The 144,179-nt window shown below is 49.0% G+C and overlaps 1 protein-coding gene across 1 annotated transcript; it reads right to left on the bottom strand.

The window, feature by feature from the left end:
- Window positions 1-15,866: 15,866 nt before the first annotated feature.
- Window positions 15,867-106,067, bottom strand: LOC119379305 (max-interacting protein 1). Its single transcript, XM_037648576.2, has 6 exons — window positions 105,858-106,067; window positions 105,582-105,669; window positions 104,744-104,773; window positions 50,516-50,630; window positions 33,488-33,671; window positions 15,867-20,287 (listed from the first exon to the last, which is right to left on the bottom strand). The coding sequence occupies exons 1-6, from the start codon at window positions 105,910-105,912 to the stop codon at window positions 20,151-20,153; spliced, it is 609 nt and encodes a 202-aa protein (XP_037504504.1). The 5' UTR covers window positions 105,913-106,067; the 3' UTR covers window positions 15,867-20,150.
- Between the last annotated feature and the right edge of the window lie 38,112 nt (window positions 106,068-144,179).

Raw genomic sequence — 144,179 nt, forward strand, 5'->3', positions numbered from 1 at the left:
ATTCACCAAAAAGTCTGCGAAGCTCGGTGCGCTCAGATTTTAAGATAACTTTCTGGAAGCTTCACCAGGAAAAGGGCACCTTGAAGAATAGTGTGCTCCAAAGCATGTCTGTGAGCCATCCGAAGCAAGCAGTATTTTGGCAGGGGCGAGCCGGCCAACGGGCTCTATCTCATCAGGAGTTACAAGATAGCCTGGAGATGCGTCTCCCATTTTTGGTGGACTTCATGCGGCATAGCCCTCCTCATCTCGCACCCTGATATGCCTTATGGTGTACTGCCTTTTTAGGGGCGAAGCTCCTTAAGGCGGCACCCGTTCGTCCCTCGTAGTCGTAGTAGTGCGTAACCAGTCGTAACGCTAGTACCAGATCTTGACCTCCAAAATGGTGCCGGTGGGAGATTTTTCCTGTGCGTTGTTGAACAATAAAAAATTCGCGCGTTAACTAAAAGCCGAATTCTTCTGTCTCTCATTCCCCATCAGCAGCCATTGGCATGTACCAGTAGGAAACGTTAGTAGAAGTAGAAGTGTAAGTGTTAGCTAAAAGCCGACTTCTTCTGTCTCTCATTCCCATTAGCAGCCATTGTTTACCTCCAAGGTAGTGCCTGGTAAGATTTCTCCTGTGCGTGATTAAACAATAAAAATTTTGTTCAAAACGCCGTTGATTGATGAAATAAACCAACGAAAGACGCCAGATGTTTTCTAAAAGCAAAACGAAAGAACGCCAGATGTTTCTAAAGCAAAACGAAAAGACGCCAGCTGCTTAACGAAAGACGCCAGATTTTTCTAAAGCAATGGTTTTCTAAACAATGAAAATTCACAGCGTACATGTAAAATTAAAGTGAGCTGCAAGTCGTCATAACTCATCGAACCTTTAGTATAAACGCGCCCGATCTCACGTCGGTGATGATGTACTGGGCAGAATTCACGGAAGATTCACGGTTTACCGATGAACCTCCGCAGCTTCGCCCACTCATCATCATTCACTCCGTGGATATGCTGTGATTTTTTTTAACTTAAAAGCTGGCTGAGTCATACTGTACCATAGTATAGGTAGAATATATGCTTTACATTATGCCGCATGGAATAACAAGGCGTATTACACCAAGGAAAAGACGGGCGAAAGGAAAGAGTGTCACTCGTAACTAACTATATTCTTGAACGAACATCGTAATATATACCCCAAATCACACATGCGCAGAAACATTCCGCGTATCGCATCACCACGAACAGCCACTCCCAATGCGCGTGCTATAGTTCAGAGCATATTAAAAAAAAAGTTAAACTCAGCTGATCGCAGCACTAAAGACGTGTCACTGATACAGATATCTCTTTTTTTCCTTTCTTCTGTGGTATGCTTCCAGCATTTCTCGTTCCAGCAACTCCTTGCTTCCAGCAATGCTGATATAGGCAAATCTTGCCTCGAATTTACACACGTTACAATGCACAGGCAAATGGACGGAAAGATTATAAGACCGGGCGAGTTGGTTGAGGTTCACACCTAAAGTAGCGCTAAAAAAAAAACGGAAGCACAAGACAACGAACACCACAGAACAAGACGCTGTGCTTTCGTTTTTAATAGCAGAGCTGTTCAAGGCGGGCGTAAGGTGTGATCCGTGAACTGGAAAAACCAGTTGGCGGGTACGCGCCACAGGAATTGCGCAAGCCCCACTCAGAGTACAAGCAATAAAGGAGTAGTGACAGGAATTTTAAATATTGTCGGATTGTTGCTCTAAATAAAAAACACTGGTGACGAGAACCCTAAAAAGAGTATTGTGGTGCCTGAGAATGCATCGAATATATTTTTAATACCACTACCTTAAAAAAACACTTTCGGTATCGATATCGATGAGGCGATTTCTCAGTGACGTGTCATCGCAGTGTGACGTCATGGGGAGACAATCGCTCGCGAGGTACTAGCGGAAGATCTGTCATGTGCTCGTGGTGCACGCAAACAACGATGAGTGAGTTGTCGTCCAGCGACCCCGACAGTTATTTCTGCGATTTAGGCTGCATGCAGGATGCAGAATTCGCAAGTTCAGTGGAACTGTGTTGACTCCTCGAGATAATGACCATTTCAGTGGGGCCGGCTTGCAGGTGCTCAGTGACGAAAGCATTAACATCAAAGAAAAATATTTTATACGTGTTGTCTGACTCCGGCGTGTGGAGACCGTTAACACTGCATATCAAGGAAACGTAAAATGTCCCCTTTGCGATGGCTCAAAATCGTGTCAGTACTCCTTTAACGGAACTATATGAATACGTTGCTGGTGGGGGTGAGGAGCTGTGAGGGCGAGGGAGAGGGAAAGGAGGAGGGAAAGAGGGTGAAGCATAGCATAGTCATGTATAGTATAGTACAACAATGGGTCGGAAACGGAAGTGAGGGTGAATAGGAGAGAAAGGAGGGGGAAATGGTAAATCATAGCATATCCTTGTGTAGTATGTACAGCAAGGGTGTGGGAAAGGGAAGTAACGGCGAGGATGAGTGATGTGAGGGTGAGGAGGACAGAAAGGATGAGGGGAGAGGGTTAAGCATAGCATAGCCTTGTATGGGAAAGGTGCAGCACCTACAGGTGGCGCAACAGTCCACTGCACCAAAGCTCCGCCAAAGCCACGCATGGCGGCCACTGCATTTTCAAGTGGCGTGCCACGAACCGTAGTCTTTCCGTCTGCTACGCCCGCGTTGCATGCAAGTGAGTTCGCGCGAAGACGACAAACTTGATAAAACGGTTGGGCTTTCAGAAAGTTGGCAGTGCAGGATTCTTTTAGGGCCTCAGACGAAGAGAAAGGGCAAATTATACGGAATCAATCATGTTTTCGATGTGACAGAAAGCACGGACGTGCGACGGAGTGTTTTGAAAGGGCGATTCGTGCGGCCGGCCGGCCAGCGTAAACCTCGAAGCATAGGCCGTCACCATCGATGTTTGTATGCATAATTTCTTGTCATTTTGCCTGTTTATTGTTTAATGAACGATGGCATTTGTGTCGGACGTGTCTTATACAACCCCTTGTGATGGGCGCAAGTAAAACGTACGATCGCCGAACTGCACGTGTTGCATTTAGTAATGTGTGGCAGTTCCGCGAAGTTTTCTGTGCTTCGTTCGCAGACGTTGCCCGGGCTGCATGAGTCATTGAGTAACTTTGTCACGTGCTAGTTTGCACGTGATATCTCAGCTGTCACCTAGCGCAATAGAACGGCGTGGCGCGGCTTTGCTTGCACGCACAGTCGTGTTAAGGGCAATTGCAGTACCAGGGGAATAAATTGTAAAATTCTTGCGGTCCGCGACGCATTTTGCCAGGCATGAGGGGCTTCTTCCTAACTGTTCCTGCTTACGAACTGCGCATTCTGCGAACTGCGCCGCTAGACGAACTGCGGTACGGCGGAAAAACAGCAGAAGCGTACGAAGGAAACTTGCTAGATCTGTCGATGGCTTTCCGCCAACGAAATGTCGACAGCAGACTCGAGATCACATTGCCGGCTGCCGCTCGGTTCCGTCAGCAGTGTAAAAATATCAGTTAAATGGCGTGGAGCGTAAATTCACAGCGAACTACTTCATAAACGAGCCCGCAGTACCACTTGCTTTACAGCGTACACTAATGCAGCGTTCCCGCCTGTTTCTAAAGCATGATCACGGCGGAAAACTGAAAAACTTTGTTCCAGGTGCGTAGTTCTTATAGTTATTGGCACGGTTTACGACACAGCAATTTATACGCGACACTGCGGAGCACCGCTAACAACCTGACACGGCTCGCTCCGCTCATGGGTCGGCTGCTGCGCGGAGCACGCCAATAGCTTTCGTTCACTCCCGCACCGCGGCACCACCAGCTCAATGCACGTTTCCTATAGTATAGTATAGCAAGGGGTCAGAAAGGGAAGTGAGGGTGAGGAGGAGTGATGTGAGGCTTAGGAGGAGGGAAAAAAGGAACGGGAACGCCACCAGCAACGGTGTTTCCTCAGTCTTCGCACCACTAGTGCGTAGTTGCCCCAATTTTTCTGCGCTGCCTAACCTCGGCTGGTTTGACCGATGTAAACCCTTCCACAGGTGAGCGGAATTTCGTAAACCACTTCCAACGCACAGGACAGACTTAGCCCCTCTTGAAGTCTGTGGGCACGACCCAACAGCTACCTTGGCGCCGAGAACACCAAAGGTACTTTGTACCTTTGGCCTTTGTACATTTGTACCGGTTAGCCACCTTTTAAAGGTTGTGTGCAACCTTATGGAAGTATGGGACAACTATTGGTATTTTTTTTTGAACCGGTGGCGCTCCTTGTTTTTTCCTTTCGATTTTTGAAGGAGGGAAATCTGGGCTGGTTGGTTATAGTTCATTTTCGATCAGCTTACAGCGCAAAAAAGACGAGGACACAGACCAAGAATGCGACGACATAGCGCTCGTGTCGTCGCATTCTTGGTCTGTGTCCTCGTCTTTATTGCGCTGAAAGCTGCTTGAAGGAGGGTTTTAGCCACTGCCGCGACGTCCGAGCGAGGATGTTCAGATGAATATAGCCGCATAACCTGGTTACCAAAGCTTTCCTGCATCCTGTGAGGGCAAGATCTAGCCAACGCACCTTCCAAACACATAAATGCAATAGCTCTCTTTACTTTCGATTGGGCATCATCATAGGGCATCAGCTCCTTGCATGATCGAGGCCAATAGGTCTAACAGGTATGACCTTCTTACAGAGTGAGGCTCAGAAGCAAAAACTATATTTTGTCGCTAGTAGGCATCTCATTCGTGAATGACATCCCCTTCGCATGTTGACGAAATTCCTTTAAAATTCTGTCCACGATGTTAGTGGGTGTCGTACATGGTTTAGCATTTAAAACTATAAAAAAATGGTCCACATATCTATAAACTCTATGCATCGCATCTTTTTATTGTCAAGGGTCTTAGCCAACGCTCTGTCAAAGGATACTAAGAATAAGTTGCACAGTACAGGAGCCACACACGAGCCAATACAGATCCCGTTCCGTTGAACAGAAACTTGCTCATCGTGAATCACAAATGTTGAATACAGATAAAACTCTAATAGATGTCATAAACTTATCGGTAGAAATGCCCGCAGTCCTCTCAAATGTAAGAACACCTGGCTCTCTGCTCTAGGAATTTAGAGATGGCGAATGTTTTAGGCATACCCATAAAGTGGACACTCACGAGGAACTTGCCGTTCCACCATAACGCTAACCAACGCCAGCATCATCATTCATAATTTCCGGTATGGCGCAAGCAGTGACGTTATGTGCGCCCACTAAGTACCGTTATGGCTAAAGTAAGCACGTCGTGTCCGCGAAATCAAAGGAGCACGTGTACTTACGTGATTTATCGTTTGATTCTATCACCGTATTATGAATGCAGCTATTTTGAAAAAAAAAAAAAACATTTTAATCGCTTTTGAGATATGCCGATGCTGTCTAGTCATTTTTGATGTCGAGATACGGATTGTCGTTTCAATTCCGATATGAAAAGCGAAATCTTGCATCACTCGAAACGCCAGGAATATTCCAGTCGACGCAATGCCGTTTCGTCGGAAAACATTTTTATCAACAAGAATAAAAAAGCCTCCAAACCATCATCATCTTCAAACTTTAAAATCGTCAAACTTAAATCTTCGAACACAACGTCCAACGGGTCTTCGATAGTAAAAAACAGTGCTGCTCAATGGGATATGCGACTAAGCACATCGATATTGGCTTCATCAATATTGGCTCATTGATCGCACTCTGCATTGTTGTTCACACATCACGGTAAGGATATCGAAGAACGATATTAAAAAAAAAAGCTGAATTAGGGTTTGCTTTATCTTACATCTGCAGGGGCTCAAGCGTACAACAGAGGATCTCTGGGTTCATATGTAAAGCATGACATAGTTTCACTAGAGGTCAGTGCAAATAAGTTAGAGATATTATGAAAGAAAAAATTGGTGTCTACCAGTTTGTAGCACAAAGGTAAAAGGAAATCGATATCGACTTCTCAGATAGAAAAATTTCCTAGTTGACGAAAAATTTGTCCTGGTCCAGAAATCGAACCCCGATCGAACCAAAATCGTCGATTTCCAATCTAACGTGGAACCGGCGTCTCGTGCAGCGCAGCGGTACGGGAAATGACCACCGCTGTACCCCTGGATGCTTTAAACTTTGCTGACGTCCGGGCTTTAGCACCGCAGCTACCCGCGGGTGGCGCTTAGGACATTTATTCTCAAAAGAAAAAAAAAAACGTTTCCTAAAAACAAATATGGATAAATAAATAAAGAAGCAACTCCCAATTGCAAGTTGGGCATATCGCAGTGCTTTGTGACGACAGCTGAGAAAAATGAAATAAAACACTCGAGAACGATGTCTTACAAACTCGAAGCTATATGGTCTGTCCAACTCTTAATCCTTGTTTGCTTGCGTCAAAACCTTGGAATAAAATATCATACAGGCAGTGGCGTAAATCCAGAAAAATCACAGGGAAGGGCACATATCTTGCCATGGCGGACATTTTCTTTTTATTTATACAAAAATCAAAATCATGCTCTTAAATTAAATTTCTAAAAAACGAGGATGGGTTCCCAGCTCGTAGAATCTATTCAGTCTTAGCTGCGAAAGCGGTCGCGCGGCAGTTGCGAATTCGATAGTCTCAAACAGGTGAGGGGTATCGAACACAGGCCTACTCTCTACAAAAAAGTAATAAACAGGCAATAACAAAATGTTGAGATGGAGGCGAAAATGTTTGAGGCCCGTGTACTTAAATTTAGGTGCACGTTAAAGAACCCCAGGTGGTCGAAATTTCCGGAACTTTCCACAACGGCGTCTCTCATAATCATATCGTGGTTTTGGGACGTTAAACCCCAGATATTATTATCATTATTAGCAAAAAATGTTAAATGCGCTGTCAAGCAACTCAGATATATGGTGTTTGAAAGAAATCTCACTTGCATGGGGTGTCGGACTCCCCTGCCTCCATGACACTCCCCCCCCCCCCCCCCCCCTATCCCGTGATTTACGCCAGTGCATACTAGCATCAAACTCAAACTAGGGTTTCGCTGTAGCGAAATCATTTTGATTTTTTTTTTCAGTCAAGCTTACATTTTCAGTAAAGTTGCAATGACCAGATAGCACAAGAAATTTAGTAGACGCTCGCTCTGTCCCGTTATTATTATTTGTTTTTTCGGTTATGAGCTAAAGTTAGATCCCCTCATTCAAAACCCGCTGGGACTCACTCACGCGCATTAGAAAAGAGTGCTTTAATTAGTGGTTATGCCGACGAGTCAGTGATTTACATGGGCTACATACGAAAACGTTCGTGATTAGTTCAGCCCCGGTTGACTGCTGGCCGCTTTCACCGCACTGGTCGACAGCCGCGGCTTCGGCCCCTGCGACCGGCGCGGTCTTCTCGCCGCCATGTGGCGGCCACGTGCGCACCCGCTCTCTCATGCGCAGCGGCCGTCCCGACCCCGGAAGGGAGAGAGTCAACAAACAAGGCGCACGCCAACGACCGGACCCAGACGGCGCCAGCATGGAGGCAGAAAAAGAAGGCCAAGAAAAGCTATCACAGACAGAGAATACCGGCATCTTCGTACATCCCAGCGGCACCTTTCATGGGAAAATTGCACGCCGAAAGATTCACGTTAACCTGACGGTAGAATGAAATGTCGCCATTGTGTTCGAGTATTTGAGAATCTAAGCGAAAAGTCGGAAATGTGATGTGGCTCCTCTTTGTATTGCATTGGCAAGCTTACAAGGACGAAAAGGCTTCCTTTATATCTCTCTGGGGAAGGTGTAATGAGTTTACGGTGCGGTGTGCTTTGACTTCACCACAGTGCAATACAATCTCGAAAGGAGCATGCGCTGGGAGTGTCTTCGTGCCTTCCCCGCCAGGCTTGAGCGGAAGAGCCAGATCCATACGGGCCTTCACCCACACAAGTACATCAAATTAGAAAGTAAAGAGGGACATTAGCGCATCCACTGTCACACACCATCTGGGCAGCGACTCCAAGAGGTGGACCGAGAGAGCTTATCAGACAAGGCGGAAGAACTTCCTGCTGTCTATCCTCATTGGGATGACGTGCCGGTTCGAGTTATGAGAACTGCAGAAGAATAACAGCATTGCAATCGCTATCGGAAACATAGCTCGCCTTACTGGGCGTCTCGGAAGGGTGTGGAAGTTGCGCTCACTGTCGCTTCGGTTTCACTTTCGTCGGTGAAATAAGTTGGATTTTATGACTACGCAAAAAATTCCAGGCGGCCGCTTTTTGGAAATCTCACAGAGGCAATGGGCTCTTCGCGGGAAGGACTTTAATTTTCCCATTTGACCATGGGCGTCCGGAGGGGGGTGCAAGGGGGGGCAGCTGCCCCTCCCTGGAGTTTCGGATAATATTTTTCTATGTGGTAGCAATGAGCTACACAGCTTGATTAGCACACTCAGGTCCCGGCCTTCTCTATTTCCAACCAATTTCGCGCGTTGCACACTATTGATTAATCTTACCGGTGATTTCATGGCAGTGAAAGCTGACAGTGCTGGATCCCCCCCCCCCCCCTGCACCCCCCTGCAATAAGTCCTGCGGACGCCCTTGCATTTGACCTGACCGCCTGTCTCAATTCATAAAAAGTTAATTATTTATTTTCTAAAACTACTGCCGTAATTAATGTCTCCAGTCATCTGAACATGTTTACCACCCCAGAAAAGGTAATACTGGAAGGCAGCGAGCAAATATCGCAGCCCCCCCCCCCCCTTTTTTTTTGTGAGGATTTCCGATCTCTTCAACATCCGGAGTCATCGGCGTTCAAATATTCCTGTAAGAGCTGCCTTTTCAATTTCACACCGCTGTCTCGGTAACAACTCCTGATTTGCTGCGCAATCCCTGGCCCCGTTTATACAGTACGTTAATTACTCCCTCCGCAACTTCCTTACCAGAATCCTGTTCTGGCTTCTGCTCCACAGCGGTTCCCTAGCTTTCACCGTCATTGCCCCGATTGTTTTTTCTGCAAGTGCACTAATTCGTACTCGCTCGTCTGCCCCTTTCCTCTCTCTCTCTCTCTCTCTTTCTCATCGCCGTTTCCGCTTTACGCATGCTTGAACTTCCAACAAAGAGAAATCGTCTCCCATATCCGCACTCGCCCTTGGAACCTATGCCTGAAGCCGCAATGTCCTCCAATGACGTGCTGCTGACATCTTCCTTCGCTTTGTTATCTGCTTCCGCCGGCGCCACAAATCAGCCCCTTTGTGACAATCACTGACGTGTCCACCACTGCTATTCGGAGAGGCGGTTTCGGTTTCATTTCTCGCTTCGGATTCATTGCTAGCTCTTCGCGGTGCTCGCATCAGAGCGTCCCTCATTGCTTGGAGGAATGGCGCAATTCAACTTCTGTTCTACTTCGGCTAGCTTCGTTTTTGCACGTTCCTCGGCTTCTGCTTGTTCTTTAGTTAGTTTTCTAGCTTTTTAACCTGCTTCGCCAGCTCCTCTTTCGCCTACTCTAGATTGTCTAGTCGCGACCTCAGGACACGCATGCTACAGACAAGTTCCCCCTCAGCTGCTGACTCAAACGACGCTTCATTCAACGGGTAGATATACTGGATCGCACTCCGTACAACGCATGCTCGGGCTCTTCTTTCCACCCGTTATGTTTAACTGACACGCCACCGTAAAAAATGCCATCACTTGTAGACATGCCATGGGCTCCTTCACGAGGGCGCCCTCACCCTCATCCGCCCTCACATTCACGCTGTGAGGCGAAGGCTAAGTGAGGGAGGGCAGTGGTAGAGAGGTGAAGGCGATGGAGGAGACGCTAAAAATCAGGAAGACTTGATTCATTTTGCTTATATATGCAGAGCAGTCAGATCGTAGATGTAATAGGTTTGAGTTCCGAAGTTTTGGAGCGCGCTGGTGGGAAGCCTGTCGAAGTTTGATGTACGTCGAAACTCAGTTGTAATTGACCTCAGTCGTAAATGGCTAGTGATGCTAGTTGTATTGGCCGCGAGATCGACCTCTAGGTGGCAGCACCATTGCTGTGTTAGTGTGGATACGTCGCCCGTGCGGTGTGTGGAAGTGTACGGGGCTGCTGTATCTATATCGTCATTCTGCGCTCCGTAGCTGTCTAAAACCTTTTAATTTCCAAGGGAAGGTACTGTTCGGTGCCGCAATGCCGCACATATTGCACAGAGACAGAGATAAGCTTCATTCCTATCCCGGCGACACGCAAGTGGCATCCCGGCATCGCTGAGAGTGGTTTTTCAGGTGTCGGAACGGCAATGTGCTTTCCGATAGTGCGCAGCAAGCACTTCGATCACGGTGGGTTGAAACATTCGCTGACGAAAAGCGTTGATGCTAACACGTTTCTCACTCTTAGTCTGTATTCTATGCCTTCATGCTCGTTGCATGCGTAGTTTCTGCACGCTACGTGCGTGAACACCGTTGCAATCCGCGAAAGATCGTGGTGGCTTGGCCAGGGCTGCCAGTCATGATTTGCTTACGCTTTTGCGTACTTCCGCAAGTAAACGAATCGAGTCTCCAAGTATGCATTTCGCTCTACATACTTCGTGCGCCACCTTCGCAGTGATTGCAAGGTTTGTTTGCGCTAGCTGCGAGTCCCTTTAAACGAGCGTTACTGAGCCTTACTATAGTTTGCACGTTTTCCGCCGCGCTTACTGAACTACGAGAAGCGTTCTCGGTGTCCCGAAGTATAAATATGAGCGCCGGAACTCTTCGAGTTTGTGCATGATCTCGTACAGAGTAAAAAATGTTGTTTCGCGAACCAGAAACGGACGGACCATGTAAGCGATGAATGAACACGTGCGAGCGAGCTTATCGCCACTGCTCATGCTGACATATTTGTTCTCTAAATCTTTTAAATGATTCTTTCAGAAATGATTGCGGCCTGATATAGTACCAAAGTTGAAGCTGCCGAAGCGCATATTTGATTACAAGAAGCCGTCTCGCAAGGTGCGATACAACAAATCGCAGTACGCGCATCGAACAACCATGTCCGAACAACTTGAGGTTTTATTAGCATCCTGCAGGGCATGAGCAGTTCGATTCTATTGTTTTCTCGTCAGTCAACTTGACGTACACTTTTCTTGGGTCTTTGGTAAGCCCGGAAGGCTGGAGCACGGATGCTATAACGTGCACGGCATCGTCAGAGCAGCAGAGCCGCACGTAGAAGACAATACTGAATTCAGTGATGTGGCCCGCCGCAACAACTTTGTAGTCATCGACGATAAACGTGGCACAGTCCCCAACATGAGTCAGAATTGTGCTCAGAAGCAAGGGTATTATGACACGGAATTACAAATTTTAGTCTCACAACACGTTGAAAAGCGACAAGCGGGCGTGGTGCGGTCGCATTGAACAAATGCTTTTCGCATTGCTACTCAAAAAGAAAAAAGACTGACTTTACGAACTTCCATTACAAAAAGAAAAGAATGAGTTTACTCAACGTCGGCCAAATCGTTCCCGTCAACTGCCATCGTGAATTCTCGAACAACAAACACAACACACATAGCTGCTGGAGCAACGACGGGCCACCGGCATCCACACTTCAAGTTTTTGTCCGCTCGTCGCTAGGTGCAGACTCTGTTCGATCTCGAGGCCACCAAAGATAGGACTGGAAGCGGTGGAAGCAGTAGCAGCAACGGAAACTTGGAGGACGCTTGAGGATCGCTTTCAAGAGCAGAACGCGACAGCGTAATCGGACCATGTTCGTATCGCCTTCCCAATGCTAGCCTCGCTTCGCGTCTTGGTGGAGACCTAAAACGTTTCTTGTTCTTTCACCACTGATTACCTCAGTTCATAGCACTCCTCTATGCGAAATAAACATGCTGAACTTCAACTTTTTTCTTTCTTTTTCCGAATAGAGAGGGACAAAAACTTGAGGGTTGAGCATTTTCAGGCATTCATAGCGTGTGTTGACTTTGTGATGAAAAAAGAACTTAAAACATGACGTTAATGTACCTGTAGCTCGACTAGAATCCAATCAATAATTTTTTTTATTGCTTCCGAGCGCAAACATGACTCATTTTTATTGTACTCATGTTACAGCCGGCACGCGGACGAGGCCCACCACTGGAGCAGTTGGCGCCACCATCGGCGTGACGTACTATGAGGGATCACGTGGTCATAGCGGCTGCGTCATCTGCTTCGGTATCGCCTAAGCGAGCTGAAAACGGAACCCTATAGAGTGCTGCCTGCGCTGCGGTTCTGATTAAGTGGGTAGGTTTTCTAGCTTAGGCTGTGCGATTTACAACACTTGAGAAATAACTACAATATGTAGTGTCCGCGCGCCTTCGAAGGCGCCTTATACAGGATGTTGTAAAGTGAATACCTGACTAAAACGCGTTCTTGGGCTAGTTGGTGCACGGTCTTACAAAAATTTGGAGGCATAAAGGAACCAGGGCAAGAAATGACAGGACTGGTGCTAACTAACAACTGATTTATTGGAAATCACATTGTATCCCAGGTAATTTCACGCGCATGCGCGAGCCACAATGAAAATCACCGTAACAGAATGACAACCTACCTTTAGTTATCAAGAATTGTCTGAGAAGTGCAATTCAGTGCGATATAAATTCAAAGACGGCACACTAACACAGTGGGCACCCTTCTTATTTATGCAAAAAGCCTCTGAAAATTATCTGGCCACCTGGTTTCGACTTTTCCCAAGCACCCTGGTTCCGAAAAACCGGGGCACGCATGCGCAGGACTTACAATGCGAAGTCAAGTATAATCCAGATACATAGTTAAGCGAGGCTTCACGTTCCGTTAATCGGATATTTAAACATCAACTAGTGTGGCCGATGTATGTCCTACCACAGCTGAGGGGTGTTTCATAAACCACCCATGGGCAATACGGTTTTGCATGCTGTATCTCACAGGCGGCCTTATTTTCTCAGAAACACGGGCGCATAGCCGCGAGAGCTTGTCAGGGGCGGAAAATACCACATCGTGTCTGCCCACAACCTTCTTCAGGTTGTGGGCGACCTCATGAATATAGAGTATAGTTTCCGGCCTTTCGTTATGCTATTTAGGTTCCGCCCTTTTGCGTATGTCTTTCAATTTCTTGAGCAAACTCTCCGAAACACTAGTTATGACTGAGGAAGGGAAACCAGCTGATTGCACACGCGACACCTGATAATCAAAACTGTCAACAATCATGTGTTCGCAAGATCTGCTTAGTACGGAATGTAAGCACATTGTCGCAATGCCTCAACATTTTTAGAGTGCGCCGATTCAAAATTAAGCAACCTCTTTTAGCACGAGGTAGATACGACCAGCACGTGAACTTCACGTGCTGGTCGTGGGTCGTGCGGCACGTGGGTTCGAAGCAGTTTCAAGCAATAGTGTGGTAGAACACCTGCTTGCCACGCAGACGGCCTGGGTTCGATTCTCATTCGAACCGATTATTATTTGTTTTATTTGCGTCTTTCTCGATTTTTCTGTCAGGGACAAGATTTTTCGCTCACAACCAAAGACAGCGACACCGGAATTTCTGCGAAACGAGCTTTCTAACGCTATCGCGTTAAAATTACTCTATAGGCTCCCTAAAGGGAGCCCATACAGTAACTCTAGAATGGTTACCACGCGCTTACCAATAGTGTCTGAAACTCACCAATTGTTCATGCGTTCTAAAGCGCGTAGGAGCTCACAAGTCGCGGCATCACACTGCCAGAACAGGTTCAAAATCATTCACCGCTACCCCGTGGAACAGACGGGCCGCGGTGGACGGCTCACGGCCTCTTGGGCTGAGGACGCAGTCCACATGGGACGAAAATGCCACCTGCTACTTTACAGCTCTGCCAGTCAGTTGGACGTTTGACAAACTACTGCGTTTTGTGAAGAGACAGCCGGTATACTGAAATGCCTTTTGATATACTTCCCCTCAGTACAAACGCATATTAAGGTGAAAGATACTGATGTGACAACTTTTAGCGAGAGAGAGAGAAAAGACATTTATTTGGTCCGGAGGGAAGAGTATGAGATGTTTACACATCCAACTCATGGCTAGTCCCATGTCGGGACGGGGAGGCCGAGCCTCTCCGCCCTCTCAGGGCCTTCCGGACAGCCAGGAGCTGGACGTCGTAGCTGGGGTCGTTGATAGCAGCTGTCCACCAGGCTTCTCGACTGTAGTCCTGCAACGCACGGCATCGCCAGAGCATGTGTTTCAATGAGCTAACGTCACCGCAGTCTGGGAATGTTGTATCTATCTCCGCTTGTATTCTACTCATGAAGCTCCTTGAAGGATACGAATCCGTTTGGAGCATTCTCAGCGTGATAGATTGTGCTCTACCAACGCCTCCTCTAGAAAGATGCCCGCGGAGTCGCTGGCTATCCCATTGTAGCCGTCCTGCCTTGAGTTGTGGTCGTTTATCGAGAGATGGCGCCACGTTCTCCCCTATTCTTTTCAATGGGGCTGACGTGGTGTGACGTCAAGGGAAGTAATGTGCGCATGCGCAAATGTGTGTTGCAAGCGGCCACCGCAAGGATCGCCAGCTACTGCCCTCATTAGAAACGGTGAAGGAGGGAAAGGGTAGGGCAGGAGGTTTTTGGCTCACGCGGCAGGCATCTTTCTAGAGGAGGCGTTGGCTCTACCAAGTTTGTGGTGAGGGGATGAAAACACCCGTTTAATCCCCCGGTAGTGCGAGGTAATCTCGTGAAAGGTGACGAGTGCATCGCCCAACTCGAGCTGTTCCGAACCATTACAGGGCCCCACATCGCCGCGGCATACGAATCCTCGCGCACGATTATGAGCGATCTCGTTGGGGTTCGGTTGGACCGGTATTACGTCCGGACCCATGTGAGCCGGGAACCAGACAATGTGGTGAATTACGTCCTCCAAGGGCCTGCCGTTAAACACCCTCGCGGCCTCTCTTGAGATTAGACCCGACTGAAAAGCCCTGACGGCAGCTCGTGAGTCAGTGTAAACGGTGGTGCGTTTCGGATCCAGTAGTGCCATAGCCACAGCTACCTGTTCAGCTACTTCTGCCATTGATGTGCGAAGTGAGGCGAATTTCGCACTTACAGCCAACGAATGTTGTCATCTGAAAACGGCCAATATCAACCAAATCATAAAACCCCTTCACTGCAGCCGGGAAGGAATCTTCGGATCATCGTTGGTCCTGCTTCCTGGAGAACAATATGGTACAAGCGTGAGTTTTTCCTATGCGACAAGCGGCACTTTCTAGCTCGGGCAATGGGAGCATGGATGGCAGCTGTGAATGCGAGAGAGTAACGTGGCCTCGCAGCTGGCATCGCGAACACGCACCAAGTTTCTGCATAATATCGATGCCACAGTTTGGGTCATGAAGCAAACTTATGCGCGAGACGAGCTGCGAGTGGCCAGAAAGGGCTTTGCGCGTCCTTTTTAAACACAAATCACATTAACCCGCATGAATTGGTTCGTATGCGCTTGAGTCAACGTTGTGTAAAGTCTCATCAGTGCTCGCATGTGAAAGTAGGTTTGTGACCCATCATTCGGCGATTTCCGCAGACTACAAATACAGTTCCCGTATACAAGTGACAGCATCCTGGGTTCATCCTCGAAGCGCAAGGCAAGTGTCCGCCTTTTGCCATTCGCAGGAATCAGTGGCCAAATTCGTGGATGCTGCTACAGAGTGCTTTAGTCAAAAATACGAGCAGAGAACTTCAAGAGGCATTTTCAGGGATTCACGTCCGGTCACCGAAAGAGGCGAGCCAGGGCGCGACGAAAAGAACTCACTATAAGCGCACATAGTCCTGGTTTGTGCCACGTTTTCACAGCGGCACTGTGTGGGCAGAGCGTGCAATTTGGGATGGACCAAGGAATATTAGAGCGAGCGTGGTGAGTGACACGAGATGCCAACAGCGCAGCGCTGGCGTTGCTCGTGGAAGACAGCGAAGCAGCAAGACGCAGGAGGCACTGTACGTGAAATAACGTTTTATTTTAGGAAAAATGAAACAGAATAACATCGTATAGACACATGAAGTATGTACAGGAAAGTTGATTCTGAAAGACGCACTACTCTTTAGAGAAGGGGTACCCCCGAAGCGCGGCCAAGGCGGGCGCGCCCGTGCACAACGTGATTGTGGGGTCGGGAGAGCTCACCCAAAACACAGAGATGCTCATCACAAAGCAGGTTACAAAAAAAAAAAAAAAAGAACGAAAAGACGCTTGCGTTCTTTCATTGTACTTGCCTCACAGTTGCTTCTATAGACATTCATTATAAATATATATATATATATGTACGTATATATATATACATATATATTATGTATATATATATATTATATTACCATTTTATGTACATATTTATTACAGTCAGATTCTAAACACACAGCATATGGGCGCGCGGAAGGGGAGACAGAGGAGGTGGACAGGGATACGGAAGGGGTGTGTACATAACTTTGTTTTGTTGCAGGAACATCGCAAAACTGTGCTCGAGATCCTTGGAAAATGACTACTACTCGTTTTGAATGTCAGAGAAGCCATGGCAGCAGACATTTTATAAAAAATCATGCAAAGCAATCGCCAAACCTAAGATTCGTGGGAAAAGAACACGGAACTTTCCCAGGATAAGCGAAAAAAAAAAAGACGATAAAAGAGCAGCAATAGGCTCAGCGCCGTGTCGAAAAAGCAGTACAACGACGAGAAGGAACTTGGGTGCTAAGAGGAAGGGCTGGAAAGAAGATAACGTTTTCGCGAGCAAAGCCTCGTCACATTCCTTTAAGGAAAACCTTCGCGTCAAGTCAGGAGTAACACGCCTGCAAGGGCCTCGTACACGGGCCTGCTTGGACAGCACAACACCATGCTACACCACGCGCAAGCACAGCACACGCAGGGGACACTCCTCCACTCACAACGGGGTCTACGTTGCGGTGAGTCACCAAAAAGAAAGAAAAATGAATGCAAACGCGTCCACGACGGTTCTGGGGCCCGCTGCATTGGCAGTTGGCACACAGCATTCGGCTGGCTTCGCTCCCGCAATCGCGCATAAGCAGGAATCTAAGAGACCTGAATGACGATCGGAAAACGAACCAGTCTCCAATCTGCGTTTCTGTTCGCCACGAACCACACACAGCCATAATAATAAAGTGCTTCCTCGGGAGTATCTCAACGGCATCGGAAGAAATGCGGAAGGGCCCCGCAGCGTCGGCAAACGAAGTGATGCGCGCGCACGACACGCATTCTCACTCCGATCCCAACGGCGAGAAGACCGCCTGCCAATCGCGCGGTAGGGGCTGCTGCAGAGCACAGCTGCTCGTGTAGCTGCGAGGGCGTGTGGCGAAGATCGACAACAAACAAGAAAAGGGGGAGAAATTAACCTTCATGCGAGAGCAGGCGGACTTTGTACTGAAGGCCGGGAGGCCGAGATTCTCTCTTTTTCGTTCTTCCCAACCGGCTGTCTACGAACCTGCCGACGCATGGCCGACTGGAATAAGGGACTTGTCTTTGCTCTTGCACTCGAAAAAAAAAAAAAAAACTTTTTTTCTTTCCTTTCTCTTTTCCTCTTTTTTTTGACCTTTTTTTTCTCCTTTGGACGGGAAACTTGTCGGTGTACAACCGGGACAAAGACAAGAAAAAAAAAACGAAAACAAAACCACAGGGTCGCACGAAATGACGGATGCGCAACACTTGACAATGCCTGCTGGGCGTTTCGGAGGCGGCGTATGCGATTTGGTGCGAATAATGCCCATAGGTTACGTTCGCACGCACTTCTGCATCAAGACAAACTGTCAACGACATCGGGATTCTCAATGGCGGAAAGAGCTTTCCGAAATGCGATGCCGAATGCCTCGAGCATCGCTCGAAAAGCGTTCACTGGGATGCGCCCTTTTGCGTAAGACTAATTAAAAAGTCAACCCCCGAAAATAACTACGAGACTGTTTTGCTTGAGAGCAAAAGATCCTACCGGAGGGCAACGCTTCAAGACGACTGCTTCGACTCACTGAATGACAGCGGGTCGGGAAAAGCGCCCGTGAGACGGGACCGACGGGATAAAAACAAGAACGAACACCGGAGAAACAAAAACAAATACATGCACTACGCTTTGTTCTCAGAAGACGCTCGTGTGCGGCTGGGTGGCAGCGGCAAAATAAACTGGAAGAGCGTTGCCTCGGAGGGCACTCCAGTCGAAAGGACTCGCACCGGCCTGCGGCGACCGAAAGCCGCCGGCAGGGAAAGATCACTGGGGAAAATGCGAGGAGACTATTTCACGTCGAAGCGCAGCAACGGCCGAAAAAAAAAAGGAAGAAAAGCACAGCGAAACTCCCAATTGGGCAAAACCGCACAACGGAACGGGAAGGTGCATACACGCCTGCTGGAGAGTACGCAGCGGCGACGCTCGCCAGGCGTCCCAGGTACAAGGGTGGCAGACGCGCAGTTTGGGAGCTGCAATACTGATTCTCGGGATGGCAGGGGCGGCGAGCGGGAGTCGTGCCCGCGAGAATGCAGTTGTTCCCTAACGATCCCGCACTGCGATGGATGCAAGACCTGCCTCCAGAAATGCATGTGAATGATCGAACGTGCCGTCATTCTCGACGCGGGAGACGACGCTCTTTCACCGGCAAGGTACACAAGTCTCCTCGAGCGGCGACGCTGGACGACACCCGAAAAAGCGCAGCCGACTCGCTGCCACAACCACTGCAGAGTGAATGTCGACAGCATACGAACAAAATCACTGGGACAGACGCTCGAGCCAACCGTCGCCCCTTGGACTGCACATCGCTCAAGGACGAACATGCAGCACAGCAAGGTCGACCGAGGACGCCACGTGGCTGTACCCATTCCTTCGCTACACATTTGGCGACATGAAGCGCTCGGCATCCTTGCCCATTGTGCCCGCAGCACGATGTAAGCGTACTTCAGGCTGCAACGGCCGCTAGAATGGCTTGAATGGAGACTCGAGAAGTTTAACGTAAAGCGGACGTGCTAGCGAGTAGCGTCGGCCGTATAAGCTGGCCAGGCTACGAGCAAACACCCGATGTTTGCTGGAACGTGTAAACAGGCCCGTAAGCGATCGCAGCTACCATTTCGCGCCCAACCGGCGCTTTCTCGGGATGCCAGCCAACGTCACCCTCTAGTGTTTGCGCGTAGAACAGAAAAAATGTACAATGAATATGGTGATGGATAAAAAAAAAAGGCGAGATGTGCTAACCCCAGGCCGAGAGTAAAAACGAGGAAAAATGTACAATAAAATCGTCGCTAGATGCCTCTGACGGAAGGTGCAGGAAAAAATAAAAACCACTGCAAGCCCCACGTGCAGAAGCCAGATCGACTCGTCCACACAACCATATAAACAACTCGCACCCTGTTTCTCTTTGGACACACATACTCAGTCACACGAACGAGGGTGTATACGACATTAGACACATGACCTGCGTACCCTCCAAAAAAATATATCGCAAAAAATAAAGAGAGTGCGCAACACTGGGGTGCTCACACATTAAAGTCCGTATATGAACATTTTTTTGTTTGTTTCTACTAAACAAGAAAGCATGACTCCCTCGCCAGACTTGCACAAATACACACTTCACGGACAAACACACTCGGAGACATGCGCACGAGTGAGTATACACAGACACACGCACATGCATTCGCATGCCCTTTCACGACGAAATATTGCAAATAAATAGTTCGTATTCACCACAGAAAGAAAAGAGAGAAAGAAAACTGCTGCCGCCCCTCAAAATCAGCACAACTCCCGAAACCATGGATTTTTCCTTCCTTCCAAAAATGCGATCAACAATGGAGTTGTAATTCGGATGTGCCAGTGGTGCTAAGCTGACATATTGCATTGCCAAGAAGGAGGCAACCGAATGGGAAGGATGTGCAATGCGGGGAGGGGACAGCGAGACGAGAAAACAGCGCGCGAAGAAAGAGGACAGACCCCGACCGACTCTCTTGCACAGGCATCATGGAAAGAAGCGCGGAACAGTTGCCTACCGAGGCGGCGGCTTCAATGGTAGAAACGGTATATTGCTTGCTTCGCAGCGGTGGCTGCACTGGCGTTATTACTGGACACACATCTCTGTTCGCTAGCGTGGTGGTTTCGGACGAGGGCGGGAGGGGGTGCCGCTGGTTCTCTTTCTGGTGCGCACCATGCAGCTGGTCACTCGCATGGTGCTCGGGTGCGAAAGAGGCCAAGAGCGAGAACGGGGAGGGTCGGTTTGTGCCAAGGGGATCGGAGTCATCGGTGTGGATGAAGGCCTAGACGGTGTGCTCCTCCACTAGGCAGAGCCTCTTGGTCGAAATGGCCATGCCGCCGTCGCTGGTCATGCTCTGGATACTGCTGTGGTCGTCCGTGTCACTTTGGTTGCTGTTGTAGCCCATGATGTCCACTTCATCTGCAGCGGGGCAAACAAGAGGAAAGGGCACCGTCAGTCACCAGAGACCACGCATCAAACACTGCACGATAAATGCCTTCGCGGTGTCGGCGTTATGTGGTACTTTAAAAGTGTATACGTACGAGAGCGCTGCGGCAAAACGCAGCACCAGTAAGGTAAGGGGTGAAAAAAGGCCTGCTCCCCAACACTTAAGGAATTCCTTATGGGGATATTTTCTCACATTTAAACGTGAGCTGTCATTGGTGCATGGGTAACTGTATTCGTTTCCTGATGCAATTGAATAGGACACGGTAAAACGGGAACGTGATGATTCGCCACAAATTTTCACCTGTGACTTAAACAAAGAAAAGGCTGAGAAGGTAACGCTCTTTTGTACCAAAGAAACGGGCAGGAGTACAGCAGTCAGGAGAAGAAGAAAAAAAGGGGATTTGGTTCACACTACCGCGGTGTTAACGAAGCGACCACGCGAAAACACAAGGGCATGAAGATAAGATGATGCCAATGATAAGCTGCATTACTAGCCTTATCCAAGCCTGCGGACACGGCATCACGCGACATTCTTTGGGGTTGTGCCCAAATGTACGACCGGAGGATCTCAAGGATAACAAAAGGTCAGACCATCGTTTCTCACTGTTGCCTGTATGGGGAATGAAAAACTGCGGCGTTTCACGTGGGCAGATACGGAAGGGACCGAGTTGTCCAAATAAATACTGCCACGCTCGATCACTTTTCAAAAAATATTGCGCGCACGCGAGCTTTCCCGAGACAAGGTCGGCAACGCTCGTCATTCAAAGGCACTTGGAGTCGAGTACTTATCCTACCCGCCACGGTGGTCTAGTGGCTATGCTGCTCGACTGCTTACGCGCAATCGAATCCCGGTCGCGGCGGCCGCATTTCGGTGGAGGCGAAATGCTCGAGGCTCGTGTACCTATATATAAATTCAGGTGCACGTCAAAGAACACCGGGTGGTCAAAAGTTTCCGGAGCCCTCCACTGCGGAGTCCCTCATAATCAATTAATCGTTATGCCTATATGGTTAGGTAGCGCACTTTCGACGGGGACAAAAGAAACAGAAAGGACACGACACTCGCTTTCTGTTTCTTTTGTCCCCGTCGAAAGTGCGCTACCTAACCATGTAGGCATAATGATCAGTCACCAACTAGCCCAGCTCTCAACCTTATTGAACTTCAATTAATCATACCCACAATTATTATTATGAGTGTTTATCCTGCCATCAAGGTGGCAGCGTCGAAAAATCAACTCATTAATGCGTTTTTCATAAACCAGTGTAGCGATGCCTTTTCGTGCTTCTCGCGCTTGGTCAGAGCGTTGTCAACGGGATCAGCCGGCCGTGAGTAATGGATGATAAGACTAGCATGATAGGGCATAAAGCATCGCTACAAAATACCGGCCCACGGCGCGTCATCGTTGTACACCAACAGCGCAGTCTCCGAGAAAGTGTGACGCCCACTGACGCGAGGGGGACTTAAAGGAGTACTGACACGATTTTGAAGTGCAGCAAAACGGACGTTTTTGGTTTCCTTGGCATGTAGTGTTAACGCTCTCCCCATACCGCATCCGGGAAACACGTATAAATATTTAAGTTTGATTTTAAAGTTTTCATCTCCCAGCATCTGCAAGGCAGCTTCACCGCATGGAGAGCCCTATGACGTTTCAAGTCAGCTCACTTGGTTTGCGAAATCTGGGTTCTGCATGCAGCCTAAATCACAGAAATCGCTGTCGGAGGCACTGGACGACAGTTCACTCATCATGAACCACGTTCGACTGACAGCAAAGGACAGCAGGTGCATATTTCGTGGGTTGCAGCCTGCCCGTGACGTCACGGGCCGACTTGACACGTCACTATGAAGCCGCCCTCTCGAAACCAAAACCGAAACTGCTGGCTGAAAGAAGCGGTATTAAAAATATATGCAATGCATCCCCAGGCACCACGACACTCTTTTTAGGGTTCTCGACACCCGTGCTTTCATTTAGAGCAACAACCCGAAAAATTTTAAAATTCATGTCAGTACTCTTAAGAAATGCAGTCCAGCACGTGGACCTGCATTTTCTCCTACAGTGCCTTCACTTGCAATCACAAAACCTCGGGACCCAGGGCTCAGAGGCCGCCGAGTGACGGCACCGGCGAGCGGGCCGGCGAGCTAGATGGCGCCTTGGTGCAAAACCGGAGTGGGCCCGGATGGAGGGCGAACGACCTCCTAACGCAGAGCCTCTTTTTCCATCAATCCCGTTCGCCGCCCGGTCGCTGCACTTGGCGGCTCGTAAACAAGCCGGCCAGAGAAGCGCGCCCACCGTGTATGTGCTCGGTCTGTGTTGTTCCAGCTCGGAATCGCTCACCGCTCGACTGAAGCGTGCGAAAGCTTATCAACAACACGCACTACAATATGCTCGCAGCAGGCCAAGGTCAACATTCTTGTCACTTGTGTGCCTCGACGCCCGTGTGGAGTTCTCAGAAGCAGAACATGGACTTAAAGGTCAACTGAGGCGTCGGGGTTCGTGCTGTGCTCTAATTGCGTCCTTTCCGTGTTCTAGTATAATTGCTCTCATCAGCCTGCAGCCCCAAATGCAGCAAGATAGCCCATGACACAGTGAATAAGCGAGACTTCTAGCACTTGTTCAGGGGCTAGTTGGTGCATTCTTTCGGACAGTGAAGTCGTGCTTTCTTTTTCTGAAAGAAAGCGCAACTTCACGATGACGTAGAAAGAAAACAAGCATGGTACTGTGTCTGCGTCTGCTTTCTTTCTACGCCCTGGTGAAGTCGTGCTTACTATCATTAGCTAGAATAATCAACTAGCCTAACATGTGTTTTAGCAAAGCTATCCCACCGTGCCCAAGACATGAAGGCCAGCTAGACTAGCAGCGTGATACGTCCTTGCATATTACGCGGTCGCCGGCACGGCGCGGAAGCGCTCCGTCGCAAAACATCCGGGATGGCCTCGATAAATGGGCGCCCGTAGGAAAGCATTGCTCCACCTGAGATGCCCCACTTTTGCGTGGGGAGCCGCTAAATATACAGGCTCTCTTGCCCACGCCGCCTGTTCAGTGTCCACCCAGTGAACACTGCGGATGCAACAAATAAATATCCGTCTTATACGATAAGATAACGTACGCTGAAACGCGTTCGGCGACGTCGCGAAAGCGGCCACCACAGCCGCGGAAACAGTGGTGCATTGAAGAACACAATGTGCCCCCGTAGATATCAAGCACGCTCTTTTCCCATACAAATGCCTCTCACACGCAGCCGTCCTCGATGTAACGAGTACACACCTAGAAAATGCGCGCAGTCCTGTACGTATGCTAGCCTAAATGATATCGGTTTTAATAGCAGCAAGCAGCGCCTGAGAACACAAGGTCTCTCTTGTATATCTCGTGTTTTGTGGCACTTTTTGGTGCTCTCCATCATCAGCCTATCCACCCAATGATCTCCAATGTGACTTGTCCTGCGCGAGCTCATTCCATTTCATGTTTACAAATGTGCACGTTTCTTAGCTTCTTCACCTCACCTAACCCTCTACTGCACTCGGCTGCATTACCCACTCTGTCGCTCTAACTGACCATTGGTCATCCGTCCTTCGCATTGCGTGACCTGCCCATGTCCGTTTTTATCGCTTAATGAACTAGAATATCGACTACCCATGTTTGTTCTCTAATCCACTCTGCTGCCTTCCGTTTGCTTAATGTTACGCCTATCATTCCATCGCACGCCGCGTGGTTCTGAACTTTCCGAGTTTCTTTGTTAGCCTCCAAGTTCCTGCCCCATATGCTAGTACTGACAAAATGCAATTGAGCACTTCCCGCTTTGGGAACAGCGGTAAATTGCCGGTCATGTGTTCGCAATGCCTACCCTATCCGCACTAGCCCATTCATATTGTTAAGTGAATTTCATTCACACAAGCAGGCTCCCTCCCCTGATAATAATTGACCTAGATGTACTCTTATGAACCTACCATAGCCCAACAATACATTTTGACCAGACTACCCCGGCAGACAGTTACGCTCGCGCTATTTATAAAAAAAAGATTTCCAGAGTGCATCCACGTGCACCGGAACCGGAGACTGAGCCGCGGCCGAAAGTTGTACTACGGCATGTTGGTTCCCCTTCACACGTTAATTGGATATCACGTCTACTTCCCTTGAGCGGGGTGTCGCCGACTCCCTTGGGTGCATGTACACGAGAATTCTCAAATGTACGATTTCTCCGAAGTTGAGACGACATATATATAGCCTCAATCGTAGCGCACTAAGAGTTGACAATGAGGGCATGCAAACCAACCAGACAGCAACAATGTGCATCGCACCAGTGCGTGTCATCACAGTACACCGCCTTTGCAAGGGTGGTCAACGCATGCTACAACCCTCGCTCCTGCGTTCGCGAACGTTTCCGGCCGCAGTCACCACGCCACTAAAAAATATCACGAGGGAGAAAGCGCATACGCATGTGCCCTCACGGCAAAGCGTGATATCAGGTGTACCGGATATAGTATCTACCCCATCCGCGGCCAATGCAGTGAACGCAGCACCCTGAAGCACGCGGCGCTAACGTGAATGACATCACTAATATAACCATTTAAGACACACTGATTACCGTTTTGCAGATGCCTTTCTATCTCAGCTAGTATGACTGTCAGAGGCGCTATTATGGCCGATGCGGCTAGCGCCTACTGGTCACCACAAAAACCGCGTTGATGATACCTGCAGTTGCCATGTGGGCTTCCGCTATCGCACGGAGCGAACGATGCAGATGAGCGAGCAAAGTAGCGGAGTCTCGACGTGACAATGCTACAATATTCGCAAGAATTTTTCGGCTTTTCGAGGGCGACGATCGCAAGACCTTGGTGCCGCTTTGGACAGAATAATTCTTTTATCCGACATGATCGTCTCTGCAAGCCGAATAGGCGGACCGTGTATTGCGTGGTGGGGGCCACGACAGTGGCTCCCCGGCGTGACTCAGCCGTCGCCACGCGGCACAGGGAGTATTTTTTTTTTCCTCGAGCCGACAGCGGTGCATTGCCCCCGTGCGCAACTCGAGGCTTTGTCACCGCGGCGCTGACGCGCCCGACCGGCAGGGCATCGCGTTGCGACCGGCACTTGGAAAAGCGCCCCACTCCCAGCCATCGGCTAGCGCAGTCAACAAGTCTAAATACAAAACACGCAAAAAAAACCTATTCCGCGCAGGTTTCTCATTGAATGCATTCTTACTGCGGTGAATTATCGCGAACTATATCTTTAGAAGCAGAGCACTTTCGGGAACAATATTTCTTCCAATGCGAACAACTCAGAAGCGCCGGAAAAGCGCATTTCCAGAGAAACCTGTGATCGAGATCACGCGCAGTGTCGCGCGCCCTTGTACAATCGCGCAACAGTGGCTTCGCAACCGTCACAGGACGAAGTGGCATAATCCGTATCCGAAACGCCTTTTCTTAGAATCCGGATCAGGTGCCAAAGTAAGCAGTTTGCGCAATGCACTTCATCTCCCGTGAAAAGCTGGAAGTAATATCGCGAGGCCCTCCGAGCAGTCCTCCCAAATATCGCTTTTCGATCGGACGCAGTGACGAGCACGTATATAACCGCGAACGGCGCCAAGGTCAGTCGGCCAAGCGCGACGCTCCCGCGGATGGCACAACGCCCAGAAACTTTTAATAGCGCCGCTGCGGGAAAGATCAGAGGCTGGGTTGCAGTGGCCCGCCCGAAACGCGGTTCCGCACGCCATACACGGAAACTACGGGCACGGGAGCCAGGCGCAGTTACCGAGCTTGCGCACGTGTACGAAATATGAAAAACGTTCTCGCTCCGTAGCTTTCTGTATCCCGTTTGCGATCGTTTTCGATTCGGCCACCGTTTCAATGAAGCCTATAGGCACCTCTCTCTCTCGAGAGAAGCGTCGCGACAGCGTACAGGCGACATTACACCAGCCCTTCGTAGTCACCTGGTCGACGGGAAAATGGCGAAACTGCACAAGACTGCACCTCAAACGATTCTATACAAGATGCTAATACTACAAAAATGAGCGCATAATTCCTGAGACTGCCCTGAAGCGAGCACACTTCCTCAGCGCTCCCTTACCTTCACGCAACCCTTGACTATGGCGCCCTGCTGCTGAACACTCAGTGGAACGAGTTGGCGCACATTCAAGTAATGATAACACTGCGCGATGGAAAATGAGCGCAGAGTGATGCGCATCTCCTCCAATACTTGTTAGCGCCGTTTTCTTCAGGGGCGTATACCGCACTTCAGCAGCAGCACCTTTTTTTTTTTTTTTTTTTTAATGGCGGAATGCAAAACCGTTCTCTTACTTTACCCTGTAATACCCCAGCACAGTACCGCACGGAGAAAAATCGGAACTGTTCAGAACACTGAGTGCATGCCTATGAAAAAAAAAAAAAAAAAATTAGCGCAGCTTGCACTAAGTCGCGCGAGGCTGGGTCACAGCAGAGCTGGTGGGCATCTAGTTGGTCCTGGCTTGGCACGGCTTTTACTCTCTGACCTCTCTCTTTCCCACCCCTTGCTATTCTGAACTACACATGGCTATGCGTGCTCTCTTTTTTTGTATCTGTCTCTTTCGCTCTCAGTCTTTCTATCTTCTTCCCTTTCTTTCTCTCTCTCTCTCTCTCTCTCTCTCTCTCTCTCTCTATCTCTATATATATATATATATATATATATATATATATATATATATATATATATATATATATATATATATATATTCATTCTCTCGCCTTCTATCTTTTTCTCTTTCTGCCCTTTCCATTTCTCTCTCTGTACTCGTTCGCCCCTGCTCCTCTCCCTCCTCACCCTCACTTCTTTTCCCCGCCGCCGTACTATACTACACTATACAAGGCTATGCTACGCTCTGCTAGCGTGCCTGGATAGCCTAGTGGTTAAGACGCCCGCCTTCGGATCGTGGGTCATCATCATCAGCCTGACAATACGCCCACTGCAGGGCAAAGGTCTCTCCCACGTTCCGCCAATCAGCCCGGTCCTGCGCTTTCTGCTGCCACGTTGTACTCGCAAACTTCTTTATCTCATCTACCCACCTAACTTTCTGTCTCCCCCTCGCGCGCTTGCCTTCTCTTGGAATCCAGTCAGTTACCCTTAATGACCACCGGTTATCTTGCCTACGTGCTAAGTGCCCGGCCCATATCCATTTCTTCTTGATTTCAACTATGATATCCTTAACCCCCGATTGTTCCCCGACCCACTCTGCTCTCTTCCTGTCTCTTAAGGTTACACCTATTATTCACACCTATCGGATCGTGGGTAAGCGGGTTCGAATCTCGCCTCGCCAAGACATTTTTTTCCTTAAGAATTTCTCTTTTATCGTTTATTTCTCTCCCTCTCTCTCTCTCTCTGTGTACTCGTTCGCTCGCCCATCAAGGTTATTGCATCCCACGCTGGAGAAATCGGCGCACGTGTTCTGGGAGCCAAGCAGATGAAGAAGAAGAGGACGAAGAGAGCGCCTGCCGGTTCATGATGATGATGATAATTTCTCGTCGCTCTGCACGGACTAACGGTCGGCTTAGACAGCTTCGTTGTTCAAGCAAACAAAAAAAAACCGCAATTGTATTTCAGTTAAGTAGATGTGGTATCACGTATTTACTAGTTATATATACTAATACTTTATGAAGCATGCACCGACTAGCCTAACAACAAGGTCTACTAACTTAGTGAGCCGTCGAAAGTAGTCGACTATATAATAAATCGCTACTACAGGTTTCGCGTTAAGTGTTTCGTTCTTCAGTTGGCATACTGAGTCCTCAAACTCTGTATAGCATACACATATGATACATAGCGCATTACAGGGTTAAGCTCAGGAGCGCATGAAAAAAAACCCAAGTTCGCGAAAAACAATCCAGTGCTTTCGACTCGGGAACACTCTCGGAAACCAATGGAACCTTATCTATAATCACCTCAATTCCTGGTGCAAATGTGCGGCTACATACCGACGAGACACGTTCGATCTTCGGGCTGAGGTTGCTGGGGACTTGAGAAAATAGAAATCGGAAACCTATTGAATGTGCCTGCCTCTCCGTTTAACGCATCACGCACGATCGGCCAGTTATCCTCTAAGATTGCAATTGCGACCACGAAGATTCCCATTAACGCCGCTGCTGAGCATGCCTCGAGAGTCTTGGATACTGAATACAACGCATTTTCTTTTTAACAGGGGAGAACGTAATACCTTTTCTGATGGCGTACAGACAACGCGATACGGCCCCACGCCATAAACTGGACGGAAAGAACGTGTAAACCACTACGTGATCGATGTCTCTCACGTCATATGTGAATAACCGCGATCAGTGTCGGCCTTAAGCCGGGGCGCAAACAACAACTCAGGAAGATCACACACTTCCGAGTTCTTGAGGATTCGTCTTATTCGCTGGATACAGGAGAGACAGTACACGTGTTACGGGATGAAATGTCACAAACACGCCGAGGCACGCTCAACGCAGGCGAGCGAACACCTGTTCGGTGTGTGTCGTGGGCCTTCAGGCCACGTTTAACTGCTGCTCTACTTCCATCCGCACTGGCAAGCAGCAGCTATACTCGACACCTGCTGGAAAACTGTGAGGGGCCAGCTAGAAACATTCGTGCGACACGAGCAAACGGTACAACGCAGCGTCTGCAGCTCCAAAGGATTCGTGCACTAGCTGGTCGCATATACTTTTCGGAAACCCTTTATAAATTGTATTCGTGTGCACAGTCCACGGTCACAACATAGACGAGGCCCCTTTGAAGGGATAGCCTGGCGATCCTTTTGAAGAAAAGCATGTTTTCAGCCCTTTTAGTCTGGTCAAAGGGGTGGCGTGTCACAGCGTCGCACACAATAAATGAAAACGTCACATATGTGCCCAAAAAGCCTGCACACGAACCACAGTTGCCGTTTAGCCGAGCTCTCTTCCTCGCATTTTCGCATCCCTTGACAACACATTTCGTAGACAGGTTCCACCACTGCTATTTTTGTCGGCTGTCCAAGCACTGAAATTCCTCGCTTTTTTTTTTCTTTTCGAGCGTTCCTTATTCACTCGTTCAGCCAAGCTTGCCGAATGTGTGCTCACTTTTGTGTCCAGGAAAGAAGCACGTGATTATAGTTTTGCTGGTATGTTGGCCGCTTCATTCTTTTAAGGGTCGGAAAGCGCAAGCAACGTGAAAATTGCGAAATGTTTCGTGTTGTCCACAGCATAGACAGCACAACACGACGCACTTCGCTGCACAAACTGGTTCATTGTGCACAAAAACAACGGCGCGCACGGGGCAGGCGCCAAGGGTTGAACCCTTTCGACAGCACATGCCGAGGTATATCCCGCACGATCAGTGTTTGTGTGAGAGGGGACAAAAGGCTCGCTTATCCGCTGTATAGCAGCGGACAAACAAGATAAGTAGATTACTGCGCAACCTTCCTACTTCAACCACAGCGCTGTAGCGGCAGTAAGGCCGACAGCTGGGACGCCCTTTTAGTTCAAAGGGCGCAAAGCAAGAGCGTGCCCGACGAACGGAACGGTTTGTCGATTGACGGGGTTCACTGTCCCATGGCAACACACGGGCGATGAGAGATGTCACGGTAGGCGGCTCCAGTTTAACTAAAAGGGGAGAAATTCGGTCTTGTTGGTAAGTTATGAAGCGATATTTAGAGCAAAGCAACACGAGGACGAAAAGAGAGGACACAACACGTGCGCTAACATTAAACAAAATCGCTCATTGAAACCGAAGCACGAATATATGCAGCGGTGGTGCTCACACGCTGCACTCCGATTTCACGCGCAGCGATGTGCATTTTACCCTCTAATTCTCTTTTTAACAAGATATGCGAAACACTTCACAAGCTAATGCACGTCCAAAAAATACAATTCTTTATCCGACAGGGACGGAGTGCTTACACAATCGCTACCCAACTTTGCAATTTTGGCGGCTTCTGCTATTAACCTGGCTAGTTCATCACGGTTGGTCGACAACACCTTGGTGTTCTCAAAAAAGGGGGCGCACCCACAAGCGCTGCAATGCATCGCGAGCCACCGATCGTTGCCTTTCTTTACAAGGTTTCAATGCTCTCGTAACCTGTCGTTCAGACAGCGACTCGTCTGTCCGACGTACTGCTTTCCGCATGAAAGGGGAATCTGATACACCACCGCCTCTCTAGAGTCCACGAACCGAGTCCTACGTCTTATATTGCAAGCAGAAGCGTTCTGTCGTGCTTGACTGCCGAGTCCGCAAATTTAATTCAGCTTGCATGGGGTTGGGAAAACTACCTGCACAATAGCACGTGACACAACCGGTTTTATGTCATGCGAAATTTTGCCTAACTAAGGCACAATAGTTATCCTTTTTCGAGTGACATCAGTGTTGGAACCCCGACCTCGAACAGCGTGGCGATATTCCTTAATCAAGCCCTCGGCGAATGACACTTGGACGTGCAAGGGGTAACCTGCTTCCGAGAGGCGGGAGGACTGCTTCCAGAGACTGTCCATCACACAGTGACTATATTATTTGCTAACAGCGCTATCTAGGCCGTGTCCAATGATACTTCTTTTAACGAGTTTGGAGTGGGCTGAGCTGAACGGCGAAAACTGCTTGTTACCTCGTGGTTCATACTACCAACAAGTCCGGTTATCAAGGAACGCGACCTTGATATCAAGCAAGCGAAGCTTTCCAACATTAGAAGGTAGTTCAGGCGTTAGTGACAAAGGGTCCAGGCACTGTTGAAACAAGTTTAGTACGCTAGCAACAAGCGGTTCGGAGGGAACTCGGTCGCGTTTAAAAATGATCAGGCAATCGTCGACGTTTCTAAAGGTTCGCCAAATACCTACGTCAGAGGACAAGCAAAGTAGCTTCTTGTCAAGGCTTGGCCAAAAATAGGCCACTCAGAGTCAGAAGCGGAGCAGTACATGATCCAATACAGACTCCTTGTTTTTGAATAAAAGGCTTATCGTCCCAGAGGATGTACGTTGACTTTAGATAAAACGAGAAACGTTGTAAAAATCCTCTTGACGACACACCTGATGCATTTCTTAAAGTCAATCCACCCAAACCCAGATTAATTAACTATGCCCACGCCGCGTTCTTTATCGTGAAATCAGCTCGGTGCCTGCGTTACACACACATCACTAAGCGACCACCGCTTGAGATGAATCCGCGGCAGCATTTAGATATACCTAAGCGAAATGCTAGATGCCCGTGTATGCTGTGCGATGTCAGTGCACGTTAGAGAACACCACGGGTGGTCGGAATTGCTCCTGTTTCACCCACTACGGCGTGGCTCGTGGTTTTGGCACGTAAAACCACATAAAGTACTATCTATTTGAATATGCACGGCCGTCCGTATGATGCTCTCCTTCATCAAGCGCAGATAAGACGAAATAAATAGTAGGCGCCAGCACGAACAGCGAGTGCACCCAAAACGAGAGCAACAATGTGCCAGAGTTTGCATAGAGGCCAAAGCGAATGCAGACGCAGTAGAATTCCATGGCAAACCAGAAGCGCCTACGTCTCCTCACACCGATTACAGAAAACGGGTCAAAATATGATAGCTCTGATGCTAGCAGCGTCCACTGCAGGCAGAAAAAAAAAAAATCTGCTTTTGATAAAACCTGCATGCAGTGCATGCAGTCGATTCTACTTCAAGGACCAGTTTATCACTTTCGGCCCTTTTTCTATAATCGGTGTGCAGTGATGTGTGCAATGCATATCGTGTGCTTCTTGGCATGGCCTCTTTCCTCCTACTCAAGTTCTTAAGGCTTCTTTTCTTTCTTTTTTTCCTTTCCTCGGCCATTTGTACAACAGTTTAAACGTTTGACACTGCATTTTCTGAGGTGCACCATTATTGCACGTACACAGTCGACCGCAAAAATTAGCGGGACGTGAGAACCGCAACAAATGCGAACGTCTGCTCCGTTATACGTAATCCCGCTCCAAATTTATTGGGTCGTTAGGTAGGTCGCAAGAACCACGTGCTGAGCGTTTGCGCTAACCCACAGTTCCCCAAATGTTTGTGGCCGACTCCAGAGAACACCACGACGGGGCCATTCATGATTTCGGGCAGACATTGCAAAAAAAAAACAAAATACTAAAAAATCTGCGCAGACGTCAATGTAAACAGAATCGCAATACTGTTAGCACATGTGCGATTTAGCGAACTCGAACCGCAGCTGCGGCTTGCTAATTGCGCGTGACGGAACACCGAGAAAGAACGCGAGCAAACGGGCGTGGACATTTGAAAACGGAAAACGTCGCGCCTTTTCACATCATGGTGCCACGTTAGTACCACAGCTCAAGGAAACGAAACGGAATCACAATTCATCTTGCTAGAAGGAGCAAGTGCTGAAGCGAGACGTATTTCGAGAATGCGGCTTGCTTTTCCCAAAAAGCTAGACGAGAGTTTGAAAGTTCACGAGCTATGAAACAAACATACTTAAAGGGGCCATGACATCTAGTTTTCGACCATAATCTGTGTTATGTGGGTTAATCCTTGTGCGTTCACAAACAAGCTGGCGAAATTTTAGCGCATTTGGTCGAGCAGCTAATTTGCAAGTGAACGTTTTAGAAACATGCGAGCGGCCATGAGGGTCAGGCAACACTGGCGCACAAGCGAACCGTGACAAGCTGCTCGCTGTGCGCTGGCCTGCATTCCGGCGAACGATTTTGTTCCGCGGTCATCTGCTCGTTCAATCGAACTATACCAGCTTTGTTCCGCCTGACATTGAAATTGATCGACTTTGAGCAGCTGAGACTTTGCTAGAAGACGACGGCTGCGCTGCACACAGTGCATGACGTCGCACACGCCAAGGAATGGCGGTAGCCGGCGGTGGGCAGGGTTTATGGCTGGCGACTTCCAGGGCTTATTTCGCACTGAAGCATTATTTTGCAGTCCATCTTTCATATATGTATAGGCACAATAGACACTCTACTTGTGTGTGTGTGTGTGTGTGTGCGTGTGTGTGTGTGTGTGTGTGTGTGTGTGTGTGCGTGCGCGCGCGCGCGCGCGCGCGTGTGTGTGTGTGTGTGTGTGTGTGTGTGTGTGTGTGTGTGTGTGTGTGTGTGTGTGTGTGTGTGTGTGTGTGTGTGTTTGCTGAAAACAGCGAATTGTTGGGTGACCGTGTCCCTTTAAGACATTTTCCGAGAAACAGAACTGCCCTGGCGTTATACAGGGAATTGTCGAGCACATTCTCAGGTTGCGGGTGCGACTGACCGGTCTCCGAAGTGGACGAGCGCGACGACGACGAGCCGGAGCTGCACTCGCTCACGCTGCGCCTCTTGTGGCTGGGCGGGGAGGAGACTCCGTCCAGGTGGTGCAGCCTCCTCTTGAGAAACCTCTGCTCGCGCATCAGCTGCTCTTTCACCATCTGACTCTTGCGGTCCTTCTCCTCCAGCGTCTGCGCAAGGACAAGATCATTAGTCTCCCTCCTTCGACCCAAGAAATAAGGCTCTTCAAAGCGTCTTTAGGTCACTTTGTGTACAGACGCGTTCCAAGCTGAGAAACTATACGAGCTATTCACAGTCAAAGCCGCTTACATACTCGATAATCTGCAACCGACGTTAGCAAACGCTTTAGGAAAACCGAGCAGTCTTGACATGCTACTACAGTGTCAACCCCATTTGAGCGATGGAGATAGTTCAATGTCTCCCTCTTGCTGGTGAAGCTGCTTCAGTGGGTTCGGCACTTTCTGCCGACAACTGCTCCCAATACGAAAAAAAAAAAAAAAATACGCCAGGGTGCCGTGCCTTACACAAATCACTACACGAAATCTTCACGAATTAGCGATAGGAACCGCGTACTTGACCAGCCATTCTGCGTATCCGCTGGAAACAGTTCCGCGCGACGAATTCTGGACTACCAAAGGATTGCAAGTCCTGTAATAAATCTCGCCCCCGTCACGTGGAAATGCACGGCACAGCCATTTTCGCACGGTAATTAGAACATTAGAAAACAGGCACTGACGAACAGATCTGACTAAGCCGTGTAGACGGCGCTGGAACGCGCAGGCCGCCGGCGATACAAGGTAGCAGTCATCACTACACTTCTTTCGTGACTAATATAATTTTGATAATTATCATCTAGGTTTCCATAACCGAGCGACTGCAAAGAGCGGTCAGGCCGCACGAAGGCCGGTATCGTCGCTGTCGTGCGCACACTCTCACAACAAGGATTTGCACAGGAACGTACGAGTTAGGCCGAAACGTTATACTGTATATATAAATGGGGTTTCTTTTACACATTTCAGATTTTTTATAAGAGCGACAGTAAGGCAGCTGTCGTCTTCGCACACGAAGCCTCGTCGAGGTGGGAATACCTTACTGCAAGTAAAGTTATCTTGAAACAACTATTTAACAAAAACTTAAGTTTTTATTATGAACTTGAAGGCAGCTTTTATATGGTATAGTTGTAGGGCGTCACAGTTTATGGCGAACCCATTTTTTTAATGACAAAAGTTGCACGTAATTCGAGATATTCATCATCGAATATTAAGGGCGAAACCGAAACTGACGGCGCCCGGCGCACCTGAAACGCGGCCTTTTGGCCGGAACTGCACGTGATAGGGAAGTGACGAAATTTGAATCAATTAAGGCGTGCCAAAGCAGAACCCGGTCAGCAAAAGCGGCAATCATTCTGAAACACACAAGTAGACAGCTTATGCTTCAGGTGCAATCTATGATGCTTATCGGTTTCATAAACCACAAACAGCCATGAAAAACGATTTCGCATGCCTGCAAGAAGGAGGCGAAAATGTTTTGAGGCCCGTGTACTTAGATTTAGGTGCACGTTAAAGAACCCCAGGTGGTCAAAATTTCCGGAGCCCTCCACTACGGCGCCTCTCATAATCATATCGTGGTTTTGGGACGTTAAACCCCAGATATTATTATTATTATTATTATTATTATTATTATTATTATTATTATTATTATTATTATTATTATTATTATTATTATTATGCCTGCAAGAAGACGCGCCGCAGCGGCTGCTCCTGAGTTTTATGTTTCACAGACAAAGAAAACGTTGATATTACGCTTTTCTTGCGCACAGCTCTAAAGAAGCAGATAAGGACCAAACACCACACGCACAGGTATAAGGCGATCCGCTGGCGAAAGTGAGATGACTTGCCGCTTTTCAAAAAAAAAAAAAAAAAAATACAGCCACGACGCGCCTTCATTCAAATTTCGTCACTTCCTTGTCGCGGGTAGTTCCGGTCTGGCGTAACAGAGTCGTCGCGTTTCGTGCGCGCTGGGCGCGATCAGTTTCGATATCGCCCTTGAAATTCGATGATGAATATCTCGAATTACGTGCAACTTTTGCGATTTCTAAAAAATGGGTATGCCATAAATTGTCATGCACTACAACTTTCTAATATAAACAACTGCGCTCAAGTCAATAATTAGAAAATTAATTAGTGAGTTTCTGATCATTAGTCACAACAGTGTCATTTCAACTGGGGCAAAGTATTTCCGCCTCGACGCAGAGTTCGTCTGAGAAAACGACAGGAGTTTTACTGTCGTAGATTTTTTATTAAAAATCTGTATTGTCTAAAAAAGAACGACACCCTGTACATAAGCACAAAGCATTCTTTCGCCTGTCGCACCATCGGCAAGAAAACGCGCCGCAATATTTGTTCCCGAGTTTTACGCTGCTTTGTAGGTAAATGTAGAAATTGCGGTTTTTTTATCGCATAGCGCAAAAAAGAAGAGAAAAGATAAACACCAAACATTACATAGAGGGCGTTCAGATAACCTGGGCTAAGTAGGCTTTTTTTTTTTAATTCCGCGCACTTTAGAGAGAGGCTGGAGAAAAATTTTTCATAAGGGCAGTTATCTTAGCATCGATGAAATAATCCGACATTTCTGAAAAGCGCTACAACTTTTGTATTGAGGATTTTTCGCTAGAGTTATTCGAATGTTAATCAGCAATACTTGTTAATTACCCAGCTTGGCGGATTGGAACAAATACCACGATGTGCCGCATATAGCTCAGAACAATACCGAGCCAATTCGACGCGTGCAGCGCGTATTTTGTTTTGTAATACTCGGCGCAAGTTAGCCGAGACACCCTGTACACCCCCTGTCACACGAGCACGCAAAAACTCTTTTACGTACGCGGTCTTTTAGGAAGTTGAAATAATTTTTTAATGAAGACGCGTTGCCTCCCAGACACACGGCACCGACGATCTCTTTTTAGTGTTTTCTTCCGAACGCGCAACCGAAAGCGTGGCGCTAGCTTTCAAAACAGAACCAGTGAAAATAAAATAATGTATCTCGACATATAAAGTCCCTCAACCATTGTAGCCGTTGTTTTTTGTGTGCGTCCGGGGCTATTCGGACAGAAAAATAAACACTTGCCAATTTTTTTTCACCAATTCACAATTCCTGACGCCCACTGGTTTCGAGGCTACTCTTTTACGGCCGTGAAAGAGATCGACGAACTCTGTTTCCAGAAAGGACCGCTTCTGAAAGAGACATCGCTCTCTGTCATCTGCCTGCGCGTGGAACTCTTTTTTTCAGAAGTCTTCTTGTCACATGGGACTTTCAAGTGCCTATGTGACAGAGGTATAAAGCGATATGCTGGCTAAGTGAGATAACTTGACACTTTTCACGACAAGATAGTGCCGCGAAGCGCCTTCATACAAAGTTCGTCCCTTCTCCGTCACCAGTAGTTCCGGTTTTATGTAACAGAACGGCCGGCTTGCCGGTGCGCTTGGTTTTGATATCGCTATTGAAATTCGATAATGAATATGTCAAAATACATGCGATTTTGTGGATTTCTAGAAAATCGGTATATACATATATTGTGACGCCATACAGCTTGTCCATACAAACGCTACTTTAGTAGCAGCAAGGTATCTCTGCTTCGACGGAGACTTTCGTTGGTGAAGACGACAGGTGCCCGACTGTCACGGTATAAAAGGTGTACAGCGTCCTTAAGCAAATCACGCACTACGAAAGGCGCGGCGTCAAAGACGTGAACGCCGCCGCGGTAGCCCAGTAATTACGGTGCTCCGCTGTTGACCCGAAGGACGCGGGTTCGATCCTCGCCGCGGCGGTAGCATTTCAGTGGAGACGAAATCGTATAGAGGCCCGTGTACTTATATTTAGGTGCACGTTAAAGAACCCCACGGGGTCGAAATTATCCGGATCCCTCCACTACGGCGTGCCTCATTCATATCGTGGTTTTGGCGCTTAATACCCTGGAAATTATTATTAAGCCTTGAACGCCAAGTTCTTTCTTTTTTTTCCAAGGGGCACCCGAAAGACTAGACGAGGGATTTCGCATTCTACTACAGCGGGCGTGTATGTCGCAAGTAGAACCACACGCACAGCGGGGTCGACAGATACGATCCGTGCGACGACGGGTGCGCTCGAGGAGGCACACTGGCGACAGAGAGCAGACTCGATGCGCCCACGGCACGAGCGGCAACGTGCGACCTCCCCCGCCACTTTTTCGCACCATTCGTCGCGGTGAAACAGGTCCGCTGTAGCGGCTGGGCGAAATGTGGCGCCTGCCACTGGGAAAACACGTTCTCTGGTTCGGCTGCGACATTTTCAGTATCGACGGTGCCTTTATCCACTTGCACCAAAGTGCTCAGGGCCCTTGACATTTCGCAACGACACACAGAAAAGCACTTCTTGCATGATGGTGCTTGCGAGAGACGATAGCCATCGTTCGCATTGACCGACATCACGTATCCAGCATCGGTCAATACCTGGCAAGAACGGCGTCGGGATGCTATCCTTTGACATAATTCGGCTGAACAGGAGTGACCTCCAACAGGCGAGACGTAACAAGGCCTGCAACGGTCCGCGCCTTCGCTAATCACGTATCCTCTCGACATGACAGTTTCGCACGCGAAGATGCGCACCGCGTAAACAAATAAGGTGTTGCTGCAACGATGCCCTAAATGCTCAAGTGCACATGTTTTCCTGCCAGGCCCAGCGGGAGATTCGCGTCGCAAGCGGCCGTCCGCTTCGAGGCAGAAACGGAGCTAAAAGGGGGAACACATGGCGAACCGGGTCCGAAAAGGGGCTGCAGCGCCTCCCGTACACACCCACGCCGATCACAAACCGGTTCCGTGTCGACTTTCCATCAACTCGAGCGCGCGTGGAGCTAGCAAGGATGCGGCAGGGGGTGGCACGCACGCGGTCAAACACGCAATTCCTTTCTCCTCCATTGTATACTCGCCGGGCGCAGCAGTGCGAGAAGGAATCTCTCAAGCTCCGCTACACAACGTTTCATCCGCGTCAAGACCACGGGTCCAGCGCGTCCGCACCCAAGGACGTCACGACGCTCCCGAATCCGTGCGTCGGCACTGGATATCCTACTCATCTAACACTCGCGAAAGCAGAACGAAGTACACTCAGCTAAACACCGCCTGCCACTGTACAGATACATCTAATGCGCTTCCCTATCATACCGTGCAACATGGAACACACGCACAGGTCCCGAGCCTTTTTTCTAAGCTACAGCGCTTCGTGGTTTTGTAACACTTCGCGGGAGTTTAAGAGCAGAAACCGGAACATCCAAAAGACGAGCGCGTTCCCACGACCGTGCGCAGCATTTTGTTCCCCCAGAAGCCACCGACCATAGCCCGAGGACCTGCACGCGAAGCTGCACAGCACACTTCCGAGGGTTTCCACGCACGCAACACCGCAAGCAGCTTCGCCAGTAAACATGTGCCGGGCGCGTGTCCTCGTAATCTCGGTCCGCCGAGCAAGTTGAATCGTCTTGGAATGAAAGCAGCAGCGGTGTGGGAGAGGGACGTACATACGCATCCTCGGGTCGCTGTTATCTGGCAAGCGGCGACCGACCGACGGCCCGTTGGAACGACACAATCTCCGCTTGTCATCGCGACGCGTCAAGCACGCTGGATGATACGCCGGTGAATTCGAAATTTAATTGTACGCGGCGCCGGCATTACCGTTCCCCGCAGGGGCGACAGCAGCTGCATGCTTTCATCTTGCTTTCATATGATGGAAAAAAGATGAGCCGCTGCTCATTTGGGCCCCGCCTATCTTCAATGCCTGCTTTCCTACACGGCATGCGAAGCTTAACGGCGCAAGGAGTCTCGTTTCATGAAATCGACGGCATGCGACGCTTATCACGCGTGCGTCACTCCGACCTCTTAGATTCAGTCCCTATATGAAGACTTAGGGCTACACTCGACACTAGACAGATCGGAGCATAAGAAATTTAAGGCGTCACAGCTCTCTTTGTCCACTTCCGAACCGACTCCAAGGCCGTTATCACACCAGATGCGACTGAGTACGAAGTAAGGCACGCGCGCGTTGAAACTCAATTGAACGATCTCGATTTACGACCGAGTATAAGCTCTGAGCAAGAAAGCTTTTTACGACTCGGTGCGCTAGCTCCGTGGACGACAGGGAAGCCCTGCAAGTTATCGTTTCTAGGGGACGGGTTCTTTCACCGCGGAAGGCGGCTTTCCAAGGCGCGAGGCAACGACTTTCGAATAAACTCCGCTACAAGGCACACACTTTCGAGGAAGCACAGCTCCCTCGCACACGGGGTCCTGCGCCATTTTCATCGTCTTTCGGCTCCTCGCTATCTCCGCGCACGCTCGAAGGGGCATTTCCCGGTGGCGCTGCCACGAGCGTTGTGGAATGACACACAAGCTGTCACATTTCAAAAATATGAGGCCCCTGAAATCTGCTATAATGCAGTGCGGAGAACCTCGCTCGCTAACAATCCTCTGTTACGGGAACGTACGCCCAACACTACCACTAAGAGCTGGCACAGAAGAGTGCATCAGCTTCCAGTGGCTACATCTTGTGACGCTGTAGTACTTCTGTTCCAAGTACGCACTTTTATTACAATGGACGACTGAATACGGTAGTGAAATAACCATCGCCAAAGTACCAAATTTTACTTCATTTATTATTATTATTATTATTATTATTATTATTATTATTATTATTATTATTATTTCTCTTTTGGGTGAGAAAAATTGTGCAACACAAGGATACGTCTGCCATATAATGGTTCATGGCATAAGAATGTCAGCATTATTCCTGATACGCCTTTCAACATTGCGGCTACGCATGGCTTGATGGTTCATCTTCGGTAGTCTGCCCTGGCCCCCAAACATTCGGCGGTGAGAAAATAAAATAAACGGAGTTACATGTAGGCTTCTTCAAAACTGCGGCCGGGTCTGACGTTTAGCCCTGTGATGAAACATTGCTTCATGCGCAATACACGATATTTCGAACGCGGTGCACTGCTTGCGTAACAGGACGAAGCCATTTTACGAGGCACTTAAAATGAAGGATTCACGAGGCTGAACGGTTCCGTTGAGCGGTCAGTTCGAGAAGAAACAGTGCTTCTCAAAACAAACTTGCCCGAAAGCTACTGAGGTGCCGGCTCTCTCGCTCCCGAGTAGCCACTACAGGACAACTTTGTAGTGGTCAGTAAAACAACACTTACGGGCAATATACAGAGCTGAAAATAGAGCAAGCTTATTTCTACGGCGAAAGCAACGTGCAGACCGAGGCTCGGGTCGGTGACTTGCTTCGACAACCAACGGAATGCGTAATGTTCAGTCAAACATAAACGAATTAGTGTGGTAAAAAGGGATAAGCCTGCTATACTAGAAGCAAGCTTGAACTACTCGTGACTAGTGGGGCCGACGATTGCGTTCTTTCACAGCCGCAAGCAGGGTGTCGGAACGAAATGTTTTTCGTTTCGGTTTTAGTTTCATTCCAACGCAAAAATTTCCGTTCCGTTTCTGTTCCGGAACAAAAAAAAAATGTTCCGAAACGGTTTGTACCAGTTTTTATTTGTATGCAAAAATTTAAAGTTAAAGTAATCATAAAAAAACATTGAATTTGTGGTATAGTTACTTGCGCTCCTCTTAAGAAAGTGGGACAGGGGTAAAACACGTTCTTCCCACGTTCTTCAGAGGAGCGGAAGTAACTGTACCGCGATTTCCTGCCAACCAGCGGGATCAAATTCCATCCGATCCTAGAAATTTGTTTCTAATTTCATTTCTTCTTATTTCCCGCGATAGCGGTTACGGACACCGGCGGCGGCGGCGGACAACCATGGCGCCAAAGTCGGCTGTTGTGATCTCATAACAGCTTTCGCTGTAACAAACGTCAGCGCCGAGAATGCCCTCTCCACGCTGGCCTGCGTGACAGGCACGCAAAAGTCGACTTGCGTTAATATATATAAGCATCTCTGCTTGCCACTGTTTTCGTTTTTCGCACAATTGGAACATATCTTTGCTTTGGAAGTCCTGCCTGAGGTGCGCGCTAATACTGTACCCTGAGATATGCATAAATTGCTCACGTTGCATGACCTCAGTTGTTCCGGATTGCCAAGTATTCTCGTGAACCGAAAAACGATTGAAACATTTTCGGTTTCACTCCGGAATGAAATAATAAAGTTTCGGTTACGTTTTCGTTCCAGTCAAAAATATGTTTTCTTTTTCGTTTTCGGTTTTCGTTCCGTTCCCACACACTGGCCGCAAGTCATCGCCATAGAACCGTACTGCATGTTGGCGTCATCCTGGCGCTAGTAGTGGACTAGGAAGGGCGCGAAAGTAGGCTGAAAGGATCAGGAAATGCCGTATTCCCCCATATATGTGACCAGGAATACGGTTTCGACTAATGCAATGCCGAGCATTCCGGTGATATTGCTAGTATACAATCGCCTTCGGGACCCCTGATCACATCCTACCTGGTCTTGTTTGCTATATACAGCATGTATAAGCTCTTGTCACCACTGTCATTTAGCCAGCCCCTAGGCAGCAGCGCTAATGGACACAGGTACGCTGACTGTGAAATACCGCGATGTAACTGGGCATGACAGATTCTGCGTTGACGGGGGCTAAAAATGCCACAATTGCAGCGCCCACGGCCAAGTGCGACTTGGGAACCTGTCTTTTATACCGTCCGTCCGACGTGTTTACCAATGGTGATATTCGAGTTTTTTTGTTTTTGTTTTTTTTTTAATAAGCTGCGTTGAGAAACCGAGACTGGGCTAAGTTTGACGGTAACGTGAAGCGCATCTCACTGTAAAAAAAAAAAAAAAGGCTCAGTTTACAGAAGTTGCTGGTTAATGGTTGCCGGAGGCATTTCTGTAAGTAAGTAACAGCAGGTTCCGTTTCACGGACACTACTTAACTTCTTTTTCTGTATAACCACACACAGCACATTTCCGTTTTTACATGTACGTCATATCTGTGTATTCCTGAACACAATTCTGTTATCCCTAACACAGCATGACTGTGTAACTTGGAATACAGCATGTCCGTTATTTAAAAATTAAAAAACTGGGGTTGCCGTTGAACGGGCTGCCCGTAAATTATTCGTTATTATGCATGAAAGCAGAGGCTTTCGTAAAACGGTTACTCCTGTCCGCTTAGAGGAAAAATTTAGACGCCTCAGCACCACCAAAATGCGCCTGCTTCTGCCTGAATGAACAGCTAGAGCGGTTTAAGAGATAAATGCAGCCTATTGGGCATCCCCATCCATTCAAAACTGCTGCCGCAGCGGGTTGACGTAGAGGTGGACCGCTCGGGACTTATATCTCGCTGGTGACACCTTTCTTCCCGGTATTTTTCTTTTTTTCATTGAAGTATTTCAATATCGAGATTACTGCTCCGAAGGGGCCGTAATTGTTTTGTTTTTTGTTTTTCCTCAAGAGAATCGCGTTGGTGTCAGCTGCTGTCATCCCTGGTTTTGGCAGTACAGCGCACTCGAGCAAAGTAGTGACACGAGCGAGGCGGCCATAAGTTACTGGAAGTCTGCGAGCGCGAAGAAAAAAAGAAAGAAGAAAAAGTATAACGTAAGCGCACATTGTCAACATAAAAATGTTCGAGAGGAAAAAAAGCACGTCCAAAAGCGCAGCGTGGGCTTTCGTTATGACGTTTTGCACCCTGAGCCCTGTAAAGCGACGAAGGTCTACAGAAAACTGGTGACTTTTCTCACCTTGAAAAGGACGGCATACCGAGGAATGAACATTTATGTGGCTGATTTTCTTGCAAAGCATTGCAAGGTCGTTCACGCACTGCCATTTAGGCTTTTTTTTTTCTGTAGCCAAGACAGGGCCGAAATAAAATGTTCGAATCAAAATCAGCCAAAGGCTAATGTTATGTGTATCTCTATAAATGCCCAGTCCAACATTTACTCCCGAATGCCAGCTGTAGTCGGCCACATTTCAGCTGCGATGCAGGTTTGAGGTGCTTTGATGACGAACAGAAAATTGTTAGCGCAGGCTCGACCATATATACTAATAGTCAGTAGCAAACAAATGCGTTCTCAATTCCACTTTAAGCGGATCTCGATTTTTTTCGAAAGAAAAAATGCTCATTTAGTAAACAGAGGGCTACTTATGAACGCAGGCATGCATATCGGCCTCAAAGATCTTCAACGCGGAGCGAGGTTTTGCTATTAACTAACCTCATACAAAACTATGCTGCTGTGCACGGTACAGTGAATGGCAATGGTATAGCTACGGCGGTGGAGATTCAACAAATGTACCGCAGTTATTCGTCTCCACTACCACGGCCGCTGGATGGAAACGCTGCTTCCATCCAGCGGCCATGGAATTACATGCCTGACTATTACCCGCTGTGGTCGCTTAGCGGCTAAGATGCTGCGCTGCTAAGCTCGACCTTCGATACCTGGCCACGGCGGCCGCAACAGACAGAGGGCGAAATGAAAAAAAAAAAAAAAAAAAAAAAAAAAAAAGAACTCGCGCGTGCGTATATTTCAGGCACACGTTAAAGAACCTCAGCCGGCCAAAATTATTCCGGAGTCTCCCACTATTGCGTGTCTAGTAATGATATCATGGTTACGGCACGTCAAACGCAGAAATAAGTTTTATACCTGTGTATCTATTGCAAAGCGAAATGAAGCAATGTGTTTGTGAAGCAACAACGTGTGAACGTGTGTGTGTGTGTGTGTGTGTGTGTGTGTGTGTGTGTGTGTGTGTGTGTGTGTGTGTGTGTGTGTGTGTGTGTGTGTGTGTGTGTGTGTGTGTGTGTGTGTGTGTGTGTGTGTGTGTGTGTGTGTGTGTGTGTGTGTGTGTGTGTGTGTGTGTGAACGAAAGGGGGGCTCGTTTCCTTGTTAGACAAAGAAAGCACAGAGGACATTAACTGTTGTCTTTAACTGCAGTGGACTAATAATGACGTGAATTGAAATCAATTGAAGTGGACGTAAATAAATAACACGCGAATACGTCGTAACTGACAATTCATTAGCAGCCTTTCTTTTAAGCCCATGGCAGGGCCTTCTCGTCTTGTCCACAAACACGGTCACGCGGATTTGTACGACGATTTAAGAGCAGCGGGGATTAGTGTCAAAGAAGGATTCTCCATCATTGACGCGGCGGACAAAGGTTACAGCCTCGCTACGGTATGAATTTTTTCAGCGTGCTTCTGCCATACGAAATAACCATGCCATCCAAGTAACGCAGAATGAACAAGCTTGAATTACTTCAAGAGCACGAATATTTCGTTGGAAAAGAACTGTTGCGTGCACTGTTGCGCCATCCGCCCACACATGCGCCGCGCGTGGTCGCTGACCTCAGAAGGCTGACGCTTGCACAATCGCAGAGGGAGGACAGCTTTGTTCCAGCTCCTTTGGCTACGTGCTGGAGGTCACTGATACGCCTGTTTTTGAAAGTCACCGAGAGAAGGCGAGAGGATGGCGGCTGCGAGGTGCGCACTATATTCACCGAAGTAATCACTGGTTCGGCCGCGTCGTGCACACACGACTGACGATGGTAGATACCCGCCAAGATATACCCAGAGGGCTGTGGCGTTGCGCTGCTATAGTTCTATGACGACCGGATTTACGATTTGACACAGTCACAAGCCTCGCGCTTGCCCTGTTAGTATTTCTCTCTGTAAACAGGACTTGGGCACACGAAATGGCAAATAGCAGAGATAATTATTCTAATAACGTGTTTTACAGCGCAGAAATGAATCGCATCGCACGATGCCCTATTATTTATACAAGTTCATTTGCTCCTGGCGTTCATGGGCTGGTGATCAGAATTCGCACCCCCTTTTAAAGCTTGCCCAAATGACGGTAAACGACTATTTCTGCGCTACGTCCCCATAGAAAAGTTGCTGCATAGTTCAGCCGCAGAACGCTGCTGACAGTGAGCCACCGCATCGAGTTGAGAAAACCACGAAACGCCGACATTTTAACTGTCCCGGCAGGATAAATTTACCGTGAAATTGGTGCTTCATAAGCGTTAAAGGGGCACTGACATAAATGTGCCCGTCATTCGATTGCTCGGTATGCGTAGGTCTTCTTGGCCAAATTTGAACGGCGTCCGTCACCTGGAAGTTATGTTATTTCGAGGGCAAACAATGTACGAAAGCTCAGCGGGGCGTTCAGCACCCTGCGACATCGACGTAACTGTGACGCGTTCGGTGTGGCCCATACAATCCTGAGTAACGATACGTCAGTAGCGATGATGTCGACGATCTGAGTGTTTTTATCGTGGCGCTGGCGCCTGGAAACGATCTCACTTCCCGTGGCTCTCCCCACTCCTCATGCCTGATCTTCGTCGCGCCGCTTCGAGTGGTCTGTCGTGTGCTCGTCAGTCAGCATGTCGGGGAACCGAATTGTGCGCAGCAGTCGTGTTCTTCTAAGCGCGGAAAAAGAAAAAAGAGCGCGTCATTTCATTACACACACGCTAACACGACCATAAGCTATCAAAGTGTATAGAGAAATATCTGGCGGCGCTACCTGTCAAGCACAGAATTTTTATTGCAAAACCTAGTGATTCTACTTCTCTGCTGGTGTACATTCGCGATAGCGGCGTAATTCAGAATGCCCTGCCTTGTTAGAACAACGTATTGTGGTTGTCCAAAGCGTCGCAACATGTCGATATCATCGTATGGTAACCATAAACCCCGTTGTGTATACCGGAATGCCGTAGACGCTAAAATTAGCTAAGCATGGCCCAAGCATGCATCTCCATGCACCTCCTCGTCGCTGATAGGAACGACGTCCATTTCTAAATCACTGCTTTGCAAATAATCGAAGCTGAAATAAATCGCGATCCCCAATTACAGAATGTTGCCTTCATCACTTGTCAACACTGTTGACGGCGACGTGACAGCTACCAGACGAAATGTCAGCCAAACCTGACGTCCCTTCTTTTAGTTTAACGCGATCAGCTGTGGCCGCGAGGCAGCTCTGCCAGCGCTACAAATTGGCGGGCTTCCACCCGTTTTGAATCGTGCTCGATACTGGTCATGTTTATCAATATAACAGATAGTTATTCGTCCCTCCGTTGCATTTTGGGTCGCGAATCGATACGAGGGGGTCGACAACTACTCGAGGAATCAAAAATATTGGCATGCATAAATTTGATGTCATGCTCATTTAACGTAGGAATCCACAAATGTCGTTCCCAAAGCCAGAGGGCACAGGCGTGCGCTGGGTTCCCCTTCGGGGGGGGGGGGGGGGGGGGGGGGGGCGAAGGTTCATTGCCCCCCCCCCCCCTCCCTATTAAGTCAATGTATGGAGCAGACTTTGCGCCCCCCTCTTCTTAGGTGATTCTTAGGCTGTCCCCCCTCCCCCCTCTGCGCACGCCTATGCCAGAGGACCCAAGTTTCGGCAAATCCATGTACTGCTATAGTGCACATGCCGTATGCATGCTTTGATCAGGTCTATCCTCGGGCATTCGTTAACGTGCAAAACGATACTCCAGAATTCGTGCAAGATTTTTAAACAATTATGACGTCATTCGAGTCGAACAAAAGATGCAGTATAAAATAAACGAGGCTCCTAAGAGAATATACAGCACATGATGTGCGTATCACACGTGTAAACTAAAGTACACAGATCGCCAAAAACAGCCTTTTTGCATTAAGTCGGATGAGGGCAGTCTGCAACTTATTAGCGATTGAAAGTCGAGCCAGCAGCATGTCAAGCAATCGTACCACAAAGCCGTGGTCACTTTACAACTGGCCTGTGTTGATCAAGAAGAGCAGAATGTTACAGTAGAAACTTTCGAGCGACTTGGCTGGCCCTAATACGACCACATCTAAACAACCTTGACGGGCGCTTAACGCCCAATGCGTAGCAGCATAAATATCAAGGTTTAAAAAGGAAGACACACCTAACAAAAGTGCCTATTTGCAGGCGTCCTACAAAGCGCTGTCATTCTTTTGGAAAAGCGCAGCTATAGTAATTTGCAGACGGTGCTCCAATAAGGCACTTTTGGCGTGGCCAATTTCTATTACGTTCGGTAGTCGAATGGCCTTTCTTCATCTGCTGCCGGCAAGAGATCCTGCGCCCTTTCGTTTTGTCAGGCTTGACCAAACCCCCTGACGATCGCTCACTTTATTGGGATTCCCTTTAGCGTTCACTTTTTTGGGCCTAAGGCCCATCAGGACTGCCCATCTATCTACCTTCTTTCATATTTGCCAATCTATTTTCAAAACCATATTATTTTGCTCTCAGCTCTCACCTCAAATGCTGTCCTTCCCATACTGCCCTTCACAGCCTCTTGTGTGGCCATCCCGTGAGCGCCCAATGCGAGGCGTCCCACAGTCTATTTCTCGCGTGCAGTCCAGACTGCAACCCTGATTTCATGCACACCAATGAGTTGCCAATCACATCTTTCCACAGACCTCGAATCACCTCGCACCCGTTGCAAACCCACAACGCTCTGTTTCAATACTGTCGCATTCCTCTTTCACTTTGCTGTCGTGGCTTTTTGCTGTATTTAACCGCGCCCAGAAGGCAGCACCTACTTCCTCCATCATGGATGTATGCCCTCACAGCTTCACGGGCGCGAAGCCGCCTCCGTTTCCTGTCACGTATTGTGTTCATGGATGTCGGCAAGACTGCATCTTTCTTCTGATTAAAATGCCAACGCACGATGAAAGTCTAGGGTGGGCCTCCAGTTGTGCAACGCTGCCTTACAAGAACGGCACGGAGCTTACTTTGATTAGGGGCGCTACGTGCTGAGGAGCATGACTCAGCATAATGAAGCGACTTGCGCACATAGTACAGTGTGTGATGCAGAACTGCGTCATATCCTCCGCGGCAGCACAGTGGCTATATCGTTGCTAAGCTGAGCCCATGGATGCGGCCGGGTTCGATTACGGCCGCATCACCATGGAAGAGCAATGCAAGAACGTTCCTCTATGGTTCATTAGGTGCACTTTAAGAAAACCAGGCGGTGAAATTTTTTCCAGGAGCCCATAAATACGGCGTGGCTCATAATCAGATCGCGACGCCGGTGCTTTGGGTTTGACGTAGCGTGTCATGACGCAACACTCGTTCTGCGCGTGTCACCACATCGGAGTGGCAAGTACTTGAATAGCAGCAGCGGTCATCCAACTACAGGAGGTCCCAATGATAACGCCTTATCTCACGCGGACGCTGCCTGCGCCTTCGATGTCCTTATCCTACTATTTTTACCCTCGCCGGAAACCAACCAGTGTGAAATAATGCTAAGAGTGCACATGGCGAAACCCGTGCTTTGAACGGCAGTCGACCGGCACTCTGCGTGTGAGACGTGCGCGGTACGACAGAATTATTGGAAAACTCTACAACTGTTACGTTAAGACTTGCATCGATATCAAAGGAGGTGCGGCCTAAAACAGCGGTAGCAGACACAAGGGAACTATTGGTGAAACTGCTGGTCTCTGAAGCAAATGGGTGACATGCGACGTGATGCACGCGAAAGTTTCATTCCCGAGTTTGCACAAATGGAAGCTGCTGCATGCGCGCGACCGCTCGTGATATGCGACGAGGCGCCCGCGCGAAACGTTTGAAAAAGCTACATGTGCGTGAGATCGTGGTCTAGGGATTTTGAGCGCCGGGCCCGAGGGTCATGGTGGGATCGCGGTGGGGTGCTGATCGAGGTCGTTTACTGAACAGGCCCAAAAAGATTCGAGACAGAACCTATATCCGACGTGTCTAAACCAAGCCAAACACTGTTTTTGAAAAAAAAAAAAAAAATCGAGGTATTTACTAACTTTGAGGTAGTAAATGTTCGTCACAGCATTCACTAGTTATGTAGTAATTGCATGTAGTAATTGCTAAGATAGTTACTAGACTACCATCACACTACTTACAGGGAAGTAGAAATACAAAGTTGGTAAATTCATTACCATGACAGAAAAGTGAAACGGTACGGTTGGCTGGTTTATGGAGATATAACGTCCCAAAGCGACTCAGGCTATGAGAGGCGCCGTAGTGGAAATGACATTGTCTTGTTACAATAATTAAAATTCGCTGCATGTGATCACCCTGGTATATTAAACACACCACAATGACATCTTCAGATACACAATGCGTAGCGAGAGGCATGAACGAACCGTAAACGAGAACACACACACGAACGCAGAATACCCGACATTTACTCTTAACAGCAACTTGGAGGCTAGATATAGCCGTACTTCTGTGTACGCTGCACCGGTGAGCAGCCATGAACATAGACATCCAATCGATGTTTTGGACCCACATCTTATACTTTACCACTTGCACGTACGTGTGCCATGACGAAGCACAGACTTATGGTTTGCCTAAATTTTATATAAGACTGTCACAATTACAGCATATATTACGGCCAGTAGAGGCAGTAACGTATGCTAACCCGTCGGGCACGCAATTAGTAACCCTTACTAAACCTGGTACGCAGAGTAAAGTAATCACAACGTATACCGTCTCTCATATACTTCCATAGTAGTAAAGTGGGGGAGGGGGGTTTCTTCTAAGAGTAATAACGATTCGTTAAAGAAAAAAAAAACGTACATAGCAGTGCTATACCATTTCATGCTGCCTTGACAAGAAAGTGGCGTTGTACATAGAATGCTCCATTGAATAAGCTGCTGCTTCATGAACTTGCAGAGGTGTCCGACGAAGACATTCTGCCTGCACTCTGACCGTATACACAGCAATGTGAATGCGTTTGTTTGAGTCGTATCGCAACGAACAATGCCTTGAAGCCATATACAGTAGGGTATTATCAGGACGGCTGCTGAGGTTTTTCTATTTCAGCGGTATGGGCGCCCCGGGTGCACGCGTTTGGCGCTAACGCTATGCTAGTCGAGCGAGATTCTGATCTCTCTGCAGGCGTAACACAGCGCCAAGGATACGCCTCGCAAACAGTTCGAAAACAGCGCATTTGTAAGCAGCCACCGAGAGGACGTCAGGGCCGCGATAAGGCAGTCGGCCTTAGCAGAGAAGCGCTCTCTCCGACCAGAATCGGGAGCGCACAGCTGCTGCAGCCAGCTCACCTTGATGAAGACTTTGGCCTTGTTCAGCAGGCCTAGCGTAGTGTGGCGGTTCGCCTCAGGTCCCAACGGCACCATTTCCTTGAGCTTCTCCAGGCAGTTGCGCAAGTGGGCCCGCCTGCGCACAACGAAGCGAGAACCGCCATGAGCAACGACGTCACGCATACGTGAAAATACTATGCAACCCATACTCTCATCTTTGTGCAGAATCGGCCTTTGCCCTGTAAATGGTGAACTTGATATATGATTCCGACGACGTTTAACTACATAAATATATCGCTATCGCGAGGAGTCTCCGCTTCAGTGGTCTCATTAGCAATGGAGGAACAACTACATTGCAGTCGGCGAGAGCAAACTGAACAAGGTCCTTACACATCAGTGATGCTACCGAGGACTTCTGATTTGGAGCAATTTTTGGAGCAGCAATATTTCCGTTTTGGAGCACTTTGGAGCAGCAAAATTTTCATCTTGGAGCACTTTGGAGCAGATAATTTTGCATCTGGGAGCACTTTGGAGCAGCGAATTTTACATCCTGGAGTGCAATACAGAAGCATATTGCATTAACATTCAAGCACCTGAGTATTATTATGGGGCTCTTATGAAGGCTAGAAATATTTCGATTCATTGCAAATCTCATGGAAAAAATCATCTCAGGAGCATAGGCGTGCGCACAGGTGGGGCAGCCCCCCCCCCCCCCCCCCAATCACCTAAGAGAGGGGGGGGGGCGCAAAATCTGCCCTGTACATTGACTCTTGCGATAGCAATTATATGGACACTCTCGGCGGATTTTTGCCGTCGCCGTCGCCGTAATTTTCCGTATAAAGTCCAAATTAATACGAAGTTTATAGCGCGGAACTTCTACACAGGGGACAAAGGAACACGACGAGCACAAGCGCTAACTTCCAACTGTAGAAGTGTAGAAGTTCCGCGCTATAAATTTCGTAATTATGGATTACCAACTAGCCCGAAGCAACGCCTTGCTGACCAAATTAATAACATCATCACGCGCATTCTAGCCGCGGGTGAAAGCTCGCGAGCGCTGGCGACGAACGCGGCTGAAGCGCAGATTAAACTAGCCGGCCGTCTGTCTTCGTCGCACGGACAGCGCATGAGATAACATCTTCCCGCGTGCGGGCCTGCCGTCGATTGCTCATCAAACAGAGAGGAAACGCCCCGCCCGTCTTTCGTAAGGAGCATGAAGGGACGCCAGGGGAGAGGAAGGGGGGAGGCGCATCGTTCGAAGGGCGCAGTCGCTTGCGCGCGCGCTATCTCGAGGCATCACAGGAGACGGCTCGTAAACTTGCTGTGGTCTCAACGCTTACTTCGCGTTTAGAGAACTCAGAGCAAGAAAACGCTTCGGTTCCTGGAGGGGCCATATTCCCTTAAACCAGCGTTTTGTTGAGTTACGCGAGATCGGAACCAAAAGAGTTAGCTGCTAGTCTTACTTCGTTTCACAACACAATTTTTTGGTATCGCATTCATTGCTTCGCTCTTAAGCGAAACTGAGTTTTTTTTTTTTTTACCGTTAGCTATTGACCCCCGAAAGCGAGGGGCGGTCGTGTAACATGGCGTAGCCGCTTCACTGTGGGCCGTCAGCGACGGGCGCCCGCTACTGACAGCTGCGCATTTGAGGCTGCTCCGACCAGGAGATATGATTTTACTAATGAGATGACATTTTTAAAAAAGCAAGCAAAAAATTCGAATTGGAACCCTAGCACGTGAGCTCGAAAGGGCAGGGCCTTTTGGGGGTATTTACCGCAGAGTGATTACAAACTCGGACGTGCTGGCGGAAGGAATTACGAAAAAGCTGTTCTGGATGAAGATCCATGGATAAAGTATATCTGAGGAAAAGTGTCAACGCGTTTCCACCGTTCGCGTGCTCTTCCATAAACGCGAAGCAAGGAAAATTCGATATTGTCCCATATATCTACTGCGAGCGATCCCAGATTTCATTCCGCGATGTCCGGAAACAGAAGTGCCAGACATTTTAGCGGCACTCATGTAGTTATTATTGAACATTGCTTTCCTTACGTTCCGTGCGACGCTTGAAACGAGCTATCAGCAGCGTTTCTGGAACTGACGACGTCCGCCGATGAATCGCCGTCGCACTTTCTCGCTACCGATCGGCCTAGACGTCACGAGCCCTTGCGGAGAGCGCGTTTTGCTGTCGAGCTGACTTGCAGAACAGCAGCTGCGTCGGCACCGTGCATGGCATCGTGGCTTACTCGGAACGCACGCGCGAGCGCCATTTATTCAGCGGAAGAATTCTTGGTCCATGATTGCGACTTTATTGGCAGCCCCAAGATCGAGCTGCACATGTTCTGAAGCGCCGGCGGTGCGATTGCCGGTGACAGACGCCCCCAAACCCGAGACTTTGGCGCAGTTTGGCGCAAATTTCGTCGATATTATCAGGATGGCGCAGTAAATATAATTTGGCGCACTTTGGCGCAATTGGCGCAGGAGTGGAATCACTGACACATGTTTCCACGTTACGAGCGAAGAAACGAACACAGTAGTACAGCCGTGTAGCGCAGCACTATTTGAAGCTGCAGCTGTTCGAGCGAACATCCGAAATAGCGTATGAGAAGTGGGAAGGCTTGGCGCTGGCCTGTGGCCATGGCATCGTTTATAAATTCAACATTTATTAAATGAAAAGCACTGTCCTGAAACTCCAGCGTATAATGACAGCCCAACCGCAAAGGTGGCTCCCGGCCAGATGCAGCTGTGCACCGAACTGAGCTCCGCCGCGTGCTTCACAGATAATTCCATGCCGCCAAAACTGCACCTCTGGTTAGCGGCTCGAGTCGCTCATCCGCCACTCGGACAAGCGACGAGGCGTGAGAGCCCGAACCTGCAGTGTGGCAGCCGTCGGCTTCCCACTCGGCAGCTGGTCGCGATCGGGGTCACTCCCCGAGCACGCGCAGCCGGCGCGCGAGCAAAGGAAAATTAACAAAGACGGCCGAGGGAAAACAGCAAATAAAGTAAATGAAATGAAAAGCGCCCCCCACCCTGATTCTCCGAACCCCGCGTCAGAGTCGCGTGCTTCCTCTCTCGTGCGAGCCCATTGGCGGATTACAATGGCGATATTGGAGTCCGCATAGCACGCAGCTGCCTTTATACCGAACCGACCGGTGGGCGAGAAAACTGAGGAAAGTGGCACGCATCAAAGGAACACATGGCTGCTTCCGAACGATCACGAGCTGTTACCATCCCAGAAAACAGCAGATAAGCGTCGTACATTCCTAACTCCGCATGGCAGTTCCTTAAACGAAAATTAAAAAAAAAAAAACTCTCGTGAGGCACTCAATCAAGACCATCCACAATTCAGGAGCTTACGAAGGGTAAAATGTAGGTAATGCACGTTGAAAATAAATACAGCGCGAGATACGGTGTTTCTTCGTTATCCTCGTCTCTCGCGCTGAACGTAAAGAGTACAGCGATCGTCTGGAATAGATGGCGTCGTCGGGCGAACGCCCCTTTATTGCAGGGAGGAAGACCCCCGGATGCGGGCGCCGGCTTCTTTAGTCTGTTTTCGCAGAAACCCATCCGCGCCTCTTCATGCCTTCGCCCCAGGAGAAGCTTGTAACGGTAAATCCGCGAATCGCGAGGGCGGTCGGGGTGCCCTCGAAGGAGCACCAAGGGTCGCTCTTTCCGCGCCTTCCAGGTGCACTGGACACCTGGGCCTTAACGGAAAGGCCCTCGTCTGCCACCAGATGTTGGTAAAAACGGTCCTCATGCCGCATCGAAGCGCGCGCCATGCCTCTGTGCATATAGCACCCCGCTAATTTGCAGTGCTTCTTGTCCGAAAGATTAATGCAGAAAGACGCAAGGAGACTCACTTGCGCTAACAGTCAATCCACTGGCGCACCGGAAAAAAACGCATTTTGTTGAAATGGCCAGAACTTAAAGGGACACTAAAGAGAAACAGTGAATTGGTTTAGATTGATAACGTGTGCTCGTACAACTCTTGTGTAGTTTATTTCACCACCATAGGTTTCTTATTAGAGGAGAAAACCAACTTCAAAGTTTCATTTTTAAATATCGCGCCGAACTTTGTAATTCGTGACGTAAAAGATTTCAAAGAGCATTAAACGTATTTTGGCGCCACTGGCTCGACGAAATTTCCACAAACTCGTTATGTCAAGTCTCTGGCCCCCTCAGAGGACAATGTACTTCGATTTAACCGATTAGGAGCTACGTAGGCCCAAGCAGGCGCCGTTAAAAATATGTGACGTCACGGCAAGTGGTGCGGGAAATCCAAGGTGGCGTCGCCACCTGTATTTTCTTTTTGCGCGTTTTCTCGCTTATTAGGCGTCTTCTCGCAGCAAGCGTGGTGTTTTTGGTATCGTGGAAGATACCAAAAACATGTTACGTGGTTACATGTTACGTGGTTACATCACGAGTTCCAAAACACTGCATACAAGTGCAGAAGTTGTTCACCGCTTATTCGCTTGCGCGGAAGTCTGCACAACCCGCCGCGGTGGTCTAATGGTTATGGTGCTCGACTGCTGTCTCGAGGGTCGCAGGATCGAATCCCGGCCCCATTTCGATAGAGGCTAGATGCTAGAGGCTCGTGTAATTAGATCTAGGTGCACGTTGAAGAACACCAGGTGGTCGAAATTTCCGGAGCCCTCCACTACGGCGTCCCTCATAATCATACCGTGGTTTTGGGACGTAAAAACCCAACAATTATCGGCAGCATAGACAAAGCCACGGCTAACAGCGCACATCGACGTCAGTGGAAATCGGAACTGTGCAGCCACGGCTCTACCTGTAGCGGCCGAGTTTCATTTGGGCTACGAAAAGCAAAGCGAGCGTCCCCTGCGTCACAGGCAACACAATGTGACGGCACAAACGCGCGCGCTAATTCGCACGCAATGACCTCCTCCCACTGTTTTGCGAGAAGCGGCGACACGCACCAGCACGCCGGCATCGCGACGAACACTTTTCAGCCGCTTCACGCAGCCACCCGCACGAGAGATGCAATGTGCGCTGGTTGGTGACGAGTCTTGAATAGCTTTTTCGGGACGCGAATAAAGGACCGGACGAAAATAAGACACATAATAACACAGACGACACCAACTTCGAACAATGTTTTATTATCGAAAACCAGCCTGTGCTCACAGACTCTCTCTGATAAAGAGTTGGAATAGGCGCTCACGCCTTGTGATATGAATGCGCAAAATTTTCGCTTCGACTATTTGTCATGATTACGTGAATGTGACAGGTAAAGCCTGGTTTTCGAAAATAAAACCCTGGTGGAAGTTAGCGCTATCACATATATATATATATATATATATATATATATATATATATATATATATATATATATATATATATATATATATATATATATATATATATATATACACGTGTATCCCGATGGATTCAAGATTTCGTTCTGCTGTTGGCAGAGCATCAATCCTCGCAGTCGTCTAGCCTATTAAAGGGACGACTTAATCTGCGAGCACGCAACAAACCAGGCTCGGCTGAGGCGCGTGGACGTAGGCGGCCGAGCAAGAAGACCGCCGCCAGCCCGGCAAGGACGAACGCGCGTTAGCGTAGCCATCTATCATCATTACGCGCATGCAGAGATACCGCCTCGGCCAGCTCGCGCGAGGTTGAAGGTGAGACGGCTGCAACAAGGCCCTCACAGAGCATGTTCGCTACTGAGTCTGCCCAAAGCGGTTGGGAATATTTTTGCCGGCGCGCCTGATAAGACAGCGAGTCCACGTGGAACTGCGTAGGCGGCTATAAATACCAACTAAACTGCAAGGAGTCAAAACGCCGTCACAGCGCGAGAATTTAGGATAATGAAGAGGAAAACGGAGGGTTTAACTGAAACATTGTTCGCAGCTAGAAAAGGCGCTGAAACTGTTCGCTGGGAACCATCGTGCATGGTGAGCGGACACAGCTCGCGCTGAGCACAGGAGAGGTGTTCGGTAAAAAGAGCACGTTCATTTGTGGGCCACGCGCGAACAGCGGCGCGGCGGACGCTCCTCGAGCATGCGGGGCACGTAGTACGACGCCGCGCACATACAACGCGCAGAAGTGTACGTATAGGTGGTACGTCATGCACTGCGCCGGGAAATGACGCCTCCGAATGGCCGTGCCCCAACACCCGCCGGCAGAGGTGGCCTTGGCCTGTCCGGAATGCGATGCGCGCAGCTGACTCACAGCCGACGCTCCACTCTGGTCACCGGTACTACTGCGACACACGCCTTTAAACACCACCCATGTCGACGGGTCTTACCCGCTCATTCCAAAAGCGCCCGATTGGAATAATAGAGCCGGCCGGCGGTAACAGCGGCGGTTGTGCCCGCCATCGCTGCCGCCGCGCCCAGACTGAATACGCGCCACCTTCCCGCCGCTGTTTCGTCTGGCTGATGGCGAGCCGCACCTTCCGACTTCTCCTGTACGACCGGTCGACGCATGCAGAAAGTATACGTCAGTTGGCGAAATTGAATTTATCTAGCAAAGATTAACTGCCACAATGAACGCAAAGCAACTGTCTAGTTACATATACTTCCCGCCAACTATAGCGCAGAACCCTGCGGTTGGACTTAGCGAGTACTACATTCGTGGTTCCAGATGCTTTATTCACAAGCAAGTCGCATGAAATCGGCACGGCAGCGGTGCTTTCGATCAGGAAGCCAGCCGAATGCATTCTGTGCGCGGCCGCCTGCATGTGCATTCTCGGTTACTCTTGTTCACAAGAGGCACTTCCTGAGCCAGTCTAACCCCCGTATTCTAGGACGTCTCTTCACACAACGCTTCACCTTGGTTTGAGAAAGTCGATGGGATCACCGCTGCAGAACAAGTCACTGTGTAGTCGACGCTTGTTTGACAATACCCCCGTGTTCTCAAACAAACCTCGACTTTAAGTTCGTCCTTCACTTGATCGAGTTCGTCACAGCGTCGCTGCTCGACTGAAAATGACGCCGCGCTTCTCAAGAATTGCTGCAGATTATCGCTGATATGTGGTTACTTATTCTGCCTATAGAAAAGACGCTCCCATCGACTTTCTCAAGTCGAGGTGGAGCGCTGAGTGAAGGGACGTTCTAGAATATGGGGGTTATGCACGGTGCCGCCCCCGAGTTCCAAGTCGTGAAGTCGTGCAAATCCGACAGCCGGTCAAGATCCGTGAGCGCGTAGTTTTTAAAGTGCTGGCATTTTCGTCACTCCAATCAGAGCAATCGTGATACCAGAACGAAACATGGCGTTTTTATTTTTCAAAAAGAGCCAAGTCCAGAAACCGAAACTGGGCTAAATTTCACAGGATCGTAAAGCGCGCCTAAGTATCTTTCACTTTTAAAATAACTGTAATCAAAATGGGGCCGTTCCTTAGGGCAATGTGAACTCAAAAAGGCAGTTTAGAATCCAAAATGAGCCAAATCCTGCATCTGCTTAAATCAAACTGAGCCAGATCTATTAAACCAGCGCTGCGTCAACAATCGTGACCAAAGCAACCAACATGGCCCCATCCAATCTGTTTCATTTGTGTCCTAGTTGCTTTGCTATCGTGCTTTCGTTCCACAATTAGCTTTTCTTGGGCGAGATGGTACTTACTGAAGGACATGATGTTGAAGGGCAGAACTCGAATATAGAGAGTAAGAGGCCGACTTTGCTACTCTTTTCTGCCTTTTAGTGTTTCGAGTTTTGCGCTGCACTATTACGTCCTTCTCTCGCTCCAAGACGGTATACTTGAAATAGAAGACAACTGAAATGAAGATACTCGGCACCGATCTATTCCTTGAAGAAGAAGAACTGAAACATAATTTGAAGGCATCCAATAGATGTCAAGAATACGAAAATGTTGCGGACAGTCTAGAATGGTGTGCCTGTTGCCTGGAAGGACCACTCGCTCTCCAAGTTTAGTCATCGCCACCATGAAACAAAAGGTGGCACCGACGAAAGCACAAGGATGCACGTTAATTTTCTCGCAAAATATTGGTGTCGTTCAGTCACTGCGATTTAGACTTCTTTTACGAGCTAGTTCACTCCCAAAAGATATGTTCCGATCTATATAAGAACCAAATCCAAATATTGCTTCTGAATACCGACGATAGTGGGTTCAGCCGCATTATAGACTGGAGGTACTTTGGTGACATGAACACACTGGCAAAAATTGTAGGAACAGGCCCGACCGTATTGTCAGTAGCAAAACACTACGTTTTTCGCAGTTTCAGTTAAAGCGGACTTGACTCGCCTCAAAAAAAAAAAAAAAAAAAAAAAAAGAAAGAAAAAACACGCCACAAATGTATGGCTGTGGACGTTTCTTAATTTTTGCCATAGCACGCATTCCAAAAGAAAAACAGAGCAATTCAGTGTGTTGCCATTCAGTGTCTCAATGCTTGTCTTGGCAACCATTCAGACACTTACACTTCGCACTGGCAGCAACACTTGTAAGCACAGTGGGAGGTGCCTGCATCGTCTACAACACATGGATCGAGATAGGGGTGAACTACGTCGTCTGCAAACGAGAGCTTGGCACGACAGCTATGCATTGTCAAATCGAGGACAAAAGTAGAGCACTCCCTGAAAAATAGTCAAACAGGCCTTGCCTTCCTTTCATTTCCTTATCTTTGAAGTTGCCGACTTTTGAAGAGACAGACAAAAAATCTCGTAAGTGTGTGCACTTTCAACAAACATGCATGCGGTATATACTCTCATCTGCCTAAGCATCCTTGGTAGTCATAACTGTGCGGAGCCTGAAGTTGCGCTAAGCGCACGGCGTTATCTGCGCTTAGGTCGAGTGCTCCGTCACGTGACTCACCTCTCACAATACGTTAACAACTATGACAAACAGACTAAATCGTGTTGAACAAATACCAGAAGACAAATGTAGACACCTTCAATATGTACTTATTCTGCGGCGCAAAACCCCCGTGGTAGTAAGCGGTTGTTTATTTGGGGATATAAGAGCGAGGGAAAAGAAGAAAAACAGCCGTGCTCTCCGTTTTATGTGCACATTAGAGAACCCCAGGAGGTCAAAATTATACCGGAGCCCTTGACTATAGGCACGCATTGTAATGATATCGTAGTTTGTAGTTTTACAAAACTAAAGTTGAAACACCAACGGAAACGATACCTCTTCCCACCGCACTTTACTTCGCCTCTAATTAGCCAATACCTCGCGAGTGAGCACGCCGAGTGCCCCACGACCTTCAACTTTTGCAGATGATATATATACAGTTTTCGTGTCGCTCTCCATCTTGCACGTCCGTGTAACTCGCTAATCTTGCCCAGAAAATGGCTTGGTGGGTGCGTTGAGCTTCAACACTGCAGAAGCATGCACTACTTTAAACAGAAAGTATACACACACACACACACACACACACAAGCTTTTCATTTCCGTGGTATAAGGTCATAATTCGCACGGTGTAAATTCAACGAGAAGGGATCTTGCGTACGCGTGTTAGGCATTAACGCAGATAGTGTTGCTGCTGTTTCAAAGTGATATCCTTCACCACTTCGCGAAAGAGGATCGAAAGAAACGGGACGCAACAGTGAAATAGAAGTATCGAAACAGTGCGCGTGCAAAAGAGGATCGAAAGAAACGGGACGCAACAGTGAAATAGAAGTATCGAAACAGTGCGCGTTTCAGCAAACTTCGCGAAGGCTGACGCAATCAGATTCGGCAACTACGAGACGAAGTTCCCATGACCGGTCCACATTGGGAGAGAGCGCTCCGCCCTCGAAAGAGCGTTTCAAACATCGAGCCTTTGACACAGCTTCGCGCACCTTGACAGGCGTATTGAAGAAGGGGGCGATCGACGGAGCTCCGGCCGACCAGCGACCCGGCGACCACCAGCAGCAAGCAAGGGCCGCAGGGCATTCGAGTTGAGCGAAGGCGGCTGACAGCGCGTCACACTGCAACGCTCGCGGCGTTTGCTTTCGTGGCGCGCAAGCGGCTGCTCATCGGGCCAGTGACGCTCGAGGCGCGCGTGCACGACCGCGTCTCACAAAAAGGCAAAGTCTTTCCTCCAGAGGAGAGGCGCGCCTGCGGCCGCCGGCGAATCGGCGGTGATGCATGACGAAGGACTCGCCAAGAAGCCAACGGGGACATGCGCACGCGAGACGGCGGGTGAGTGACCCAGGTCAATGCTGCCGCTTCCCGCTCGGGTGTCGCTTCGCCTCGGTCTCCTCCTTCGCTGGCAATGCGACGCGGCAGAAAGTAATTTCTACGAGCGCCGGGCACCTAGAGTGTCACGGCATAAACTTTAAAATGCGCTAACGATACCCACAGCGACTAGTAGGGGCAAGAGCCGCAACTGCAGCCAACCGGAAGGCAAAGTTTTCCAAATACACCGATGCCCATCAAAGAGGACAGTCCAACCAGTCAGGCATGCTTCTCCAACCAGGTTGGCGCAGCTAATTCCAGACCCTTTTTCGCGAACGAGGACAAGGCCTCGAGCGTCCGCCAAGTGGAGGCGCCCCGAACACACAATGCGATAGGCGAGCGGCCGTGCAGCAGCGGATGCGCACAGGCGAGGGGCTCGCGTTGGGGGCTGGCCGGCCTATCGCGCTTTCGATCCCCGCGCGGACAAAGCCTGTCCGGCAGCCGCCGTGATGCCCGTCACGACAGCCAGTCGGAAAGGGTCACGACCCTTCATCATACGTCACGTGATGCACGCAGCGCGCCGCTCCCAAACGCGGTGCCTCCCGAAACTGCTTCGTGGAAAACCCGGTTCCCCGAGACACGCGCGCAGCCGCAGCTATGCAACTACACGATAGGGTGGTCACATGACACCGAATCCAGCAATTATTCTCGCAACACCGCTACCCCGTGGTTACTCGCGAAGTTGCTTCGCAGCACAGCAGCTTCGCCTTTTGGCTCACCATGAGCATCGTTGTCACTGAGCCCTCCAGCCTTCGTTTTTTACAAAATGCCACGACACCTACGTTCGCATCCTCAATCACGACGTGTTCACTTCGCAGCAGGCCTGCGTAGTCACAACCCTCACACATGTGAGCGCTTTCGTGAAATATTCATGACCATGCCACACATTCGGTTTCAGCTTGATGACCATATCATTGCATCCGTACGAGTTCGTTCAACAGCGGACGTAAACGCTGGCCCCCAAGGCCGCTTTTAGCGACAACCACCCCGAGAAAAGATCGCGCAAGCAACATTTGGAGCGCCGCAGAATGCTCTAATCTCCGCGACAACGGAGAGGGGCAAGTGTACCCTTAGAAGCAACAATGAAGCCGCTCTTCGAGTGCCTACTATCCGTGCGCTCCTTTCGGGGTTGATGACATCTGCCCCAGAGGTGTTTGTCATCGCTGCCAAAAGGTGCACGCGGCCGGAGAAGCCGGAGCGATGCTTATCGTTCAACTCCGGTCGCCCTCCGTGTGTGCTCACTACAGCGAGGTCACACGCGGCGGATTGCATTTGGCCCAGTTCAGACCACAATCCTCTCTCAGGCAGCTGTAAGGCTCAAAATAACAACGAAAAAAAGAAAACAGACTTTCAAAAGGCAACAACTTGCTTGGTAGCCGCCATGACGACGCCGTCATGCTCGCTGTTAAAGGTGCAGCGATACAGATTGAATCTGCCGAGTCCGATCAACACTGTAATCTACCCTACGCCCGAGTATACGAGCACTTTTGGGAAAAAGTTTACAGTTTACAGATCGAAAGTCAATAAAGTACAACACGCGAGTGATATCTACCACTTGGCTCAGGATCACATACAGGCCGTTCAAAGTTAAGCTTTGTGGTTTTCAGCACTACGACGTACGTAAAAACCACCTTAGCAGATAAGTTATGTATGCATGGGGACACAAAGTGGGACAATAATTATCGCTCTCAGCCGTCTAACTAACTAACATTGAATAATAAACTTTTTAGTGGCTGCAGCAAACGGGCATGTTTGTATTGAAAAGTTGGAGGCCGTCGTGTTTCTACATAGTTCCACTTGGAAGAATTCTTCTAGCTTGTCTGTGATCCGAGATATCCCGCTGCAAAGAGTAATTGTGGTTTGCATGATTACGCATTAAAAGAGGCGAGGATCAGCGCAATGTTCCTCCCTTATGTGACGAGCAGTTATTGCTTGCTATCGCCAGCCAGCAAAAGGGTAACCAATATCATCTTTGCCTATGCCTTCAACCCGTTATCAGATTAAACAGCGCTCGCAACTGCCGCGGCACATCGGGGAGGACCTTTGCGCCAGTGCTCATTGCCTTGCATGCGTAATCATGCAAACCGCAATTAAACTTTGCAGCGGGATATCTCTGAGCACAGACAAGCAGAAGAATTCTTCCAAGTGGAACTGTGTAGAAGTGCAACTGCCTCCAACTTTTCAATACAAACATGCCCGTTTGCTGCAGTCACTAAAAAGTTCATTATTTAATCTTAGTTAATTGGGCGGCTGACAGCAATAGTTAATGTCTCACTTTGTGTCCCCCTGGATACGTAACTTATCTTCAAAGGTAGCTTTTACGTAATTAGCAGTGCTGTATTTTAAGAAAACCATAAAGCTTAATTTTGAACACCCGGTATAATGTACAGAACACATTACATAATGAACTACTGTGCAAGTTATATGACTATTATTGCCGGCTGTGCCATGGGACGTGCATGACGCGGCCTTTAGAAATGCACTGAGATTTCGGAGGCTCACAACATGGCACCGAACAAATTGACGAGGACGCCGACCACAAGACGATAAAGAATGCGCCCAGAACGGGAGCCCAATCTTGTAACAAGGCTCCCGTTCTGGGCGCCGAAACGTCAATACATTGTCGATCCTCTTGTGGTCGGCGTCCTCGTCTTTTTATTCAACGATTCTCCCGACCACACGAATGTCCTTTGAAGCCTTGATTTCAACAACATACATGGCATACCGTGACGCAGAAGAGAACTGTGGCGACGACTATATACGCCGAGCTGCTACGTTAAACCATAACGTGTCGTGCATGTTAGTGTTGCACTGAATTCGCGTCCCTAAGTTTTACATACCCAGAAAATAGGCAGTTTTCATCGCGATTCCCAGCATTCTCCTGACAACGAAGAAGAAAGTCACAACACGTCGCCATCAGTGTTAACTGCGTCCCTCCGCATGACAGCATGACCGGCTCAAACTGACCGCAGGCGCGAAATGAACGTTCGTACAATTTAACTATAACGGCCGAGACACACAACTTTTTGAGAAAAAAAAAAAATGACAGCTAGTCTTCATGTGCAGGTATGCGAATTTTTTCGGAAGCAAAACGAAATGATTCATGCATGCAGCGCTTTGCGGACAAAGAATAGGCATAAGCAGCGTCTACGGTCCCGGTATTTTAGTGAGCATGGACGCAAGACGTTTGTACGCAATATGAGATAAGCTAATGCGGTAACGCAGACATCTTGATACTGCACGGCGAACATCTTTTTTTTTTTTTTTCTTTCTTGCAGCATTCACAAACGCACTCTCATACTCTGTAAATTCACTGTGAAGAGGCCCAAGAACCATCGCGAGCAATTCTGGCCGATGATGTCTCGATTAAACTGATGTGAAGGGCCCCAAGAACGGCGGTCAGCACCGGCTGAACACGCCTTGTATACATTTACGCATGTTACGGGGCGCCTATAAGAACGCGCGTAGACGTGACGAGACTTGATCATGCAGACTCCCGTCGCATCTTTCGGCCAGCCCTCCGTCACAAGCTTTCGGAACAGTACGCGCAAAAAACAGCGCAATCAGCAGTGTGTAGAACCGGAATACTATACGATTCTTTTCTAAGCACTTTCGACAGCGGTCGGTTAATTTTGGTCTGTTATCTTTAAACGTATTTGGGCAATTGCAGCATCGAAGCGCGTTCGCGTAATTGCAGCAGTTCGTGTAAGTGCTACTCGTGTAGTAAGCTCAGCATATATCCACCATCTTGTAATGGGCACTGAAGATGGATCCTCGCACTACTGAGACCGACGTATATTCCAACAGGCGGTTCATAGCTCCCCATCAGCAAACCGGTCATTTGTCAGGCTGCGCATAGACGGCAGGGCGTGAAAGCCGCCATAAGCCACCGGCCGGACATGTAAACTGAGTGCTTTCCCCGTACAAGGCGACCGTTGAGTCGGCGTTGACCGATCACGACCTCAACGCCACTTCGAGATGCTGCCTTTCATTCATATTCATTTTAACGAGCGCTTTGAAGAGTTCACAGGGAGCCGCCTTTTGGAAGAATTAAAAAGCATCGCTCAAGATAGAAGAATCATAGGCGGATCAATCAGCCGACTGTCGCAAGCCATGCAGGCGGCCAGTATACGGAGAAGAACCATTCGTAAGCCCAGTGAAGCGTGCATGGACAAGCAAGGGCTTGAACAAGATGTCAGCTAACGTTGCCGTTTGAAAGAAGATATTTCCCATATCTCGTATATGGGTTACTTCTGAAGGGGAGTAAGGAAGGGAGAAACATCGATACCGATCTCCGGAATGACTGAAATGTGGACGCCGACTCTGAAATATAGAGTTGATGTTCCACGGTTATGTTTCAACACATGGTGACCTCATGTAGTGCCTCACGAAAACAATGATTAAGAAAATGAAAAAAACAACAACAACAACAAGAAATCGGCATATCCCACGAGTTGTGGGAATCGGTTTTATGCGAAGCAGTCAGCGAGTACTACTATGCTGTATTTTATGGTTTTGAGCCAAGCATTACGAGGTGGATCGACGTGTTTTTGTAAGTGTGTAGCTGTGTGCACATCGTGGGCTTTCCAGGCACATCTACAGCATTTAAAGGGTAACTTATGGTGCGACGTAACATCAGCCCTCACGTTAGAGTACATACGTCAGCGCTGTCGAACGTAAGTGCACTTTATGGTGCATTCATGTGAATATCATACGTAACTTGTAATGTCCCATGTAATGTCCCATGTGGGACCTTTGAGGTATTATGAAAAAATGAAAAAAAAAAAACTTTCGGTAATGCATTCATCCGGGGACGAGCAATGCTTCGATATAGCTTGCTGAATCACAGGAATACAAATGTAATGCTTATTACACTGCTATAAAAGCGGAGCCAACAATGGAACCACTAATGACGTTAACGCGGCATGACGCCTGTATCTATACAGGAGCACATATGTAGTGTTTATCGCTTTCTTGTAAAATTAGACAGCCAGCATCACAACCAGAACTGACGTTGCACCGACATGACGCCTGCATAGGCTGTTTTTCCAAACCAGTTTACATACCTGACGTGTCTCTGTGGTAGAATACCTGATTTCCACGCAGAGTGCTTGGGTTCGATTCCTGCTGGGACCCTAATTTTTATTCTTTCCATTCGTCGGGTCAACGCAGCCGATGTCGGTTTTTCTTTACGGTCTCGCATTTAATTATCAATGTCAGTTCTCGCCGTTCGTGGGTAAATAAGACTGTCAATCATTTGTGGCGCGACCCGTGGTAAACGGGTATGTGCCACACGTATCTGGAGGAAAGGGTTTAACGACGCACGCGACAGGATTTTCACGTTATTCATGTCATGAACCGGCAGTCATACTCGTCAAACCTTCTTACCCTCCCATGCCAATTCTGGTCTACGCCAAGTTAAGGCGGCGATCATGAGAGCATCCTGACGTAGGCGGCTAGATAGATACGTAGAGAGAAACGCTCAAAGTGCCAAAGGTTCGCTAAGAAATGCTTCGCATTTAAAACTGCGAAACGAAGACAGTAACGTGCAGGCCGGGCCGCTAGCGAAAGGTTTGCGGGCCGCGTGTTTGAGACCCCTGTTTTAGGCTTGTAGACCAGGGGTCTCAATATATATTGTAGTCTCAATATATATTCTAGACCAGGGGACGTTTCGCTAGCGGCCGCGGTTTCAGAAGGAATAAAATGTTTGTGACATTGCTAAATGGTACTCGCATTATTTACTCGCCTCTTGCGATTAACAACGTTGTCTTCGGGTAAGCTACAGAGACGGGAGAGATCTCAAGCATTTGTTTTTTTTTTTTTCATGAGGCACCCCATGCGGTCATTATATGTTGAAACCTAACCGCGGAACGAAATCTCTATATTTCACAATCGGGGTCCAGATATGAGTCATTCTGCAGATCACTATCCATATATTTCTTGAATCCTGAGGCCAAATCCCCTTCAGAAGTGATCCATATATGATATGTGGGAAATGCGTTCTTTTAAACACCAGCTTTAGGTTCAGTTGTTAGTCCAGCACCATCCTGTCGCCTTCTCTTTCTGTGTCTTTTGAGTTTATAGCTGGTTTCCATACTGAACCAAGTATCAACTGTCCCAACTTACGACACTGTACTCGTTCTCTCAACCATCAGGGTTATTACAGGCCACGCTGGCGCGGTGAGTAGAGGGATTTGCCCAAATTACGTGGCACATACCCGTTCATGATAGTTTTTAACAGCGAAGCTGTTTAAGCCGGCCGTGAAATGTCGACCCTGCTTTGCCATCATCATGAACGGGTATGTGCCACAGAATCTGGGCAAATCGCACCACTCACCTCTACGGCGTGGCCTGTAATAACCCTGATGGGTGAGAGAACAAGTACAGAGAGAAAGAAACAAAGAGAGAAACAGAGATACTGAGAGAAAGATATAACGAGAAATTCTTGCCGAAAAAAAATTGTTCACGCAGCGGGATTCGAACCCACGTACTTTCGACTCGAAGGCGACCGTCCTACCACTCGGCTTAGCACAGCATAGCATAGCCTTGTGTAGTAGAGTGTAGTAAGGGGGCGGGAAAGGGAAGTGAGCGTGAGAAGAGATGTGATGATGATGATGATGAGGAGGAGGAGGAGGAGGGGGGAGAATAAAACGTAGCACAAAAAAGAACGAGAGACAAATAGAATGAAATGCAGAAAGAAAAAGAAGGAGAGAAGATCAACGAGAGAGAGAGAGAGAAAGACAGAAAGAGAGAGGAAGCAAGCATCGCGTCGTCTAGCGATCAGATACCGCACCACCTGGCCAAGCCGCGCATGCGCAATAGCTAAACCACGCCCACCGACGGAGACATCGCGCGCAACCTCTATAGTGCATATCCTCCGCTCTGTAGCGCATACCCTTGCTACGCCCGATCGTGCCCAGAGAGTCATGGGGCGTCCTAAGAAAGTGCGTACTCCCGAGGAGGATGCCGCGCATCTCGAAGCTATACGTGTCGGTCGACGGGGAGTACGAGCGGCGACGGGCCCGTGCTTAGCTGTGCCAAGCTTTGCGCGACTTGGTGCAAACATTAAAGTATTTTTGCGAAGCAGGGACGTTTTCATGCCGTGCTTAACAGCTTTGCTGTTAAAAACTCATCAGTCCCGTATGGCGGCTATAGTGAAGCATGTCAATATCCATTCGATAGCAAAGTAAACAAAAGGGGCACACTTTTCGCTTCTTCGTAGTAGCGTGGGTCTATGCCGAAGAAATCCTATGAAGAATCACCTCGACACCTCGACGAAGGCTGTAACGACGCCGCCGCCGTCAGCATCCGAATGGCGGCGTAATCAAAGGCGTTTCTGCATCTCGCACGTCGAAACGCAGATAGCACACATAGATGTAAAAATGGAATATCTGCGCTATCTCCACCAGGAAGCGTGGCAAGGATCCAAGACCAGGAGATGAGGCGTTTACTGCGCGCGCCGCCGACTCGAGTGGGTATATTGCAGCCGTTGCGGCCAGTCCGTTTCTCTGCCCGGCTGGAGCAGACAGCACGACGCTAACTATACGCCCCTAGGCCACCCTCCTCGCCGATAGGCTGCTGCAGATAAGGACTATGGCGTTCGCACGCGGCAGCCGTCCACGTAACTTGGGTTCACACGCCGATCACGTGGCTTCTACGTGACGTTGACGCGCCGCTTGTAGCGCGCAGGGCGAGAGCGCCGCCGCGAGCGAGCCTGGCGCGACGCCAGATGACACACGAAGAACACAAACGCAGGCGACGAAACAAACGAAACAAAGTGGTCCCTCCTCCCGCCCAAGCAGCCGACTACAAAGCAGAGAAGGCGCGCAGTCACGCCGATACCGAATCACGCGATGTTGACGCGGTTCGCCGCTTTCGTAACCGACGCGAAGGGCGTCGGCTGTTCCGGCTTGTTTGCAAACTGGCTACGCGCCACAAGCCGCTGCTGCTTCGATCGCCTGAGCTGCATCTGCCACTCTTCGGAACCAAATATGGCGATTCCTCAGACATTTAGGATTGCAGGATACGTTTGCATGAGGGCAGCACATATCTGAATCGCTTGTCCACCAGCGAGTGAGACGACAACGCCATACGCGGGGGGCTTACAAGGACGTGGCTTCGAGCGCGACAGCTTGTTCGACTTACCCTCTGCTACATGAGCGCTTGTCCAGACCTGATAGCGTCAAACCCACGACTGCACTACCGGGCCATACTTATTTTACAGATTACGATTGCACGGTCGCCATGCAATTGCCAACAATACGATCTATTCTTCGATTAACAGCAAAGAGCTTGCCTGCAGGGATAGAGTGCGTGCAGCCGCTTCTCGGAACGTTTTTCAGGCAGCGTGTAGAGACACATCAGCCCCGCATCATTCAGAATTGGCCGGCCACCAGAAGCAAAAGACGTTTCGCACCACAGGGACTCTTTAGATGCGAAGTACCTTATGGCGGAGTTCAATCCGGTGGTGGTGTGCGGCGTGACCACCCTTACTGCGCATGCGCATACCCTCTCCACACACCTCCTCTCCCCTCCCCCTCTCCCCTCCCCCTTTCCACTCTTCTTCTGAAACACGGGCTAGACATGCCGAAATTCTCTCCAGCGCAACGCCGCGATGAGCACCAGCGCATGCGCGTCCCCTCCCCCTCTCTCCTCTCCTACGCTGCCCCCCTCTCGCACGCCTGTCGACCGCGTTCCCCGCTCGCCCTGTGAGAATTAGCGGCCAGGCTAGAGGGAAGACAAGTCGCGCGTAGCGTTCCTCTTCGCGTTCCACGACGCGAGGTCGGTAGAATGCCCAACGAACGCCAACGGAACGCGATCGTGCAAGTGCTCCGGCTTCGCATCACCTCGTGGTCCCGTTTAGCGGGAAATGGTGTAATTTTTTTTAGCATTACGGTTTTTCTTTTTTACAAAACAAGTACCTTTTTATAAAATGGCACATGTCTCAAAAACAAACTGTGCACCTAGGCGGAAATACCTTGCCGATGCTACAGTTATATTTAAATGGCTTATTTGTATAAGTGATCAGCTGTTTCTGAAACTATAAAGAGGCGCAAAGCCCACTTCCTGTCCGTAAGAAGTGCTGCAGCGGCTGTTAGAAAAGGTGTTAATTGCGACTTTCTTTCTAGCTTTAGCACCAAACATCACAAGCAGAGAACGCGATCCGCTGGTGCGAGATGACCTGCCGCTTTCCACGACCAGATACTACCGCTACGCACCTTTATAGACGTCAGACTCTTCCCAGCGCTTTCATCGCAGCCCTGGCGCTAACTGCGTATAGAGTGCAGGGAGAGCCGTCCGCAAGCGAATGTGCATGGGCAGCAATAGAACCCCCCCCCCCCCATTTGTTGGTGTCGAGGCACGGTTTCCTGAAGATCAAGGACCTGGAAAGCTTCTTCCGCCAATCCAAGCTTCAGAAAAGTAGGAAGCTCAAAGCGAACTGCGGGCAAGTTATTTTGGCGCGCTGCAGCTCGCAAGTATACAAGTGAGCATCGCACGACATCGAGTTCGAGGCAAGCCCTCCGACGTCCGTTCTGTAGCACCTAAATGCGTTAAATTTGGGTATATACATAATGTCAAAGCGATGAAGTACATACACGATCAATTTAGTTAGCTATGTATCCTACGATGAGTGGTACAAAGCTCGCTTTAACAGGGACGAATGGCCCCGGCGATTTTTACCTTTTCAATTGCATTCTCCCTTCACCTCTCACCTCCTGTGCGTTGGACTGTTTTATTACGCGTCCTCGAATGTTATGTTGACGGTTGTCTTCCGTTTGTATATACTGCAAATGGGGATACGCGCATGTTCACTTTCGCTGGGTAGAACCAAAGGCAAAACAAACCTGAAGGTCACGACCAGCATTTTGCGATTTACTTGAATGACGTACGTGTTAGCATTAGCTAGTTAAAACCGGAACTTCGAGTCTTTAAAACGTACGTGCGCGATGCTTTGTGGTGACGACCAATTCAGATTATGGTAGGTGTGCGGTGTGTTCTCGGTGAGGGATACGCAAAACAATAACAGCAGAGCCACATTATCACACTTTCTTATGCGACCGGCTGTGGAGAACGCGAGTAATTCGCTTATACCGAACATGTTCGCAAAGGCCCGTATCTAGCGCTCTCGCCTTTCTGCTTCGTACGACAGCTATGGAAATGGGTAAAACTGAACGCTGTTATTCAGTCTACGTCCGTGGCAATTCACAACGCAACAGTAGCGTCGATTGCGGCGTTTCTTCGTATTTTTGTGATTTCTTAAGAAGTGGTACGCCACAAATTGTTGCGGTCTACGACTTTGCCATAAAACTGCCCCAAGATAACAATTTAAAAAATTACTTAACAAGTTTTTGTTAATAATTAATTTTAACGTTTAGGTGCGGTATTTCCGCCTCGGCGCTGACTTTGTGAAGAGGACAGGTGCCTTACTGTCAAAGCTTTCTTTTTTTTTTTTATCTGTATTGTCTAAAAACAAATAACACTCAGTATAAAGGTTTCGTGTTCGTTTTGAATGACTATGCATGCACACCGCTCGACGCAGCTAGACATATGCACACGTAATTACCTACGTCGGCTAGTAAGTGTGCTGATATAGTTAGAGCATGTCTGGGAACTGCCAATTTCATCATAAGGCTCGGTGAACCCCAGCTGCGCCCCAAACGAAATAAGTAGTTTGTCGCTTCGGTGTCGTTGCGCGGGTCGTCTACCGATTTGGGACGTGAAAGGCCACATATTTAACCCTCCCGAGTTTACTGCTCCCGAGCCCGTATTCGGCCGCGGTGCCCAAGGCTCGTAATGCTAAGCCTAAGTCGGCGGGTGCGCAGGGGTATTTTTAGGACACGGCATGTGGCCGCCCGTTCCGTCGATGAGATTCCTTCGAGGACGGAGCGGTGCGAGCCACCCAAAAGCGGGCATCGCCCATCCGCGGAAACCCAAAACAGCTTCGCGAACCCGCAGCTTTCGAACGCCGGCAGTGCACTCGTGAGCGCGCTGCGGAGCTAAGCTGTAAAACGCTACGCAGGAAGTTCCAGGCGGTTCGTGTCACTGGCCCAGTTGGCGATCCTCGCTTCTGACCGTGATCTTTGCCGCGTACACATGGCGAAGGAACTGGCGATCGGCAAGTGAACATGTTGGCATGCATGACGAAAAACTCGAAATATGCCCACACGCTGTCTGATCGCCTTGGCTGCCTACCTTGATGCCATCTCATGGTGCCAGCTTCCTGCAGAATATCCTACGGGCAGTAAGTAATATGCGGCTGCATTAGGGGGTTCAGCATTATTCCTTGATCTTCCTCGTTCTTGCTCAACGATGAGTTTAACTGGACAGGCCTGTCCTATGCTTACTCCACGCGCTGCTTAGAAGTGCAGAGGGCCGATCATCCAGGCACAGGCGCGTCACGAGATCGGCACCCTTCCTAACTGTATCTTTCGACAGAACGGCTACCGAAATGGCAGACGTCCTAGTATTCCAGCCGGTAAACGTCACGTATGCCATGAAATAGAAACGAGACGGAAGTTCAGAGGAAGATGGAGGACTGAATAGATTAAAAAATAATAATAATAAAACTCCTTGAACAGGAAACGTCGCTAGAGCCACCGTTTCGACAAGTGGACTTATCTTCAAGGCAGCAATTGTCAAAATGTTGGCTGCTGCGACATACTCCTTATTAAATGATTTTTTTCGTCGCACGATGAAATAGATGATTAATAGTAATATCCGTGCTATTGGCATAACAATTACTTGTCGTACATGCACACTTCGATTAAGCTAACTCTGCACCCCATATGCGGGGTTTCATTTCCATCACGTTAGCATTCCATAGTTGTTGAAAAGCCATTTGTTAACACATCACTGTTGTTCGAAATGTCACGTTTTCAACAACCTCGTGAACTCTGATAGAAGAAAGATGCCTGTCCAATATGCACACTCCCATCACGCTGCAAACATCATCCCATTTCTTCGCGCTACTGGCCAACGCCGAGACGCGGACCCGCGAAGCCCTGATGAGATTCCCGGCAGACACACGCACGGATGAAGGGATTAGACACGCTGCCTGCGGTGAGTGCGACAGTTGCGGGGCGCAAGTCTTCTCGGCCTCCGCAAAGCAGTCGGCTTTTGCTAAGCCGTCCTCCCAATGCTCGCTGTTCAATGACAAGGCCATAATAACTGGGGCTGGGATTAAGCGTGGGTCGAAGCGGCCCCGAGACGCCAGCCGCTGACATAATCCAACGTCCCAGGGGCGTGCTGCCGGCTCAATTAGCGAGCTGGCGCCCAAGGAGGACCTTGCTGCTTTTCCATTTAATTGCACGAGTAGATGACTACGAGGCACAGTGCGCGACGAACGACAGCGGGCTATTTGCTTACGCCGCATAATCAAAGCAGTGGGTATGGGGGTGTTACCGATGCTAAGAGTTTCGAGTGCACATTCAACGATGGCGTATCAATACGCGTGCTTAACGTAGTTTTCCCTGCAGGGGCATAAAAGTGGACAAATCAGCTCCGCTCATTAGTAGCGTAGCCCGATGGGGACACTTTTGGGGCAAGCAAGCACGTCGGTCAAGGACGAGGGCTCTGACGCCCAGGGGCGGAGAACCGCGTCTCAGGCCGACGACGGCCCACGATGCTGCCGGGCCAGAACCGGTTGCCAGCGACGTGAAAAATGAGGCTTTTGTCGAGGCATCGGTTACGCTCGTTTGCGTCCGCAATCAAGCGGCCCGCGTCTTGGCGGCACCTGCGGTGGACCCACTCGGGACTCTCGCCGGAGCTCCGGTCGAAACAATGCGGGCGGCCCGGAAAAGCAAGCGGCCACAAAGGGCCACCGTTGTCCGGACGGAAGCCCCGCGACAAAAGGAGGATAACCAAAGGTCAACCAACCCGCTTTCAGGAGATCCGGCTGCCGCCATTAGGAAGGGCCAAATGAGCGTCCGCCAGATACTTCGGCACACGCCGAGGCAGCACGGTGCATGACATGCGCTTCCCGCTCCCGCATTTCTCGGGTGCACACGTCAACAGCCGCACGGACACGATGAACACGTGTTCGACAAGCCCCACCACGGACCACATACGTATGTACGGTCAAGCAATATCGTCCTGCTAAGAAAGGGGAATAGACAACCACCCGTTTGTAGCACGAAGCCACGAGGACATCGATACGATTTCTCAGAAAGAAATCTTCTTAGTTGCTGAAAAATTGGTCCTGGTCTTGGTTCTTGTGGCTTCGTGCTACAAACGGGTGGTTGTCAATTTCCCTCTCAACCCTTCCGCCACCTTGCGGGATTCCGCATAACTGATTTCCAATGTCGTCCTGTACGCAGTCAGGAGCACCAATGCACGGTACAGTACACGGTGTGCTTGGACACAACAGCACGCAGCCTGCAGGTGGCCTTGCAGGCACAGATATGACCGATAGGCACCGATATATATATATATATATATATATATATATATATATATATATATATATATATATATATATATATATATATATATATATATATATATATATATATATATATATATATGTGGTTGCGACCGTTGTTCGTCACAGCAGCTGCGCACTGGACGTGTCCTGCTCCACTGAAATATCCGACAACAGTTATTGGGCGAAGGACCCGTATGAACACCTCGCACATCGGACGTTATCAAGCTTCGGCCAGCTAATGAGCCAGATAAGGTTGCAGACAAACCAGAACATATCGTCGTCATACAACAGACAGCATCTGAAGTGCCCCGTCAATCGAGAACTGCTCCTAAAAGTGCTTTCGAATTCGGAGGCCGGTTCGAGGTAGCTCTTGCCAAGCGGTTTTGTGAGAGATTGTTGGCGGTGGCCAGCCACGGCGGTCGCAGGCGCTGCGAACAGCCAGGGAAGGCCAGGGCCAACCGGTTCATTTCCGGAGGCCGGCGCTCGCTGCCGCCGTCCGCCACAAGCGCAAGACAATCTCCCTCCCATACGCAGAGAGCCGGCGTGGGCCGTGCAGCCTTGGCGCAGCTCCCGAAGCCCGTTTCCAGGTCACGCGGCGGCGAGGCAGAAAAGCGAAACCACCGCTTCTTACATAAGCGGCCGACGTGTTTGCTTTGGCGCGGACGCCAACGACACGGTGCCGCCGACCCCGGGCTCTTCTGGACGGCCCCGTTTCGACAGCCACAAGTGCTCCTTGCGCGGAGGAAAACGGGTCGCGCCCCCCCGTCGAAAAACGCACAGCAGAAACCCTAAGAAGAGCCGCTTCAAAAAGGGGCTACAAATCGAAAGCTCAGCCGGAAGTTAAAAGTATGGCCGCACAAAGTTGCTGCGTCAAGGTCGAACACAGCTTCGAGCATTTGGGGCGGCGGTTTATATTTCAGTGCAATTCTGTCAGCCATCCGGTAAGAGCCACCAGAGGCTCGTGGGTTAAATATATTAAATTACAGTGAAAGAAGTCATCGCGGACGCGAGACATGACGGGACGAACCAAGAGTGGAGACAACTGGCGGAAGTCAACGGCTTGCGAAACAGCTGTAAGAGAAAGTGCCTTTACTAGGAATTGACGTATACAATTGCTCGGCATCAGCGCGTCCACTCCGCACTGCACTATTGCAATGTTGTTATGGTAGCAAGGTGTGTGACTGGGCTAGTTGGTATTCCGTGGCGACGTGAACAGCGCGTGGGACACACAAGGACGAGTCCTAGTCCTCGTCGGTTACCCGTCCTTGTGTGCTTCACGCGCTGTTCACGTCGTCGCTGTTATTGTGACGGAACGGTGCACCATCATGTTTTGGCTGTATACAATTCGTCTGTTGTATATCATTCGGTCGCTGCGCAAGGCCATGCCAAAACGAGGTAGAAATGCGTCGGATGAGTCGGTGCTTTACACACAACCCACATCGTATATGCAGAGTGGCGGTGCAGCGCTTGCCGCAATTTCTGCTTATATGTTCTATATGCGTGACGAAGTATCTAGATTTATTTATTTTTGCATTATGACAGTTATCAGAAGAACCCTAGCGAATGCATATTAGTGCAAAAGCAGCACCATATCCAATGGGATGCCGCATTTCCCGAGGCAAGTCGCGTGGGACAAAAGCATCCCGTGCTGACAAAATCCTAGACCGACAGACGCCGCGGTGCTTGGGGGAGGATGACGAGAAAGCCGAGTGAGCAGCACCGATCGCGTCCTCTTGCCACGCGGATCGATTTTTTCCCCTCCGCTGACGTCACGGTGCCGCTGCCGAACAACTCTGAGCTCCCTCGGGTGAGCGCGTGGGGCAACCGGCGGAGCGGTTCTCACATCAGCGAATTCTGACACAAAGAGGGGAGCAACGTGCGCACAGCTACGCGCAGGCCAGTTCTAACAATGAAGCACGGAGCTTTACGCGGGGAGCGCGTGCACGGACCGTTATGGCCAATGATCGACGTGTACGGGGCACGCGCCATTCATTTGCAGCTCGACTTTTAGGGAAAGGGCCAGTATACATCTGGAAGACGCGACGCACATATGGACGTGGAGAACAAGAAACATGAAAGCTCGTTCAGTTTCACAACAGCACCAAGTCCGTATACAATGTTCATAAGTGCCTGCTCCGCTGGCCCCACCAACTTGAGTTTTAATAAAACTAACTGCAGATTTATACACGACGCACCAAGGAAAGCCCACGCGGACCAGAAGCAAGCTACCACCAGGTCCTCGTACGGAATTTCTAAATTAGCCTTTCTTTGGCTGTTTTGCCCGATTCATTGTCAGAGGTCGCACATACTTTGCCGCCGACACAAACGCGCTACATGCGCTTGCGCAACCGAGTTGGTACCGCCGCACATTCGTTGCCGAACGCCAACCAGTAAGTTGACGAACGAGCTGCTTACTATCGATACTGGTGTGCATGCTTTACGGTCATGCTCTACATGCAACTACGCAATGAATATCGTCGCTACAACAAATATACACCGTCACGCGCAGCATTTCTCTTAAAAAGCGAATAGCTTTCTTTCATCGTTCGTCTATTCGCTAACATGGACGGTCATCATAGGTGGTCTCATTTATTTGCAAGGTAAATGCGCTTGTACATGCATACGACAAACGTTCTCTCGCGAACCGTTAATGCGCCTTTGCAGTCACCTCGAAAACACGACCCGTCAAGCAGCCAACAATTCTTTTGCATGGAGCGGGGGGATAATGCCCCTTTCCTTCCCTCGGAGCAGCGCAGACTTCCCCAGCCCCGCCCACTCTACTTTTATTAGCGTTTTGCGCTTCGTACACAATGACACCCGAGAAACGGGAACAAAAAAAGAAAAAAGACTTAGTAGGGGGCCACACAGACACCGAGCTTTCAGGTCGCGACAAAGACCAACGGAAGGTGTCGAGCACCGGAAACCGACCGCAGCATAAAGGCAACGGAAGACCGCGCGGGTCTGCACTCTCACAGACAGCGTTTTTATTTATTTTTTAATCTGCTCACGTAAACGACAGTTGCCAGCGCATTCGAGAACACGCACTATAGAAGCAAGTAGAAGTACTTCCGGTGCTCGTGGGAAAGCAGCTAAAGTCCGAAACAAACTTCAGGCCCCAAGAGGAGCAGCAGGCTCATTAGATCCCGCAGAGAAGAATCTCACGTCGCTAACATCTGTCCACATTGCCTGCCGCTCATAGCCAGAGCCATGAGTGGCAATGTGGAATGGTGCGGCGGCACACGGGCGCGCAATGTGTGCCACCGCACCATTCAGCGAGCACGTTCGGCCACACGCAGAACAGCTGCTTGGACATTGGACCGAACAGCTAATCTACAACTTGGAAATCAGCAGAACGCTCGACCGTTGCTCCAGAGCGGATAGCACGAAAGCAAACGGCAAAAAACCGAGAAGAGCACACCTTGGGTCGGTTGGAACGTAAGTTGAATAGCGCACGCTTCGACAGGAACGGAGTAAAAAAAGTGTCGTCTTGCTTACTCTGCGCCCGTGTATGTGTGCGCTATTCCACTTACGACACAAAATCGTCACATTCCACACACACCACCGTTAAATATTCTATGAATACATCAACCATCCTCGCTTAGAACACTCACTCACACTATTTTGTTCACTTGTTTCTCCACAACACAACGCGTCTCTTGCCGATTTCTTGTTCTGCTCGTAAATTGGGTACCAGGTGCCCCATACCTATAGCTGCCCATAACCAGTGTCCAACGTTGCCATTGTGGAGAGTTTGCGTATACTATGCAAGAAAGATAACGCCACACGTTATCAAGGCACAACTATAGCTGCATACTTGCGTCGCAGATTTATAGGGGAACCAAACAGAACTGAAATCGCGACTGACACAAAAGGAAGACAGGATGATATGCACTCATGTGCCGAGTATACCTCACCAGCGTGTGTTATCGCAGATTTAGCTCGTTTCAGAAACAAATATAAAAATATCAAGTTCCACTAATACAGAAGTAGTAAGGTTTGTGCTTGAAACAAGCAACAAGACCCGCTCAACAGTTTTTTTCTTGTGTTTTTTTTTAACACGAAAGTGTTTTATGCCGAAGTCCACCAAGACCTTCATGACGTATTTCCGTCACGGAAATACGCAAGCAAAATGAACGCCATCAGATGGCAAAGAAAAAAAAACTATAAGAAAAAGTCCCATTGACAGGAGTCGAACCCACGACCTCTCGGTACACGACAATGGCTGGCGGGCGTTTACCTTACTGAGCTACCGTCGAACACGTAGCGATGACTGCATGACCGCGCCTTTCATCTTTCACAGTATCCTCTTACAGTGCTCTTGGATGGATAGATGGATGCTATGTGTGTCCCCTTTATAACCGTGCGGTGACATGTGCGCCACCAGGGTCGAAAAAAAAAACGTCGTTGCCTCCGCCATTAGCTCCTGCAACGCACCGTTGCTATACGACCATCCCATTTGGCGCATTTCCAATAGGAGAAGTGTAATGTCGTCAACGCTTTAACACACCGCGAGGTGGCGGCTTTAGCCGAAGCCTCGCTCATAGCATCCATCCATATCGAAAAAAAAAAATTGCTCTCCGACGCTTGCCCGCCTGTCGTACCGCGTTCCCCGCTCGCCCTGTGGGAATTAACGGCCAGGCTAGAGGGAAGACACGACGCTCGGAGCAGTGCATATCGAGTATCACTGTTTACTATGTGCTTGTTGATGCCCTCTTTGTGCGAGATTCACCATATGCGGTGTTCAGGTATATCTTGACAACTTCAGCTACCGCAAGGGTTAAATCATGATCATGGGCGTTAGTCGTCGGTATTGTGATGTGCCACTATAGGCGTCAACGTGGGTGCGTCCACATCAAGCGGTGCTATATCTGCCAAACAATATACATTGTACAAGCTATCATATACCAGTGCCCTATAAACAATCAATTACTTCTGTGACGACACGCTTCACTTTCGTACGATTCCTATGACGGAGGGATCAGCCATCTTTTTTTAAATTTACGGGAGGAACACATGCGCCTTTTTTTTTTTATCTGATGACGATCCCCACCCAGATTAAAGTTTTGCTGAAAGTGCCACGAGGTTAAGTACGTACAGTGCTACAGAGACGGCATTCGGCTATAGTAGATGGTTTCCATCATGCACTCGTGCAGTTTCCTGCTGCCTCCTCCGCAGGCAAAAACAGCGGCCCTGACGAAGGCAAAAGCTTTATCGTTACACGGCCGCACTATCAGTTTCGTCGAGGTAGATCTAGCTCGAACGATCGAGGCGGCGGCGTCCTTCAGGAAGTCTCCTTCAGACTGCCGGTCACGCTGCACAGCCCCCTCTGTTTATAAACAGTGGCCAGCGTACACATCGCAAACCTGTTTCTCAGTTGGCCGAACCAAACTGCGGCGTCGACAAAGTTAACCGCCGCCTCTCTTTGCCTGCAAGGACAGCGCGATCGGAAACTCCTTGCTTTATGCTACGCCGTGAAAGGCTTGCGAAGGCAGCGTACGCGATGACGCTGCCCTTCGGGATCGCGACACCCAGACTTCGCACTACACTACCTCGCCCCCAAGTTCCGTTTATCCCAGGAAAGAATGCGAAGTGCGAGTTACGTGTGGCAGCACTGGACGGCGACGCAGCCGTCTGCGCTTCCCGTAGAGAACGTGTTCGTTCCCGTGTGCCTCCCTCAAATGTGATGAGCAAGCTCGTTCAATTCCGCTCGGTGCAGCTGATCGTAATTAAGGCTACGAGGCTTGCTATAGTCGGTTACAATCTAAGAAAAAATGCCAGCTTAGCCCAGCTGTCCTTCGCACAGAGAATTCGCATATTGCTCCATCCACGTGCGCTTCTCCATTTTCGTGACGTCAAGCACTTCTCGGGTGTTTTCGAGGTAGTTGACTTTCCCACACAGAAACACGCTTGTGTCGCTGGTTTTAAGTAGGCAACTTGAACGTCCTGGCAAATTCCTTCAGGGATTCTGACATCGTTGATGAGCCAAAGGTAACGTTTTAGGTAGTAACGACGAACCTTTAAAATGCGTAGCCGAGAAAAGTACTTACGGTCCAAACGGAAATCAGCAAGCACAACTGTTTCACACGTGAAGGGCAGGCGCGCCGCGGTTCTATGGGCGGAGCTTACGTCTCAGGTTGTAACCGACTAGAGTACATTTCCAGCCACTGCACGCGGACGCTTGTCGCATGCTGTTGCCGGATTCGCACCCTAACAAAAAGCCACGGTGAACGTCGGTAGCCGCGCCTAAAGCATTTATATATGTGCTTCCCAAAAGATAGGTTGCAAACGTGCTTAACTGCTTTTAGTGTCTCATTGCTGATGATAGCCTCCAACAATCTTAATACTTGTTTTAGTGTGAAGGAGAATATAGGTCGACAAGTGTCCCAACGTTCGGAAAGGACGCGAGAAGGAGTGCGACCTTCCATGCGCGTCTTGAAAAACGTAAAAAACGGCTTTCAGCCTCCGCGCCGCAAAAAGCCCTGGAACGAGATGATACGCGTTGGCAAAGAGCCGCACAACCGGAAAGCTTGACGAGCCTGGTTTCCACGCACCGACCCTGTCGGGCTGCCCCAGTTTACGGCTCCACCCGCCAAATACAACGCGCGAGCGTGCCTCGTGTGTTCACCAGCCTGTCGCAGTTGTGTCGCGCGACTCTACAGGCTGATAATGAATTAGACACGAATCGAACAGTGTGATTTCGTTGCTGGTGCACCGAGAGTGTGCTCTGCGCTAACATTATACGGTGGGGGCGAGCTGCGGAAGTTGGCTCAAGTAATTCGTTACGACGTGCATGTCTACGTGCTTATCCCTACGTGGCATGGTAGTTGGTCAGCATATAATTAATCGGCCAAGTATTTATAGGATGGAAAGGCCGCCGTCGTTTTTCATACAGGCAAATACAATGTCGTCATCCCATAAGCTGCATGCGTTTTAACATTCGCTCGCGCCTGCGCTTTGCACCACAACACAGGAGAAGACGCAAGCTGATATTTTGTGTCTGCTTAGTGATTACTTTCGCTAAGGCACCGCAGTCTGTCCGTGCTTGCAAATATGCGACTCGCCCGCCGTGGTATGACGGTTAAGGTGTTTTAGATGAGGGCAAAATTCAGTGGACGGCACTGTACCCAAACACGTAGGTTTAAGTGCACGAATCCTAGGTGGTCAAAAATTAACCCGGAGCCCCCTAATGACGTTCCTCATTATCATATCGCGGCTGAGGCACGTGAAACCCCAGAATTACCATTTTCTTTTTTTAATATCCGCACCGTTTCTCGTACGTCGCTCTCGGGCGCCCGTCACGTAATGAGGGTCCCGTGACAGCAGTCACGTGTGTCACGTACGTTGGCGGTTACAGCTCCGTCGGTGCAGCTCTGCAGAAAAGGCGGCAGTGTGCTTCCGTTCGCGGGAGGCCGGATGTAAAGAGAATCACCGCGCTGCTTTGGAGGAATTGCTCCCACATGCCGTTGATTTGCGGAATAAAGCAGCGAGCGACGGTCAACCGGATGCCGACGACTTACTGCCGGTAATGCAAGATTTGAGATCGAAACTTGTTATACAGCCGAACCTCGTTATAACGAAGTAGCATCGGAACTATAGATTAGTTCGGTTATATCCGATATTCGTTGTAACAGTCCATCTGGGTCGCGCGAAAATCCTAGATACAAAAACGCATTATCCTAGGCTTCAAAGCGACTATCAACGGATAATCCTTGCCTGCCTCCTTGTGGCATTTCAAAGTAGACAGACCGGTACATGAAGAAGCGAGATTGCTACAGAACAAAGTTCGTTTGTCAAAACAGGCCTGCGTTCAGACTTTTTTTTTTTTTTTGCTTTTGAAGGATGTGGCCTTCGTCTGGTTGTTTTTCACAGCAACGCCCAGAATGAAGTTTTCCACAACGTCCATGCAGTAGAGGGCCTTTTTTACTTGAGCACTCTGGATGGATGGCCAAGATTTCCGCAACATTATTAAGCAATTGTTTATCTATGTCACGACCACGTTTAAAAAAGGCGATTATGAATCGCCGTACAATGTTTATTTAGCTTTTTTTTATGTTTAAAATGTATGATTGTGATGTTCCTTTTTACAATTTGTGTAATTCAATATAATTCGAGCGTTCTTTGAATCGTATTGTTGTCTGTATTGCTAATTGTGTTATGTTGTGGCTCATGTCCACCTCCCCATTCGAAATGCTTTATGGCGATGTGTAAATAAATAAAATAAAATTCGAGTTTTGAGTCTCCTGTGAACCAAATACGATATAGCAGCGATTCTCGCATTTGCAGTTACCTTATAAAAAGAATAAACGTCCCTGAAATGAAACGTGACCAACCAAAGCTCGTATTTAGTTCACTATAAATGACAGTTCGCTATACCAGTGTTTGTTACAACGAGGTTCAACTGTGTGCAACATTTTACGATTCGTTGTAGCCACGCCAATAGCGCCGCTCAATCGCGAAACAGTCTAACGTAACCCAAAAGTTTTGCGAGTGTGGGCCTGCTGCGGTGGTGCTAAAGCCACATATGTTTTGCGTTCGGCGCAGCGCCCACAGCACAACGGCGCCAGTATGCAAAATCGCCGCGCTCGTCGACCGTGACGTCCCCTAGCATCGCTCGACGACGGTTAACGACATTTTTGAGCCGGTAAGGGCCCAGCGCTATGTGGTCGTGCTCCGGTGAAGAACCAGGAAGATTAAATCAGCGAAATATTTGCAAGACATCGCGATTGCGGGCGCCGTCAAGAAAATGTGCCCGTCGAGCGACAGGCGCTCCGCGAGCTCCGTCGCGCAGCGCACCGCGGGAGAGTGCACCGCCCGCGAACGAGATAAGCCTTTCGGCGACCGCCGAACTCGATGCCATGTAATCGCCCGCCGCATCGACAGCAGAAACAACGCGGAAACATCTGCACTCGAACGGCGCATGTGGCGAGCAGCAGGGTCGCTTTCTGCCGGCAGGCAGGACAGCAGTTGACGACTAATGGTTGCGCTTGTGGCGCAATCTTATAACTGACGTTTACTTTGTCGCGAGCATGCACGGGCTTTCGGAGGAAACGCGATATGCGCACTTTGCAGATGTCTAGCAACACACGAGCTCGGCGCTGCGATGGGACTTTCACTTGGCCAACGCTGAGCGCTGTTTCTTTTCACTAGAAAAAAAAAAAATTTCTTCGTCAAAAAATGCGATCAGATTATGAGGCACCGTAGTAAAGGGCTACGATTACTTATCGAGACCTGCGGTTCTTGAACGTGCGCCTCCTGCATTTCCGCCCAATCGAAAAGTGACCAGTATCGAACCCACGACCATAGCAGCGCGACGCTTAGCCGCTGGGCTACCGCGGATAAGGTAAATGGTTACGCGCATAAGTTGTACGTGTTCTGACTGCGTGACGAAGCTTCGTGTTCACTTGCTTTAGAAACCCGAACAAAAAAAAAGAAAAAAAAGAAGACTATTACAAGCTCAAGCATGCTAAAAACGTAGTGACAAGTGTAACAAAAAGAACCTAAACGTTTAGCTTCAGTTTCAATGTACCGCTCTTCCATACAAGCAACGGACTCAACTGTAGTTCGCCACTAGCCACACGCCACGCAAAACATATAAGTTCGATTTGCGCTGAAAAACGGGAGCAAGGCAATCCACAGGTCTCCCGAGTGTATTGCCCGCAAAATGCGTATATGGAGTTCGTCGCTCCGCGCGGCACTTCCGCTTTAGGCAGGCTCGGTTTCTTTAAAGATACAAGCTAGAAATTGATTTCGCAATATACACTGTTCCCGCGCGCCTTGCAGAATGCCACCTGCAAACAACAGGCCCGATCAGGCTCTTTCAAATTATATTTCACTGGTCGCGCAATTCAGTTTACAGGGTGCGTAAAGCAGGATCGCTGTCAATAGGCGGCGAATGCGCGCGACACAAATTGTTCCGATTCACTTCCACATGCGATTGCACGCACGACACAGTTTAACGCTTTTTTTTTCTCTCGTTTCTATCACTTTTTCCTTTGTCATGGCACAGAACACGTGCTTCGCTGGCGTCGAAGCATAATTACCAGAGATTGGCTCCCCGTGGTCGAGATCGGTGCGGCTGTCACCCTGTCGTCCTTGGAAGTGCCGATACCATCGGTATTCCTATCTGCGGCCGTCCGCGTAATCGCATTCCCCCAACATAGCGCGCATACGCAGGTACAGCAGGTAGACTGCGATATCCAGTATAGCGACCGTGCGCAGCGCCGTATAGTCTGCCTCATGGCCTGTGTTGGCCCTCGCTAGCCACCCTAGTTTCGCGCCAATTCTGCGTGGCGCCATCTAAGAGCAAACATTTGCCGTGAAGGTGTCGTCGCTGGCCAGAATGATGCAGCCGCAAGTTTTTTTTATAAGAGCGCGCTTGGCAGGAAACACTGTTCGCGACAGCGAAAAGCAAATGCTGCACACCGGTGGACACAGCCTTTTTTCTCGAGAGAAGAGCCACACACAGCGTTGCACCGAGCGAGCAAACGGGGCAGCCGAGATAGGCGCGACTGTAGCCAAACCGGGCCACACACTGCGGCGCCAGAAGAGAAACCGGCCCTTCAGTTGAGCGTGAATTAACCATACAAAGCAGAGTATAAGATGCACAAGTTTTCACTGCGTCCTGCCGTTCACCGTGGCTTTTGATCGGAGGTTTGGTTATATGCGTACGCATCCAAACAGCCAAAAAGGGCGTAACAGTGGACCACTTCTATTACTGTAGCTGCGTCAGAAGCAAACACGCGGGGTCTCAGGGCGTTCCCCTTGAAAGCGCCGCCAACTATAAAAACCGAGAGCTGAAGAGCGCGCCTGCGCGTGAAGAGAGAAACAAAAGAAAACGAAACAAAGCCCCTTCGGCGCCGCACAGCTGCAGGGCCACGCGGACGGCGACCCTTTCTGGCTCGACCTCTGAGTCGACGCGAGAGAGGGCCGGGCGCGCACCTGCAGGCGACCTCTGTGGCCGTGCCGACGACCAAGGCTCTCCCCTTGTACACGACGCCCGCTGTGAATCCTCCAGTCGTGGTTTCAACGTTTTGCCAAGTGGTTTTACACCTACCACGCTTTCGGCTCTCATAACACTGGACGCGGCTGTGGTCGCGTTCCTCTTTCGTGTATCCCTTTGACGATGCCTCCCGCTGGTTCTGGGCTCGCACTCATTGGTCGTTGCCACCGAGAACCGAACCAAGAACCGAATGCACCTGGGTGTACTTATTTTGATGCTATTCACTCTCATCATTTTCTCCTTTTTTGCTGTCATTGCGGCCTCGTGACAGTTCCAATACTCTGTGTAAGGTTACGATGGTGGCGACATTTCGCAGTTTATTTTTTAACAATTTTCAGCCATGCTAGGATCTCCATGAGAACACGAGCAATCTTATGGGAGATACTGTATCCCTGCTGCGTGAAAACGAGTAACATTTCACCCATGTGCTGGCGACGGCTTTTATTTATCGTGTTCTTAATGTGCTGTAGGATTAAGCTCAACAAACTGTGAGATCCGGTGTTTGCTATAAGCAAATGGGACTCCACTTGGGTGCATCTGCCGGACAGTATTTCACCAAGCGATCTGGCCCACATGATGTACAAAAATATATGTCTCTACATCGCTGCGTACGCGATGACTTTCTTGTATTCGGTTCGCCATTCTCGGGCTCCTCGGTGGCCAAGGCTCGACTGCAGTGAGGCCATTCCCAGAATGGGCGTCCCGGTCGCTCGCCTCGAGGACGACGACGCAAGCTCTTATAAACTGTCGTGTAATCAGGCAGCGGCGTGCCCCAGCCATTTCCAGTGTTTTCCTCGCGAGGCCTGGGAAGGGGCGGCCGCCGGAACAATGGGGCCGGTGGGGGCGAGGGAGCCTCCGGAAGAACAGGTCCGGCCGCGAGGGAGCCACGTCTCCGGGGTCGGTCGTTGGCCACGCGGCCGGGAAAGGGGCGCCGGCGAGTAAACACGCCGAACAAACAGCATTGCAGGGATTTCCCAGAGAGTGACAAGGAACGATTGCCCTAAGTTAATCTGTAAATGAGCTAGAATGGCGGTGCCGTGAAACAACCCAATCTCGACAACCCCAGCATGACGCCCGCCAGTGGCGTAGCCAGGGGTGGACACACCGGGCACGTGCCCCCCCCCCCCCCCCCGAAATTATTTTTTGCCATGGCATACAGAGCTCAAAATGGCACTTGATCACATTTGCCTGCCCGACCCCCACTTCAGATCAAGAAGGTGCCCCCCCCCCCCCGAAAAAACACGCCCCTGACGCCCGCTCTGACCTCGGACTTCAAAAACACACAGGGTCGAAGACATATGTACCTCCGGTGTGCTCACTCAAACCCGCAACAGTGGCTACGGCGTTGCGCTGCCACGAGGTCGCCAGCTCGATTCTCGGCGGATGAAGTTAGAATGCAAACGCGACAACTCCGGCCGAAATTATCCGCCACCACTACTTCCACAACATCCCGTGAACCTTTTTCGGACGTTAAACCCATGATTTGGTTTGGATTGCTTCTTAAACAATAACCACGCCTCAATATACCTGCAGCTGCTGAAATATAGGCGCAAGTTTCAGACGGTCTACAAGTTCTTTCACCTGCGTCCCACCCAGAAGAGCAAAGACCGATTCACTTCATTTTCGATTGTCTCTGGCTGAACACGGTTGCGCGCAGCCGTTATGGGTTACTCGGCACAACGGGTGATCAGGAATGAAGAACCTTCATAATGGAACGGCAGCGCAACCACACACGGACAGAAGAAAGAAGTCTGTTGCAGCAAAACTTCTTTGCAGACTAGTTGGTTCATACTTGTAAACTCGACTTGCTGCGCAACCAGCAGGAATGAAGGAGGGAGACAGGAAAGAGCGCAGTGTGCAAACTAGTTTGCAAAGAAGTTTTGCACTGCGCTCTTTCCTGTCTCCCTCCTTCATTCCTGCTGGTTGCGCAGCAAGTCGAGTTTACAAGAAGAAAGAAGGTATACGAAACAGAACCTACAATGAAACAGACCGATAAAGCAGTATTTCGTTATGAGCAGAATTTCATTAGAGACGAATTTCAATAGACGTAGACAAGTGCTGTTGCACAAACCCAGCTGACGACCGCAAATGCACTCCCACCTGGTCTATATGTAAAATACAGACACGTGCACGAAGAAGCGAACGTGGCCTTACATGACGGCAACTTATCGTGAGATGCTAAGAAAAACCCAGTGAGGGTTCGCACCGCGGCTGCATCGGCCTCACTTTAGCCAGGGACGGCGGAATCTAGACTTCCGCGGGTGCAGCTACCCGGGAGAGTCACCCTGGGTCGACACGCGACCTCTCTTGCAAGCAGCCGCCTTCATCGCCGCACGCAGCATGGCCCCAACAGACGCTTCTCCCATAGCGACGATCGTTATCTGCCGGAAGCCCAGCTGACGAAACATGCAAGCGCGAAAAAGATACAGCGTCAAAACACACGCTCTTCCCCTCCCCGCAGCATGGTCTATGGCTTAGAACAGGAAAACCCGGACGCGCGCATATCACTCTTCAAAGGGATAAGACAGCGCTCAAAGTGTAGTGAGACGCACGGCCCAACAGAAGCTAGCCGATCAATGGCATCCGCTAGAGCTGGATACACAACCGAGAACCTCGTGATGCACGGCGCGATCATGTGCCTTTCTGTGTCACGTCGAGCACAGTCCGCGGTATGAAGTGTAAAACCACCTGAAACTGCCCTGCTTCGGCTAACGAGATTGCATAGACGCATCAAGAAATACATTTTTTCGCATACGCCTGCCGCCATGGATTGCGGAGTAGTGGCTCGAGGACTGCTGGCCGATTGAAATGTTAAACCAGTTACGTATTAACGTAAAGTCAATGCGCTAACCTAGGAGGGATTGCGAAACGGCGTCGGGAACGAGCGTTACCAGCGTTGCAACCGTTCTCGACGGGCAAGTAGTGAGCACCTCGTTTTTCTAGGGACTACATCGGTCTCACGCCTGGAACAGCGTCAACCTTCTACGACATGACAAACTTGCATCTGTTGACGAGAACGGCACAACCATTACCGAGTCCGCTTGTATTGTCTTCTGGGTGAACTGTGACACGAAGCTTTCCTTACACAATGTCTCTATAGTGACAGGTTACACGCCGTGACCGAGCACGGTGCAGTATCAACGCGCGGAGCAATGCCACGGTCGTGCTCACAGATGACGGCGTGAAGAAGGGCTTCGGCAAACGTCGTCCTTGGGCAGCCTGCACCAGCTATTCCTGGAGGCTGCACCGTACAACAAGCAGCCCCTCCTCGAAACGACACCATGCAGGCCAGCGCGAGTACGGGGTGGGTGACGCCAGCGGGAAGCAGCGAACATAGAGCAAGGAGAGCGCTTCCGCGACGTGGGCTCGGCGTAATTAGGATCGGCCTTGGCGGGTCTCGGCTTCGAGGCCTCGCATGCGCACTGCCAAGGACGAGGAGCCCCGCCGGCAACGGCGCGTGCGAAACCCACGCCGCGGAACGACAAGTGCAGCTCGTGCTGGTCGCATCGAGCACGGCTCGCCCGCTGAGCTCAGCAGCCGATCATCGCACCGAGAGACCGCACTCGGCTTTGTAACCCCGCGGCGCGCTCTTTTCGACGGCGACCGAAAAGCCAACAGAGCGTAGTACACGCCGCAATGCCACATAACGCGAAGCTGAGCTATCGAACGCTCCCGGCCATTGGTGCCACTGCGAGGGAACTTTCGTTCGCGTTTACTACCCTACCACACGGACCAGGCCACACTTGCCGAGTGGCCATTTGCGAAGACTGCGCCACCACGATTTGTTAGCCATCCTGTTCCTCATAGATTCAATTCATGTGGCGCAAGCACGATTGTTCACTTCTTCCATACGCTTACGAGGTAAGCTGCGGTGAGGGCCACCGCATTAATTTTTACCACGTGCACCATTATATAAGTACACGGACGTTTTTGCATTTCGCCTACATCATAATGCGGCCGCCGTGGATGGAAATCCAACGCGCGACCTCATTCGTGTTTAACGGCAACGCTATAGCTGCTAAACCACGGCGGATCAAACTACCTGCAAGTTTGTCGTATGCTGCCAAGGCTCTTATAAACAATTACTTCATCGTTATAGTTCCAGAAAGTCGTGTTAGTAACAGCAAATATGTTCGCCTCACCTAGGTACTGCTCTACGAAAACGCCCCCACGTTCGCTACTTCTAAACATATGTACAGTCCAAATAAGTGCCCCGTGTATGGTATCTACGTAGTGAGAACCAGGTAGCGCTACGCAGTACACTGAAAGAAAGATCCGTCAGTAAATGTTATTACAAAACATCTGAAATGTCTTCATTTTGTGCTCATATCGGCACAGCAGGACGACACGCACAATTATAAAATTCTGTTCTGTACGCAACCCATCAAGCACTGCTGCCTCAAATTGGCATCCCCTCGGCTGTCGTATTGCTTCAGCCCTGCCATTTCGATTACGAAGCACGCACAGGAGCTCGCAAAGAGGATCGTTTATACACCCCTCGAGATACGAAATAAAATGCAACCTCGATGGAAGCCAAAAAAACCCGCCTGCAGGCACCGATAGCGGCGGCTGACAGCGCAAGGTAGGCGAGTCACGTTAGGCTACGGTGGTCTGACATGTTTCTCGGTTCGGTTGAACCCTTCGGAGGTCACTGAGTGGTTGGGAAAGTCGTTGAGGATGCAAGGCGTATCGCGGAGGCGGTTGTACCGCTGGGGTCTACGAACAGCCTTGAAGCACGCGTACACCTGAGTAGACGCTCGACCAAGCTCTTTACATTGGCCTCAAGAAGAAGCATCACAACGGGAAAACACGGCACCGCTCAAGTAGCCCGCTTACACAAGGCACCGGGAACGAGCGATACGAAAACAACACACCGTATGACACACTGTGCCCGCATCGAAACGCCCTACATTAAGTACACATCGTGACAAGAGCTACCGCTGCTTCGTGCATTTACTTCTGTTCTGTACGCATGTACAGCTGTACAGGTACGAAGATGGATCGGCTCGACTTGGATCAGCCGAGTTAGGCGGGCAGCCACAGATCTTGCAATGGCGCTACATAGATCAGCTCTAAATCAACGTTTCACTGTTGCATATGATATCAGATGCCTAGGGACCGCTACTGAGTTTGTATAACGAATGTCCAGCCATAGACACCACAGCATAGACACCTTGCGCTTATTCAAAAAAATTCCTTCTTGCCGAAGAACATAACCCTATACGTACCGCCACATGATGTTTGTGATGCATTAACACGCTAAACTCACACGTACTCCGACGTGCGAATTTACCCACATTACATCGCGAACAGCTCACATTATCTTCCATATATTTTAAAGACGTCAGTCGCTATATACTCGCTTCGCGCACTTTACAGGAAAAAAAAAAAAGGAAGAAGACTGCTGTCGTCACAAGGACTCCGTGGAGCTCTCGCGTGTTCACCTATTTGATTCCAGCCGACACTACTTCCATGGATTAGTCCAAAGCAACTTGCGGTCTAAACGCGCTGTGGCTGCATTAGCAGCCACAGCAACTACAGGCAGTACAGAGGACACCGTGCTTTTTCGACGACCCGTCACTTGGGATGGGGTTGAATGTACGAAACAAGCCGCGAATGAGATATGACGGCGCATTTTCCACAGAGCTTCAACCAAGCCGCAACCAGAACAGTGACGTGCTATGCTGGCAGCACGGCACTAAGGACGGCGGCACGTGCACCTAAGCGTATTGCGCGAGAGCATCCTCCCAGCACCAGTTCTCGTGACGTCAGCGAGACACCTGTCGCCGGCGCCACGCGAGGAAGATGAACGCGAAGCCGGCAAGTCGAGTCCCGCGGTCGCAGGCAACGCGCTCCGGGGAGGCTCGCCACGCTGACGTCAGGGAGAACAGGTTCGGTCACAGCGGGCGTGTACGTGACGGCGCGCGGCCACGCGAAACAAACGGCTTCTCCCTCCGTTGCCTCTGGACGAACAATGACCGGCCCATTCTTCCTCTCAATGCACGGCTAAGCACCTCGCCACCTCTGGCGATTTTTCACACTCGCACTCGGTGAAAAATTTTCCCCCTTTTAATGCGTTCGTATTCCACGTGTTTGAGGGAATACAGTGTCGCAGCTGCGCCTCCGCCGTCAACAAAAGCTGCGGAATTCAAGTAGGTTCTTTCCGATGAAGCGGTTAGTAAAATGGCTACCACCATGCACCAAAGATTGCGGGGTGCCAGGACCAGGTAGGCACTCCGTATACAGTGCGGGACTCCAGATTAATTTTGACCACCTGGGTTCTCGCATTTCGTCCCCATCAAAACGCGGCAGCCGTGGGCGGGAAATGAACCCACGCCCTCGTGCATAACAGCGCAACATCCTTAGCCAACTATGGCGGTTAACGAAATGTTTGATATAAAAACTAAAGCTAGGATAAAAATGGCGCCCTGATTCGCCGCGGAACTGTACGCCAAAAATATGCATGGTTCCTCGATAGGCGTTATAACGAAATTGCAACTCGTCTGAAGGATTACCCATAACGTGTATATATGCAGTGTGCATGACCGCGCGGGGGAAGTGGATGGATGTTGGAATGCTCCGTATCCAGCAACGATGAACACAAAGCGCAGTGCGCGAGTTGCGAGGTGTCAACGCACCCGTAAAACACCCGCTGTGAATGACAGCAGCGCGGGCGGCGTCCGGGAGTCAACGCTCCGCGCCAAATAAAAGTCAGTTCGGGTCAAGTGCAGAGCAGCGAAGCACCGCTTTTTGTTTCGTTTCTTTTTTTTTTTCTGCGTCACACACGCCGAAAAGGGCAGCAGCAGCAGCGGCAATTGGAGCAGCGCGCTAAACGACAGCTCAGCGGGGGTCAACAAGAGACGCGCTCTTCCCGGGCGAGAGACACAACGGGGAAAGAATGGCCATTTCTCACTGCGCGTCAAGGGCCTGTCAGGGGAATGCGCGCGACACGCAATCGTGCACGTCGCACGCTCGTCTTTCGTGTCCATCGCACTCGGCAAGGAACGCAAAACTTGGCCCCGGTGTTTTAAGTTTCCCTCGCTCACAACTGCACCCGACCACGCACAGTGAGCAGCCAACTAAAGTACCGTATATGCAACATCTGCTAAACCAGCCGCGAAGAGTGTTGCTCGCGGATAACGCGAGGAACGTCTCCTGTGGAGCCCCGGTTCAAACTGGTTCTCAGTATCGTGGTCGTTCATTCCTCTCGCTGTTTCTTCCTACCGTGAACGGGACGTGATGCAGTCACATCGATTATGTATTCTCCAGGATACATCGCTGGACAAGTACTATATTTCCTTGGACAGAACTGCTCCTCACTACGTATAGTAGTCACAGTTAGATCTGGAAATCGAGCGGAAATATGCACGCAACACCTAATCCCACAGGTAAAACACGCAGTCTGTACATCGCCCTTATGCGTGCCCTGCGCGGTGAGCAGTTCATGCGCCGAGCGCGGTAGAAAATGGTGAGTCAACTGATGTCACGAAGAGGCAGCTAGATGACGTAGAGCGACGGGCCTCGAGCTGAGGCCTAGTTTCTCGGAGGCTTCGAAGAAACGCCCTCGACAACCTGGGGTCTGACACCGAGCCCTTGCTGTGCCCTCGTTCCGGGGGCGACTGCCGCGCAAGACTTTCTCCGCGAAGACCCGGAAGCTGACATCGAAGCAGGCCAGAAGGAAGAACGGTCGGCCGCGTTGCGCAAGAGGTCGACCCGGGACGACTTCGCTCGAATCTGGGGCGCTGTCAGTCGTCGCCAAGCGTCTGTCACGAAGTCCGCTTCCACGTGCGCGTGCGACCCGGCCGCTCGCGATCGAACGGTTGCTCTTAGGCGATACAGACCTCCCCTTCCCCCATATTTACAGCGCGCGATGGCGACAGCCTGATGGTGTTACGAGCAACGTTACTAGAACAAACTCAGTTTCAGAGCTCCGTATCTCCGCCAGCGGAGGAGGGTGGTCCGAACGGCGGTCGCGAGAACTAGCGGCGCTGCAGTTCCGTCTTGCTCCACTATCGGCGCGTCGTCTGCTGCCACGGCATAACGCTGCGGTCCGCCGCGCAGTTGCTCGCGGTAACTGCGCGGCAACTTTCTTATTGTACTAGTTAGGTGGATACTTAGGTGGATATGAATAAGGTCGTCTGTATGCATTGGCCCGCGTGCGTTGTTCATTGATTGGCTAAGAATCAATGTTCGGTCTTTATTGCCACGCCCACTTCTTGTTTTATTTTGATGTATTCGGGTTTGACCAGCAAGGACGGTTATCAACGCTCGACGCTGTCCGCGAAGCAGTGTTCGAGAAGCTTCGCGATTGTAGTAGATCGTTTTGTTAAGATTGCGCGCCGCACGCGAATGTTCTAGCTTTGTCGAGAGATAACGCCGCCACCAGCGATATCGCTGGAAAGTTCGATAGCGCCTGTATAAAAGCCGACGCGCTTGACCGCTTGTCAATTGATCGACGGTCGACGCTCTGTTCGCCGCTATCAGTGAGTGTATTGCTGTAGTTTGACTTTGTTTCCCGGCCACAAGTTCGGCCAAATAAAGAGTTTCATCTCGGACCTGCTGACTGCTGCCTTCGTCGACGTCACGACCCTGTGACAATATTTGAGCTGTCTACATTGCGCTTAACTTCCAAGCATAGGAGTTTCTAAGCGAATGAGGGTTTTCAGCGTAATTTTTATAACTACCACCACAATTTTAGTCGCTACCGTCTTATCTAGACCAAGAACAACCCAACACGTTTGTGAAAGTCTCTATGGTGTACAAAGAAGCGTACTTACTCGAGATACAAAAACGTTCTAGAAAAACAGTACTCATGTTTCTACAATTTATTGAAAAAAACTTTCTCGAAAAACATCACCAATGCTTTGCAATGTTTACAAGACACGTTTTCGCGACGGTTAAATGGATACTGACCCAAAATCGGAAAATTTTACGAGAACTCGGTAAATGAAATCTCAGTGTGCGATTACATCGAATAGATGTCGTCTCTGAGCAATTTTTTCAGCGGATAGTTGTATTTTCGGTGTCTCATCTTTCTACGTCGCATCCTTCTACGGTACCTTAAACAATTCGAACAGATCGACCGTGATGTGAGCACCGAGCAGTTATTCGCGCGTACTCTGTCGCTAGAAGAGTCGTCAGTATTCAACTTCAGTTTTTCAACTTCACCGAGCAGATGTTCCATGCCCGCAGCACTTCTTACACTGTACGACAGCCATTTGCGTTTCGTGCTGTAGCCGTTCACTACGCAGTTAAACTGCTCGTCAACTACAACTATCTTTTGCACAAGTAAGTCTCCATTCCCGAAGCAAAGTGTGGGATTGGGCTAGTTGGTGTTCCATCATTAAACTGCTCAACGCAAAAAAATTGACACGGTATACACATAGAAAAGATGAGGACCAGCGCTGGTCCTCGTCTTTTCTATGTGTACCGTGTCAAATTTTTGCGCTGAGCAGCCCGTTCCCGAGGCGGCGAGTGTAAAATATTCCGCACATCATGTTCGATACCTCGTCGTAAAATCTCTCGAAAATCCACAGCTTTGAAGGCATAGCGACAGCTGACAACTGGCGGCTCCTCCAAACTGGGCACTGGGCTTTCGCGGGACGCCGTGCGTTTTGGGGGGGATTTGCGCCTAAACCCCGAACATTTTGGCTTTGAAATGTGGGGTGGAAGTGCTGGGAACAAGCGCGGCACGGCACCGGGCGCGAGTTCCCACTTTCCACGTGGGATCAAAACTTCTTGTCCCGCAACGACACGACGATAGTGCTTTACAATGTCATCACTCTCAAAATGAACGTCACAGACCTTGCATTTCGCAGTAAGCTTTCTATCTTTGCGATGCGAAGCTTAAATGGCGTAGGATCTTTTGGCGGTCCGAAGAAGTGTCATGAAGCGGAGTCGTCGTTGCGGTAGCCGCTCTTGCAGCCCGGCGCAAAGCAAGTCGGCATACCGCACTGTGAATCTGTTCGCCCTCGTTACGCTTCGTACATCATGCACGTGTCTTCGTACAAGACGCTAAGCCTGGTCAAGAACAGTCGCAAAAATGACGAGCTAACAAAGCGCAGACGACGCTGTAACCAACGTGCGCTCGTACATCGGCGGCGCAGATCACAACAAGCGCCAGCCGCGGGAGCTAGACGTGACTGCAGCGCCACTAGTTCTTGCGACCGCCACGGGGACTGCCTCTCCGGCGGAGCTTTTAAACTGAGTTTGTTCTAGTAACGTTGGTTACGAGTACCTGTCCTGTACTCACAAACATGCTCAGGACACGCACACTTTTTCATAGTTCCCCATAAAAAAAAAAGAAAAACGTGATCGCGAATAGAACCCAGCAAAGCAAGGAATTCGCAGCACTATGTGCGGAATACTGCATGCCATCTCGGCAGGTATGGTAACTTATGACAATGTTTCGGTCTCGCACGGCACGACTCTTGCGGGGGCACTTGGCTAAGCACCAGCTTTACAATGCCCGCTAGGCAATCCTCGTCAGAGACAATTTGCAAAGTCAGGTTTCTCTGCAGGCGTGACCGCTCACAGTGGCGGAAGTCTTCGCTACACAGAGGGTATAGCGCGACTATAATGATGGCGGCCAGCAAGTAAGGTCTTGCTGAGAAGGAAACTTTTCGACTTTTACTAAAAAGGTACAAAAACGCTTCCACGCACCTCTCCCGCGCACGAGACTACCATCCATCTCCGAGCGAGAGACGAGCGATATGTAGTTAGTGAAACTAATGGAAATTAATATCTCGAAACTGGTGTCACCGAGAAAATTCGTTCGAAGTGCGTCGCGAAGTACGCGGGCGTTCCAGTTACTTTTGTGCGTCAATGCACAAACGACGAATTGGAAAAAAAAGGGGGGGGAGGGGGAAATGTGATTAAAACAACGACGCATTTTTACCGCAAGTCTGATGGCGCATACGTCGAAATCCGCGCCACCTTTAAAGTCCCAGTGAATGTGCCTCGCGAACTCGGCAGCTGCACCTCGCCAGTCGCGACACTTCATCCAGAAAACTAGTTCATTTTAGTTAATTGGTCCATTATGTATTTGGATTTCTCGTGCAAGTAGTTTCTACCGCTTCGAGTAATTGAGCAGCTCAGTGACTGTACAATCATGATATCCGTCAGAGGCGGATTTTAAGAATTCAGTACTGCCTGAAAATATATGGATGACTAACACAGGGCTTAACAATGGTCTGAAGTTGAGCTAGCCAACAGACTCCTGAGAAACAGTAAGGGAATCTCAAAATGGAAACACGCAACCGCGTTCGTGTTAAGTGCTATCCCAATACGTCCTATAACAAACAAGCATTCCAGGCCGACGCGAGTGTTTTGCTGTTCTATACTGGCGAAACAGCGCGTAGTCGAAAGTGAGTCTTTTCGTGGAACATTGACTATCCATAGTAGAGCCATAATATCTGCACCTTGAAGCAGCCTACGTTCCCAAAGCAAACGCTAACGGCTAAGCAGTGCGCGAACTAGAATGTCTGGATCTTTTTTTCTTGTAGCAGATAGTGAGGAACGTTTACTGAATTTCGAATCTTGTTCAGAAATTTTACATTTTCTTTTTTTTTTTTTACCGACGTTTAGGCGATTGCAACTCGCGAAAGTCACCGATGCTATACAAGACAAAAGTGAACACGGCACATCGTGGCTTTTGTATGCTTTCAGCACCGACTGCGCTGCCGAGAGTTGGTTACGACGGCCTCCTCGCCGCTGCAAACGTGGCATCAGTCACGCGGAACACATCACGTACATACGTGCGAATTATCGGAGACCCGCCAACTACACTCGACCGCTGACATTTTACCTTGCCGCTAGATTCAATGACTCTGATTGCCTAAGCGCTAACACTTGCTACGAAACACGGATAAGTAAAAAAACAAGTTTAAAAGAAATGAAAAGACGCTGTGCATCAGAGCACCAATAGCAGCGGGTGATATACTGCTTGAACGGCTGCGGGAGGTCGCTCGCGATGGACATCTCCACGTCACAGCTGACAGCAGAGCAAACTGAAAGGCGGCGTTTTGTAGCGCCTTTCTGACATGCTTACGGACGCAAAAATGTGATATCCCAGCATGCCAGCAGGAATGCATATTACGCGTTTTAAAATCTCGGAAATGCAGTTTTCGCGCGCGCGCGACTATATAAGCCCATTTTCACAGTAGCCGAAGGCTTGCCCAGCAGAGCACTTGCACAAAATCGATCGCGGAATCGTTGGCAAGATTGACGTAATAAAGAAACAGGCAATCCAAGCGTTAAATTTACGACGTTAGACGCAATTTTATGACGCTGCTGCTACGTGACGAAGGGCGTTCACTCGTCTAGCCCTACACAACACTGGGGACTTTCTTGCACATTATGGCACGTTCCCTGAGACGTTCGGGGCGGAACGCACCAAGGCGAGCCTTATGACCGGACTATGAACCATCACGGTATCGAGAAGTGGTAGTAGCGTTAAAAGTGAGCAACACCTGCGACGGCGAGCTCAATCAGCCTGCCGAGCTGTGTATACATTTCGATACAGCGATAGAAATAGTTGAAATGGGCTGTTGCGGCCGCGTGCCCACAAGCCACACAAAATAGTCCCTACATCGCATAGTATAGGTGGGCTGGTGCCACTTGGGAAAGCTTGTATTTTGCCAAGCATGCACGCGCTCACAACCATCACGAGAAGGGACGCCACGCCTAAACAAAGCGCTTCACTCAGCGGCGGCAGCACAGTGCAAGCGAGGAAGGGAGGCGCCAGACGCACACCGAGTAACGAAAGGATGTGAAATGGCAGCGATGCGCAGCCCAGTCGTGAAAACGATCTCACGGGGACTGCAATCGAGTCGTATTCAAAAATGCTATTACGCTACATTCGTTCCTAACTGTAAATTCTGGCCAATACTGAAACTGGCCGTAATGTTGACCAATTGCAAAGAACAGGCACAAACTTGGCGAATTCGAGCCCTGATTCCGAGCCGGAAGCGCCTTACCGTTTGCCGAGACCTGTCGCATAAACAACAGCGGACAGGCGCGTGACAGCGGCTACTGGCGGCGTGTGAGAACGCTAGGTGATCGGCACCAATCACGCGGTCAGGGCGTGATTGAGAACTCGCACACGAGCTTCCACAAAACCGCCAAGCTTTATTGCGAAAAAGGGCACAGCTGCAAACACGTCACTGTAAACAAAAATTAGCCGGGACGGGAGCTTTTCCAGCATATGAGCCCCTAAAACCCCCATGCCCCAATCATTTACTCCGTGGTAGCGGAGTGAAGTCGGCACATGTCGTCGTAAAACGCCCCTTGCTTAATGAGGGAGTTTATGAGCGACATGACCTTGTTAAACTCCCCACGGAGTTTTAGATCACGTGGTTAGAAACTCCCTATGGGAGGTTTAAAAAGTATTTTTGGTCGTGACGTGCGTGTCACGTGGTTTAAACTCCCTATGGGAGTTTTAAAAACCATTTTTGGTCGTGACGTGCGTGCGTGTGTGAATGTGCGTGTGTGTACGGGCATCTGTTTAGCATGCCGGTGTGAAGCTCCAGTGTATTGTGTGGGTCGCCGTGTGAGCATTTGTCGACAGACAACGAAATTATCAGTGCAGCGAGGATTTGCAACGGCCGGCCGAGACAAGTTCAACTCGCGCCAGCGTCCGACCGCGAACACATCGAGCTGGCTGTCGCGTGTCTATTCTCCCGTCAAGCGGCAATGGCCATGCACACGAGTGCAAGCCTCGGACACGCCACGGATACCTCGCTTCAACGTGCCGAGTTACGAAGAAGTGTGAAAAATAATTTCATCGGTAACAAAAGTAAGCTGTTGCGATCGTCAGCGGGTTGTTTCTGGAGTTTCACCGGCTAAAACTTCGAAGCAGAAAAAAGTAGGCTTCGCTACGTCGTCGGCATCAAGCCGGCCGGCGGCCGGTGTGAGAGCTGCGCCGGCGACGCGCTCGCCCCGACCACCGGAAACGCTTGCTTCTCGGAGTGTCACCGAACCGATGTTTCACCGGCTGCAACTTCTAAGCGGTAAGAAGGCTTCGCTACGTCGTCGGTACCAAGCCGGCGGCGTAGCGAACTCGCACCGCCACACCGGTCGCCGTGGTGAGTTCTACGAGCTCGCACCGGCCACCGGTGAAGCAAAGAATATGTTTCACAGAAAATAAAAGCTGCTGGAATGAATAAGTTTAAATTGTCTCTTTTGCGCCATGCAGCCACCGCTGTCAAACGTCTAGCGAGAAGGCGAGCGCCGATACGAGACAGATTGAACCACATGCGACCGCCGATAGACTGCGACCAACAGGAACCGCGACTACGAGCCGTCTCGTTCGTTGTAAGTGCATCGCTCCGTAGCTTAACGCGGATAGCGGACTCGGATAGCGGCAGTGTGTGTGTAAAATAACGGCGATGAAAACTGTACAGCAGCAAGCATTTTGTGATCGCGAGCTGTCGTTCATCGTATAGCCGTGCCGTACTCCTGGGAGAGGCCTAGCGACGCCGTCGGCCACAACGCGGTATACCGGCGGGGCGACGCGGTTGTTCGCCGGTGTTGCTCGTGAATGTGTGCCGCTGAAGCGTTCGTGCACGGCCGCTCGTGGTTCGTGTACGATTATGTGCATTTTACCGAGTTACGCACAGTACTGCTAAGGCGGATACACCTCGTGCGGCAGAGTGCCAGCTGATAATCAAAATTCGCTAATTAAAAAGGCGTTGAATGTTAGGCGGGTTTATGGTAAAAGGTGTGCCTCAGCGGTATCTATAAGGTCACCGCAAATTTACACGCATGCCATGAATGTTTGTTGCTTAATTACACGGAAAAGAAGTGTCCCATCTGAGCTACATTGGAGGTCAAGATGTGGGGCCTATATATAGTCGGTGACCCAAGGTTTGGTTGTGAAGCGTGGGTGGAAAGTGGTTGTCAGTGTGAGTGTTGTATTACTTTGCGAACCTTGTGTGCATGTTTGTGTACGTGTGATCGAGTTTGCGTGTTTCGATGCTAATTTAATTAAAGATTCTCAGGCGCATGGGGCGACAGCGAAAAGCATTTTTTTTTTCGATGGTTCTAAAAATTTACTCCCATACTTACCTGGAAAAGCTCCCCTATGGATGTTAACAAATACTCCACTCAGTCCATCCAAAACCTCCGTCCTTAAGGGGGGTAAATTTTTTACTCCCCTGGACGGAGTATATAAAACCCCCATCGGGGCGTGCGCTAGAGGACAAGTCCATTTACTCCCATCTCGGCTCTTTTTTGCTTACTGTGTAAGGTTGCCTGGTCGTACACAACACGCACAGTTCTTTTACAGATCTCGCAAAATTCGCACACTATAAAAAAAAAAAGTTATGCAACTTTAGGGCAGCTGCAAGACAACAGACGCTCATTACTGATAGAGGGTGCGAAAGCACCCGCTCTATTATGGATTATGTTAAAAGGCGGTAAATTTTCCGGGGCAGCTACATTTAATAAATGCTACATATCAGTGCAGCAATTGCATGAGCAGTTTTGTACTTATGCGTCATGACCAATTCTGAATGCATGTGGCGACTATGTGCGCATGTACGTACACGTCCTCGCAACTATGACAAAAGTTTAAGAAAAAAGAATATTTTAAATACACAACGTCCGATCGAGGGAAGCAGTAAGGAAGCTGTATCTCGATAGAAATACCAGAGTAAAGAGGCAAGGTTATTAGAAACTGAACACATCTAGAAGGCCTGCATTCAGGAAAAACGTCTTACGATATAATTCCTCACAAGAAAAAAACGTTACACAATCCTGAAACTGTAGACATCATTAGTAAAGGCCATCAACCAATGGTGGAAGAACATTAATGAAAGAAAAGCTCGGTGAATATGGGGCAAAGACCTCTGAGATTTGAAGCAACACAGATTAAGACACCAAATTTAACTATTGGTGTGGGAACTAATGCAATAAAGGAACATCTGTAAATGGTGCTAATCAGTAATAACTATAGCAAAATCATTTGAAATCAAGAGATATCTGCGGTAAGCCCCCCCCCCCCCCCCCCCCCCCCCCCCCCCCATGCATACACACACAGCAGGGGCGTAGCCAGGGAGGGGGGGTTCAACCTCCCCCTCCCGAAATTTTTCACTTTGCTTGCGTTTATCCAAGGACACATTTCTCACACAGTACACAACGCTTACTGGAAACATATGTCTATGCGCATAAGAACGGAACGCTTACTTATATAAGAGAAGGAGTTGCAACTCGTTTAGTCTTAGACAAGGCGCAACTCCCCCTTCAGAGTTTTAACAGCGAAGCTGTTAAAGCTGGAGCTGAAACGTATGAGCGGAGAAAACTATCATCATCCTAAACGGCTATGTGCCACAGAAATGAGGTAAATCCCACTGCTCACCACTGGTCCATCATACATGAAGGCAACAGTTAGCCCAAGGAATGGCTGCGAAGCGACGGCGCCGAGCCGAAGACCCCAAGTACGTACAACGAGAGAATACTAGGGAACGGGAAAGGCAACGGCGGCTGCGAGAAGGCCCCGAAGCGATGGAAGCCCTACCTCAACGACGACGTGCCCGTAGATCTCCGAGAGGTACGATCGCTCGGTTTCAGCGCGAGTTTGTCTCTGGAGTTTGGACATCTGTGTCGTGTTTGTGACTCTCTGCGGTTTAAGTCGAACCTCTCTAGAAACAGCCTGGCAACACCTATAGCTAAAGCCTAGCAAAAAAAAAACAAAAAAACTAGAAGCAACCAGATTAGTTTCGCTGTTTCAAGCCTTGCGCGACTTAGTGCAAGCTTCCCCATTTTTTTTTTTTTTTAGGAGCTCTACACGGAAAAAGGTCTTACCGCGTTTCCCCTTCTTCCACCGAAACCACTGCACCAAGTACCACCCACTGATCAGTGGTACCACCAGCCAATAAGGGCAGCGCTGTAGTGCCCGTCAACGGCAACCCTGGCGCAGTGGGCGCCATTCGCGAGCTGGCGAAGCGAACCGCTCGTGGGAACTTCACGGGCCGAATTCCCAAAGCTTTTCGTTCGTACTGGCGGTTTCCTATTGGGCGGCCACATCTGCTAATCAATATCCAACGTCATCACTGGTTTACATCTGTTCTTACGACAGTTCTACGTAAGCTTGTGAATACGGGATCTGCTGAACGCGACCATGAAGAGGTCAGAGTGTGCGGGCGCGATATGTCATTTCGATAAAGGAGGTAGCCAAAGTCATAGCGAAGCGAGTTGCGGTTTGCATTCGGAGCTAAGCATTTAACAGTCGTGTGGCTTCGCATGAATTTGACAACATGGGGGTTCGTTTCTGTTCGAAAGTACAGGGGCGTACTCGAATTGCGCTCCCATCGGAATGCTCAGAGGCACAGTGTAAAACCCGAAATTTTGGGTTCGGCAACACAGAACTATACCGCGACAGCGCTAACGCGAATGGTCCGATGCATTTCCGGACACTGCGCCAATATTCCGCCGTACTAGGTAGACAGCAGCGCACCGAGCCCTTATCTGCCTGCCCTTTGCTTTCGTCCTCAGTTTGGAAGTGCGGTACGTTTGAGTCATCGACTATCATACACGCTCCTTTTAAAATGCCATTCACGTCGGTCTTGCTCACCGCGGTACACGGGAAATGATCCGTGCACAAGCACACGGTTCACTGCATTTCTCGCGTACAACGTCAACTACGTCAGCAATAGCCCAATGCACACGAAGCTGAACTGACAGCGAAAAATGGAGAAGCACGGCGCGAGGAGTTCCACGAAGAAACGAAGAGAATGGGGTGACGGAGCTTAACGCCAAGCTCATGGCACCTAGAGACACAGCTGAAGAGCAGAGGCAGCGGCTACCAAGGAAAAATTGCACGGGTGGCCGATTTAAAACATCCAGTGATCACGCTACAGCGCAGACGAGCCCATGCCTTCACAATCAGTCACGCACTCAACCTGCAGCGTTATTAACTAGGAATGGCTGACGTCACGATCCCGCTAGAAGAATGTACCCTTGCACTGATCCATAGCAGAAGTGAATCACCCATCCCCGACAAAACGCATCAGGTAACGAAGGTGCCAGAAACACACGTAATAAAAGGGCATTTGAAACTAGGACCGGTCAATGACCTCTCAACATTTGCAAAAAAAAAAAACATTCAGTGCGAATGTTGAGGGGCCGTTGCACGTTACACGAATTGCTTCAAAGTACGTCCAGAGAACGCTCGAAGTTCTCTATGTGAATAACAAGGGATGCACCCGTACGAAGCTGTGCTTACAACCTTTCCGTCGACCGACTATACGACACCAATGCGATCAGTTGTACACACGCGCCTTCATCCGTTTCTAATGAAATTGAATTATTAGAAATTCGAAAACGATCTATTGCGAAATAACCGAGCGGACCCAATCACGCATGATTACCACAAAGAAGAACATGGCAAGGACTGTAGTGTCGTTCAAATAGGTAGGCAATTATACCGTTTAGCGCATTGTAATGGCGAACGTCTCTGTGTCACGACTGCTGTGAACTGCGACTACACCCATCTGAGTGGCTTGCTGCACTGCTAGTGCAAACATTCACTTCGCTGACTTACTACCCGACTGCAGATTATTACAGCGGTACAAACACCAACGCAGCGACGAGTTGTCGCACGCACCGCGGCGCCGACGTGCACAAAGGAGAACGTTCAGCCTGTTAAACAGAGGCTCGTCTATGCAGCGGAAGTGAACGAGGAGCGCGCCGTCGCTCTAGCAAAATATTCTCACCAGCGCGTCGGCATGCACAGGCGGGGACGCCCTTGAAACGGCAGCTGGCGGAGCCCGCATAAAGCCCGTATGCCGCAATAATTGATAGCATCGATCTCGAGCGTGTTACAGCGTGCACGCCGAGTGCATTTGTGCGTCGCGAGAAGCGTAAGCGCAGGGAGAGCGCCGATCGATGGAGCTTGCCCGTCGTCGCCTAGCACGTTTCGCGCGCCGCCGGCCAAAAACCACGCGCAGCTGGTTGGAGCTCGAGCGCCCCACGGTTTGGCGACCAGGTCAGACGCGCGTGGCCGTCGCCCGACCGCAGGCCGCTCCTGGCACCAGGCCGAGACACCTGCTCGCATGACCGCCGTACGACTGCACACGACCGCCGCAGGCGAGCACTTAAAAATAGAGCTACATTCCCGGCTCGCGCCGCACACGACACAACCGTCATTCGCGCCTCCCCGCCCCCCAAGCGCGCCGACGCAAAACCTTGAAGGTCAGCTGCAGCGGCGAGCGTTCACTGCCTGCCCAAATCGGTTTAGTATGCTGGACGCTTTCGGGCGCGTGCACGACATTTGGCGCCAAACCAAGCCGCCGGCGAAACCCTCCCTCCTCCACGACTTCGTCATTCAAAGGAGCGGCTTCGGAACGACTGCAGAATCCGTAATACGCGCGCGCCAATAAAAACAAGTACCCGAGCCGATAAAAACAACAAGCGACCGCCAGTGCACTCTCAATCGATGTCAAACCGGCAGCGCGTCTCAAAATTGACACGCACAAGTTCGTCCTGTAAACCACAAACTTGACGGAGCCAGAGGGGAGCGAGAAGCTGCGAAGTGAAGGTCACTGAACTTTTTGTGCCGGCAAAATGTTGGCACGAAACATTTTTCTGGCCCCAAGACAATACCATATTTAAAGCTAGCCATTATTCACACCTACGTGAGGGGTATAAGGGTTCACGTGGATACAAGGAGCACAAAGTTGGACTCACCTGTTTTTCTCAAGCTCGTTATGAGTGGTCCTGCGTAAGGAAAAGAATATGAAAGTGCGAGTTAGACGTGCGCGCCGCTAAATTAAATAAACGCTTAAGTTTATTCATTGCCCAATCATGCACGCTCTACTTTTTTATTACAAAAGTGTATAGAGCCGACCAGAGCGATTCACAAAGACCAACTACTACTAAGTGCACAAATATCGTAACGTTGGCGATCCAACCCCGTTCTTTCTCGAAGCGCACTGCACTCACGTGACTGCGTTCCGAGCTTATTCTGCAATGGCTGATCAGCTGGTGCGAGGGCATGTGACCCAGCAGTAGGCAACCAGCGCCGTCGGCGCTCAAAGCATACATCTGCGCATCGCGACAGGGCTCGACGGCCGCCCGCTCGCCGCCGAGAAGCAGCGACGCGCGCTCATTTTGGAGGCCTGGCCTCAACGTCAGCGACTAGGGCCGAGCTGCTAACCCTAGCGAAATCGGGGTCTAATGACATTTAGGCTTACGCTACTATTGGCGGGCCGCGCAAATAGCAGGGACTAGCGCTCACTTTTTCGGCACCGAAGCACAGTCAAAAGCCACTCGAAGCCTGCTGGCTGCAGCTGCAACTCCGACCGTGTTGCTACGGGCGCGAGCGTCATTTTAGGCGCCGATAGCATCGGAAGAGCAGTTGCGCCGGGCTCGCTGTTATTGATTCGCTACCTGGTGCACGCAGATGCCACCGCGCGCTCAAGAAATTGCAACGAAGGGGCCTACAAGCGACGGACAAGCGTGCCGTCACGCGATCTCCAGGATAGGCTGCGCCGCGAGAAGGTAAACATCGCCGTGCGCTGCTGACCTGTTCCCTTGAGTCTTCTTCGCCTTCGGCTTCTTCTTCGGGAGATCGACAGGAATCGGCATAGTGGACGCATAGCCATGCTCGGCTTCTGCAAGAAAAATCGAGAGATGAAAAAATGCGGCCATCAGGAGACTAAGTCTGTAGGCACGCACGCCCCGTGTCAAAATCAGCTGATCAAAAAACGGTTGGCGTCCATGTTGGAAGCTAACGTGTGCCCTCCGGAGATCGGCAGCGAAGCAGAAATAAGATCGGCTGGGTTGCACAAGATACACTTACCCCGCTCTCGCCGTTCGATGTATTCAGCAGCTTGCAGCAACGTGTGGATGCTCATAGTTAATCCAAACCAAAGCGATCACACTCGCGAAGAAATATGGGCGAAAAACGAAGGCAGCCTCCGTGGCCGACGCAGCGACGGTTTGGAACGCGCGAGAACGAAGCCCTCTCGCGAGCGCACCCGCAAACAAACTGACGTCGGGAGACGTCACGCGCTCACCCATTCGCTCCGACAGGGCCCGAATTTTGCCGAGCTTTCCCGAACACGCTCTTGCCGCTCGCGCGCGCGCCGAGCGATTTCCGAGGCGCTGCGGCCAATGGGCGACTGTGTTTATAAGGCACCACCACGCTCGCATGGCCACGTGGTTTCCACGCCCTCAGCTGAAGTACAGCTGTCTCGCATAGGATCTGCTCCTACGCTTGGCCATGGCTGCCGCGTCCCGGCGCTAGCTCGTTCTCCCAACCTCGACACGATCGATGCCGTGCGCTGCTGCGCCCCGTGAACTGTCACAGTCGTCGATGGTCATCAAGTGTTAAAATACATATAACCACACAACCTATCCCGCCGCTTGTCAACGCTGCTCTCCAACTCATAGAGTTCGTTTCTGGTTCGCACTGGCAGTACTAAAGCTTTAATTTTATGCGGTTTTTTTTTTCGTCTTTAAATCGCGCGATAGTAGCCTTCGCGATAATCCAAGCGGTCTTTGGCTACGTGAGAGAGACAGCGGACAGAGGGCGGTGTGGAGTAGTGTCTTTTCGGACAAAATTAACAACAGTGCTCCCTATTACGTTATCTCTCGCGGTTCCGAGGGAAAGCGTGCTCGTAATGCCACATGTGTCCGAGTGCACGACCTCACGTTCATTGCGAGTGATCTGTTTGGAGGCTGCACATACGGCTACCCGGCTGTTCAAGGTCGCCAGGTTGAACGCACTGCCGCTGTCAACGGCAAGATGACATCCCGTGAAGGGAGTCACCTCGTGCACAGCCCGCTGCGGTCGGCTCGTCGTCGGCGGCGGCAGCGTGGCCGCACCTCCAGTGGGGCCGAAGCGCGCTGCTTTGTCGTCTTGGTTGCATGTTGTTATCGCGCTACAGCTGCGGCCGCGCCCGACGTCATCCGCGGCGGCGACCTTGGAAGAGCAGGCGCTCTGTCGACGCCAAGCAGTCTGAATCGGCGGCGGCGGTTCCGCAAATAGGAGCGCGCCTTTGTCGTCATGCCAGCGCCACGTACCGCATGCTCGGGCCCTGGATACAGGGACGACGCTGCTACGAGAGAAGCTCGTCGATCGCGTACTCGGTCCGCTCCTCGTTACGCGCGCTGCTCTGATTCTCGGCTGAGGATCGTGCGCCGTGCGGCCTGAAAGCCGACCTTGGGAAGGTTGCTTTTCCAGCACCCCTCCGGTGCGCGCCCGAAATAACCAGGTTGAATGCTTAGCCGGGGACTACGGGACCGTTGGTCGCAGCCAGGGTTTGAGCTCCCGCGTGCACGTGACGCGACGCGCGCGCGGGCTCTTCGAAACGGTTTGGGAGCGCCAAAACGCACGAGCGTCAGCCGGGTCTCAGCTCTGAAATGCACTTCTGTAAATATAGCGAGGTTTAAGAAACATGCCCATACGTGCTTTAAGGAGCAACGAAAAGGAAATCGCTGGCGGGCAATGAACTCTCAGGAAAACCTGCGGTTTGTTTACGCGGAAATAAAGTGACAAAAAAAATAAGAAATACTGCCGCCGTTAAGCAATCGAACAAAAACAAAACACGATTGGCGCTCTTCGCTACCTCGCAGAACGATGAGCTTCGCTCGAAGGGCTATTGGAGCTGGCACAAGTAGAGAAAATAAACGCTTTGAAGATCAGTAATATAATAACCACAGAAAAGAACTCCTCGTACAGAAGAAAAAAAATGACGTGTTGAAAATAAAGTTATATGACTTTCTTAGGAGGCTCGGCCTGTTCCCACCTATAGATAATAGCACAGCGCTCCACAAAAAGGGAAACGCGCTTCGCGTCGAACACGGTAACGCAATGTTTCGCGTGCCTCCCGCGTTATCATGCGAACAGTTTATTGCGTGCCTCCATATACGCTATATATACTCACGAAAAAAATGACTCAGAAATAGGAATCTATATGAGCATGCATAGTATATACCGGGTGTTTCACACAATTATAGAACCAAGGATTTAGAAAAAGTGGTTAACCGCAACTGAATGAAACAATCGACATATACGGTTTGCCGTCATGTGGCGCTCGTTACAAGTATTTTTACTACGCTTAACTAGTTCATTAACTAAAATGAATTATGCAAACTTTTTAATATTCACTTTAGGGCCAATGGCGTTACATTGTAAAGGGCATTCGAAAAAAGACCGATCCATTTTTTTTTTGTGTATGCGTGTGTGGCAGCGTTTACATGTTGCGTGGTGATTTTTTTCCGGCGTTTAAAGAAATCCGGCAATATTTGAAACAAAACCACGTGAATGGGCTTATGCGCTACCGTACTGCAGCGCTCTCTTCGAGCAAAAGAACCATTGCGCGGACCGTGGCGAAATCAGCGGCTCTGGCATCGGCTTCACAGTGCGTCAGCATTTTTGACGGAGCCATGCGGCAAGGAAGCACCGTCGCCCCTGATCAGCGATAAGTTAACAGTACGCGCGCACGGTTGTTTCTCTTGAAGCACACTTGAGAGCGCTGCAATACAATATTACATGGGCGCAGTCACGTGGTTTTATTTCATATTTCCCGAGATTTCTTCCAACGCCGCAAAAAAAAATCACCACGCAGCATATACGTTGCCACAAAACATTTGATCGGACGTTATAGAATGCCCTATACAACGTAACGAAACGTCCTTGGCCCTGAGGTGAATATTAAAAATTTTGCATAGTTGATCTTAGTTAATTAAAATATTAAGCGCAATATGAAAAGTACCCCAATGAGTGCCCCATGACGGCAACATGTCGTTGGTTTCATTCAGTTGCGGTTGATCATTTTTTTTAAATCATTGGCTCTATATAGTTTCGAGAAACAACCGGTAAATTGCATGTGCGCTCCGCGCTCACTGTCTTTCGTTGTTCAAATGTGAACATCGCAGCGCAGGTTGGCGAAGAGTAAAGGTGGTGAAGGGGTGATCCGCGGCCGAGTCACAGACACATGTAAGTTGATCGTACATCTTCGCGCTCTTTGTGTTTCACCTGCGCTGCGCAAAAACCGCAATTCTTCGTCAGTGCGCCACCAAGGCACCCTATAATACACTTAAAATGTAAATCGCCTACAATTGTCGGCGTGCAGGAGTAAAACTTGGAATTGGCTCTTATAGATATGTCATGCAATAATTTGCCCGTTTGTATTGGAACATTTTATTGTAGGATTTGAAACGGCTCCGCCGAAAAAAGTCCAAATGGCCGCGCATGAGCTATATCGCAATGATTTGCGACAAAATTAAAGCCATCCATGTGCTTTCGTCGGTATACCGTCCTCCGTTGCATGGACGTAATGGCGATTACTATATGTGTAGAGCGGGTGATTCTGGCAACAGGCGTACTCTCCTGCGCATGTCGGCAGCATTTTCTTGTTCTTGGCATCCACTGAAATCCTCTAAAAAATTCTCCAGCTCTTGTTCTACTCAGCTTCTTCTTAATTGGTATTACGCTGCGCCGTTTATGATCACGTGTTCTTCTTCTAGGAAAAGATCGGTCCCCAATATCTTCATTTCTGCCGTCTTCCATTTCAAATATACCGTCTTGGATCCAAAGACTGACATATTAATGCAGCGCAAAACTAGAAAAGAAAGACCACCATACAGAGAGCAATTTCCACACCCATCGATGTTCATAGGCAAGGAACCAGTTTTTAAATATCAATCACTGTTCGCGTTTTTACAAGTAGTCGATCGGTAACTTCCATGTCATATACCCAGGCAAACCGTAGTACGACCTCTGAAAAGAGGTTGTTGCTACGGTAGCTCATTGCAGAATGCACCTGCCTCAAGGCCTTTGGCGTCAAAGGCCTTGAGGAGGCATTCGTGCTATTTCCCCATCTTTCACTTGTAGATACCATGCTCACTTGTTATCCATTCCACACCACAGACCACACCGCGTATCACTGCCATAATTTTATACTCTTTACACATATTTTACGCTTCTATATAGCGCGTGACCTTAGGCCTCTGTACAGCCATAATACACCATCATTGGAACCATCGGTCATCGCTAACACCATATCAAACCATGGCGCTCTTTGGCCACCCATGGCCCTTGCGCCACAAAACCCCACTAATCATCAAGACTACGAAGCAGACAGGAGTAGGAAAGTCCTTTCTATCGTGCCCTTCAGTTCGTATACCAATTCGCCCAAGATACTGCGGAGAGAAAGCACGAGGGCAAAGCAGCTATGGGTCGCACGTGAAACAGACTGCATGCGGCCATGTCGGCTGTCCTGGTCACGAAGAGTTGATTGGATTGGATTGGAAAAACTTTATTAACAAAGTACGGAGGCGTGTGCCTTAGCACACGGCGGGCCGCTCCCAAGACGGGACAGTCAGGCCGAGACCTACCGCCGCATCGTGGGCCCTCTGGGCAGCCCAACGTTGTGACTGAATGCCCGGCCTCCTCAGAGCGGAGCCCCACTTGCTGGCCGATGTTGTATCAGTGCCACGTACCGAGGGGCGCTCCCAGAGCATGCGGTGTAAGGTGGCTAAAACGCCACATTTCGTACATGAAATAGTTAAATAAACATCAGGATAAAGCCTGTGCAGAAAGGCAAGGTTAGGATATGCTTCAGTTTGTAGCAATCTCAGTGTCAAAGCCTGCGCCCTGTTTAACTTACGAGGTGGAGGCGGAAGGACTCTCCTACCCATAGCGAAATGTAGAGTAATTTCATTGTACGTGGTCGGTTGATCTCTATTTACCAATCCTCCAGGTTGACCCAGAAGTCCTCCATGGTCGCGGATAGTTAACCCTCGCGCCCTGGAGTGGGCCAGCTCATTGAGATTGATAATCCCTCCTACCATGGAACCCATGGCTCAGTTTTATTCAAAAAGGTGTATAGCATGTGGCTCATTCCTGATTCGAAACTGTTTTCTGTTTTTTTTTAACAGCGAAGCTGTTAAAGCTAGCCTCAGTTTGGGCGGCCTAATAGAAAACTATCGTCATCGTTGACGGGTTTATATGTGCCACAGAAATTGGGCAAATCCCACTACTCACCACTGGCTCACTAAGAGAGAGAGAGAGAGAAGGCTACAGAAAGAAAGAGAGAAAGAAAAATTGAGATAAATAATGGGAATAAAGACACAAAAAGACAGAAAGAGATAGAAAAAAATTGAACGGTCAAGATAGAAAGAAAGAGAGAGAAAAAAGCAGAGATAAAGAAACGTTCGTTCTATGAGAGGTTCGAACGCACGGTTCTGGAGTTTGGACATCCGTGTCGTGACTAACCTAGCTAAAGCCTAGCGACAACCTGGAAGCAACCAGATCAGACTTCAGGGTCGTCCAGTTTCGAGCCTTGCGCGACTTAGCGCAAGCTTCGCTTTGTGTGTGTGTGTGTGTCCACGTTATAATCAGGAATGGGCCTATTTTCATTACAAATGTTTTGTTTTATGAGAATACTTAGGCGTGCTTTACGTTCCCGTGAAATTTAGCCCAGTTTCGGTTTCTCGATTTGGCTCTTTTAGAATAATATAATAACTACTGGGGTTTAACTTTGGGACGTTAAACCCCAGATATTATTACTGGGGTTTAACGTCCCAAAACCGTGATATGATTACGAGGGACGCCGCAGTGGAGGACTCCGGAAATTTCGACCACCTGGGGTTCTTTAACGTGCGCCTAAATCTAAGTACACGGGCCTCAAATATTTTCGCCTCCATCGAAAATGCAGCCGCCACAGCCGGGATTCGATCCCGCGACCTTCGGGCCAGCAGTCGAGCGCCATAACCACTAGACCACCGTGGCGGGGCGGCTCTTTTATACAAAAAAGAAAAGAAAACTGCTCACATGTTTTCGTCTTTGAGTATTAAGCCACACACACAACGCAGGCACAAAAGATCCATAGTTGCAGGACAGTATCGCGCAGGTTGGCGCATATCGAAGCGGAACAACTTATTGCGCTGCATTTACCTCACGTATAGACGCGATATTGCCTGTGCTGCTGTTGACGATGACTGCTTAGTCCTACTGGCGCGCACCCATGGAGCCACTAAGCAGGTAGTTCTTTGAAGTAGTAACGTGTTCCCATTCGTGAATTTGCCGGTTGCTCCGTATCCTGGCGCAACCAACACCGGGGGATCGGCCATGAATCGGGCGGTACATTGGTTTATATAGAGAAAATAAGGAATGGAAAAGCACGACACAAAGCTGACTAGATGCATTGCAAAGAAAATGTCACACGTTCGCGAGCCGCTGCTTTTCACTTCTATTTTCCTGCTCGTTTAGATGATAGTCCTGTTGCAACCGACTTGGTGCCGCAGTGACGTCAGCTTCGGCAGCGTGATTATATTAGCGAAAAAAAAAAAAAAAACACAGCTGCCGGTAACGGCGCGCTTTCGTTTGCCGGTATATAGTCGCACGTAAAACCAAAATAAAATAATTGAACAAATAACAATAAATACATAGCAATATTCGGCAGAATTCATCTGTCTACGAAAGCGATGTCAATGCACGTCACTGACATTTGAATGAAGACACTCTTGACAATTCATCATCGTAGTATCGCTATCATTGTACTCGTCGTGGAAAATCTATTCGTCTACTTATTTATTTTGGCAGCTTGCCCGTCGGCATAAGCGATTAAATCCGTATGGTGGGCCCATGATGATGAACTGAGCGCGATGCTATAAAAATAAAACCTCCACCGGTTTCTTAGAAAGCACTGAAGTTGAAGAAAAATCTGTCGTGCTCCGAGGTTCGTGCACGGGAACGACGCCTTCCGGAGGCGGTCGCTCTCCGACCTGGTATGCATCACAAGAGAGCGAGGGCAGGGCGCCTTACTTGGCCTATCCTTCATCTTCTCTTGTCCGTGTCGTTTTGAGCGCTGTTTTTAAGATGCTCAAGAACCATTACCAACTAGCCCAGTGATAGATTCCTCTACGCCTTATTTAACAACTCCAAGTTCAGGAATGACATTCTTGAACTGAAGATGAGTCATGTAGGGCATTTCGCTTGCTCATCGTATAGACAACTGGCCCGAAAAGGCCATCGTCGCTTTGCAGTCAAGTCACAGGTGTCAATGCCTCTTGAAGCGCTCGACAGAGGCAGCTCTTCTTTCAGGCGACTTCAAGTTGATTGGCCACACACCCTGCTTGCTCGATCTGCTGGCCCCGGCCCCTGAACACACAAAACTTTATTGGTCGGTAAGCTGCTGAGCTCGAGTAAGCGCCACATGGTCGACGTGGCGTTCGAGCATCTCACAGCTCACGAATTTTCGCGGTACGACGAGGCGTCCTCAATCTATGCGTGTCGAACGCGACATAAAATTAAACACCAATGTATTCTTCAACATACATTAGAAGCACACGTGACCCACTACTTGTATTTAACGTTGCATTTTCGTTCCTCAATTCAGCTTCTTTATCATATTTTTTGTGGCTTTGCGAACCTAAATACAATGGCTTGCAAGAATTGCTGCTCTATTTACTCATTAATTTGTTAACCTAGACAGTAAAAGAGATCACCAGAACAATCTTCCTTCTCAAGGCAATGGACTGTGACTCTGACATGACAAATCAAAGTGGTATTGAAAAAGAAGGAAAAACAGACAAGCTCTTCACGGCATTCGACTCGAAAGTAAATAGTTGTGTGGTGTTTCATTCGCATACGGCACATCCTTCCTAATGCATAAACTGTGGCTCTCTATATCACAGTTTTTCATTCATTCATTCATTCATTCATTCATTCATTCATTCATTCATTCATTCATTCATTCATTCAGTTTATTTCGACAAAAGGAAAGTTTGCCTGGGTTGAAGGGACTAAAGGCAGATTACCTCTGCCTGACTAGGGTCAGCCATATCAACGTATTTTTCAGCCATATCAACGTATGCCATCACTGTGATACATGTGACGGTCTTTTCGACTGGTACGATCCCAGTTGCCCCAAGATATGCTATTTAGAAAGGCTAATCGCGGAAGTAGGGCCCTCGTTTTTTTTTTTTCTGAAATTTAACGGTTGTAAACCTATTTTGCACTCTTTGTTTCGTCTGCACCCATATGTAGCGACGAAAACATCGGAAACTTAAGCAGGTGTGACGCAAATAAATTTTCATCGATCCTGTATGGCTTCCAAACAAAAATTGAAGGACATACAGCTTCTCTTGTGGAACACATCTTGCCTGTCTCTGCCGTTTTCTAGATTTTACACTGCAATTGTGGGGTCTGCCGCCCCCTACATCACGGTGATGGATGTGCAACCCCAAGAGGTTCCGTCCGGTTCCGGTTCAACCGCGGGGATCGCCTCGAGGAAGCGTGGTAACACAGCAAGCGAGAGCGAGGACACCGAGCTGTAGTCCGCATCAGGCGATGAGTCCTCGGAAGACGGCTTTCAACCTGTGCTGTACCGCAAGGCCAAACGGAGAATCATCAACGCATCGTCGGCGTCAAGTACAACCACTGTGAAAACTGCGCCTCAGCGGTGGCCCCACTCCATCCTGTTTGTGCCACAGAACGCTATCGACAATCTGCGTGTCCTCAACAGGCATGCATTGTCCTTGTACCTTGAAAACACAGTGCCAAACGAGATCAAGAATATCAGGCTAAACACGAGGAAAAACATTTTGGCAATCGATGTGATGAACCCGAGTGCGCTGAGCACGCTGCAGCATGCACCGCAGCTGGGAAACATCAAGGTCCGACCAATCTTTCCAGCGGATGGTGCCACCGGAACAGGTGTCTTCTATGACATCGACACTGAAATCACCAATGAAGACCTCCCAGTGCTTACAAAACCGGCGAGTGAAAACAACTTCATTGTGCATGTAGGTCGCCCAGATAACACACGTTGTGTGCGAGTAATGTTCAAGGGTGACTGTCTTCCCTCTTACGTGAAGGTTGGCCATTTTCGCCACCAGGTTCGTCCATTTATACCGAGGCCTATGCAGTGTTTCAACTGCCGGAAGATTGGCCATGTGAAGGGCGTTTGCAGAAATTCCGCAGTGTGCCTCCGATGCGCCGAAGCTCATTCAGAAGACAACTGTAGTGCAACTACGCTGAAGTGCCCAAACTGCATGTCGTGGTGCTCACAGTGCTTCCTCCAAGGACTGTCCTCAGATAAAGAAGGAGATTTCTATTCTGAAACAGATGGTGAGAGACAGTTCAACTCACAAAGAGGCAGCGGAAAAAGTGAGGCTAAGACGATGTCGCCGTCGAAGGTCCTCACGAAGGACAATGTCGCATTCAGTGAGAAAGTCCGTTCCTCCGGTTCCCAGCGCGGCAGACACCAACGCCGCTGAAAGAGAGGCTACTTGTAGATGTCTCTCAACAAAGGAATGGATACCACTTAAGGAAATGCGACCAGTAGAGAAGCCACAGCAGAGGAGCCTCAACCACAAGTACAAGATGCTGCAATGGCATGGCGCACAGATCACCAAATGGTAGCGATTCTGTGACCACTAATGAACGTCATTCGCATGTTGCTAGGCAACATGAAGACAACGTCAGCTAGAAGTGCCCTTCAAGTACTGGACGCTCTCAGTCCGGTGCTGGCAGCCCTTGAGTAGACCATGGCTCATTCACCGCTGTCTTCCAGGGATGAGGTCCGAAATGCAACAATACTTCGGTGGAATGCCAGAGGACTGAGATCGCGCATTGCTGATTTTCGTCGATTCGTGTATGCCAATAAGTTTCCCGTAATCGCCATCTGCGAGCCGAATTTATCCAGTGCAATAAGACTTTGTGGACACGAACTTTTTATGTCCTCTGCCATTACTGAAAGAAGCAACGTTCTGGTGTTCATTCGCCGCGATTTCACTTACATCTTTCAGCCTGTACCACCTCAGGATGATAATCAATATGTATGTTTAAGAGTGAAAAAGAAGAGACTTACCATTACAGTTGTGGGCGCATACCTATCATCATCAAGTCGGTTTGATCATAAAAGATTACGAGACATCCTATCATTAGCCCCTGATCCATGTATTATCATCGGGGATTTTAACGCCCATCATACCCTATGGGGAAGCGCGAAGACCGACGTGAAAGGCAGAAATTTGGTGTCTTTCGCCTCCGATAATGAACTTTTGTTGTTGAATGATGGCGGTCCGACATTTTTACGTGGCTCCACGTACAGCAGCTGTCTCGACTTGGCTTTTTTTTCACGAAGCTTAGTGAGGCATGCGGGGTGGTTCACGGACATAGAAACGCATGGGAGTCACCATATTCCCACATACGTCAAAATTAGAGGATTGTCACCTTCCAAGATACACGACACGATACGAAGTGTGGACTGGACGAAATTTGAGTCTCGCATGGAAGACCAATGTCAAGACCACATACTAGACTTGGAAGAGGCAATCAAGAGCACTGTAGAGGACTCTGTGCGTACCTTCACCTGCTCTTCGAAATTCACGGACATCGACCTAGAGTTGGAGCGACTTCGCGCAATCCGGCGACGTGCTGAAAGGAGGCACCGACGCACGAAGGTCATTGACGATTTACGGGCTGCTAGACGTATGCAGAAAAAGATCCAGCGCCGGTTGGATAAGCTCGAATTCCAACGCTGGACTGCTTTCTGCGAGTCGCTTGACCCTCGTAAGCCTTTATCTCAGCTATGGAGGACGGTACGAGGTTTGCGGTCATCCCCCGTTCAGAGGTCGCCATTCAAAGCTTTAGGCCTTTACCAAAAAGCGACCAGATATTGACGTAGCAGAAGAATTCTGCGCCAGATTATCTGGGCAACTTACAGCACCCGACAGTTTACCACTTTCGAACAGCTGTCCACCACCACGTGACCCCCGCATGGACCTCCCCTTCTCCATCCAAGAACTCAAGGCAGCACTCGCTTCGTGCAAACGTTCGTCAGCACCAGGACCTGACGGAATCTCCTACAGAGCCCTATGTCATCTGGGTGAGCGCGCGAGAATTGCTCTGCTTGAACTATATAACGAATCTTGGCAGGAGGGCACACTCCCCTTAAGTTGGAAAACCAGTCGTTTGGTACCACTATTGAAGCCTGGCAAGTCACCGCTGGCAGTGGCATCATATCGTCCGATCGCATTGGCTAGTTGTGTGGGCAAAGTGATGGAGAGGATGATCCTCGGACGCCTGGAGTGGTACATGGAATACAATAACATCTACCCAGATACCATGGCCGGCTTTCGCCGTGGTCGATCATCAGTTGATAGCGTCATCGACCTAATCATTTTCGTGGTGCACGAGAAAGGCCGAAAGCGTCTCTGCGCTCCTTTGTTCCTCGACGTCAAAGGGGCCTGTGACAACGTTACTCATGAAGCCGTCCTTGCCGCGCTAGAAGACGTCGGAGTGGGCGGTCGCATGTTTAAATGGATACGCAGCTACCTCTGCATGCGATCCTTTTTTTGTGATCACGGAGGACGGGCACACCTTCCTATGCTACAGTTATCGTGGCGTTCCCCAGGGCGGTGTGCTGAGCCCTGTGCTGTTCAATCTTACGCTGATTGCTCTCCATGCACACCTGCCAAGCACTGTTTGTTTGTCAACATACGCAGATGATATCTGCGTCTGGACATCTGCGGTAACTCGCCTGCAGCTGCAAGCGAGAATTCAGAGAGCTGCCACTCAAATTGCTCTGTACCTCCGTGATGGAGGTCTGGAAATTTCTACCGGAAAGTGTGCTCTTCTGGCATTCACGCCAAACCCATGAATAACTATAGTGTATCAATCAATGGTCAAAGTATACCGTATTGTAGATCACACAAGTTCCTGGGCGTCATATACACAGAGAAATATCATGGAGTCCTCACGTCTCGTACCTGAAAAATCGGTTGATAGGCATTTCTCACCTCTTCAAGTTTTTCGCTGGAGAGACTTGGGAAATGTTGCCCAGTGCTATGTTACAACTGTACAGGGTGCTGTTTCTCGGTTTCCTGCGATACAGTTTGCCTGCATTAACTAACGCAAACAAGACAAGTCGGCGCATGCTACAAAGTGTTCAGGCCCAGACCCTCCGGATTTGTTTAGGCCTGCCTCAAAGTGCTTCAACAGCGGCGACCATAGCCATCGCCAAGGACCACCGCATAAAGACTCATATTGAGGTTGAAGCGCTGAGGACCCACATAAGGCATCTTGCCCGGACTCCACACCTCTACCTAGCTTCTCTACCAGCGGACAGACCACGCACCTCCTTTTGCCGAACAGTAACCACACACGGCGAATCTCTACCAACTGGCTTCACACCGGCGGCGAGACCTTCGGTTCCTCCATGGTGCCTGAAACGACCAATCATCAACATGGCAATACCAGGCGTCCAGAAAAAATAAGATCTATCAGCACCAGCTGTTAAACAGCTCGCTTTACTTCTATTGTACGAGATGTATCACGACTCGACTCACGTCTACACCGACGGCTCCGTCCTACCGAGCAGTTCAACAGCGGCGGTCGTGATTCCAACGATCGCCACAACTATCAAGTTCAGGACGGCTCACCCAACAACATCGACGGCAGCAAAGCTCACAGCGCTTCGCGCCGCGCTGCTTTTCATTAACGACCAAATTAGAAAAAGTGGATGGTTTTCTGCGACTCCAAGGCGGCACTGCAGTCTCTACTGTCGTCTTTACGCCGCGGTCCGCACGAACAGTTGGTATTTGAGACTGCCGAGATGTTCCACCACCTAACCGAGAAAGGACACCGCATTACATTTCAATGGCCACCAAGTCACTGTGGGATTACCGGCAATGAACGGGCCGATCAAGCTGCCCGTTCAGCCCATACAGAGGACCGCGACCTGTCGATACCTCTTTCTAGGACAGACGCTGCTCGGAAGCTCCGCATGCTCGCTCGCCAATGCACCATGTCAAATTGGAATGAGCGACATCTCATGCATGCACGACTACACTCCTTCGATTCCACGTTAAACCTTCGACCGCCATCAAGACTTCGCCGAGGTGACGCTACCGTTCTGTGTAGATTATGGCTGGGCGTCGCGTTTACCCATACGTATGCATTCCGCATAGGGATGGCCGACACCACCGCCTGTGAACACTGCGGCGACGAAGAAACAATTCGACATGTTCTGTGTGACTGTCCGGAGTATAGCACACAGAGGCAATCTCTTTGCCATGTTTTCAATAAGTTAGACGACCAGCCTCTATCAGAAGAAAGACTACTACGCCATCGTCCGGACATAACGTCGCAGAAGAAGGCTTTACGAGCACTAGCCTTCCTGCGATCCACTGGCCTGTCAGAGCGCCTCTGAGCGGAACGCTCTCGTGTGTGTGTGTGTGTGATTGTTTCTTTTTTTCCTTATTATTTATTTTCTCTCTCTCGCTTTCAACCGCCTATTCCCCAACCACAGTGCAGGGTAGCATACCGGATGCAAACTTCTGGTTAACCTCCCTGCCTTCCTCTGCTCTTTCTCTCTCTCTCCGTGAAGACATCTGAGGCTTAATTTTCTCTCCATACATATGCGGGTATTTTCGTTTCATTTGACAGAGTATACAGTCTAAACCACGGTGTAAAGGTACACAACGTGTGAAGAATACTATCGTACTTTGCCACTTGACTCGCATGTTCACTGGTTCCAAGCAAATGAAAAAAAAAAAAAAAAGAAATCTGGGTCCGTATTCACCAAAACGTCTTGCACTAAAATTGTTAAGTTCTTGATATGTGATTAACGAAGTCGGTTGGCAAATGGCAATGAACGCTTACGACAGAGGAGCTTTGTCAACTCGGCTTCTTGGTTTTACATGGCAAAATCACAATTCCATTATGGGGCAAGTCATAGTGGAGGCCTCTGGATTCATCTTGACAAACGGCCTAGAGAAGACGAATCGGATCGACGCAGAAGACCGTTCCATAAATATAATAAATAATAATAAATGCTAATATATAGAACATAAAATAAAGACAAAACCTTAATACGACCTCTGACCTTCATTTATATAGACTCGTGGTCTATGAAAGCTATATAACGAAATTTGTTGTATTCAGCAGATTTATCAGCCACCTGATCAATCACGTGGCTATGATCCATTGTATTGGAACACCTTCCTCAACCCAGTTTGCTCTCTAGGTTGGTTGAATTCAAGTGTTTCTCTTCGCCCATTTGAAATTAGCATCGCAAATGTTTTGCACAATACTGAAAGTAAGCTGATCGGTCTTTGTGAAGTCGCTGAGCTCAACGACTTCACAATGGTGCACCGACTGGCCCAACAGTAAACGCTTCTGGATCTATATTTGGGGCTGTCTTTTTGCGACAGACTTAAACAAAAGAAGGGGAATGGATCAAGGGCTCGTTTATTTGTTAGACACAACCTAACGAAGCCTTGTCATTGTCGGTTGGTTTCTTGTATATTAATACGATGCTGTCATTTCTCCCGCTCACTTGTACTTTCGATGTTTTGAGGCATTGAGCGTAGAGCGTCACAATTTTTAGCTATCAAATCCCCTCCATCTTTGCTCAAATCGACTGTTATGACGTCTCCTCCAGCTGCTCTACCGCGGGACATATCGCGTATGCGATAGAAAGGTTAGAAAGGCCGCATAAGGCCTTTCTAACCTCATGGAACACATGGAACCTCTCACAATTTGTCCTAATAAATGTATGTGAACTGCTGTGTAATTTTTTCTGCTTTGGTATTATTCGTTCTTTTTCTGCCGCTAGAAATTTTATACTTTTTGCCAGTTTTATTGTTTTATACCCACATGCTATATTCCATTTCAGCTAGGTTGTATCTTTCAAGTTTCTTGTTTCTCAGATTTTTTTAATGCCATCCGCTACTCCTCTGTCAATGTATATCATCTGTTGAATTGTGTTGTACATTCAAATCGAGGATCTCGTTTTTAGCATAAATATTTTGAGACTTACGTTTGTATAGAAGCGTTTTGCACTTTATATGTACAGGTGAATGAATGAATGAATGAATGAATGAATGAATGAATGAATGAATGAATGAATGAATGAATGAATGAACTCTGGCAGGCATTTGGGACTACGATTGTTTAGACAGCTAATTTCGGTTTCGCGAACGAGACAATGCTTCATCCTCTGGAGCCTATTTTGGTGTTCCGCCAAATTGAGTGGTGCGCATTAAAAGCTCCCATGAAGGTCCAAAGGCTAATGCGGTATACCTCAGTCACTGTGAATTAAAAGTATCTGGACGAGGACAGTAAGCAGCCGAGAGAATAAGCGTGGAGTTTTTGCTTTTCATGGCTGGAATTGTTACTGCACGTACCGTAAGAAAACAGCGTGGAGTGATTGCACGAAACCTTTCCAAAGAACTATGGGCTGAAATGACTCCGCGTCTATAAATACATTTCAGCGGAAGCTGCGTGATTAGTTAAAGTTAATTGTCGAGCACCCAAGGGCCATGCGTGTTACCGTGACGTCATTTCAGTTTCGTAGCAGCCAAGTGCGAACCACTAAAATGTCTTTCGTTCATACATACACGACCAATGTTGCATCGGGTGGTATTCTTTGGTCATGGCTGCTCGGCGCCTGGGCGATCACTTTCGCATATGCTCTCACTTTCACGAGATTTCATAAAACTATAGCGCCGGACGCGTTCGCCTCCGATGGGCCACAGCGTTATCCCATCCCATAGCACAACTAAAGGACCAGTGGGCCGCGCATGCATCAAACCACCCGTGTAGGCAGTGTCATAGATGCCAGCCCCGCGGTCATGCATCTAGAGTGCCAAGGGGTGTGAAGCAAAGCCATCAAAGGCGCACGAGTCGAGAGCAGCCGCCGCATGAGTTTCAGTATGCACGACAATACACGGTTTTTGCTCGGTGTATACTAGAGCACTGCACGGGCTCGGGCCTACCCGAAAACCCGGACCGGGTAAAACATCTTTCACGGCGGGCCCGGGCCGGGCCGGGCTGGGATCTGAAGCTCCGGGCTTAGGGTCGGACCCGGGTTTGAGGTGGCGGGCTCGGGTCGGGCCGGGCTTGGACTTTGCTCAGTTCTTAAGACTGTTCCACGTACGTTGTGCATACATATATGTCACACACATTCTATCTAGAAAAAAGGCTTTTTTTTTGTGGGGCAAGCTATTCCAAGAAGTTTTATGAGAGGACAAGTACTGAACTTCTTTTGCTTCTTGCATATGGGGCTACTTGATTTATCTGAAACGAGCGAGCTTAGCTATCACTTATCATCGCAAGAGCGATCACAGAGCGGGGCAACGTTTTTGAAAGGTCCAGCCGTGCACTAAAACGAAAGGTCTGCGCAAAGATTCGTTACATAGAATCCCTATAAAGACGCATTCTTTTTCCGTGGCTCCGTCATGGCTCCCAGTAGTTATGTGACGCGAGATGGACATGCACAACTTGCTTCCAACGTTTGAGATTTTGTCTTGTTCCGCTATGTGGTGCGAGAGCTACACAATGCTTCCGGAACAGCGTTGGAATGTGCAGGGATAGCATATGTCCATTAAACAAGGCGTAGGGCAAAGTATATTCGTTTGACGAAATATCTGCTTTAAAAAAGACAATTAAGAATTCTGTGCCGGGTGATGTCCCCTTACCTCGAACCATATGCATCCAATGAGTAAGCGTCGAGAAGCTTATTCGCGTCCTTATTACCAAACTGGAACGAACCCCGAAAATATATCGAAACCGCTTCGTCCAGATCCTGCCAGTCCTATCCACGTAGTCAAAAGGCCACCTTCTACCGGTAGAACATCGTTAGGAAGGCATACACCGTTATAATATAGGAAAAAAGAGCACGGTACAAACCGTGTATCATATACACTGCTGAAACCTGCAAGTAGAAGCCAAGGTCGATCCAAATAGGTCGCGAAGCTTCGGGCGAAAAGCGGTTCAGAACCTATTGCCAAGGACACCAGCAAGGGGAGTTATGGGTGTTGCGATTGAAGCGCGACTATGTTTGGAGGGAACAAACACTAATAGCGAAAAACCAAGTTTTATTCAAGGGTAAAGCAATCTATGTTTCACAAATTGTATTTATTTCCCGAACAATATTATGTAGGTGCAATGTGCCAAGAATGTATGACAGTGTTTAATTATTACGAAAAACCTTTTTCTTAGCGCCCCCTGAAGAGAGGCGCACGTCACTGTTATTCAGTGCAGCCCTTGCGGTGCATGGAAAGGCGCGCACGTATGTTCGTCTACTACGACACGCCCACCCACGTGTTTCGCATTTGGATGCGTTCTGTGAGAATTTGATTTTTGCTGTGCGCGAAGTTGCGAGGTGGGTTTCATCGTTGGTGAACGTGTTGGTTACGGTGTTCAACGGACAACGGCACAACGCGGCTAACATTTAAGAATGGCCTTGAACCAGCGAGCTTTGGAGAGCGCGACGCGCGCGTTTTTCCTTCTCCGCTAGCGGACTCTCACGACAGAGGGCGCGTCAGTGCTGTGCCCTATGCCCTATTCCGTGACTTTATTAGGACGCCCGTGCGAGCGCAGTTTCGCCTCCTCAAGAATTCTTGCTCCATGCTCAAGGGGAAGGTATATAACAGCTGCATCTTACCGGTACTCACCTACGGAGCAGAAACCTGGAGACTTACAAAGAGGGTTCAACTGAAACTGAGGACGACGCAACGAGCAATGGAAAGGAAAATGAAAAAAAGTCGGTCAGGGAACAGACTAGTGTTAAGGACATCTTAGTCGAAATCAAGGAGTGGACATGGGCAGGACATGTAGCACGCAGGCAAGATAACCGTTGTTGGGACGTTAAACCCCAGATATTATTATATAAGATAACCGTTGGTCAGCATTCTGACTGGATTCCAAGAGAAGGCAAGCGCACGAGGGGAAGACAGAAAGTTGGGTGGGCAGACGAGATTAAGAAGCTTGCGCGTATAACGTGGCATCAGAAAACACAGGACCGCGTTGATTGGCGGAACAGGGGAGAGGCCTTTGCCCTGCAGTGGGCGTAGTCAGGCTGTTGATGATGTAGTGCGAATATTATTTTATTCTTTTTGTCGCGCGCATCGAATATGCCTTATTAGAGCAAATTTGAAGACATCTAGCAGCCAGCTCACAAGCTGCGCTGCGTTGTTTTCCATGCGCTTAGGGGGACAAGAGAGTATAGTTTTATCTTCAATTATAAATGTTCGCAAGCACTTGCATAGCGAGACCTTAGAGAAACCAAAACGCAGTGGCAACACGGGACATCACACCATTGGCCTCGGCGGCCGAAAAGGGAAAAGAGAGCACACGAGATGATATGCGCTTCCTAACAGACCTATCTTATACGCCGTTCGCCTTAACTGTATCGTCTGGTTTTGAAAAATTATTTAAAAAAAGCGAGAAACCTCGCACGCTTTCAACTTTCCAACTATACCGTGATTCCAAGGAAGACGTATGCGAAAACCCACACCTGTGCCGAATATATATATTATGCAGGATACGCGGCACGTTTTTAGGGGCGAAGCTCCTTATAGAATCACCTGGTCGGTCGTCGCTCCATCCGGCGTTCCCCCGCCGTCGCGTCTCCCGTATCGTTCAATAGATGGCGCTGTCCCATAGAGATGCATGCAAACTGCAGTTGGGTGAATGCACGCTAGATGGCGTTATAAGTGCCGCTGCTCTCAGATTGGCTGCTGCGCCCGTTATCTCTCATTCTCCTTGATCGTCGCCGTACGTGGAGGAGTGCGCTTGCCGGATCGTGCTGCTTGGCGGACCATGGACGACGAGGAGCACCGGGTGCGGAAGGGCGCTGCGTCTCGTGCTCGTCGGCAGGATCCCGAGGTGCGAGCTGGAGAGGCTGCCGCCAAGCGAGTGCGGCACCAGGCGGATCCCGAGACGGTGCGCGCCAAGGATGCCGCTGCGAAACGGGCTCAACGAGAAGCGGATCCCGAGACCATGATTGCTTCAGGAGCTTCGCCCAAGCTCTTCATCATTCACCCGTGGATATACTGTAATTTTTTTAGCTACAGAGCCACACATCTGCACTCTTAAAAAAAAAAGACCTCTGACTTCTTTTTGTGTGTGTGAGTCCTGAAACCGTGGTCCTGGCTAGCCACCTATATAAAACTTTTTAAAGAGATACGTGAACTCTCTTTGGTGATCAGTATACCCTCGTCGGAGAGTCGTGGGACCCAAAAGAAAGTGTACATCTTTTTAAAGAGAGTCATATACGTGGCAAGTGAGGACCCACCTAAAAAAATAGCGCGCACGCTTTTTTTTTCTTAGAGTGCGTAGAGATTCGTAGGCTCGTAAGCAATGTAGCAGCGAACCCGTCGTGGACAGATGCGTTTGACTGTGATTTTTAACTACCAGCCAGCGCGCAGCGAGACACTCTCTGTTGAACTGAATGCGCCGAATATTAACCGACGCCTATACCAGAACATTGTCTACTGCCTCGTCTTCCGCTGATCGAAAGCTTCTTAGAGCCAAACCAACGCTCATTCCTTCCCATCGATGTATCTGTCAATATACGAAAAATATCTCCTATCTAAGTTGTAAGTGAAATAAACGATTAGTCATCGCTGTGGCAACGGTCTCGTTTGCGCCGTTGGTCGGTACAAAACTGGCGAAGCGGGGGAGAGCGAGGATAAGGGAGGAGGAAAGCCGAGCATAGCTATCCAACGCAACGGTATAGAGAGGTGGAGGAGAGCAAATATATAGTATATTACAGCAAGGGGGCGGGAAGAGAATGACGCCGAGGAGGATGGAATGTAGGAGGGGGGTAGGGTAAAGCATATAGCATATAGCCACGTAAAGTATACTGTCACGCGTGCTGCTACGAACCGGTTATCTTCACCGCTTGCTTGCGTGCTTTGATAACGAATCCTTTGGCTTCACGGCGACGTTTCCTTTTGAGACAACTTGGCATCAACGAGAGGTTGCAGACACGCGAGGGAAGGCCACTAGCCCCGCTCTTTCCTCAGTCTTTGCACCACTAGTGCGTATATATAGCTGCACCAATCTTTCTATCGCTCTCAGGAGAGGCCTTGTATCGGGCGCGAGTCAAATAGTAACCGCTCTCACGTTAGAAAAAAGCGTTGAAGATAAGCACGAAACATGACAGGCAAAACAATAAGCGGCCCACTTGTGTATCTGAGACAACTTGCCGTTTTTCCTGACCAGATTCTGCTGCGACGCGCCCTTTTTTTTTCAAAGTTTGTCACGTGAACTTCCGGTCTGACGTAACACAGCTGCTGCATTTCCTGCGCGCCCGGCGCGCTCAGTTTCGATATGGCCTCGATCGGGGCCTTGAATTTCGATTATTAATAAGTCAAATGAAGTGTGTCTTTCGGGATTTCTGAAAAATGGCTATGCCATAAATTGTCACGTCCAACAATTTTCGCATATTAGCAATTGCCCTCAAGTTCATAATTAGAAAGATGATTAACGAGTTTTGTTAATTACTCATTCCAGTATAGCTTTAGGTGTGGCAAAATTTTTCCGCCCCTACGCAGAGTTCGTGTGAGAAGACGACAGGTGCCTGGCTGTCATAGCATTCTTTAAAAATTTTGCATTGTCTAAAAAAAAAAAACACCCTGTAGATGTGGCATCAATGAGAACTATCTGCGTGGTAGTTTGTGAAAAGCTTAGTTCATGAAAACACGCACACGTAAATGCTAAATTTAGGTTTCTATTACAAGGGTTCATGATATGTTTCGCCAAGTAGAAGGATCCGATTCGAACTCTCAATCTCGCGCAAGAACAGCTACAATGTGAACAAGAGCCCTCCTATACGTAGACACTATTCTAGGGCCGGTATTAACAAAAGTGGTAACACACAGTGTTTCGTAAGAACATGTTCTGACCTATCATGATAGGGAGGAAACTTGATATTAACAAAAGAAGATGGCCACCGACGAAGGGTTCGTAAGAATAAATGACCGTATTCGCAAAAAAACGACTTGCACTAGAATTGTTCGTAATAGAAAATTTTAGTAAATCATGATGCGGGGCATATCTTTTCGAAGCCGGTTCAGCACTCACGAACGAAAAGCTTTGTGAATTCGTCGCCAGCATTGGTCGTAAATACGTGCAGATGCCAGCCAATCCTGACGTTTGACATTACCAGGCCAATGTCCAACCCTTTCAGACACGGAGGTTTGTGAATGGCCAGTATAATGTAGCACTTCTGTTCCTGTGCTCCCTCTCTCTTTGACTTTTAGCAAGTGGCCAAAGCGGCGATTCGCCCACGTTATCACTGAATACACTGGTCGGGGATTATAAAAGAGAAAGCATAGCATGAAGCGGAGGGAGTCTTTGAATGAGCGTATTTGTGCACTCGGCGAGGGCTATACGGAATGTGCATCGGCTGTCATTTGTGCACGACCACGTGATACTCACTCCCTTGAAAAGCGGTGCACTAATAGCGTCCATATGACAACCTGTATATAGAGACCAAGTGCCGTATTTTGTAACGATTCTTCCCATTAGCACTGCCCTTCGTTTTCCCTTCATCAGTAGATCGCAACACAGTGCAAGCGCTCAGAATGGCCACTCTGCGGAACGACATGAAATAGCCGGAGGTACTTATAAAGTATGGCCCCGAAAGTATGCGCGTAGATGTTCCCTCTTGGATATGTACTCCAGCGTATCAGCTGGAACCCACGCTTCCAGCCGTCGAAACGCGTTGATGCGACTCGCACCCACGACCTTCAGTCAGCAGGCGTAGCGACCGCTTCCCTCGGAGGCATCGACGGATGGGTGTTCACTCATATGATGTCGTCACACTCTGGGAACGCATTCGATGTGAACAGGAGCCGCTTGGCGATGGCGCAATCGCTGCACCTGTCGCGAATCGTTCGCTAAGCGCTGCTCGCACCGAATATGACTGAAGGGCCCCTAATAGACCGAGCACCTTTCGACGGCAGTCACGCTCCCGTGTCCCCAATTAATATTCATGACGCGGTGCGCCAAATGCGAATTAATGATGCCTTCAACGACGTCGCTCGCCGCCAGCGAACAGCAACAGCGTGCGCTGTCCGCGTGCTTTGCGCCCTCAGGAGGCGAAGCGTGCGACGCTCTTCGACAATGCCCCGAGCGCTTTCCACTGCTGCCTATACAACATCGGGACCAGAGGTCTCTAGAAACAGACCTGTGAACATGGTGGCACCTACATATACACCAAATGACCTGGCCGCTTCAGGACGTTCGTCATGACCATAAAAAACGTGGTAATTAAGAAAGAAACAAACAGGAACAAAAATCGGCCCCAGTAACTATGCGCGAGTTTTCATGCATAGTTTGTAAAGGGGACAAATATTTTGTAAACACGACCAGCAATAACTTCCAGAACGTCTTCTACTTGCAGTCGCATTATACATTATTAATATATGGGGTTTCACGTCCCAAAACCACGATATGATTATGAGGAACGCCGTATAGTGGGGGGCTCCGGAAATTTCGACCACCTGGGGCTATTTAACGTGCACCTAAATCTAAGTACACGGACCTCAAACATTTCCCCATCCATCGAAAATGCAGCTGCCGCGGCCGGGATTCGATCCCGTGACCTTCGGGCATTATACATTATTCTAACGACGTACAGACAGTGGTGCCGTCCTCCTCTGCTAGGCGGCACCACCATCACCTTCTACCAGCCACAAGCGCGGTTGTCTGCTTAAATGTGGAAGTTAACGAAATTTCATTGGGCCGTTTGCCATTGGAGACTCACGAAGCAACAAAGACTGAGGTAATGCAGGGCCACAGGTCTGTATTGGCTGGTCTTCTGAGGTGAGGGAAGCGCAGGGCAAAGGAAGTTTTGAAGAAAGGTATACAAGAAACAAGAAAATAGGTCATCCCCATATGGTTCGCAGGCCGCTTCATCGTCACTTCGTAATGACACCAATTAAAAAATTCCAGCTTTAACTTACTAACCGTTAAAGGAATTTGCAAAATGAAGCGAAGTGAATTTCATAATACTATTCCACTGGATATCACTGGTAATGACGCAGCAGACGAAGCAGCTGGACAAGTGCATACGAAAAATGCCACCTGAACAATTTATAACACAACGTGAATTACGGCATAAGATCAGACAGATGACAGCCCTTGTTTGAAGAGCGACATGGTTTGACAAAAATTCCAAATCTTCAGACTTATTTTACATTAACCATTCGCTTGTGTTCTAAATCCCGTCAACATTGAATACAAGAAGAATCTTTAGAAGCGCTGGTTCACCACCTGCGGCTGTGTACCGCGAACGCAAAACACTTTTCTGCACAAGATTTTACGGCCTGAGAGTGCACAATTAACTACGTTTACTACTATGCAGCATGAACTGCGTTTAGTGTGGCTGTATGTAATACCTATATATACGTATTAGATGCCGAAAAAAAATCCGCGACATATGCCACCACACAAAGGGGACCCTCATATCATCATGACGATGACATCATTGTGACAGTGGTATATGGTGTTTACAGCAATGGTTCAACATGCGCGTAAACTTAAGTAGTCGTAAGTTCATTGAAATCTAAACTTGCGCTTGTTGGTCTCCAATAACAAGCGACTGCAATTCCGATAACGGACGAGCAGAGAAACGACAGATAACAAAGAAACACCCCCCCTCCCTCTCCCCCACAGTGTATGATGTTTCTGTGTTCGTCCCTTGTCTTGTCGAAACTGAGGCGCGGCCCACCTTTCACGGTTGAAGGTTAAAGTTCGCAGTGGAGTATAGATGGCAGCGCACTGATGTATCCCCTAAACAAAGAAATGGTATCTATTTATTTATTTATTTATTTATTTATTTATTTATTAAATTTTCAGGCTTTACAGAGTGGAGGGCTTACCTCAGACAAGCCTGTAAGAGCCGATAATAATACCTGTACCATAAAAGATGATGCAACTAACCTTTGCCAGCTCCACACTATCGTTAGCCGTTCTCACCTGCACGGTATAACTTCCAAAAAGTACGCTCATAAACGGTAGGGAGATATTGAAGATGACTGGTACTTGGCATCGAACTCATTCTCATTAGATCGCCTCAGAAAAAACAGAAAAACACGAGCAACATGACTAAATCAGGCCAAACACAGGCGTTGTGTCGGCAGTAATTTATTCTGCACAGCCCCGTGTGACAGCTTTACGACATGGACCAACTCCTCATCAAATCACCAAGGTGGTTGACAGGGGAGGAAACGTGCAAAATGCCACAAACATAACCAGCAAACAATGTTCGCAGATGTGTCGGCATAAGAAAGCCTAAATATTAAATATCAGTCAGACGTAAAAAGCAGAGACCGGGGTGCCGCTGCCAACCGAATAAGTTCAATAAAACATTGCTTTCTTCTTTAGCGCCTCCTTTTGCATTTCGAATCGTATTACGGAGGATGGCAGCGGGTATTTAGCAGTAAATGGAAGATCTAGCAAAGTGCAATCTAGGAACTCCAATTGACAGCGATGTCTATTGCTTTTCGAGATAAGACGTACCTCCACTACGCAATGTATTTTACGTGAACCTGTTAGCCAGAACAGCCAAAGATTTCATGAGAAGTGTTGAGAATGCATTTTCCGAAGCATAAAGAAAGCAGAATGGTATGCTATGAGCCCTGGCAGCTTTGATTTTTCTGAGGTTTCAGCATTTCCCATAACGATTAAGTATGATTCAGAAACTAATTATTAAAATTTTATAATTACCGTTACCATTGTTCCACAGCAGATCTGCCTAAGTCATTCGTGTTTTATCATTAGAAATAATTAGCGTCAATGATCTTCAGCATTAAAGTTTAGCTGCCTCAAATCGCTAAATAGCCTCACTTGTGCCAAAGGTTAGATACAACCAAATGAATGCAACAGGCAAGTAGGCTAGGCAAAGCACAGGGGGGGGGGGGGGGGGGGCATGAATTGCTGTATTTAACTGTAGTGTAATAATCATGACGCATACGCGATACTTCGTACAATGTATCGGAAATACAGATACTGATACCACATCTGCCGATGGTATTTAGATGCACATAGAAGGTACCCAAAGAGTATCTAAGATAGTATCTGAGATGCATGTATCTTCGATACTGCCCAGCCCTCGCTGTCCACTGACGCATGCGCTCTTACTTGGCAAGGCTTATACTGTAGTATACATTCGCATCTTGACAAGACAACGCGTGAAATACTGAAGGGCTCCTATGTATGGAGAAAAAAAAAAGAAAATCCCTCCTGTGGCTCGCCAACCATCCGTACTCTTTACAAAGAACTAGCTCTTTCATACAAACAACTATGTAGTTTATTATGTGCTTGGTGGGCGTGCTGTTGTATCACTATAAAGCTTTTTGGACTGCGCTGGAGCGGGTGGCTGTTTAGGATTATTATATGCATATGCGCATACGCGTGTCGTTCCCTCAGTATTCCGTGTTTTTCAAGTAAAGCCTTTCTTAATCAGCTTTGACTATCTTTTTCCCCCATATTGTCTGATGCTCCAGCTGCCTTTTTACCATGTTCAGTAGTTACCGGATGCTATAATAAATCCACTTCAGGAGGAATTTACTACAGAGAGAAAGTGCTTGAGATGCTCGTTGAATTGCAGCAAAGCTTGGACAAGATTCGGATGCTGAATCTATTCGATCTCAATATTAGCGTAATAACACATGAAGGTGACAGTACCATTATTTGCGTATAGTTTCTTGCGGTCAGTGAAAAAAAAAGAACCTACCCCTAACAGGTTATAGGATGGTCATTCTCGTTGCCCTCATGGGCAACGAGAATGACTGAGACTCGCGCGTGACGTTCCGTGCATAACTCGTCTACGTCCTGTCGAGGACTGAACACTAGGTCATTACCTACCAATGGATTTTATTATTTTTGCAAGTTCTCACCAGAAGTGAACCGATGTTACATGCATTAAAAGTTGTCAATACGATTTTTAAAACTCCTGAAAGACCCGCCGCGGTGGTCTAGTGGTTATGGTGCTCGACTGCTGATACGAAGGTCGCGGGATCGAATTCCGACCTCGGCGGCCGCATTTCTATAGAGGCGAAATGCTACAGGTGTGTGTACTTAGATTAAGGTGCCCGTTAAAGAACCACAGGTGGTCGACATTTCCGGAGCACTCCACTACGGTGTCCATCATAATGATATCGTGATTTCGGGACGTGTAACTTCAACAACTATTAAAACTGCTTAAATGTAATAAAGGGCAAACAGTTATAACGTCTGCATGGCCTTGGTTACTCGTATACCAATACACTGTACAGCGCACCTCAAAGGTCGCCTTATACAGGCGTGTGGTATCATCACAGCTGCTATTATTAGATGCGAAGCATCTTATGGCGGAGTTCAATCCGGTGGTGGTGGTGTGCGGCGTGACCACCCTTACTGCGGATGCCCAAACCCTCTCCACTCCCCCTCTTTCCCTCTCCCCCTCTCGCGCCTCATTCTCTCCTTCGACGAGTAGGCAGCAGCGACGCCTCCGGCGTCTTGACGTGGCACGAGCGGCCGATGGCCGCCTCTGCTTCTGTGGCTCTAGACGCGGGGCGCTCGTGCTCTCCTTCCCTCGCTGAAGAATCCCACGACGACACCAGTGGCATGGACTGCAGAGAGGCAGACGCACATGATCTTGCGACTTTACGGGAGTCGAATACCTCGGACGCCGGCAGTTCCATGCAGCGGGAGCTGGATGGAGACTGGAAGACAGTGCTGATTCTACGCCAGAGGAAGGCATAGGCTCGAGAACGCAAGAAAAAAAATTACACCATCTCCCGCTCAAGCGAACCATCTCCCCGCTGCTTCGTATCCACACATGGTTCCCTTTTACCTAAAAATAGGGGGGGGGGGGGGTGAAAGGAATACTGTCTCTCTCTAGCAGGTGGGAAACGGGCAGCAAGAACTAATTTTGGCGGCCCACCGAAGTATAGGCGCACACGTGCCGTTCTTTGGGGCCCGATCGAAGCACACACGGCGCAGCGAATCGACTGCATACTCGTTGGCTCTTGCACAAGCGCTGAAAGATTACGCGGCAGGAAGAAAAAAATGAGAAGGATTCTTATGCTTCGCCATGAGTTAGGTCCTTCCGACTAAAATGTCACGCCACTCGTCTAATGGACCACGGTTATATGCTCTATTTGCCACATGGCCTGCGCAATTCCATTAGAACTTCTTCGTCTTGGTTTGAACATCAGCTGCGTGACTGTGTTTGCTCTTTCATTTAAATGTGTCCTACTCTTTGTTATGAACCTTACACAGATATTTTTTTTTCTACTGCTCATTGAAGAGTCAAGTTGATCTGTTATCATCTAAGTTTCCGCCCATACGCCAGTACTGATAGTACTTTCTGACCATAAACTCGTTTTGAACATGTTGGTGAGATGCTCTTCTATGTTATTCTCGCCATATCCGCACACATTTATTCATTCAGAGCTCCTTTTTGGCCTAAACATTGATGCTTTAAAAGTACGTTTCAAGAGCCTGACTTTACTCACGATCTTTTCTTCCCTTGCCAGGCAATCGAAGATTTATTTTACTTGTCTCAAGATTCCGGCTTACCCTAAAGGTTTGTATGTTCAGATTTTCAGTCATCTTTTTCATATCACAGCCAGTGTTGCAAAGGGGGTAATATTAACAAATCCCAACATATCTTCGTTGCAAGTATGCAGTGAATAATAACGCAAATTAAGAAATAACAATGGAATTTTCTTACAAACATCGCAATTCATCCCTGGATCATCCACCAATTGAATAGAGAGAGAAAAGAAAGGCCGTGAAGACGCGCATTTCCGTTCTGCTGCTCTGCACTGCATGGGTGGGAGAAATCGTGATTGGAATCATGGTGAACAGAGAGGTAAGAAATACGAACAGGAAGAGCGTTCACAGTAGAGGCGTTCACACATGCTGATGGATCGCAAGACCCGCAGCAGCATTTTGATTGACTCCTGGTGTGATGAGAAATCCGTGCGCTGCTGTTTCGAATCGGACATGCAGCGACTGGTGGCGACGGCCGGCGAAAAGTCTTCGTTGCCACCTCAAAGACGCGCCAGTTTTACAATGGCCTCTAGCAACACGAACGTGTGTACACGGCGAAAGAAAGTTACAAACTTTTGCATGCGTGGATGCAATAGCTGTAAGAACGCAGACAGTAAGCTGCCGAAGGTGGAATTAGCCCATTTGGTTTGGTTGATTTGAGATATTAGCTAAGGACGAACACACCACATGAAGCGCCCGTCCTGTATTTTTCGTGTGGTGCGTCCGCTTTCTAACGATGCGGTGGCGATTATGCTGAGCGAAAACTTTTCTTAGAATGTTCGCCTTCTGCGCCGTTCTAGGTATAAGCACTCGAGCGGGCTGGTTCTGTTCTATGGACTGCCCGAAAGCGCCTGCCTCCACGGGCGCATGGACCAACTGTCTTCTTTCCCCCGCTGTTTATCGGCGCACGAAAGAAAAATTGCGCTAGCTCAGGCACGTAGGCAAGGGGGGGGGGGGGGGGGGCCCGGCCCCCCCCCCCCCGAAATTCGTCCAGCCTTTTATATTCCCGGGCAACTTTTTTTTTAATTTTTGCCATGAAACGTCTTTCTTTCGAATAATTAGGCCTTGCCCCCCCCCCCCCCCCCCGAAAAAAATCCTGGCTACGTGCCTGCGCTAGCTTATTGCACCTGCAAGGCTAAATGTCGTGGCCGGTGCAAGCATGCACGCTGCGGCGCTGGCCCCTATTAAACAGGCACCGACACACATTGTGTACAGACCTACAGTGCGCTTGACAGAAGCTATCGGCACGTCCTATACGCTGCACACGAAGAAATCAATCAGCAAACTATTCCAGAGTAAGAGTGAGCATCGGTTCACACTGTGCGAGAACATCTGTTTGAATACGTAGAAATGGGCAGCACGAGTTATACAGGACGGGCGCTTCGTGTGGCGTTTTTTTTTTTTTTTTTAACACCGCTAATACGTCAAATCAACCCAAGCAACAAGCCCGCCTTTCTGCTAACGCTCGCCGATCATGGTACGAGCGAATGCGCCAGGTTAGAGATAGAAAGTAATTTTCTAAATGCAAGCCTTACAGAACAGGTATATAACCTGTTTCGTATAGCAGGAAAACACGGTCTATACTCGCCCCTAAATACATGCCGTGCTGCACGCTCTTCATTTGTGCAACGCACTTTCCGAAGATTTCCGACGCACCAATGGCACTGCAGAGTTCTTCTTTTACATAATACACGTGATTAGTGGTGCACAAGTCGCCACCGCGAAGAAAACTACTTTTGTTTGAGGTATTCCTGAATAGTGGGTATCCGTCGGTAGCCGAAAAACAGCAAGCGAGGCTCGTTTGGCGGTGCGGTCGTCACGCGCCGACGTCCTTCGCATACGACTTCGTGCTATGCGCCGGGAAGAAAAAAAGAAACATGGTTGATTTCTCCGTCACAGGTATAACACGAAAGTGAAACTTGTCTTTACAAAAGTAGTTCAGTGTTCATTGTACAATGAAGAGCTTGCACAATGTGTGTTTGGCGGCTACAGCACCGTTTGATAAGGACGACGTTGATCCTAGTGGCACATCTCCATCCCGACGACAAACGTCAATGATCATGATTAAACCTTTGTGGTAGCTGAAATAGTTAACAGAAACCCGGACACAGCGAATGGTGAATCCCGCGCAAAGATGGCATCAACAAGCACGTAATCGCTAGTATACTCGATATGCGCTCATGGAAAGCGTAGTTTCAGGAGAGAAACAGCAATGCGTGCGCTCTCCAGCAATTGGATAACCTACACTTCTGCTCATGCATACATACCACACAGCGCTTCAGGAACACGAGAGGCAGAGCTCGTATACTATAGCTTGAGCCGTGAACGCGCGATGGCGTGTTTCTCACTGCAACAAAGCACTCATTCAAACTGTATTGAAACGAAATTGAGTGGAAATCAGCGAGGCAGCCTCCGCTGCGCTGACACTACCGAAGCGCGTCCTGTCGGTATTGGTTAGTGTAATGACACAAATGATACAGCATTTCACCTCACTTCTCCTAAAACTTCTCCCAGACGGCGACACCACCCCACGAAAGCCAAGATCACTCTGAAAGGGAGAAGGTGTGAAAGATATAAGGTGCATTTGTGAAGGCTTATGCATGATCGTCGGTAGCGCAGTGAGTAAAGCGCCCGAGTCCTATCGCCGCGGACCGAGAGGTCGTGGGTTTGACTTCCAGGACATCCAAGTGAACGAAACTTCTCTTTTTGTTTGTCATCTGTTCGTGTGCATTTTACTGACGTCACATCCGTGACGGAAATTGTCAGTGAAGTCTTGGTGAAGCCCGGCATAAAAACTTTCTCGTTAAAAAGAAAAAAAAAAGCTTGATCTGACTGCAGTGGCGCTTCGCGTTCCGCGGTAGCGCCACCATGTACAAGCGCACTAGAACATTTCAATCTCCTTACGGAACGCGTAGGCGTTGGGAAACGCGACGCCCAAACACACCATACACCAAAAGGGTCGCGTCTTTTTGGTAAAGTGTTGATGCGAGTCGAAAGTTTAAGATGAAGTCTAGGGGATACAATCAAGACTGCGTGACGTGTCGTTCATTTAATTCTGATGTGGTACATATGGCGTGCAACCGAGCAAAACTGTTGCAGCATCTTAGAAAGCGAGATTGATAGGTGGCGTTTATTTGCATGGGATAGACGGACATCTTGATCGGCACGTTCATTGTCGATAACACCCCATGGAGTGACTTAGTAGCCACTGAACAATGATTTGGTGTCCTTTCTCAGTCCGCTTTCGTATGGCCTCCGGAAGATCACACAAGCTGGCCATGTGAACCGCCCCAAAAGGCAGACAACACTGCATTACCATCTTCCAGCCCAAGAAAATCAACATTTTTGCCTTCCACCGACGCTGTGTCAAAAACTTTCTACAACGAATCGCAGAGTATATATCTAGCATAGTTAATATGTTCTGTTTCCTATTATTTGCAATGCATCCCGCTCTACGAAGTTCGGCTTTTATACGGCACAGATTCGGTTCAATGAGTCAGTTGGTCCGGACCTCTCAGTGCAGATTACAAAGAGCTGGGCGGCACCTGAGACACAACGGCGAGCCGCGGGCCGGTTGAATCTCCTCAGAGGCGCATGCGGCCTGTGGGCTGTGGATTGGTGTTTCATACTCAACATAGCTGTACACCAAAAAAAGATCAAACGCCATGATCAGGTGTAAGTGAAAGTGAATGCCCTGAATAAAAAAAATTAGCATAATATCATGCTGCATTGTTACATTTGACTTCAAGTAAATGACAAGCGTCGCGGGGCGCATGGCATGTAAGAGCACTCACAGCAGAAAATTTTTGCGTAGAACACGTTCCAGGCTAACCTTTTCGTTATCGTATTACGTTGAAAAATAGCGAAGAACTTAGCTACAACACAAGAGACGCTTAATTCGAAATCGGTAAAATTACACTACATTGTCCTAGATAACGAGCTTATACCAAGCCTCAAGAAGACAATGGTGGGAAGTGTATATATAAATGCAGGGAATAACTTCTTGGACGCCGGTACATAATATCAATAAAAAAGAAAACACACGTCGAAAAACAGAATGGTCTTTTAACGTTTCGGCCATGGGACCGGCCTGTCCCACTGCCGAAACGTTAAAAGACCATTCCGTTTTTCGACGTGTGCCTGCTTTTTTACTGATATATATATATATATATATATATATATATATATATATATATATATATATATATATATATATATATATATATATATATATATATATATATATATACACTGATGCACGTATAGTGCTGCGCTTCCCTGCAGGAAGCGCAGCACTATCCGAAGGCAATCATTTTTCAGGAGCAATAATGCACGAAGTTACGTGCAAGACAACGGCGGAGACACAATGCCGCCTAGTAACAGTAGACAGCTGTACAGCAGCTCCATTATAGCATCATCAATTCCTCTCGACTTTCAAAGGCACCGGTCGTGTTTCGCATGAGACGAGTGGGGAAATGGAAAGTCCGACGGCGGCACAAAGAACACGCAGTGACGCAACGCGCGCTTTTACCCTCGCCTCTGACGATGAGCTGCCGCGCCCAGCACAGCGCGCCTGCAATGTACGCCGTGCGCTTCAAGTTTTCAGCCTTTTGTACGCACACAAGGCATACCTCGCGCCTTAGAAGAAGAAAAAAAATGCCTTAGCGACATGTGGATATCGGCTCACGCTGGGTACGCGTTATACATGGATCACTGCAAGAAGGATTTGGTCCGCGGAGAACAATTACGGGCGAATATTGAAAAAGGTTCGAAAAGAAAATACGGGTTTGCGCTTGAAGCAATACTTCAGGTTGAAGAATTTTATCGGCAGAAAAAATCCTAGCAACCTAATCAATAATTCTTTCTGAAACGAGTACAAACTAGAGAAAGAAAAAAGTGCCCTATTCGACGCACCCCTGATCATAGATGTGCGCCACGTGCACAATGAGTCAGCTGAGTACAAGAAACCTTATACCAGTGATGGAATATGCGCGTTTGCATTGGTAATGCATGAAGAGAGGCAAACGGCTGCAAATCGTGCCTTTGAAAATGTTAAAAGAACACGGCCGCCAGAGGGTCCGAGAAGTGTTCTTTTATGGAATGTAATCAACGGGAGAAGGCTACAAGGTTGCAATTCGAAGCTGGTGGACATTTGCGGACCCTCAGCCTTATCGTATCGTCGCAATGATCGCCACCGCGTTTCGAATTTCGAGGCGCAAACCGCGACTGCTTGAAAAATATACAGTAAAATAAATTTAACTTTGTTTATGTGGGATGCTGGTATGGAGTTGTACAACTTAATCATATGCATATCACGATGGGTGTGATATTCCAAGCAACGTCGCGAATTATGGTGAGCGCCGCTCATGTACTTTTCGCGTCATCCGGCTGCACAGTTGAAGCATGCTTGCTCACCGCTCACATGCTCGTCGTTCGGTCGACCTAAAATACCCGTTTCACCATGCTTTACCAACTAGCCAACAAGTTGACCTTATAAAATACCCATAAATGCATGAAAACCCCTCGGTCTAGACTGACTGCCAGCGTGAAAGAAAGAAAAAGAAACAATCAATGCCCCTCCCCCAAAACAAACAAACAAACTGCCCAACAGCTTTGTTTCAAGGCGACAGCCAATTCTCGCCGCGAACGTCCGACCCGCTTACATGTATCCTGGACTGCACGTCTTCAAATGCTATCACGATTATTCTTTTCCTATTCATCCCATATTCCATTACGTTCCTGCCTTCATCTTTAATTCGGCGCCCAAATGTCTTCGGTGCGTCGAATGCATTATGCAGCACCGCTCTTCATTTTGCTCAAACACCCAAGAAAATTGCTGGCGACTCCTCGCCTACCGCCGGCTTCAACGAATGGATCTCGCGGCGACCTGGCGCATTGTCCTCGGGAGCCATTTGGAAAATGCGTCGTTGCGTCACCGTCAATCCTTTCTTTGGGCGCCGTCGTCCCATATTTCACTCGGCGTCGCCCCCACACACAGGCCTCCCACGGGTCCTACATAAGGGGAGGCACCGACTCTACTATATCAATACACGGCGGGACGGGCAGGTATAAATAAGTGAGCAGATTACAAAAAAGAAAGAAAACGAGCTCTCCGGATGAGCACGCGCGCCTGCAATGGCGGGGTGGCTGCACACAAACGTCAAAACGTGGAGCGTTGTCATGCTGGAGCGGCAGCGGGCTAAACCATTTTATTTCACTCGAGAATGTCGCATGCTGAGAACGCTGGGGCTTTTTTTTTTTCATGTGTTATGTGCAGATGTTTGGAGCCTTTAACTGGAGCCGGCTACGCCTTTTCACATAGAAGTGATAATAACAAAAGTCAAACTTACGAAAACCTAACATAAATTCATATGACTAAGTAGAGCACACGTAACCTAGAGGTCAAGCCGCATAAATATGTGAAACATACTCAGCTTAAAAGTCTCCTCGCATACTAAGGTCATGGCCACAGAAAAAGAAAACACAGTATGAGTACTAACTTCAGAGTAAGACACACGAAGTCAGGCACAGAATGTAACAAAGCCGAGTCAAACAAAATACACACAGTGAGCCTGTAGTATATTATGAACACAATGCTGAGTATTTTCTGAGAATATCGCTCGCTCCTCTAAATCACTGGAGCTCCATGAACGCTTCCCTTTGCAAGAAATATGTTGGCCAGGCATGGAACAATTGTTCCATGCATGGCCACTTGCTGCCGGCAGCACCAAACCTCTCGTCCACTCGGTCGGGCATTTCCCCATGGAGTATGGAGCAGACTTTGCCCCCCCCCCCCCCTCTGTTAGGTGATTGGGGGGGGGGGGGGGCGATGTCATCGTTTGTGGTAAAGTGAAGCGCTGCAGAACTTTCCTCGTGTGAGCCACACGTGGTTGTGCACTTCGAGCCACCTGAGCCGCTGCTGCAGCAAGAGCCAGTCTGACCGCTCACCTGGCAAAATTCTTCAAGTGTGCGCTCGCGGTCATGAGTAGCCGGAAGGCGAAGTCGTGAAAATACCAAGGAAGTGTTCCAGGCCAGAACATCGACACGTGGCAAGAGGTCGTCACTGTTTTTGGCAGAGACTACAGCAGCGAGCAACCAGCAGTCCCGTGCTTCTAAGTGGGCTCGCGAAGATAAGGCCACACGTTGACTGCTCTTACGTCTCATCAGACTTTTGTGATCTCATGTAATCTATTCTGAACATAAACTATTGACCACCCTTTTTTGCGTGTTCTGTCATTAGGGTGTGCTTGATTTTTTAATTTGGTCTTATAATTTTACTTTCTTGCCGATCGAACGGGCACACGTGGCAGGTTTTCATGCACGATTTGCGGGACAGTTCATGTGTTCGTTAGAATAATACTTCGAGCTTAGCAGTTTGTGAATATGTGTGTGTGTGTGGGGGGGGGGGGGGGGGGGCAGGGCTTGTTTGGATGTAGAGCGCGTATAGGACCTTGGTGCGCTTCTCGCACTGTTTCTTTTTCTTCTTACCTGAGGTATCATGTGATAGTTTGGGCTACTTAGATGTGACACCTTAGCTATACGACTGTACCAAACACTTCATTTATTTGGTGTTTTATAACTAGTGCTATTTCTAAAATTGAACTTTAAGTTCTTTAATGCGGACGTAGCAGGTTCACTTGGCTAAATGTAATTCTACTGTAATATGTTAATTTATTATTGTTAAAGCGCTTTCTTTTATTTTAAAGGTTCATATATTATTTTACTGTGATATCAACGGTGTTCAACTGTGCTAACGTTATATATGTTCAAAAGATTCTGTAAATCATGAGTGCGTTTGAAATGTGTTCACTACGCGTTTTTTTTTTTTTGTATATTCAATAGGTAAATTGTGTGACTATTAATGGACGTAAATAGTTTCAAACCCCTAGTGTCATTTACAACGTTCACACATATACGCCTACGCATGTTGCCGAAAGGCATGGGTTTGTAGTAGTGGCGTTTGCAGCCCTGGCACACCGGGCCCGTGCCCCTCCACCCCCCCCCCCCCCCCCGCCCGATTTTTTTTTTTTTTTTTGCTATGGCATACAGAGCACAATATGACACAAGACCACATCTGCCTGCCCGGCCCCCACTTCAGATCGAGAAGGTGCTCCCCCCCTCCCCCTCCGAAAAATTTCTGCCAACGCCCCTGGCCACGGTGCTCGACTGCTGATCCGAAAGACGGGGGTTCGACGTTGGCCGTGACGTCGCATTTCGACGGAGAATAAATTCTAGAGGCGCGTGTACTGCGCGTAGTCAGTGGACGTTAAAGAACCCCAAGTGGTCGAAGTTATCCAGAGCAGTGGCGTAAATCCAGAAAAATCTCAAGGGGTACACGTACATCTTGATGCCGTGGCGCCCATTTTGTTTTTCATAAATATACATTTCATTTTTAATTATATAAAAAATTAAAATCATGTTTTCAAATTAATAAAAAAGGAAACGAGCATGGGCCTGAGCAGCCAATAAGTTGGAAAGGTTAGTTTCTAAATGTGACTCGTAGGCGTAGGCTCTAGCATGTTTCTAGCTAATATGTCATTATGGTTAAACCATCAAATGAAAATTCCAGCCCTTTCTTCATTTGTTTTCTTGTAAAGCGTGTTTATATTCACCGGGGAATTTTTTGAATCACACAATTATATTTGAGCAATCGCAGTCATACTTGATTGCCAATGACTTCCACGAAATCGTCTACATAAATAAACAACAGTAGATGATCAGGAATTCTATACTTTGCACTTCGAAGGCCACCATAATAAACATTTGCGGCGCGTCAGAGGTCGCCCGTAGCATTTCAGGAAGCAGTGCCTTTTGAAACCAAAAATAGCTTTCTCTTTTGTGCTTCGTTTCTACTCTTTGGATGGGCTTCACATTACAGAGTTGATTTTAAGGGAAGTGCGCCATGCTTAACTGTCAAGCAATTCAAATATTGTCACGGTATCGTGACGTCGACAAAGGCAGCCGTCGGCGTGTTCAAGATGAAACTCTTTATTTGGCCGAACTTGTGGCTGGGAAACGCAAAGTCAACTACAGCAACACACGCTGTATACACTGACAGCGGCGAACAGAGCGTCGGCCGTCGATAAACTGAACCGCGGCAAGACGTGCCGGCTTTTATACATGCGGCATCGAACATTCGAGCCTTATCGCTGGTGCCGCGTTAGTTCGAGAATGATCTCATCTGTTCGCGTTTGCGCGCTCAAGCATAACAGACGATCCTAAAATAATGTCGAATGTTCTCAGACATTCCGGCGCGGTTTGCGCAAGGCAGCAGCTACAGTGCAATGGGCCGGTAACAAAAAAAAAAAACATAGATAGAAAGGAGCGTGTGTGGCATTGCCCCCCTCTGAAAAGGGATCGTCCCAATGCTTGTAAGAGAACATGGAAGGGAGAAAAAGTGCATACACAAAGGAAGTACGATAATAAAACAAGAAAGTACAATAAGCAATAAGTACAAGAAAAAAAAAGTCCAATAATAAAGCAAAAGGTACAGTCCTCAGGTTCGCTAACGCGCATAAAACGGCTTAAGGCGCACGACATGGACGACTTCAGGTCGTGCACGGCGCCGTTGAGAGTTCGTAATGCCGTCCCGGATAGGGATGGTCGATTAAAATTTTTAATCGATTAATCGTTAATCGATTTAGCCTTCAATCGATTAACTGCTTTCGGTGGAATCTTTTAATCGATTAATCGATTAATCGACATTTTTAATTGGTGCTTTAAAACCGATATCTCTTTGTTTGAGAGGCATCGTTCGTGTTTAATATGGGCCCAAATCTTTTCATTAGACGCGCTGACGATCCAAAATTCCCACTTTCGAAAGTGTCGACGACAGGCCCCTTGTGTGCAGTGTGCGAAAATTCACACTTTCGCACACTGGACACAAGGGGCCCGTCGTCATTAGTTGATGTCGCGGATTCAAGCATCTGTGGCCATCATCCCTGGACTATTCGGCAGCAGGTCGCATTTTCTCGAAGCCTGCCTACTCGAGCTCATCGAAACCGGAGGCGCGTTCGGGGACCACACTGGTTAGAAAGTCGCAGTTGAAACATGCAGTGTGGCGGAGGGTGAGGAAATCCCGAGAAAGGTAAAAAAGAGACGAGGAGGAATTAAATAAGACGCTCGCTCTAGTAAGCAAGGCATTTTTTCTCGGTTTGTCGGTTAGATATTGTGGAAGCCCTACATAATACTATAATTGCGGACTGACGCGATCTTTTTCTTGAGGTCACCTATGCTGAGATTACACAGAAATATACTGGCCTCAAACAGACCATCCGTACAGGCAACTGCGGGAAATAGAAGGAAAGAAGATGACATTTAGGGGCTCGTTTTTCTTTGTTAGACACAATATTAATTAGAACTAAGAGACAATATTGCCAAGAAAGTGTATAGGGGGTGTTATTTGTAATAATTGGGATATCAATCTGAAGAAAGTAAAGTGGACGGAAAGATAACTTGTCGCCGGAAGGGACCGAACCTGCGACCTTCGAATTACTTTTAGGGACTCGTTTTTCTTTGTTACACACAGTATTAATTAGAACTAACAGATAATAATGCGAAGGAAAGTATAGGGGTGGTTAAGGGTGTATGACAAAGAAAAACGAGCCCTTAAAAGTCACCTTCTTTCCCTCATTCATAGCGAGGGTCTCGTTCTGGCAGACTTGGTGCCTTCAGGTAGTATGCGAGGGATTATTGGTCAGCTGCCAGCGCGTAAAAAAAGGTCACTTGCTACGTGACGCCAAAAGGCAGAAAAAGAGTGTTCCACACTCGCCGCCATGGCTGTGATCGGCGCTGACTAACACTCCTAGGTTTAAATGCACATGT

Source organism: Rhipicephalus sanguineus, chromosome 1 (assembly GCF_013339695.2).
Source record: "Rhipicephalus sanguineus isolate Rsan-2018 chromosome 1, BIME_Rsan_1.4, whole genome shotgun sequence".
Classification (NCBI taxonomy): Eukaryota; Metazoa; Arthropoda; class Arachnida; order Ixodida; family Ixodidae; genus Rhipicephalus; species Rhipicephalus sanguineus.

Bases quoted from the DNA above. Each gene is read 5' to 3' on its own strand.
- LOC119379305 (XM_037648576.2), bottom strand. From the start codon at position 105,912: ATGAGCATCCACACGTTGCTGCAAGCTGCTGAATACATCGAACGGCGA. The intron at 105,670-105,857 runs GTAAGTGTATCT...TTTTTCTTGCAG, and splicing joins CATCGAACGGCGAGAGCGGG to AAGCCGAGCATGGCTATGCG. The intron at 20,288-33,487 runs GTCAGTCGCACC...GCCCCGCTGCAG, and splicing joins CTCGTCCACTTCGGAGACCG to ATGAAGTGGACATCATGGGC.